The sequence below is a fragment of the Phoxinus phoxinus genome, assembly GCF_949152265.1.
Source record: "Phoxinus phoxinus genome assembly, chromosome: 17".
Taxonomy (NCBI): domain Eukaryota; kingdom Metazoa; phylum Chordata; class Actinopteri; order Cypriniformes; family Leuciscidae; genus Phoxinus; species Phoxinus phoxinus.
Window position 1 is genome coordinate 5915821 of NC_136892.1, and position 134809 is coordinate 6050629.

At 39.8% G+C, this 134809-nt stretch overlaps 2 protein-coding genes across 2 annotated transcripts; one reads left to right on the plus strand and one right to left on the minus strand.

Moving 5' to 3' along the window:
• Positions 1 to 6454: 6454 nt before the first annotated feature.
• On the minus strand, positions 6455 to 109812 carry kctd16b (potassium channel tetramerization domain containing 16b). Its single transcript, XM_079585528.1, has 2 exons — positions 108863 to 109812; positions 6455 to 9249 (listed from the first exon to the last, which is right to left on the minus strand). Exons 1-2 carry the CDS (start codon positions 109677 to 109679, stop codon positions 8789 to 8791), a joined length of 1278 nt encoding a protein of 425 aa, XP_079441654.1. The 5' UTR covers positions 109680 to 109812; the 3' UTR covers positions 6455 to 8788.
• On the plus strand, positions 58225 to 59999 carry LOC306984304 (uncharacterized protein). The gene is made up of 2 exons (XM_079585529.1): positions 58225 to 58575; positions 59751 to 59999. The coding sequence occupies exons 1-2, from the start codon at positions 58317 to 58319 to the stop codon at positions 59792 to 59794; spliced, it is 303 nt and encodes a 100-aa protein (XP_079441655.1). The 5' UTR covers positions 58225 to 58316; the 3' UTR covers positions 59795 to 59999.
• Positions 109813 to 134809: the final 24997 nt, after the last annotated feature.

Here is a 134809-nt window from a genome sequence, read left to right on the forward strand (position 1 = left end):
GCGTTCGGGTTTCAGAGATATTCTTGATTTATGTATTTGTCATGCTGGACATTTAAGCTATACACATTTGTGTGTGGGAATATTTTGCTTATGTGTGTAACCTAAAAGTGACATTTATGTGAATCTTTCTTGGTTTATTTTGTACTTATTCTTATGCATATATGTAGCTCATATATTACCTTTAATTAAATATATTACCTTTGTGAAACTGGTGATGGATTACAGGTGTGTATTCATGTACTGAGAGTATGTATGAGTCATATTACATATCAGCTAATGTGCAGATGAAGTTATTTTTCTGTATGTAATTCAAGAAATGTTTACAGTTAATATTGTGCGATCTCAGAAGTAAAGCTGACGCGCCAAGGGAAAAGACGCTTACCCTGTCTGTCTCTTTATTATTTCACAGTGTTTCACAGGTGCACAGTGCTTCACTGCCTGTGTACCCTTGCTGCCAGCCCAGATTTCCCCTAGGTCTGAGGCCGGTAACACAAGCAATCTCATTGGCTGCAGAATCACCCGAAGACAATCAGTTTGTGACATCACATGTGGCAATGGTGTGATTGCTTGCAGATCAGCCTTCGTCATCTAGAGTTTCATGACTGAACTAGACATTTATTCAAATGAATGCTGTTCTTTTAAACATTCAATTCATCAAAGAATCCTGAAAACATGTAAACAAGATTATTTAAAAATGTTTGCGTGCTAAAATGAACTTGCTAATAATCGCAAAGCAGAATTGGCTAATGAGTTATTCCAGTCTGTTAAATGGAAGATTTGATATAGCACGTCTCTGGCTGCATATCCGTTTTGGTTTATGAGCTGTGTTCTACCAATCATCTGATCCCATCTCCAGCTGAAGCACGCTCATCCATTACGCTGAAAAATAGATGAATGCTGCTTCCTTATCTGTGTAATCCTGACAGTAGCACAGCCCTCCCTATGAGATAAAGAGAAAGACAGCCCACTCTAAAGGGAGATCTGTGGCAGATTTCTTTGCTGTTTCCAACTAAATGCTGTCCTCAGAAATCCTGCTTGGGAAAACAGGCAACGGCAACATCACAAGATGTGTGGGGTCTCTGGCCTTTCTTATGACAATGTGTTAGTCTGTCTCACAATGAGAAACAAAGATTAGTGCGAAAATAAATGCATACTGAAATAGCTAAATTATTTATACTTTTGCTGGCAGCGATAACTCTACTAAAATATGTGTGTGTGTGTGTGTGTGTGTATACACATATATACATTTGGTTTGCCCAGTAATTGTTTTGTCCACCGCTTAATCTGATCAGTTGTTGGTCTGCCTTTGCTCACCCAGACGGGGTTCCTCGGCATCTAAGAATAAGCGAGTGGATTGTAGAGGCTGTCTCTGTGACTACGAGGAGTACGGCTGCTGCCTCTAAGGCATTGTTGTCAGGGGTTTCCCATCAGGAGGTTTGTGATGTGGCCGGCTGGGCCATACGCACGCCTTCATAAGATTGTATTGTATTGATATAATGTCCACACCAGGATCTCAAATGCATGTTATGATGCTCTCTATGATTCACACTTGGTCAGGCATTTGTTCAGTGTGGTGTAGTGGGTACTTCCAAGTGTCAACGTTCTGACTCAGCGTTGAGTTCCCTCGAAAAGGAACATCTCGGGTGTTTATAGCCTGATAAACGATCAAGATGCTGCGCCACTTTGCCGTATTTCCGGCATTCAGCCAATCAGAAGCTGATGCTGTTTGCTCCAGGTATCCTACATAGCTTTAATATATATAATTATTTCCTTTAATAGGTTACAGAGTATTATATGTTATTTTTCATATTGTTTGTGTTTTTATAACAATAAAAAAATATATATTTTATAACACTATCATTCTATAATCTTCATATGTACAAAGATATTTCAGGTAAAATCAATTATCGCATGAATTTCAAACGCTATCTCATGACCAATTCGTACGAATTCATACGATTTGTCTAAACCTCAGTGACGGGTAGGTTGGTTTAGGCGGGGGGTCAGGGGTAGGTTATTTGTACGAATTGATAGGAATTGGGCAACTCGTAAAATACGATTTAGCAAAAAATTTACAAATTCGTACGAGTGAGGTTGTATGAATTTTTTACGAATTAGCCACCTCGTAAAATCCGTACGAATTGCAGTGAGATCGGGTTGGAATTTCCCATCAATATGTTCTATGAGTTGTCCAGAATCCCATAAGCTGGCAGGATAACAACAATTTCTATCATACGCCAAGAAAATGAACAACAAATGTGTCCAGCATTAGCTTGGCTCCGCCCTCCTACGTACTTCCGCTCAATTTTCATTTTCCTTCAGAACTACGTCTGGGATTGTGGTATATTCTTGGGTTTTCTCCAGTCAATTTTTTACCGTTCCAATCAGCGAACAGTGGCTGAGAACGATGACGTTGAGGTCGTGCGCTAGTGAGTCGTCATACGTCACGACGAAGCGTTAGCGATTGGTTATGGCAGATCCAGAGGGACTCTGGGCAGATCCAATAGTTTTAAACTTCAACAGAGGACCCGCCTACAAGGAAGTTAACGCTTGTAAATGGAGAGAGGCCAGACTCTCTGTACAAATGAAATGAGAGTCTGGTAGAACCAGGCTAGTCCAGCATACTGGAAAAATGTGTCTAAATATGTAACAAAAATAAGTTTGCTCTATACTTTTGTATGTCCTTCAAATGTTCTGATTCCAATCCTTTGCTATGACTTCAGCAAGTACTCATAAATCATTCATTCAATATCTCAGCACCACAGGCAAAACAGTGTTTCTATAGAATTTTATTTGTATGTACTCGTACATTTTTAAATCCTCTATGCTTGTATCTAAAGACATCTCAGACGATGCTCTCTTTTATACATAACAATATACAGTACATTTGTGGCAAACATTAGCAGACACAACCCACACTTTGTGCTTTACCTTTTTTCCCTGTGTTTTTGGTATGTTTTAACATCATCACAAACAGACAAACATTTGCAATATTTCGTACACTGGCATGCGCACAATCATCTGGACCTTTTTGAAGTCAAAACGACACCAAACATCCTTTTTGTGGAGTGCTCCGCAAGTTTTCAAATTAGCATTTTAATGCATTCGTTTATTGGTATTATTCTCAGACATACGGTTTCATCATTCTTATGCGATTGATTTTTATGTGGGTTAAAAGAAAATATAAAAAGGGCCAAACAATAGGGGGTGTAGCTGTTGATACGCCAGGCAACATTTTAAACAGGCCTGCCTGGCGGGAGAGCGGACCATGAGTGTGTGAACATCTGAGAGGAGTGGAAACAGACCCAATGTCTCACAAGATACGTGCCAAATGCTTTTTCCTGCTAGCCTATTTCAAAACGTTGCTCGGTATCATCATATTTTCTTTGTACCTGCTTTCAGGCTTCACTTTGACTTGAAATAACAATGAGCTATCACATGTATTATCGTTGAATTTTCATGAACAAATAAAACCAATGAGCCAAAAGTCAAAAGAGCCTGCACCATTTTTTGATGCACAATTTTCATTGTTCATAGTGACACATCTATAACATTACAAATTCTAAACATCTCTTTCATTCCTCTGTGTGCTTGTGAAAATACAGAGTACATTTAGTAACAGTTTACAAGGTTCCATACGTTAACATTAGTTAACTACATTAGTTAACATGAATGAACAATACAAATACTTAAGTATTTATTAATACATTATTAAGTTGCATCTTTTAACATTGATGCACTGTGAACTAGCATGAACAAACAATTAACAACTGTATTTTATTTACTAACGTTAACAAAGATGAATAAATACTATAACAAATGTATTAGTCAATGTTAGTAAATGTTACTTCATACATTAACTAATGTTAATTAATGGGACAATATTGTAAAGTGTTACCGTAAACTATAAAACACACCATTACGATGCATTAAAAAAGACCTTTTACATTCACCATACATTCTTTAATGGGTATAACAACCTGATCTCACAGATTTTTTAAAATGATATTACTAGGTGGCAATTTCTTATGAATTTGTAGATTTTTCGAACAAAAAAAGTGAGCATGAAGCTCCACCCCTAAACATAACCGTCAAAAGGCGTAAGCAGATTGTACGGAAATGCACAAATGAGATCATACAAATTAGCCACCAATCTGCCAAAACGTAAAATATTCACGAAGACTGTGTTGGTTACAGTGCTAAAGGATTTTCTATCGTGTTTGAATTTGAAGAATATTTACAGTGTAGTTTAAACATATGTTCTTTATAATATAGTTAACTTTTACAATATAAAAACTAAAATCTCAATTCTCAATAGCAACTACACACTTCTGGGATTTTGTGTATGATATTTTTGAATGTAGCATCTTTGTTTAAAGTGCTTCATAAATTTGAAAAAAACTAAATAGACCATGTGACATAAACAAGTGTTTTACGTTTCTGCTTGCTACGGTGTCTTTTTATTTTGCATTATCACCCCTGGAATGGATTTTAAAGGAATGTTTTTTTTTTTTTTTTTTATCTTTTTCTATTTTACATCACACATTGCGGTCTTCATTTATGTCTAAGGCCTATATTAGAACATTCTGAAATAAATATTAAACATATATTAAGTAACAGAAAACAAAAGGATTCACCACATTTTGAATATCTGTGGCATTCTTGTCACTTCCGCTGGCATTTGTACCCGGACCTTGCTCAATTCTAGCCAGTTTATATGGAAATGTTTACTTAGTTGATGTGCACTGAAATGCTATGAGTTAATGAATAATCAACAAACATGTCAAACACTAGAATAACACTGATCTCAAGCTACAGCTGGCTGCGGATTATCATAATAGTAATATGTGAGATTTTCATTTGAAATAGAGAGGGAATCAGACTATCCCATCCAATCTGACAAAGACAAGATAATATAATTTATATATATATATATATATATATATATATATATATATATATATATATATATATATATATATATATATATATATATATATATATATATAAATTATATATATATATACTGGCCGTTCTCATTATTTTTGACAGTAACAAAGAACAGACTATTGAAAAAGGTGGCGATGTGAAACTGAGAGCTATGTCTTTGAGAGATGTGAGGTGAATCTTTGAATCAAGAAACCTGTGTCATGGGCACGGAAGTTCAACAGCACTCTGAGGCCTGTGTCACACTGCACACACACACACAGCGTGTGAGCTAAACAACAGCAGGATCACGCTGCTTCACACCAACTGCATTTCTGCTGCGGCTCTACAAAAAACACAAGTAATATCTTAGTTACTGCATTGAACGTCTCCTCTAATAATAAATTATAAAATGGTTATCGGGACTATGCTATCTTGAAATCTGTTTTACATGAGGAGGGGGACCATATTTATTCACGTAGTTATCCGGAATAGAGGTCGATCCGCAGGAGTGTGGCGCGAAACAAGTTTTGAATTGCTGAGTGTGGATGCGGGAGGAAAGATACTGATATGTGCGTGGGAACTCGTGGGCTATACTTATCTAATAATAACAGGACGCAAAAGTCTGTCACTGGAAATCTGAAGCGTTGTGTGTGAAAAAAAAAAAAAAAAGCTTATAGAAATCAGCGTAGACCTCTTCCTATGGGCTTTTGCTGGCAACAAAAGTAAACATATTTTTGCTGGGAGCGGTACATAATCTTGCAAGATTCATAATCCTCTAATACGGTAAAACAAACACCAAACTTAATAACAGTGGATTCAGTCAGATTTACTGAATAGATACTACTGTTTGTGTCAAAAAAGTGAGAAGTTTATTCCATATTATACGTTGATAAAAAAAAAAAAATCTATATTACATAAGATTGTGTTAATAAAAATGTTTAAATGGCATTTTTACTGTATTTTTGGGCAGGTGTGAATACTGTAACCTCTGCTTGGATGCTGCTTTTGCTGTATGAAAGAGGCCTTGTTTCTAGTAATCAGTCCAAAATTAATGTGTAAATGCTACAATACGCAGCACAATAACAGTCCATATTTGATGTTTACTGTAAACCACTGCCGGTGTAAATGCCCCTGTAAATGGAAGAGACCACTTTTAACGCATACTATTTTATCGTGTTTTATCTAAGATATGGTGTAACTCTTAACCTTAAGCACAAAATTTCACTGGATTTCCACTAAGTAACCAGCATTATAACCAGAATGCCATTAATATCATTGCTGATTTCACAATTGAATCAAATTAAACTATATTGATTTCCCTTGTGAAGAAGTACACTTTTGCATACTAAAAAAAAAAAAGCATACTTATTACGGAAGTATATACTTTTAAAGAACCGAAGGTAATGTTTGCAGTATAATTAGTTTAATTTAATGAAGGTAATTTACACACACACACATATACTTTTAAGATTTAAAGTACAAGTGCACATTGCCCTTTGGCAGATTTTTCCTGGTAAAAACGGCAGTGAGTTTGTGCTTTAGATGAGTTGTGCTCATGTGATAACATCTCAACTTTAACTTCCACAATGAGCTCTTTTCCCATTGTCTTACTCTAGCTTCACATGGTGCTTATTTATTCTATAAATATTAACATAATTGCCATTAATCCAATGGATTCCAAACACTTTTATTATAATTTTAGCTGTCTTGACTGGTCAAAGAATAATCTCGTACAGTTTACAAGTGCAATTCATATAAAAGACATTTCATTATCATGTTATTTACAAGTGATTTGCAACGCTATTATTTGACAGTACGGTTAGTGCTTGAAATAGAGCAGAAAACATGTGCAATGCAATAAAATAATGACTTGACTGTTTCCTTTAAGTACCCAGATAATAAATAATATATATTCTATTTAACATGCTATTCTCTCCGCCCTTTAATTTCATATAAATAGACTTCTTGATATGGGAATGAGAGGCTGGAGGCTACATTTTGATTAGCACCCAATGTATCTTAATCTATATTTTAATTCAAAAGGCTACTTTGAGAAAAGAAAGTTTACAAGCCATGCCTGTCATTTACCCCCCGAACATTATAAATCAATTTCATCACAAGCGTGCATCTGGAGTCCATCACACTTCACACAGTGAGGTTACAACAATATTACTACATATGGTAATACATTTAGGGTATTGTCTAAAACCAGAGAAAATAAATGTGATGTTATAATTAATTTGGATGTTTTAAACTTTCTAGTTAACAATAAATGTTCAGCATTGAAAATGGAATGCTAATCAAAAGGTCTGCATCTTATACATGATATCTGTGAGGATTTACCTCTCTTTTAACATCCAGTCACATTTTTGACTATATAACATTAAAAACATTTTTTTTAAGGTAAACTTAGGTTAAGGCTGTTCATCACAGGCAGTGGAGGTATAATATATAGGAAATTAGCAGGGGGAAAGAATGGAAAATAAATTATGCAAGAGGCAGATCATTTATTCCCTTTTCCATAATTATCAGTCGTAATTAACATTGGTATCAGTTATTTGATTATAAATGTATGGCATTAATATACATGTGCAGCTATTACTCTATACCCCTTACACTGAAGTCTGTCTAGTATCGTTTGGAAATAAATATAGCTCAATAGCAGCAAGTTACGATGCTTATATTGGTTTCCAAATTCCTTTCAAATCCTTGCAAAATAATTAAGTTAAACTAAACTAAACTTTAAATAGAATTAAATATCAATTAAAAAATATAAAGGCTATCTAAGCTGCATGGTATTGATGTCTAAAAACATGATGTTTATTAAGGACTGTTTTTATTATTAACCATTACATACACCAATACGCTTCCACTGAATTATCATCAGCTATATATATATATAGGTCTCATATCTAACAGTCCTTCCGGAACATATTATCAAAGCCATCCATTTCTCAAGTTCGCTCAGTATCGTTATTGATGGAATGAATACAGCAGCAAAAATGTCTTCTGCAAAAAAGATTGCACAACCCTAAACTATGTCCGTGTTGTTCGGTGTGTGTGATTGCTTTCAGAATATATCCCTAATATCGTATTTCTTTTCCTGTCAAATGGTTTTTCCAAACATTCAGTGTTTAACCTTTGACCTCAAGAGTGAGCCATCATCCACTCCCATTTGGAATATCATGTTTAAATCAATATGTTTCAGGCAGCAGTTTCAAAGCCTTTATGTCATGCTATTAAGTTTCCACCCACATCCCTTTTATGTCGTGACCGTATGTGGAAAGGTCTTTGCAGCCACTGATTGTGGCTTAGCTGAGGTACGAAAATGGAACGTGGAGAATCCGGGAAAAGGGAAAACACGTTTGGCTCCATGGTCTCCTGTGCTTCTCAGAGTGTTGAAATGGAAACCCACTCACACGTCCGCCAAGGCAGTGGCTATTCTTAGAAAGGGCACAGTTGGGACCACATGCATTATTTATGAGGTGGATACACATTCATCTTTCAACCTCTGGGCCACCTCAACTCAATCGCTGTGCCACTAACATACCGAGGTCAAAAATTCAGTTGTAACAAACACACAATTACACACGCATTTGTGTAGCTCAGCAGGGGAGAAGGAAACCAAAGAGACAAGTAGCTGTGTGTCTTTCGTGTCTCTCTGGAACTCTACAAAAATGCAGGTGTTTACAAGTAAACAATTAGCATTCAAGCAGATGAAGTGGTCGCTCGGGTTATCGACCGACATTGACAAGAAAGTCAGAGGCAGTAGTAGTGTGGTGTGTACTAGCAATAGTAGTTGTAGTAGTGAACACGTACATTATTGTAGCTTGCGCTTAAGGTTTGAAAACGCCGTCCCTCAAAGACGGTATTTGCGCAGGAGGTCGGCCTGCCAGATGTACTTGCGCTCGGGAAAATGCTCAGGAATCTTGATCTTGCGGAAGTCCTTGATGCATTTGTCCAGTTCCTCTTCCACAGTCAACTTTTCTTTCGCGGGCCGTTTCTTGCAGGTGCTGGTGTCCCGGGAACTTGCGGTGAGCGTCCGGAGAAGGTCGCTCTTGCGGCGCTGCTCGGACTGCTGCTGCTGCAGGACATGCTGAACAGGGCCTTTCTTCGGAGGCCTGTCCAATGTTTGCACGTGCGTCTGCCGGCTGACCGGGCCACGGATGACGGTACCTTGCGGGGAGCTGGCCTCGGAGTGGCTCTCCGAGCTGGAGGTGGAGAGCTCGTTGAATGAGGTTCCACTCTCACCTTCGCCTTCACCTTTGTGACCCTTGCAGCAACAGTCGCAAGCTGGAGATGACCAGCGAGATGGGCCACCTGGAAAAGAGAAGAGAAGAGATCAAACAAGGCCTGAAGGTATTTGTTTTCAGGGTGACATAGACTATGGGTGTGTTTACATGCACATTCTAAAGCCAATTACGCTTAATGGCCCGGTTTCATAGACAGGGCTTAGATTAGGCCATAGTTCATTTAAGATATTTAAGTAGCTTTTTAAAATATGCCTTAGAAAAAGAAACAAAAATAACATTACTGTCGTGCATCTTCACACGAAACAATGGCACTGGCATATTTTAAGATATATCAGTGCAAGTTGCTTTCAGTTAAAACAGCTCAAACATGCAATTTAGTCTAAGACTAGGCTTATACCTTGTCTGTGAAACTAAGGGAATATGCTGATAATACATAGTCAATGCATTAACCTGTTTTCCTTTATCAGAGTAAGGTCACAAACGTCTTGAGCATAGACTGATCGTCACGACTAGATTTTTGCCCATTACTCAGCATTTAAACATTTGCTCAGCATGTAAACACCTTAACATGCATGCATTGTAATCTACTTACTGAACTGTGTATGTCTGGCTATGTCAAGTCAAATCAAGTTGTCACCTTTATTTACTGTATATAGTGCTTTGTATAACATTGTTTCAAAGCAGATCCACAGTACAGACAGGGATGTGCATTATTTCAGATACATTAATTTAAAAGACAAAATGCTATTTTATATTTTGTACTTTAAAAAATCAAATGAATTTTGTATTTGAATACATACAGGTGTAGTATTTTAATTTTCAAAATACATTGTGCCAGTCACCCTCTTTATTAGGTTGCTGATTTCCTGTATCAACCAGTTCAGGGGCCTCATTTATAAAACTGTGCGTAGGATCCTTACTAAAGGTGTACGTGTGCCCAAAAGCCAAAAATGGCGTGCACAAAAAAATATTCAGACTTATAAAACCGTGTGCCAGAACCTGCGCCGAATTCACTTTATAAATCCCACTCAGCGTAAGATTGTGCGCACATGCGTCTCCTCCCCGAAATAACCATATATAAGCTTACAACGCCTAGTTTTACTATGCATATCCTCATCTGCATATCATTTGCATATAATTATTCATCCACGTGATAACATGTTTAACGGTACAAGACATGATGAAAATATGAAATACGGATGTGCCGTCACATTACATTACATTCCACTGGCCAAATTGTATTTTTAATTGATTTATATTTGTAATGGAAACAGATAGACCTTGTTGTGCATTATATTTACACAATCTGCTACTATCATGATAAGCAATTATCTCTGTAGTTAAAACATTAAAACACAGCATGCCAAAGGAAAAGTGTTCAAAAAGCATTGCATCCACAACAAATATTTATAGGCTATTTATTGAATATATATATATTTTAACTTTTCAGTTAATGTCATGTAGTTTAAGTGTTTAACTCCATTAATGAGAATGGCATAATTATTTAATCTAAATGTTTATATCAGAAGTAAAACATAGTTTAAACCATTATTTTATTTAAACTGTTATTGTGAACATGTACTGTAGCCTATTTATGATTAGGACTCATAATGAAGATTTACGGTTTTACTTCATCTGCCGTTAGATATGCGTCAGTTTCACTAAACGGCCCAACGCGCTCGCTGGCGCGGACATTTAAGGTGTGGATATTTGCTTCAAGTGATAGGCTTGGTGAGTGAAATTTTATTTGTATTATCTTTCTGTATATGTATAAATTTATTTAGATTTTCTGTCTAAAAGTGACCAAAAAGACATTTGACTCCAGCTCACCATCGGTGTCGCCAAACTGCTCCGTCTCCAAAACGTTCGTACGCATGGGTCAGAGTTTGCGTGCAGGTGCGCACATTTTCCCGTCAAGTTTGTTTTTATAAATAACAACTTATGCGTGGGAAGTGGCGTACGCCTCTCTCAGGGCCTGTTTTGTGCGTACGCAACGGTTATAAATGAGGCCCCTGGCCTTCCAATGCCAACTTTCATGCACATGATTTGCAGCTGCTGTACAACTCCATATAGCGTTGGGTGAGCAAATTTTCTGCTTTAATAAGGAATAAGACAAGGTGAAGATGTATACTTGTTGATTAAGGCTTAAATGGAACATAATTCAGATTTGCCTTCAGTTAACATGAAGGAATGAAAGAGCAATGGCAAGGGGAAAAGTAGAGTTAGCCAGTCTGTCTTGATAGTTAATCGGTTGTTGGTTTTACCCTCTAGCTAGAGAAGCATTATTGCTTGCAAGGACTAGAATATAAAATGTGAATTGATTTAACTTTTTCTATATCATTTATATATCGCCGTATGGAAATATGTCCTTGCAGCTTTTAGTGGGCAGGAGTTATTGACATGTTAGAGCGTTAAAAGGAACATGGATGAATGAGTAATAAAGAGCTGGATGTGCCTGATGTAAAAATAAAAGAGTCATTAAAAGAGTTATTAATTTACTTGTCGTCAGCAGGGGGGTTGAGCCAAAAATGAAAATAAATGCTGGATTTAATCGCAAGCAGTTTCTTTAATGAAATCAAACTCAACTAAACGCTTCTCGGGACACAACAATTCAACGAACAGAACAACTGCTTATTAAAGACGAGATCCGACAACGAACAGAAAATACACAGGGCTATATATACAAAAGCAGACTCATGAACGGAAATGAGAAACAGGTGTAGCAACTTAATCAACCAATGAATCACCATAGAAACAAATGCAAGCATAGGAAACAGCAGAAAACAGTCCACAACCAACTCAAAGTCCAACTGAAGCTAAACAAACACAGACCAGACATGACACTTGCCTTTAATAATTGCTTTACAACTTTTTTACTTATATTAGTTATCTTTCTGGTATTGAGAATAGTAAAGTTTCACTGGTATCTAAATGTTTGGTATTGAAGGTTCAACACTGCAAATATTGAATTTGACCAATAAAAGCCTTTAAAACTTGAAATGCTTATTGGATTCCAGTATACCATAGAAACATGTAAAAAAAATATTGAAGCAGCAAACTTTGCAAAACAACATTTATGTCACTGCCAATACTTTTGGCCACAGCTGTATTAAACAGGAAAGGGATGCAAACTTAATCAAATATGAGCCACATTTCAATTCTGCTGTTCTAAAAAGTGACATTATTCAGCTCATCCGTTGAGACTTTATTCAGTCCAGATCAATACATTTTCCCACACAGTGCTCCTAAGGATTCAGCTACGAAATTGTATCACCACCAGTGCAGAGCTGCTCAATATTGGCAGCAGGTGTGTGTGATGAATCTGCACACGCAGTGAGGCCAAGACCTATGGACAACGACCTGGTGCCAAGAAAGAAGCCCCTTCTCTGCAGGACAAACAACAAGGACAGACTGAAATTCTGCAGGAACTACAAGGAGTGTACCGCTGATGAAGCCCCCTTCTGTCTTTTTGGGACATCTGGAAAATCGATTGTCTGGAGAAGAAAAGGTGAACGCTACCATGAGTCCTGTGTCGGGCCAACAGTAAAGCATCCTGAGACCATCCATGTGTGGGGTTGCTTTTCATCCAAGGGGATGGGCTCTCTAACAATTCTGCTCAAAACACTGCCATGAATAAAGAAGGGTATTAAAACGTCCTGCAATGATCCAGGATCAATTTGGTGATGATCCGTGTATTTTCCATCATGATCACAAGGCCAGAGTGATAATCAAGAGGCTCGGAAATCATTACATTTCAATTTTGGATCCGTGGCCAGACAACTCCCCGGATCTTAATCCCATAGAGAACCTGTGGTCAATCCTCGAAAAGCAAGTGGACAAGCAGGAGTCCACATACTGATCAACTCCGAGCACTAACAAGGTAAGAATGGATCACCATCAGTCCGGATTTGGCCAAGAAGCTGATATCCAGCATGCCAGAGCGAATTGCAGAGGTTAAGAAGATGAAGGTTCAACACTGCAAATATTGACTTGTTTTGACCAATAAAAGCCTTTAAAACTTATGAAATGCTTATTGGATTCCAGAATACCATAGAAACATGTAAAAAATATTGAAGCAGCAAACTTTGCAAAACAACATTTATGTCACTGCCAATACTTTTGGCCACAGCTGTATTAAACAGGAAAAGGATGCAAACTTAATCAAATATGAGCCACATTTCAATTCTGCTGTAAAGCAGCTCTAAAATGACATTATTCAGCTCATCAGTTGAGACTTTGTTCAGTTCAGATCAATAACTGTATAAAGTTCATCAATGAATGAGTTCAATTGGCTAGTTGCACGTGTCCGCCCTGTTGGATTTCCGAACAGCGAGTGTGGGGATAAACACTTCCGGTTTCGCATTACGCCCGGTGCAGGGAGCCGGAGAAAGCCGAAAATTATCTATTATAGTTGTTGATAGAATCAATTATATCACTTAAAATAGGCCTACTATCATATTACTATCACACGAGCCAATGGCAATTAAATGCATGAATGCATAGTCAGATTAATGAATGAAATACAACTATTCACGAACAGAAGATTGTATTGGACTCATGCTGCATACGCAATGACAATTATGGCTACTGTAAATATAGAGTTACAACTACGATTAGAGTTGTTAAATAAAATACCCCGTGAATATTCACACGTTTGCCTTGTGATAGGCTACAATTTGTCTACATACAGTAAATACTATTTTCTCAATTCTGCGCATATCTTTTCACTTACTTACATCAATTGCTCGGTCAATATTATCATCACATATTTTACATTTACATTTTTAACTGTAGGCACCACAAACAATTTACTATAAGTTTGTGTATATTTTACACGTAGTAAAATACTGTATGTGCTGCTTATAAACACCAGACAGATAATGATTTATGAAACAGACGCTCTTTACTCATCTCACTTGGACAAAATAAATGCAGTAATAGAAAGCATAGAAACGCACAGGTGAAATACACAGAAAATGATATGCATTTAAAAATGTGGTCGGGTTGAAGTCATCCCTCCGGATCTTCTGCATCCACTCAGCCCGTACCGCAGCGTCAACGGGGAATGCATGAAAGCGGACTTCTTTGTTGTAACGTGACGAAACGGTACATAACGGCACACAACAATGAAGTGCTGAGGCTGTCACCCTCTTGAATCCTAAAAACACTCATTGTGAAAAATGATAGGAAATGGAACTCGGTCGCTGTTGTCACTTGCTCTCGCTGTCAGATCACCGGAAGTTTTCACCGGAAGTACTGGCCCGCACACTCAGGGTTCGAACGTCAACAAGCGAATTCAGCTATAAGCAGCTCTACATAAGACAATAGTGTCGTTATTCAGCTCTAGTCAGTGCAATGTTGATTCAGTTCAGTTCAATAACAGTGTCGATGTTGAAACAAATTCTATTCAGCTATGTGACAGAAAAGTGTTCTTACTGCAGATTTAAGTGCATTCAGCCAGAATGTTTCATGATAGCGGAAGAGCACATACACACACTATGACTCTTTCCTGATTCGAGAAATAATAAAAACGTGTTTTCATCTTGTGCAGCCTAAGTAAAAATGATACAGTCAAAATACCGCATCCGTAACTGAATGAGAGGAGAGTTTCCTGTTGACATTTCGGAATACTATGGCATTTATAATGCTTTAATTAATATAACAACCCACATGACAAACCAAATACAGTACTTACGGTTTGATGTCACCACGGGGAATAACCTGATTTTCATTAGTCTTGTAAACTTGTTTTACTTGTGTTGCCAGGTTATTGGTTTGCATGTTAGCTGGGACAACATGTTAATTGAAATAAGTTATCAATGCTCAATGTTTAGTACTGCTTACTGCATGCTGTGCCGTATATATGTTGTACTACAACCCTGACTACTGCCTATTAAAAATATTTTCTTCAGTTTTATTGAAAATAAATGTCTCTTCGAGCTGATATGAGATGTGAATAGGGCGAAGAATGGGTTTGGAAAAAGGCCATTTCGAACTTGGCTAAATCCACCATTCTTTCTCTCCAAGTCACTGCTCCTGTTTCTAACAGTAGAATGCTGTTGTCACATTAACTCATAGTATTGGGTGCGAGAACAATTCAGTTATTCTGGAAATAGTTACAGTATGTCTGAAAACACATGTGGTGAAAGCATTGATCATCTTAGCATTAGTACAATAAGGCTTAATCCACAAAAGCATACTATGTCAACTACAAAGCAATACAACCAGGAGTGCGAGACAGACAACATTCAGTATTCACCTAACAGAGTGAAGCCAATTATACAGGCTGTGTTTCCTGAGGCCTGTCACTGATGAACTATGTCTGTTATTCTCCACCACACTGATCTGTGCTATTTCACAACACTGATCCATGTCAGATTTTTAATTATGCAACCTCAATCCATTTGCATTTAATTATGCAAATGAAAGTTGGGGTGTCAAAAATGATTCACAGCGAGAGTGGCGGCACTTGATCAAACCCATTAGCTGCCTATATGAGTGTTTATGCTCAAAGTCAGGGCCACATAGTTATAATTAACTATAATATAAAAGGTAATTGTGCAGTTGTGCCCACATTTAGCAATCTAGATTTGGCAAGTATAAATCCTCAGTGTAAAAATTATAATTTTCCAATGTGAAACACAATAGTATGGCACACAAATATCCTACACTAGGTATACACTTCAAAGTTTTGAATAATTTATAAATGTTTTGTTTTTGAAATAAGTAACTCTTGCTCAGTAAGGCTGCATCTATTTGATAAACAGCAGAAACAGTAATATTGTGAAATATTACTATTTAAAATAACCGCTTTCCATTTGAATATATTTTAAAATGTAATGTTTTCCTGTGATATCAATTTGTTTGTTACAAAAGTATTAACAAAGGGAATGTTACAAAATACAAAAAAAAAAAAAAAATCAACATTTATAAGCACCATTATTAATAATTGAGCAACAATAATAATTGATCACCAAATCATCATATTAGAATGATTTCTGAAGGATCATGGGACACTGAAGACTGGAGTAATGATGCTAAACATTCAGCTTTTGCCATTACATGTTAAAATATATTAAAATAGAAAACAGTTGTAATAATAGTTCACAATATTACTGTTTTCACTGTACTTTTGATCAAAGAAATACAGCCTTGGTGAGACTTCTTTTAAAAACATTTTTTTTTAAACGTAATAATTCCAAACGTTTGACCAGTAGTGGATATAAACCTACAAAGTTCACTGAGGCGGTTTGTTAAATACATAAAATGTATTTAGACTAAGATTAAACCTGTTTATGTAATCATTAGATGTTGTTAACAGTCCAACACAACAGTTTTGCCAACACGATCTCATGAAAGTGCGTATCTATACCACGAATGTTATTTCTCGTAGCATTTATACGCCAAAAATGTTTTTTTTTGCGTGCATATGCTACGCACTGAAAACACTTGGGTAGGATTAGGGGTGGGGAGTGCGTGTGTATTACACGCCATAAAGTGTGTATCATATGCACGCAAAAACGATTTTTGGCGTATAAATGGCACGAGAAATAACATTCGTTGTATAGATACGCACGTTCATGAGATCGGCTGGTTTTGCACCTTCAACTGTATTTTTGTCAAAGCATCACAAAATGTCAGCTCTAAATATATTCAGACTTTTTATTTATAGTCTATTAAGGATTAACAGTTCACAGGGTGCATAATCATCAAAGCCGCAAATCCCAGAAAGATGTTGCTGCTGTGAAACTCTTTGGTATCGCTATTGATCCCACACCAGCAATAGAGACCTTGTATTGCCAAACACTGCAATAAAACTATTGTGCTGAGTTGCAAAAACAGATGACAAGCCTCTAGGGATCCACCTCAAGCAAATGTAATTAGGTATAAATATGATTTTAAGATTAAAACACTGACTCCCTTTTGCAATAACATCAGAGGGAGACAATATGCCAATAAATATCCATAGTCCTCAAAACACGGCCTATCTTTATTGGGACAGTCAGAGGCCCAACAAGAAATGACAGGAAGTTGTGTTCCTCATTATATGGCAGAGTCTGCTCTGGAATTCATTTGTGTCACTCAGTATAAAAAGGGACCTTTGATCGATGAGTCGAGGCCTTGATAATTGGTGTTTTGAAAAATGGCCCAGCAAAACAGCTAAATCAGCCGGTGGCCAATTTTCTTGTCTAAACGGAATTAACAGGATGCGGCAAAGCAGTGTTGACAAATGCCAAACATTTAAAAGCCTCAGTGAATAATATAGTCGGCCATGGGTAAATGTTGGATAAGTGCATTAATGTACTGAATTCGTTTTTGTCCCTTCTTTAAAGTCGTTGTACGTGTTGTGTGTGTGTGTGTGTGTGTGTGTGTGTGTGTGTGTGTGTTGGGGGGGGGGGGGGGGGCTTAAGAATTCTTGCAATATATATGGACAATTTGTATAGTGCTTTCACGGTGTGTGTGTGTTTTTACCCTAACAGATAATCACTTTGAACTTTTGTTCTAAGAAAGTGTTTGAAGATTCTTCAAAATTCTCCTTTTGAGTTCCACGTAAGAAAGAAAGTCACACAGCTTTGGAATGATATGGCCATGAGTAAATTATTATTTAAAATTCTGGTTGATGTATTACTTCGAGACAACATACACTGCATCATCTATGTGGGTTTACTGTAGGCTTTCCCATTAGTGATTTTGTCCTGTTTCCATCCCAGAACCAGAAGTGCATACTAAGGAATGTTAGTAACGAGAATCCTTGATAGCTGGACTTGTTTAAAAAAGCTCTTACGTGATAATTACATTCTTCTGGAGAGCTCTTCCTCCCTAAAAGCTGTGCACTTATGCTCCAGTGCTCATGAAGGGGGAGGTGGGGTGTGGGGGGCTTGTCCCTGTCAGAGTCTTTAATATGAAATATGAGCCTCTTATGCAGCCACTGTGAGGAACACAAATCCTGTACACCTCTGTACACTGGAGAAAGACATATGGATTATCATGTTTACTTCAAATGTCTTTAGAGAGAAGAATTATATTTCCTATTTTTACCCAAAATACGATGGCGTAAGCATTACTGAGCACTATAAACACGTTATATAATTGTATAGTGATTATAATCACTGTATAGAATACTATAAAATAATATATTGTCTGCCTTGTTCTATGACAAGAATCCACATGAGCTCACACTAGGAACTTATCCCATTATGTAATGATTTTACTTTCTCTCACACGAGACAAATTAATATTGTGAGTATTGTCATTCCACTTAATGTGAGTGTGAAAGTGTCAGATGACCTCTTACACCCTTTACCTAGGGGCATCAGCTAAGGAGTTTCACATTAACAGTAAAATAACAATCAAAGATGACTGTTGAATAAATAAAAGGATGCAAATGGGAGGGAGTTTGTCATCTGACCGATCAGAAGGATTTGGAGATACTGTTAACGTGTAAAACCTCTTCTGCATTTTCAAGACAAGGAAGATGAAGTGTAATAAAATACATTTTAACAAAAAGATTAACAAGAGTAATCAACACAACTACTAAACGAACACTGCAAATGTTAAAGGAATAAATTATATTATATTTAATCTCTAATTTAAATTAGAAAATTATATGCTGATAATATACAACAATTCCGAGGTCTCTGGAAAGAGGTTTGGTAAAGTGATATTTACGCTCCACGTGGTCGAGTGAGCAGTACGATGGCGGTGACATCTTCCAATGGTTGTGCTGGGTAACAATGCAGTGGGGAATGGAGCCAGAGTCTGTTTCAACAGCCTTGAACAGGAAGCTCTGTGGGATGGTATATTTTCCTAAAGCACCAAATAGGGTTCCTAAAATCTGCAACCCGCAGATGAGGCCCTGACGTAGGTGCAGAAAGTCCTTAACATCTGGAACATGCAGATGAAGGTACCTTGAAGTGAAGGTTTGCTCTTAACCTTGTTGCAAACGTGTCTGCATGTCTTCTGCCTCTCTAGGTTAAAGACTCAGAACTTGGTCAATCCCCTTTTGTCCCTGCATCTGTTATTGTCTCGCTAGATGAAGACTCTGAACGTTGTGTGTCTGTTAATGTCTCTTTCCTTACAGACTGGAGACTCAGAACATGGTCGAAATATGTTTCTGCCTCACAAGCTGTAGACTCAGAGCATGGAATCTGGTGATGGCCAGAGACTCATAACGTTGTATATGCTACTGTCTCTCCTTTGCAGGCTGGAGACTCTGGAACTTGGTTTATCTGTTTCTGTCTCTCCCCTTACAGGACTGAGACTCAGAACGGTGTTGTATTTATTATCGTCTAACCTTAACAGGCCAGTGACTCAGACCCAGGAGTTTCTGTTGAAACGATACATTTATCCCTTACCGATGAGTAGGAGATTGCAATCTGGGGCTTCTCCATTCCAGTGCTGTGATTGGCTGCTGGCATCAGAGCGGACAGTGTGGCCCACCCTTCTTCCCCATGTGGAACTCATTTGCATAATCTAAAGCACACAGTTTGATCAGTGTCTTTTAAAGTTTTACCAATGCATTTTGTTTTACTTTCCAAACCATTACCATAATACCATAGCAATATTCTGAACACATAAAGTCCAAACAAGATGGAAAAAGATTGAACTGTCATGCATGCATTCATTTGTACATTAACGGCCGATTGTAAAATGTTGCACTACAAATAGCTGTCACTGAGAATACTTAAATCCTTAAATAAGTATGAAATTAATGTGTTGTAGTTTACATAAATTTTAAGGTTACCAAACATGGTTATTAGTGGATTTGGATGGATTTTTTATTTCAGCCACTGCTCTTGCATCCAAAGGGTCCTAAATAATCTTTATGGTGGTTGTTAATTAATCTATAGGGATTAGTCTCAAGATGGATGAAGGGAATAAACTGCCTGTGGATCAATGTGAAGTTCTGTCCTTCGCGTGTTTAAGGTGTCTGTCAGTTGTCCTAGCATCCTTAACTGATGGTGTTGGACATTTTTTTGTGCTAGTCCAGCAAGAACCAATACACATGTACCAAACCTTTCTCCAGTGTTGCAGTCAGAGGAGGGCCCTGATACAAATATTGGCCCCGGAATGTGCTGTTCACCACAAATATTACAGTTAAGGGTTAACTTTCTTTTTTTTCTCATATCGCACGGAGAAGGACAACGATATATTACCCTATCGATATTTTGTCCCACCCCTACTGAAGACATCTGTTTTGTGACTACTTAGAAAGGTTTGGAAGCTTTTCCTTCTACAAATTAAACAGTATAGTTAGTTTATTAACCTTGGCACCCCTAAAATATGTAAAAGTAAAATATAAACTAATTGACCTGAAACTAGAAAACGTCTCTGGTTCCCTGAGAAGGGGATTCTCCTCTTAAAGCAGAATTATTGTACCTCCTCAGAGGGAGAGGGAGAAGGAGAATATTATTTCCCTTTAAAACAAGGCTTTGTTGTACCCTCCACTGAAAATAACATACTGTACCCCACATCCTTCTCAGATGGGGAGGGAGGAGATTATTTAAACGGGACATAGTTTTTTCACTCTCCTCTAAAACCAACATACTGTACCCCACACCCTCCTCAGAGGGGGAGGGAGGAGATATTAGTCTCCTCTGAAATATAATTCCTGTTTTTATTTTAGGGAAATAAGGGGAATAAAAAGGGATGGCAGAAAGGAATGAGAAGAAGAAAAGAATGCAGAACAGGGCAGAGCCTGAACAGCAACCCCACTTAATCCTTATTCTCTTTTTCTGACGTATTAAAGGTGCGGCTTACTCCTATGACGGCGCAGGCAGCCATACTTGCCTTACGCTCTTCTCTCCAGGAACTTGTCCCTTGGGAGGGCTCAGACGGTCTAGGAGGAGCCTGCACTCGGCGAGGAATGAACTTCCCAAAGGCGGACGATTGCGCCCACGCCTCACTAAACCTCTTCACTACCATCTCAACTTCAGCGACGAACAGTCCAGAGGGTGAAACAGTAGCTGCGTTTACATGGCTCAATCCGAATGAAATCAATCCGATTAAAGAATCCGAACAAGGTGTTTACATGGACGACAAATAAAGTAATCGGGTTGATGTGCGCGTTTACATGTCACAAGCTTTACATCTGATTTGATCGTTTTAGACATGCGCAGTTACGCACAATCAGTCCACTAGACGATTCCCGCCGCCGTTCCACGATGCGCATAACAGCCACCCTCTTACCATTGCTTTTTTTTTTTTTTTTTATCAGATTTAACATTTACGTACTCCAGCTGCTAATTAGGAGACGACGAGCGTGATATAGATATATTTGCTTTACTTATTATTTATTAAATCCAGGCAATTGGTTGATGAAACATTGATCAAAATGAAGATACAATTAATACAAAACGAAATTCACTTTAAAGAAAGGCTTTGTGCTTTCTGATTGAGGTCTGTGAATGTTTTAAAGGATCTTTTAGTGCCGATTTCAGAGCAGTCACGTCCGTAACCGAGAACTGTCACGTCCGTAACATCGTTTTTTCCTCATAAATGCGAACACGAAAAATAAAATAAAATGAATATTTTATGTTCTGTGGAGCTCGTTTTATTTTTTCTCACGTTTATATTAATTTCTGCTTAAATACTGAGTGCATGGAGGAATATAGCCTATTCCGCGCTCAAGCACAAATCTTGCCGCAACGGCAAAAGCAGACTAATGATAATATGTCTGAAAAAATAGAGGCATTTTTATTGTTTATTAATAAAATATATATTTCTAAATCAGTGTCGGCTCCAAACATATCTATATACATCTCCGCTGTAAAGTGGATGCGCCTTTAGAGAGAAATGCACCTTTCATATGGATTGCAGCCTAATCAGCCGGTATTTGCTTTCGATTCAAATTTTTTAGTTTAAAAGTGGACATTTCGAGCTTTATATAGAAATATTCATCATATTTTTGAGGCTATACACTGTATTTCAGTTCATTATTGAGACGCGCTCCAGTTCACGCATGGAGATAATTATAGCGCGCCCTGTTTGTTTTATTTTATTTTACAAAAGCAAAACGTTTTCTTGTTTTCTAGTTTACCCAAATAAAAGTACTTGCGACTGATGCATTATTCCTTTCTGTATGACCAGAAAATATTGAGTATTTAAAGTTGTTTCCACTGTTGATAGGAAAATGCAAGTGTTTAAAGAAAAAAATTATGCATCTCTGTCCCCAGCACATTTCAAACCAAACTGACGCCCATGGGTGAGAGCACCAATACCATTGACAATGCGAGTCGCAATCGTACTGTATAAACTCGGTAGCTGTCATTGCACATGCGCATTCCTTTCAGATTTGGTTTTCAGTCCGATTAAGTGTTTACATTTTCTCTTGATCGGATTACAAAAGGAATAAACCACCCCTTTCAATCCGATCGAAATTTCAATCGGATCGAGCTCAATCGGATCAATTAAGGTGTTTACATGAAGGTTTTTCAATCCGATTGAGCCTTCAATCCGATTATAAGGGTCCATGTAAACGCAGCTAGTGGCATCCAGGAGGATTGCTTTGTCAAAATCCATGATGCCCGACAAGTCAAGCCACAGATACCTCTTCGCTGTCACCAGAGAGGCAATAGATTGTCCAAGAGAATTGGGCGCCTACCTGGTAGTGTGGAGAGCTAAATCCGTGGCCATGCGCAGTTCGGAGACTGCCTCAGGGGATAATCCCTCCCTCTGATCCAGGTCCTTGAGTAGATCTGCCTGGTAGGCATAGTATGCAAAGCTCCACCTGTCTGACCCACCGCCGCATACGCTTTGCATACCAACCTTGATGTCATCTGACATGGCTTGGAGGGCAAAACTGCAGCCTTAATCGATGAGGATGTCCCCCGGGGAAAGGTAACTTGCTAAATTCCTCTTCACCCTTGGCATCCTCCCACAACCCCACTCACTCAGCCCCTCTACATTAGAATTATTTAAAGCAGAATGGGTCATGCAAGTAGAGTATGGATGTTCCCAAGAACCGGACACCTCAGTGTGAAGAAATGGAAGGCTCACCAGAGCAGTGCAATGACTGCAAAGACATTGCTCATCTAAGAGGCTGCTTGCGATCTTGTGCTTCGAGCCGGACCATTCCAATGGAGGATGGAGGGATACAGCATTTAACCCTCTGGAGTCTAAGGTGTTTTTGGGGTCCTTGAGATGTTTTGACATGACCTGATATTTGTATTTTTTTCAGTTGCTTATAAACATATTAATGGCAAAGGTGTAATTACACTCTATTTAGCACGAACATGTCTATCATAATATGTGAGCAACATGCATGTACATGTTTGCATTTTTGAGAGAATATTATTTATGCGTGGTTATTCAAAAAACTAAAACTTAAATTGTCTGATATAAGACCACAAACGACAAACTTCACATATTCCCACAATACTTTTGACTAATGGGTGCTGTCGGCTAAAGTGTTTACTTTAAAATTATCTGAAAATCATCCGGGCTAATCGTTCACATTAAACAATAGATTGATTTAAATTTTGTAAGACACTTTTTGTTTGGAAAGGCAATATGCAGGTGGGCGTGAATGATCCAACAAGGTCATGAATAATGTCCTCATTCACACCTGAGAGAAGACAAAGACCCACTAATGCTGCATACTAATGAGCAATTCATAGGTGTCACTGAGCCACAAGATGCAAAGACAACACACACACACACACACACATATATATATATATATATATATATATATATATATATATATATACACATACATACACACACACACACACATATATATATATATATATATACACACACACACACACATACATATATATATAACCACAGAATTGGTTCAGAGTTGGAAACATCTTGAAAAAAGTGTATTTTTCCACAAACTGTGTATGCTTGCAAATTGTATAATATCCAAGGTAAACATTTCTAGTAATTGTGCAGTTAATTCTCATTCGTATTTTCAGAAAGTTTTGGATGTAGGCTATCCTCTCCCCAAATTTGTCACTAATAAAACACAAAAATAATTTAAAGACAAGACTTATATTGATATTTTAAGATTTTGTTTGCACCTTGTAAATTAGGTTTTGATGTGGCAGTAAAAACTTTATAATATATCCAAAACGAAATGTTGTCTTTCATATTTAGTCTGTAACATTGTCTTTTATAGGCTAATATATATTAGGGCATAAATGTTAATTTGCAGTTTAATATGTTGCTTATCCAAAGACATTTTATTTCAACGTATTCAGTCGATTTTTACTCATCTCAGTAGGCAATATAGTTTCATTCACACACAGACACGCGCGATCTGTAGCAGCTAAACAACAACATGCGTCTGTGCCGTTCATTCATTCAAACACAGAAACGCGATTCAAATTTAAACAGTCTTTTGCGGTTTACAGACAACATTTCATATCGCGATTAGAACAAAGCACTTACTGATGATCTGCAGCTGGACCCGTTGTTCGGCTACTCCAGCACGTTTGAGGTAAAATTTCCAGGATTATCACGATATTATTATTCCTCACAGCGAGTGTGTTTTCCAGCTGTTGTGGGCGTTGACTGGTTTGCATGTGTTGCTTCAGATCATCTGCGTTTGAATAGCGCGCGCTCTCGATGGGCGTGTCACATTAGCAGAGTAATGAGCTGCCAGAACGATAATGAGACCGGCTGATCTCTCGCTCTTTATATATAGATTACATAAACAGAGAATATTTCTTTTAGTTTTGAATTAGATAATTTAAAACTACACACTTAAATGATTACAGAGATATATAGCTCATGTCTGAGTGAATAGTATTCGCTGAGTTTTGTTTGAGTTTAGAGAAGTGCTTCAGAAAAAAAGTTCACAGAGACGGAGAGGCAGAAAGCACTCCCTGTTTACTTTCTTTATTTTACAAAAGCACAATGTTTTATTTCAATTGTAAGTGGACACATAAAAAAGTAGACATTTAACAGCTTATTTTTTCATATTTCTTAAGGCTGTATGACCAAAACTGACGGAGTATTTTAGGTCTATTTTGCTGCTATGTAAAAAAAAACGAGCAAAACGCGCCCACGCGTTTGCCGACCCCAGGGGGTTAAACTGTTCGCTCGCCATATTCCTCTCCTTTCATACTCTGCAATCTTCAAACAGCACACAGACAAGCGGCTTCTTGAAGACATTGAAACTGATGACGTGTTTTCAGGTGCCCTTTTTATACGCTGGGGAGCACCCTGTGACATCATGATTTGCTAGTTGTTACACTTGCCTCAGACACCGGGTCCTGCGGGACACATCCCAATTGACGTGGCGTTGAGTTCCCTTGAAAACCGAAAACTAAACTAAAACTAATGTGTGAAAACTAACAACTAACAAACTAAACAAATTGAAAAAGAAATAGAAATAAAAACTAAAGTAAACTTTTCAATGGAATGAAGTTTTCTATGGATTGTTTTATTTATTTCTGCTACAAGAAAACTGTCCGAACAAGCTGAAGTTTTGTTGACAGCCTTAAAACTAGTTACAGCTGAAATAATAATAAGCTTAATTGTACAAAAACATTATTTGGCTTAACACATCATCACAATTCTATACTATAGTCCTTTTAATATACTATAGTCTTTTTTCGCTTTTGGTTATTCTATTACAAATAAAACACATGCTATTAGCACAAGTTCATTTGAGCCTGCAATCATGAGTGACACAAGAAAAGCTCCAAATAAATCAGATAATTCATGCTTCAATCTAAAACCGAGTGTCCACACACCATTGATAGCTGAGCCTCAACATTTTTACAACAGCTGACAGGGGCACCACCCCGTCACTGCTTCACACCCTCCGTGTGTCGACCATCAAGCCCCGATCAATCTGCTGTTCCAACACACACCGGCCCGATCTGCCCACCCGGCCGCCCAGCCATCCATCTTCACTCGCACTCTGGCCGTATCAATACATCAGACAGCTGGTGGAGGTGTCTGAGCCATTGGACCCCGATTGATTATTGTCATATACTTTGGCAACATGCTGAAAATGGCAAGGTAAGATAAACGTCGACACTGCCATGCGAGCAAATAATCCCTCTCTTTATCATTTATTTTGTTTTCTACTGTCACATCACTGATGCACAATTTTTTAATGATTTAGGACATTACATTTAAGAAGATATTAGGAATACATCTGTTAGGTGCCACTAGTCTCATAAAACCAGACTTATGACTTGTGGCATAACGACTTCTGGACTTCTGGACCACACTGCAGCTTATTATCTCATTTTCACAAAGGCTGTAATTATTTGATCTAAAATACAGTAAAGACAGTAATATTGTTAAATGTTATTACAATTTAAAATAAGTATTTTCTATTTTAATATATTAGAAAAGGGAATGTATTACCGTGATGGAAAAACTGAATTTTCAGCAGCCATTACTCCAGTCTTCAGTCACATGATCCTTCAGAAATCATTCAAATATTTAATTATGCCACTCAATTATTATTATATATTATTAGTGCTAATTTATTATGGTTCTTCAATGTAACAGTTTTTACTGCTAAATATATTTATGGAAACTGATAAAAAAAATTCTGGATTCTTTGATGAATAGAAAGCTCAAAAGAACAGCATTTATATGAAAATAAATGTCTTTACTGTCACTTTTGATCAATTTAATTTGTCCTTGCTGGATATTATTATTATAAATCTAACTTACCCCAGATTTTTGAATGGTAATGCATTACGGTTTTAAGAAAAAATATTAAGCAGCACAACTGTTTTCAATATTGACAAGAAATGTTTCTTGAGGAACAAGTCAGCATAATAAAATTATTTCTGAAGGATCACGTGACAAAAAAGACTGGTGTAATAATGCTGAAAATTCACAGAATTGCTTTGCCATCACAGGAATACATTAAATTTAAAATATTAAAAGTCTAACACAAGATGTGGGTTATGTGCATGGGTGAAGAGCATGCTAGGTCAGTCCTTGAGGGGGCTGACTATGTGTATTGTGAATGTTTCAGTATGTGCCGATCCTGCTTGGCTCTCTTCCTTGGCTCTCTTCCATCTCGTGGCTTGGGTCTCCTTGCTGCCCTGGCAGCACGACATCTCAGGTCATGGGGATTGCAGGTCGAGTTGGTGGAGGCAGAGTCAGAGATGCTCAAAAACACCTTATCTTTCGCTTTCTCTGCAGACTCAGTGGACCCCGTTTTGGATCTTGAAGCTTGCTCTGCAAATTTTTCAGACCACAAAGAGGAACTCATGCTGTCTGCATCTGACTCTGAGGGGCTGGATATAGAAAAGCAGGCAGGTGCTTCAGCACAGCAACTTCCTCAATCTGCTGCATTTGAGGAGCTGCTCGAGGTTGTAACTCGGGCAGTGGCCAAATTAAAGACCAATTGAACCTTTGAGAAGAAAGCTGTCAGTCGTTCTAAGTTTGATGACTGCTTCCTCACCTCAGCTAAAGTGCAACCTCCCCAGTGCCATCTCCTGTTCTTACCTGACCTCCACACTGAGAACCTATACTCAGCCTGTATACATAACCAGGCCACCTTGACATTATTCTATGGTGGTTGGGATGCGTGAGCAGCATGAGTATGCATCAATGCCAAAGGTGGAAGAGGCACTTGCGGGCTAAGTACGGGTCTCTTTCACAGTGATGTATTACGCATTCATCAGGTTTTACAATTTGGATGCAACCTCAGGGTCGCGAGTCCTTCAGGATTGATCCAGGAATCAGTCTGCGCTCAACAATTGTCTGTGCAGATCACACACTCTGTTCTCATCACATGGTGGTGGTAAGTTCCCATAGCACCAATGCCATGACACAGCATCAAAGTTCAAATTCAGAGGGTAATGTCTGGGGTTACATATTGTGTTGTCAAAAGTATCGACTTCGTAACCAAGTCGGTACTGAAATTTAAAAAAATGTGATGATACCAGCATTTCCCTCTAGCATTTTGAGCGCTGTTGAAGGGATTCTTAAAGACCTGGTTGGCCATTGCGTTCACGCGCTCAACATCTGATTGGCCATTGTGTTCGCGCGCTCAACATATATGTGTCTGTGATTGGCTACAATGATCAACGCTTCAAAAACATGTTGTCTTTGCCGAGTGCTTACACAGATACACACGGGAGCGTTGGGAAGCAGGTTGCTATTAGCAGATCCGTCTATCAGTGGATATATTAGGCATAATTTACTGTAGTGAATTAGTATGCATAATGTGGCACATTACAATAATTATTTTGTTACCATCAGATTTCATTTTCTTAATATCAAGACTGAATCACCACATTATATTATTAACTTGCATTTTACGCATATTAGTTCTAATTAAATGCTTTATTTAATGAGTATTTCAGATGTTCTGTCTGAATCAGAGCATGAAAAAGACTCTATTGTGTTTTGCTACCTGAAAGAAGAACGCTTTGAGATGATTCTTTCATCAGCCAACTCTTTTAAGTCCAACATAACAACAACAACTGTGTGTGTGTGTGTGTGTGTGTGTGTGTGTGTGTGTGTGTCAGCATGCTCCTCCATGTGTCTTTTATTCCTAGCAAGCACCAAGACAATCTCCATGCACAGTTTAAGCAAGACTGCCCCAACTTCTGAGCAATATGCCAGCTGTCAGCCAGGCATGCTGTGTTCTCTGTAGTGAGTGAGTTGTCTTAATTAGGCCCATCTATTTCTGGCCTTGAAACAGATGACATATTTTCTTTTAAACTTTACTGAATAGTTTCATATTTTTGAATAATTTATTGTCTCACAAAACAATATAGTTAAACACTGTGTGTTCTGGAGATGAAAGAAAGTCATGCAGGTTTGTAACATAATGACGGTGAGTAAAGGATGACGGCACTTTCATCTTTTTTGGGGGGTGAACTACACCCGTTAATACATTTTCCTTGTCTTGTGCACAATACATCAGAAAAACATTAAAATGTAATAACATGCATTTTCATCTTTTATTTCACACTTCTCATCCAAACACCTGGCTTCATTCTGTTATGGGACAGCAGTTTTTTAAGATTCAATCAGTTCTGATGGATGAAATCAAGTCTAACCTCAATTGCATCCAGTTTCAAATCTCTGTTATAAGGGCATACTGTATGAGCCTGTGAATTATTTTGTTTAAATGTTATATGTGTATGAAACCTGAAGATGTCAGGTGGGGGTGTGGCCAGTTGTGGAAAGAAGTTTTGAGACTGTGCATAAGATTAGATCTGTTTTTTGTAATAAATAAATTAAGTTTATGGATCACACATCAACTATTTCCTCAATGGAAAGATGGTCACTCCACACATACTGTGCTAAAGCTAAGAAAGAGAGAGACATTTCAAGTTTGTATCATGAATATTAATACACTTTTTATTTGATTAGAATGACGAACGAAATCATATTACCGCAACTACATCAGGTCCTCTTATGTTTCAGAGGGATTTATGGAAATCAAACCATCACAACCGGTGTTTGGATAAGAGTTTAATCTTCAAGGATCAACTCTTATCTTTACAAATACCAAATGCCAAAACGAAATACTGACATTTCCATAGAATTTACTACAGATCACAAATCATGAGGTCTTGTGGACTTAACAGACACGCACAGTAGGCCATTGCACGTCCACAGACAGCAAGTGCACATGAGAAGTACTATATAGCATTCTTTTAAAAAGAGTACTTATTATGGAAATAATATGCTTTAAAAAATATACTTAAATGCAAACTGAATTTAATGTTTTTGGACACTTAACAGCATTTTATTTACAATTAAATGAAAAGGTATTATAGTTTAAATTTATATTAAATGCACTTAGCTGAACTTCAAAGGGACTTCAATGCATCTTTACATGTAATTTCATAACATAATTACTTCTGTTGTCTCTGAAATATGGTTAAAGTGTACTGCCAAAAGTACTGCCAAGCATTTATGGTAAATTAAAATATACTTTAGTGTAATTTCTTTTGAAACTTGTATTTCATGTATTTAAATATATATTTAATTACACATTTTTGCAGTTTATTAAATTTAATACATATTAACAGTAAATGTAATCAAATAACACACTACAGTTAAAATGATAACTTTACATGTGCTTTAGTATGTTAGTCAACACATCAAAATAAGTGTACTTCTTTAAAGTAGGATTTAAAATGTACTTGAAAGTAAAACTTTGTATTTTATATTATTATAAAGTGTCTTTTAGAAAAGTGTACTTCCGTGTGTTATAAATACTTCACCTCTGGAAAGATGAATGTGTATTTAAAATGGGTTATTTATGTAGTAGAAATGTGAAATTATTTTTGAATTTGGAGCCTTCTAGACTGAGAAAAGCCAGAAAATGTGGATGAAAGACAACAACTGGCAGAATGCACTTGCTTCTGCCCTACGAGGCCACGCCTACCGGTAAGAGAGCGCAGTTAAACAACAAGGCTAGGCTACTAGTGAGTCTCTGTGACGAGTCTGCCCGGTATTTTGCGATTGCCCAAAATGTCCGGGATTTGGCTTTTGCGTTCTACAGTTGCCATTCATTATGTTTACTGTGGCGCGAGGCTGGTGGCGTGATTACTGATGAGCGACACCTGTGAGACGCACCGGTCTCGTATCTCTCACGGAGGAGCGGGAATTTTCTTTGCAATGTTAAAACGCACATTAACTCATCACTTGTTTGCGTTCATGTAAACACTACATTCAGATTCACCAATCGGAATGAATTCAGTTAGATTGAAACAAAAGGTGTGCATGTAAACAATGAATGGCGACTACAGAAAGCAAAAGCCGAATCCCGGACATTTTGGACAATTTCGACGGCCGGACATGTCCGGGAGAGGATGGTAACCCCTACTACTCAGCTTTCTCCACAGAATCGGAAATATAATACATATCTCCACAAATAGAAGAGCCTGTTAGCTTAGCTTCCAAATAAAAGATGGCAGACACTATTTGTACATTCTGTGAGTGAGGATCTTACCCTCTATGGGCGGGCTGAAAACATGCGGAACAGCACCTTCTTCTGGCTGTAGTTTTTATCCTCTGGTCAAAAAAGCCTACGATGACGCAAAATGATGATTTTTGCATCAGAGGATTTTTTACAGACAAAAAATACATAAATCTCTCAGGGGGATATGAGGGAGGGAAGCACTGTAATTTGAAAATACTACAGGTTTTCTACTGATACAAAGCTTAGTGCTAAATCCTGAAGTATCCCTTTAAGTGTATTCTCTTTAACTACACTTAAGTAGCCTTTATTTAACTGATATTGTATTATCGTCAAGTACAGTTTTTTTGGTAACACTTCACAATAAGGTCTCATTTGTTAACATTAGTTACTGTATTATCTAACATGAACTGACAATGAGCAATACATTTGTTACAGTATATGTATTAATCATTGTTAATGTTACTTAATATAAATACTGTGGTTCATTGTTTGTTAATTTTTCGAAGCAACTTCTTCTGCCAAGGTCTCCATGCCACCTGGCGTGGCGCTTACAATGAACAAACATATCGACAGGGCTTATTTATCAAACTGAGCAGTGGAAGAAAGTGTTGATGCTGCATTTACTGCCGCACCTGCAGATCGAGACCGCCGATAACTGTGTGACAGCACGGGAAACCAGAGCAGCACGGAGATCTCCCTCCCCCTCTGCTGAACGACTGCTCGTGGAGTCACAAAATCAGGAAAAAGACACGCTTGCTTGCTTAATAACTGAAGCAAAGTGAAAGTCTGGAAAGGTGATGGAGGCTGATAAAGGGGTGATAGGTACTGGATCAATACTGCATCAAGAATAAATCTTCTTGACATGGTTCCAGCCTCACCCCACAGCCAAACCCAGATGCTTATCTTTCAGGTCTATGTGCTTGAGTGTTCAGGTGCAGTGAGCGGTTAAAAGAAGAAAAACATGGCTCTGGCTCTTGATGAAGACTGGGAAATGGAGCCATTGGACAACACTCTGTAGTAAATCCACCTCTTTTGTTTAATAACATAAAATATAACAGATAAAGTAGTAAGGACATCTCTTTGGAAATATCTTTCCATTTATGGAAAAATTACTTTGGAAGCAAGATGAGCCAGAATGTACTCATTGATATACTCTTACAGTTTCATAAAATCACATTTTAGTTCCATAGAACAAAAGAAATTTACATAAGTTTGGAACAACATTTGAGTAAATTGATGACTCATGAGGTTGAGTAAATTATGGCAATTTTTCTTTTTGGGTGAACCATCCATTTTAAAGGAGACGCTAGTTTGCCTTATTTGTATGTAAGCTAGAAAGCATGGATAGTGAACAAGGTCCAGAAAGGAGAAAGCGGCAGCTGGAAAGAGACAATCAATGAAATATATATATGTATACTGTATATTTATTATGTCTAACAGGGTCTGCCAATGACTGTAAGGAAGCACAATGCTTAATGTAATTGTTACTTGCTCAGAGGATATGGTGTTTTGAAAAATGTAAAAATGTTCTTTGAATAAGTACGTTTGATAAATGGAGACAGAGTGGGTAAAACAAAAACCGGAGGATACAGGCAATAGAATGAAGTGGAAAACAAACTGACATATAGTTTTATTTTCGAACTCAAAAGGTGCTTAAACACCTTTGTTCTTGTTCTTAGGTTCTTTGTTGTGTGGAAGTAGAGTTTCTAAACCACTTTCTGAATACTTAGAGAGAGAACTGTAATAATGGACAAGGACAGATTTGTATGTGGCGCTGTCAGTCACGTAGCTTCAGTGAAAATGACACCAGCAGTTTCTCACTTGCTTTCTTGCCATACTTACAAAAAAACTGGGCTTGTATTTCAAAAAGAAGTAGGAGCCGTGGGGAAATCAATGGCGTGATTCTCCTGGGACTCATTAGTTGTGGCATGTACAACAAAAAATTCAGGCAAGGGTTTAAAGAGGCTGATGCAAGTACTAGTGAAGGTCTTAAAATATGCAAGTTGGATATTAATTTCATCTTTAACTGAGCAATATGCTTGTCTGCAGCTCTGCAAATAAACTTTCCTATTGAAGCAAAAGTGTATCCCAAGCTTGAACATATTTCATGGAATGTGTCCATACGTTTTCATCATGTTCAGTCTTGTAAACCTTTAAAAGGAAGAGAATTTACGCTAATACCGGTTTGGGTAAGATAACTGGCACTATTTACAAAAATTCAATTACGTTTTTGTCCACTAAAGCACATGAGGTGCGCCTTTTTGAAGATATTTTCTCATGGCTGCAAGGCTTTATGACTTTGTTTTTGTAGACTTAAGACATTTCTCAGTCCCCTTTCCAACCAAATGGCCTTATGGGCCATTATGGGAGGTTAATTCCAACAGAATATCACTTTTTGTGCTGTTTCGTGTCTAAAAAGAGTTTTATAATTGGCTCCATTTCATGAGTATTCAATTAAAGTTCCAAGAGGTCCAGTCTCTTAATTTTCTTCCTTGCTGAGGTAGCATTCAGTAGCCAATGTTATTTTTTAGAGGTAATTAAAATTTTTTTGACTGTCCCTCCTAAAATGGGCTCTAGAAGAGTTTTGTCCAGTATAGGATCTGTACAGAATAGAAAATAAGTAATAACTCTGTTGTCATGACAATCTATTAATTATATTAATAGATCACAAGAGCAGGGCAACAGAGCAAAAAAAAAAAAAGTCCCATTAATTTGGTCCATAGAGAAAACGATTTTTAAGTACTAAGTTACTTTGTCATTATATATGATTTTCAAATACTTTGATTTGAAATATTTTGTACACTTCTTATTACAAAAGTTTAGGGTCACTATGTTTTGTTTTTTTCTCAAAAGAAATTAATACTTTTATTAGCAAGGATGCTTTAGATTGATTTTAAAAAGGCAGTGAACCATATATTACAACATTTCTACTTTGATGAACAGAATGTTTGAAGAACAGTTTTTATTCAAAGAACCATGAAAATAAAACACCCTGTTGAGCTTTCCACACTTCATTAAACAGCACAACAATTTTCAACTGTGATAATAAGAAATGTTTCCTGAGCACCAAATCAGCATATTCAAATGATTTCTGAAGGATCATGTGACACTGAAGACTGGAGTAAAGAAAGTCATACAGGTTTGGAATGACATGATGGTGAGTAAATTATGACAGAAGTTTATTTTTTGAGGACAAAAAAAAAATGATATATTGGAATAGGTCCTTAACTCAACCTGCTTGCAATCACATCCTTCTCTTTAGGGCACCACTGATTGGTTCCTGCTGTATCAGTAGCCAATGAGCTCGCGAGCTCAACCTTCAAATATTTTTGTTAGCATTTGCAGCGCACATTCAGAAACGCTCCACCTTCCCCAGCTCCACCTGTTTAGATCTGCTACGGGTAATTAATGTACGCTATATTGTGCAGCAGCAGCATCTCTTACTCGCTCACAGCAGCGTGTCTGTGTATGTATTGGCAGTAGCAAGTCCATACCATACCAACACTCAAAGAGTTGTCAGGACATAACTGTAGTTTGTTATCTCAAAAGCACCTCTCGTGATCAGTAAGTTAGTGGGTTGCACAATCAAACCCAATCACTGTCAAATAAAAAATAAATAAACATGAACAGAATCTGGAGACTCTGCGTCAGCAGCTGAGAGAAAAAAACAGCTATTTCCACTTTGATAAACATCATCTGCTCTTCCATGTCTTCAGCACCAGTCCCAGTATGTGGTAGGTCATTAGGTACGACATATTTTGGCTCTCCTTGACTTCTCCACTTGGAGATGAGCAGGCTCTTGCAGACGTTCTCACAACGTGACAGCTTTTCACACATCTGCTCTTTTGTCAGGCTTCAGGGCGGCTGAGTTCTGCCACACTAGATTGCTCTGACCATGGCTTGGCAGCTGAAATCTTCATGTAGTCACAACATGCTCTGTTCTGCTTGGATAAACTTTGTATTTGGAGAAGAAGAATAGTTTTTTTCTTTGTATATGGAGGTGACGAATCAGGTTTAAGTAAAACATACAGTACATAATGAAATAGCTCCTATTTAATCAAAATAGCCTAACCGGTCATGTCTTGCTATCCTTTGAAGATGCAGCTCGGCATTTCTGTGACTATAGCTCACGGTTAGGTATTTGAACAACCCCTTAACCCCAGCGCTCAACGGTCCAGAGTAAAGACAATTATGTGCGATTCTGTACTGGTAATTATTCATGCATACAAGCAGCTCTCACAGGACTCTCTCTTTCTCTGCTCAAAATGGCAGTCTGCCCTGTCGCTCTCGCTAGACAAAGACTGTTAGTTCTCGCAAGCCACTATCGACATTACATTTGGTGCATATTGTCACTTATTCTGACTGGGAACCATCCATTCAAATATGAGGGAGCTGTCTGACCTACATACAACACCACCTTCACACTTAACTAAAGAGTGCAAGAGATAGTTAAGCATAAGTGAATATACATCTTGTTAGATAACTGCCAACAGAATATTTTGAAAATCGCAGAATTTTTTTACAAATATTAGGGTTTTTTGAGTTTATATTGATTTATTGTTGCTGTTTTATTATTATTATTTTTCTATATTTGGTTGGAGTCAAATAAATAATCAAGCCATAATAGTTATGTTTGCGTATGGGGTTGGGGGGAGAGTTCAAATTCTTCCCAAGTTTTGTCTTTAAAAAAGAAAAAAAAGAAAAGATACAAACATTCTTAAGAAATGTTTTGGGGAATATAAAATATACTTAACTTTATTCTTATTCACAGTAAGAAAACAAGAAGAAATTAAATATATATATATATTCTTAAGAATATTTTGTGAATCCAGACCCAGAGCATGCACAGTCAAAAAGCGAGCGTTGGTGTTTGGCATATTGTAAATCTGCAATTCCAGGTTTCTTCTCATTATACAGCTTTCACTGTCTATTATCTGACAAGGGCATAACCCGATGTGCTCCGCTCACAGGAAGTGCTTAAATGCGTTTAAATCTTTCAATAGCTGCTGTATCCTTGGCAGCAAATAGATGCCAATATATGTTGCCCACTCATCCATCATGCAGTGCATTTAAAAGTCTGCAGTAGCACAGTAGTATTAGCTAAATGATGTGTAACCCAGTTAAGTCAAAGCTCTCGGGATGAAAGCACTTGGTTCAAACTTTAGCACGTCAAAAAATGATTATTGTGCAAAGCAAGCAAACTTTGACTGTGTAAGAGAGCACAGATGAGAAAAAGGTGTTAGATTTATGGTTATATAACTGCCTCTCCTTGTTTTATGTCTTTTCATTGTGCAAACGCAAATGGCTGACAGATGTTTTCACAAAATAAAGGTGCAGTACATCGATATTTCTGAGAAATAAATTGCTCAACGAAGATGCTACCTGTTTAATTGAGGTTTCAGTCTGAAAGGATTTATCAGAAAGCCTCAGCCCACTTGCCTCACCACCAGATTGTCATCCTGGCATCAATACATGACATCAATTAATGCCATGTGAAGTACTCTATTTGTCCATTTGAACTGAAATTACACATCGTACAGAGTGCACATGTTGCCGTAGGGCACCGCAAAAGACACGCAGTCATGGTCCACACGAATACATTTTATGAAGTTAATGAATTTGAGAGTCTAATGTTGTCATTTAGCTTAATTCTAGTTTGGTTTCTATGTCGTTGTTCTTAGGCCACATAACAGTGAAGAAGAACAATATTATGGTAATACTTTACAATAAAGTTTCATTTGTTAACATTAGTTAACTATATTAGTTAACATTAACTAAGAATAATAAATGCTGTAGAAGTATTTTTCATTATTATTTCATGTTAATTTCAACATTTACAAATAGGAAAATGTTGGCGTTATTTTGTTACTTATTGGGAGCAGTATGCTAGTTGGAGCCATTTTCCTCCGGTCTTTGTGCAAAGCTAGTCTAGCGGTGGGTGCGTCAAACAGTTACGGCAGCACGGAGATGAAAAAGCTATGTATGGACTTATCTAACTCTGGGGATACGGTGAATAAGCTAAAGTCCCAAAAAGTCGGCGTGTTCTTTTAAGATACTCATTCGTTTTTTGTCATTCAGAAACGAGTAATACATCATTCGAAATTGTAAAGGGTCTTTTATTTGTGTACACACAATAACAGCAAAAAGTTGTGCTTTTGTAAAATAAAGAAAACAAACAGGGTCCGCTTTCTGCCGTCTCAGTCTCTGTGAACTTCTTTCTAAAACAAGTCACAAAATGAACAGAAACTTAGCAAATACTTCCCACACAGACATGAGAGATTTGTCTTTAGAAAACTTAAAGAGTAACATTTTACAATAAGGTATAAGTATTAAATAACATGAACTAACAATACGATTTAATATTAACACATAAAACAAACGAATAATGAGTATGTGTGATATGTCCGGGCGGGTAAAGGTGGGAATAACAGAAGGGAAGTATGGAATGTGGATGAATGACTAAGTGCTATCGGGATCGCGTGTGGACCCGCTTCTCCAATAGCGGCATCAACAGGTGAGACAATTGTGTGTGGTGGTTGCGCTTATGTGTGTGTGTGTGTGTGTTTGTGATTATGTGCACTAGTGCTTCTGCTTGCAGCGGTGAAGAAGGTCACTTCTTCACAGTCTCCAATTCACCTATACTGCATGTTTTAGGATTGTGGGGGCAACCAGAGCAAACCCACGCAGCCACAGGGAGAACAAGCTAACTCCAAACAGAAAGGACTCCTGGCTCAGCTGGGACATGATCTGGTCACCTTCCTGCTGTGAGGCGACAGTGCTACCCACTGAGCCACTGTGCTGCCAAAAATCCTTTACTGCGCTTAACAAAATAATACGTATGTTAATTACACTGACAATGAATGGAGAGCTCATTATTTGTATATAGCCTATTAATATATTAACAATGTAGAGACTACAAAATATTAACTGTGAATAAAGTATAAACTAATTGTTTGTTAATCAATTTTAAGTACTTTATTACAGTTTTTTTTGTTAGTTTGTAAGAAGTGGTGTACAATGAATTGTTGTAAACGTTCTTGGACACATTTTCTTTTTTAATAATAATAATAATAATGATAATTGCATACTGGTTTGGAACAAGATGATGGAGAGTAAATGATATAACTCTTAAGTGAATTACTCATTTAAATGGACCTTCACTGTAGACTTTAATGAATGGAGAATCAAATTGAGTAAAGGGCCAGATAGAATCCATTTGGTAAGAAATCTTAAAATAGAAAAAAAGTATGTCAGAGCTGTTAAATAATTTAATGACTGCAGACATTGTTATATTGGTTATCTTCTCTACAGTGGAATGAGTTTGCCAGTAGAAAGACAAGAAGAGGAATGGCATGGTTCTAGTTTCTTATTTTGGGAGAGTTGGTTGACAGAGTGCCTGTGTCACTGAAACTTCTGTTTGGTTGATGTGCTCAGGCCGAAACCACGAGTTATTGAGACAATGTCAGTGTTACATAACTGATTGATCTTGGGATGCTGGGTATAGAGTTATAGATACAAGTGTGTGTTCAAGTCAAATACAATATAGAATATAAATAGTAGAACATGAGACACATAATCTTAAATCTGTGCGTTCACTGAAATATATGCCCATGCTAATTACGGCTGTGGTTCTGACCAAGGAAGTCTATAATACCCAGAGAAAGATATCCGTTCGCCACATTCACATTTATGGCAATGATGAAATTGGACTCTGGTAAAAATCTACTATAATATAAAATCATGACCCCTTGGTTTTAACATATAATACTACCTGGCATCGCTGTTTAAAGGCCTATTAACACCAAATGCAAATATTTTATAAAACTGTGAATCACAACATTGCATTCCTTATGGACCTATTAGAGACCGATTAAATTTATCAGAAAAAATGAATGAGCTTTTGAAACCAATATTCCAGAAAGAACTCCTGGAACACAAGGAACATATATATAAATACAATGCTATATGCTAACTTTTTTTTAGAAGCACTTGTGCCCATTACATTGTTATGGACATAGTCAAAGTTCAGTATTACAAAAAAAAATTAAAAAAATAGCCAGTTTCTTGTGGACTTCACTGATGCACATTTTTCTCTGGATTTGCAATGTTAATTAAGATGTTGAACTGTGAGTCTTTTCATCTTGAAATATTTATGAAGCCACAGCTAAACTGACGTGTGTAATGGTGTATGACACTTTGATGTGACATTAACATTCAACATATGCAATGAAGTAATTTGTCTGTGATCCAAAATCAAAGTGATTGATTTCAAATGGATTTAATCCACTTCATTCAGTGCTTTCATTCGGTGCTTCAGTCAAGCATTTACTTGTTTGTGTGTGTGATTAATGGCCACCAATATGAACAAATGAACCAAATGAACAAAACTATTGTATACTGGTAACATTTTAGAATAACTTTAATTTAACTTAAATAATTTCTTAAACATTTTATATTATGTTTAACAGGGCTGTAGTTCAAAATATGAATATTAAATATTAATCAAACATTCATGACATTCATATATACTTAAACTTATTAAATGGGACCTACTATGTAAAATTCACTTTTATTTTGTTTTTTAACATACTTGTGTACACAGTGTATTCACAACCACCCTATTATGGTAAAAATCCATCCACTCTGTTTGTTATTTTCCCCATAAATCAGAAACAGTTACTGCATACCAATGCGCATATTACCCGTCCTAATTAGCATTCTTGATTGCCCAAGAATAGTGGCCCAAATAGTAGTATGTTGTAATGCGAATTCCAAAAATACCTGGATGGTCTACTTTTTCTGGTTAGAATCCAAAGAGCAGATTCATGCTCTCTCTAACGCCCAATATTGCCCACAATCCATTGCACATTGGACGAGGATTCAATTAAACTACAAACACGAATAAAAAGTGCTGAGAAACTACATGGAGGAAGAGATAAAGAGGTTTGAGTGATTAATAATCAGCATCTAACCTTCGAAACCGAGATCTGTTTGGTTAACTTTTAAATCCATCATTATGCAAACACATGAGGAGAGTTCTCCGCATGAAATACCCACGATTGGCAGATAAATGAGCTACTACATTTCTCTCCAATAATTTAGGAAATTAAATTAAATTGAATGTTGAGGATTTTAACTGTGACAAGATAATTGACAGGGGAGTTTATACAGTGAGAGGATGCACGTAACTAAGCGACCGATCGGTCAGTTAAAGACACAATTACGACGAAATAGTATGTCCCAAAGAATGCCTACTGTTCTGCTACACACTCAAAAGTATGTACTTTCTCTTCACAAAAACAGTGCATTCTTTTAGGGAATAGTATAAGTAGGCGAATTGGGATGTAACTAGTGTGACGAGCTATCAATCACTGCATCCGAGGGCAAGCTTATGGTTCTCAGTTGGATGATTGGTTCCTGGGGTCGGAGTGTGACTAGGGTCGGATCGCCTTAACAGCACGTCTTTCTCAAGACAGACCACAGTCAGTGCTGATCTGCTTGAGACTGTTCCAGCTCAAAAAAGCGGATCCTGGGGAGGAGTACAATCATCTCCACAGTTTTGAGCGTGTTCAGCTCCAGGTTGTTGTGACTGCACCAGACAGTCAGCCGCTCAACCTCTTGTCTGTAAGCAACTCCTGGATGAGGCCAATGACTGTGGTGTCATCTGCAAAATTCAGCAGCTTGACAGAGGGGTCTTTATAGGTGTAGTCATTTGTGTAGAGGGAGAAGAACAGTGGGGAGAGCACACACCCCTGGGGGGCACCAGTGCTGATGATGAGTGTCCAAGATGTGAGTTTTCCCGGCCTCATTGGCTGCTGCCTGTCTGTCATGAAGCTGGTGATCTACTGACAGATGGAGGTGGGTACACACAGCTGTGTCAGTTTATTCAGGAGGATATCCGGGATGATGGTGTTGAAAGCAGAGCTGAAGTCAACAAACAGGTTCCTTGTAAAAGTTCCTGGTTTGTCCAGATGTTGCAGGATGTAGTGCAGTCCCATGTTGACCGCATCATCCACAGACCTCTTTGGTCAATATGTAGGGGGTCCAGCGAGGGTCCAGTCATGTCCTTCAGGTAGGCCAACACCAGTCTCTCAAATGGCGTCAAAGCAACAGATCGGTTGTCATTTAGTAATGTGATTTTTGGATTCTTGGGTACAGGGATGATGGTGGAGTGTTTGGAGAAGGAGGGGACTTCACACAGCTCCAGTGATCTGGTGAAGATCAGATTGAAGATGGATGACAGGTGGACAGCACAGGCTTTGAGACAGGCTGGTGAGACACCGTCTGGGCCTTTGGCTTATCTGATCTTCTGTTTCCTGAAGACCCGGCGTACATCCTCCTCACAGATCTTAAGTGCAAGCTGAGAAGGGTGGTGTTGATGGTTATGTGGAGAAACGGTCAGAGCAGGTGTGGGGTGTGAGACCAGGCTTTTTAAATCTGCAGTAAAACACATTCAGATCGTTGGCCAATCGTTGATTCTCCAAATTGCTGGGGGATGTTGTCTTGTACACTGGTGATGGCTTTCAGGCTCTTCCACACTGATGTAGTTAGCTTTTCAGAGTAGCTTCTATTAGCTACTCTTATCTCCTTAGCCAATGTGTTTTTGGCCTGTTTTATACACGGCTTTGTCCCCACTTAGTGTTGTCAAAAGACCCGGTACTTCGGTACCAAAAAAATTAAATGGTTACAGTACCAGCTTTTCTTAAGTACCGGTGGTACCGAAGTATCGGATTAATCCGGTTCTTGACGCACTGTCCGAACGGTGCACAGTTGCGTCCTCTTCATAAACACACTGAGATATGCGACCGGCGGCACTGCTAATGCGGTGGCTCTGAATCCACTTCTTTACAAGAAAGGAGGAAAGAGCCGTTCACAGCGCGTTTTTTGCGCGTGCAAATTCGTTTTCCAGGCGCGCCTCTGTTCATAGTTGCATAGCAACGGCAGACGCAACAGGAAAGCACGCGCTTGTGGAAAGGAGAAAGCGGTGCAAACTGCGCTCTCCATGATGACGAGGAAGTATCATCAAAAAATTAATTGATTTCTAGCCCTTGCATTAGCTTTACTACTAGATATATTCATTGAGATGAGAAATAAAAAGCCGCCCTGTACAGCTGTTCGGCTGAGCATTCCATGTTGTTACGGAAAGACCGCTGGTTTTTGTCACATGACCTGTTGAGATGCATTGAAGTGCATCTCACTGAATTTGCACGCGCATAAAAGGCGATATGTGAACGGCCCCTAAAGTGGTATCGTGTGCGGTTGTATCTAGTTTAAAAGGCCTTTTAAATATGAACGCAGTTTTGGATTAAATAAAAGGACAGTCAAGTCAAATAAAACACGTTTTATCTCCTGTTTAGTTGGTAACACTACATTGAGATACCATTCATTAACATTACTTAATGCCTTATCTAACATCAACACATTGAGTGAACAATATATTTTTACAACATTAATGTATGTTTGTGAATGTTATTTAATACAAACACTTTTACAACTTTTGATTTTAAAAATGTATTAGTAGGCTACATTTTTAAATGATCCCAAGGAGAATAATTGCTTCAGTGTATAACTGTTGTTAGGTCATTTTATCTAATGTTATCTAACAAATGGATATACACTTTAATATATGCAAATTTAATCAAAATTAGCTTTGGTACCGAAATTGGTACCGAGAACCGTGGATTTTCACAGGTATCGGTACCGAATACTGAAATTTTGGTACCGTGACAACACTATCCCCACTCCTGTAGGACAAAGAAAATAATAATAATACAAATAATAAAAATTACTCCTGTATCCTCTTTGGCCTGGCGAAGCTGTTTGAGTTTTGAAGTGAACCAAGGGTTGTCGTTGTTATATGTTGGGATAACACACATGTCCTCACAGAAACTGATGTAGGATGTCACAGTGTCAGTGAGCTCATCCAGATCAGTTGCACAAACTAACCTCCCCCTTCGGGTAGGATGTGGTCTCCGTAGTGATCCTTTCTCAGTGAGAAGGAGAACGCTTGCCAACGTTAACGTGGCGTTCAGAATATGGACCCCCACGGTCGGTATTTCGACACATCAAAAGTGACCAATTTAAAGGAAACGTCTCGCTTACTAGTGTAAACCTCGTTCCCAAATGGAGGGAACGGAGACGTTGTGTCCCTCCTGCCACAACTTGAACTGTCACTGAGGGGTTGAGACGCCCGTTTCAGCTACTTCGAACAAAGCTGAAGTGTGTGCACGCCTTATATACCTGTATGTACAGGGGCATGGCCTGGCATGCAAATCCAACATGCCATTTACATTAGCCTTTTCCGAATACCTCAGAGGTGTTTGGGGCTCTCATGTGCGACTCCTAATGTCAGCATTTCGACACAACGTCTCCGTTCCCTCCATCAGGGAACAAGGGTTACACTAGTAACCAAGGCGGTTTATAAAAATAAATAAATAAAAAAACTTAAAGAATATACACCCCAGAAGCATTTAGAGAAGCATTTTAGCATTTGTTTTCTCTTCCTCTGGCTTTAAAGTAATGAACATAAAGAACACAATTATTTGTGCTAAAATGCTTGCAAAATGAATGATCTGTAGGACCTTATCAATGGCTTGGCTTTTCTAAATAAACTGTTACGAGAGGTGTAAAGTCCAAGGGTCAGAAAGTAAAAGCTAATAAAAGATAAGAGCTAATAAAATATTAAAACTCAGTTGAATCAATTTTTTGTGCACAGTTATTTAATTATGCCAGCATCGTGGAATCCGCTTCACGTTGGGTTCCTCATCATCCTGTTGGGGAATATTTTGAGAGAACCATCGGCTGGATGTACATTATCCCTTACTTAGAAACTATCCGTGTTCAATGTAGCGTCATCTGATCAATAAAATGAATTATTCTAGGAACCTGATATGGGGTCATTTAAGAGATCATTAAGCAGATTACAACATAGCCAAGTAGAGGTATGGTCCACCTTGACTGTTCTCTCAGGCAGACAGATGAGGACACAATGCTGTGGTTATTGATGGACAGGTAGATAATGCCTGCTTATTGTACCCGAAACACTATCAGCAACTTTAATCTGATCTGAAGGGCAAACAGAAATATCTGAGAACAGAATTAACAACATATAAGCCTGACTGAGACTTCACGCGAGGCCTGCGGTGACATTAGCATGATAGAAACCAATTTGTTTTATAATAAACATGCTGACTGGAAAGTAATTTAAGAAAGCTAGTAATGTGATCTTGATACTGATTAAAACAATGTATGATCATTTTTACCATGTAGCCTAACATAATAGATACTGCATGGAAAGTATGGATTTGACAAATATTGTATAAACAAATAAAATATACCCTACTGTTCAAAAGCTTGTGGCCTATTTGCTTTTTAATGTTTTTAAGTCTATTCTACTCACCAAGGATGCATTTATTTATTCAATAAAAACAGTAGTATTGTAAATAACTTATTTATATTTTAATATATCACAAAAATAAATTGCATTTAATATAAATTTATTCTTGTGATGCCAATGATACATTTTCAGCAGCCATGCCTCCAGTCTTCAGTGTCACATGATCCTTCAGAAATCATTCTAAGAGACTTAAGAAACATGTCTTGTTATTTTTAATGTGGAAAATAGTTGTGCTGCTTAATAGTTTTGTGGAAACTGTGATACAGTGAAAGAAAGTTCAAAACAGTATATATTTGAAATGTACTATATATATAGCTAGCTCCACCAGCTCTGCGAAGCAAGAGAGTGTTGCCGACTGAGAATAGTCTACATGTTTGCCTATCCTGTGATCGGCCAATCATTCATTCGAGTGAGTACGAATACCTTCTAAAACAGTGATATTGTTGTACATCAATGATATCAAATGCCAACAGTCTTCACATGTCTCCTGACCAAACATCATGACGTGAAATGTGAAGGTGTCATTTTTGACTGAAGTTGCAAGTCAAATGGTAGACATTAGGCTATTCCTAGCCCTAGCTAATCCAAAGCGGGCATGTCTCAACCCACTACAAGCAAATCTGCCCCAATCTTGAAAGAGTATGCAGTGGTCTGTCTCCTTTTTCAAAAACATGAGACTACCAGTGAATGCATTTTCATATTTTATGACGGCACCGTCAAAGTTGCTTTGTTGCTTTGTTTAGTCACTCCAGTGGCCATTCTACGGCACTATTCTGACCTGGAGAAACCAGCAGATTCCTGGAGAAGGTAATGAGGCGTAGACCCCACCATAAGTCTTTCCCTTCTCTAGCTAACATATTCATGGACCTCAGAGGAAGATTACTTATTCACATGGAGTACCATAAATCATGGATCTGAATGTCAGAATGGGTAAAAAAGAACAGCAGCAGCAGAAACATTCTAAGTATAAACTAATGTGAAATTGAAGAAGCTCTACTAGATTAATTGGTGCACATTATTCCAAATCCATTCCAAATAATGTTAACTTGATTCACCTCTAAAAAATAAATAAAAACTTAATTTTTAACCATCCCTTACAGCAAGTGTTAATTTATTTTTATATGAATTTTTAATGGTGTTATTTTTTAAACAAACAGAAGAAAAGAGTAAATTAATGAAACATATTTTAAGAATTAAACAAAGGCAAATTATTGAAAATAAAACCTTAAGTTTGACACATTTCTTATTAATTTATTATATGAAAAAAAATGTGTCTACAAAATCAAAGTCATGTGGTGCAACCAACGAAATTATGTGGTCTGACCACATTAGCTATGTTTCCATCACCCTGTTTTTATGTGCATTTTGAAGTATTGCATCACAAGCTATTGATGGAAACGGCAAATTAAAATAAAAATCCTTTCATTCGTTTTTGACGCTCACTTGAGGTGGTATTTGACTTGTGAGAAAAAGAGTTAATGTGAATAATGCAAGTTTTTGAAAACGGTCTCTGTGTAAACAACAAAAACACGAATCTCTGAAGACGATGATTTCATGCACATGCGTATTACGTGTTCAATCTATAGTGTTTCATCGCCATCTAATGGCCTGGCAGCAAAATACAGCGTTTTTAGTTGTTTAAATGCATCTGTGTGAATGGGATTGAATATGCTTAAAACACAGTTTTTTAAAAGCTAAAACCAAAACCGAAACGCAAAAAATAAAACCGAAAAGTAAATTGTAGAGAAGACCCCTGAATACATGACTGTCAATAAATAATCTTGTTGTTATGATAAGGTTAGTTCTGACTGTAAAATGTTATATCGTCATATTCCAAAATGTATGTTATTTATTAATTAATAAACAATTCATGAAATTTGAAAAAATATAGGCTACCTGGAAAAATATATGTCAAAACCTTATGGAAAATAATGAATAAGATGTGCGCACTTTGAATTTTTTCAAAACCTTATGAAGCCAACATGAATGCAAAAAGAACATTTCTAAGAACTTGTGTATTTCAAACCTAGTGAAAAAGAGGAGGCGTGTTCTGGCGCTATTTTGCGGTTTCAGAAAACAATTCCGCCACAGACCACAAAAACCTAGTCTAAAGTCAGTGTGTTATTCAGATGCTATTTTAAGGGCACATGCTTGGCCATAATGTAGCGTGCACAACGCGCATACACTTTGCTTCTCTCATATACACAGACGCAGCAATTCCCATTTTTGCAAACCATAGATAATTAAAAGGAAAAATATTACCACACGAATCATTGTGGTCTCCACGAAGATGTAAAAAAGGCATAAATCTAGCTTACACATTAACCCAAATTATTCAGGCTAATTGTAGTAATGATGGATCAAACCTGTTTGACCAATAGTGGCAAGACACAGGTATATAAGGACATCTGACAAAGTGGGTTGTCTGTCAAGAACCAGCAAAACAAAATCCTGAAGAGTGCAAAATCACCTTTACGGTTCCATCATGTAAGTTGCGTGCACCTGGCAAATCCGCCGTTATAATAGCAATCCGCCATGGAACAAGGGCACCTGCTTTTATAGGGAATGTGAGATGACGCTCTGATTGGTTTATTGCACGTTACGCCCAAACCACACCTATGAATAATGAAGCTTCAGACCAACCCATTTTAGATTTGCGCCAAGATCCACCCACAAAGTTATGCGAAACGCATTAGATGCTTGCGTTTCAGATCGTTAAAATAGGGCCCAATATATCTTGTTATCATGATCCCAGCCTGTGTCCCCCTGTCATGGGTGGACCCTCGTGTTTTCCCATGAAAATTTCCCTCGACCCCTTGTTACCGTATATACCCGAATATAAGACAAGGTTTTTGTCCTAAAAATAGGCTGAAAAATGGGGGGTCGTCTTATATTCGCGATATAGACAAAATCACGGGGGGAAAGGGAGAAAGAACGAATTAATATGAAATAGTGAATGAAACGCGACCCATTAAGACAAAACCAGCTTTTCCTTCCAAGATGTTAATCTGGACAAAAAATCTGATAATCGAGCCGTCGTCTGATGAAATCAAATACACATAAGATAAAAACAATATCTGTGCTGTGATTTCGGCAATACTTGCATGTAAAATTAGAGAAGCAACATAATATCTGTGCTTGACTGAATTACTGCTCCTGACGCAGAGTGAGCGAGAGAGAGAGAGAGAGAGAGAGAGAGAGAGAGAGAGAGAGAGAGAGAGAGAGAGAGAGAGAGAGAGAGAGAGAGAGAGAAGTGCGCGCGAGAGACGTAGAGCGAGCGAGCGAGAGAGAGAGAAAGAGAAAGGTGCGCGCGCGTGCTGGAAGAGAGAGAATGAATTATCAGTGCAATTTTCAAATAAAATTATTTTCTGTTGAAAACCAGATTTTTTCCACAAAAATAAGTCTGGAAATGGGGGGTCGTCTTATATTCAGGGTCGTCTTATATTCGGGTATATACGGTACTTTGTTTTCTTGTGTATTTATAACTTTGAGTTTTCCTTGTTCAGTGTCAGTCGATGTTTTACTGGAGATGCTCATTGTTTTGGTTTCCTGGTGTGCTCCAGCTCTGCATATCCTAGTTTACCCGTGTTTGTTCATCATTTTGTTAATAAACCTATTTTGCATGTGTATCCACCTCATACTGCTTTGTTTCAACCCAGCATTACACTTGCATTTACAGACTGATCTTATACAGTGATCATACTACCCTTACTACCGGTAATAATGATAAAATAAAACACAGTAATATGAATAAATGTGCATTGTGCAATAAAGTACTCCAAACACATGTTTATTATTATATTTATAAATATATATATATATTTTCAGAAAGTCTCAAGCGATATGTCAGTAAACATGTTCATGGATTTGCAGTATGCTTCGTATGAAATTAACACATTTTAAATACATTTTGGTAATATTTTAAAACGGTTTATTTCACTAGGGAAACTAGCTGTTCTTTTTTACACATTTTCTTTATCATGTTCAGTCTCTCTGTATGTCTTTTTACTCTGTCATTGATCAATGTAATACCCACTTTATACAATCCAAAAAATGAAGTCCCACTGTACCTCCTATGCATGCAAGTCTATGGGACACATGTTATGACCCCAAGTCATATGCTTATAAAAGGAAGCTGGATTGTGCATTACTGGCAAAATATGTTGTTGCCATTTGCAATTACACCCTAAGATAACAAGGAAGCAGGTAGAACAATTAAGCAGATAAAAGGCCTTTCTGGCTGAGATGACAGGTTGTATCTAACATGCTTGCAGCAGTTGCAGATGACTCACGGTCTCCACTCCCAGAGATGCTGATGTTAAGAACTAAACAACAACTTACACACTAAACTTGAGGGCTTAATTAAGTATCTGAGGCAATCATGCCTAATGAATGCAAAACACATGTACTAACAAGACTGTAGAGTCTAAAGGCCTCCTAGCATAAGATGCACGTTCAACATTTGCATAAGACATTGCAGCTTTAAAACCCAACCATCAAAACTCTCCACATCGATGCTCTCTCAATGGATTTTAGGCTGGAACCAAGGCAAAACTCAGCAATAAACTAGCCAGCAATCCCAGTCTTTTTTTAACCCAGCATTTTTTCATTTTGTGTGTATTGAAAAATGCAGCAGCAAGGTTTAGTGCTTTATAAGCATGTGACACTAAGGCCATGTCCACACGGAGTTTTTCCTCTTGCGTTTTTGAAAAAATCTCTGTCTACATGAAAACGCAAAAACACGCTATCAAGCGCCGTCAAGAGCATTCCACACCAGCAGTCGGCGATATAACCCTAACCGTAAAGCCACGTTGGCCAATCAGAAGCCGTCAGCGGCGCACAATCTGACGTCAAACACAGCGGAAAACGTACTCGGTTACTAACGTAACCTCGGTTCTCTCTAGGAGAGGTAACGAGTACTGCGTCGAAAGAACGCTACGGGAAAGATATTTCTTTGTCGAGATTGAAGCCTAAAATTAATCCTTAATTTTGTAATATTGTAAAACGCTTTTCTGAAGCATACAACCTAGGCGGAGCAATACAGCTCACCCATTGGCTGCTCTGCCAGAAAAGCACAGCCTATGCGAGGCCAGAGACGCTGACCAATGAGGACGCTTCGCGCCCTTCTGCGTCACCTCCCGCCCAAACAGGCGTGGCCTAGGCCTATAAATACGAGCATAGCTGTCTAACACGCCGATTTTCGTCAATGAAGCGACGCAGCGTGGACACGCACGGCCATGAGACGCAGTACTCGTTCCCTCTCCTAGAGAGAACCGAGGTTACGTTAGTAACCGAGTACGTTCTCTTACGTAGAGTTCTCTCGTACTGCGTCGAAAGAACGCTACGGGAACCCTATGCAAACCGCCGTGCGTGCTCTTGGATCGACACAGACACCTAAGGGCGCGCGCGCCCTGGTATACAAGCGCCTACCCCAAGAAGTATAGGGAGAGCGGCTAAAATAGCATCATCCCTTATAGTTGTGCCTCTTAAGGCATAATAGCATATATATGTAAATATAGATATATATGAGGGGTAATAGCATGCTCATGGGACACATTGTCAGTGAGTGATGCTTAAACATTGAAGTGACCTGGGCCGCAGCGCGGGGCAGGAACACTTATACATATTAACATTGAAGTGACCTGGGCCGCAGCGCGGGGCAGGAACACTTATACATATTAAACATTGAAGTGACCTGGGCCGCAGCGCGGGGCAGGAACACTTATACATATTAACATTGAAGTGACCTGGGCCGCAGCGCGGGGCAGAAACACTTATACATAGTCCTCTAGACCGAGAGCAGTTTAGCCTGCAACGCAGGAACCTCTAGGTTATAGAACCTAATAAATGTAGACGGGGAGGCCCAGCCTGCCGCCATACAGATATCTTGTAACGAGATTCCGCTATACCAAGCCCATGAAGAGGCCATGCCTCTCGTGGAATGTGCTCTGACGCCCAACGGGCATTCCAAGCCTCTAGATGCGTAGGCTAGCGCAATGGCGTCCACTACCCATCGAGACAGACTCTGTTTCGTTGCGGCTCGTCCCTTGGAGCGCCCGCTGAACGAAACAAAGAGCTGCTCCGTCTGTCGAAAAACAGCGGAGCGGGACACGTAAGCTCTTAATGCCCTGACCGGGCAAAGGGAGCTATTTCCGTCCTCTGAGGCCGGCAGGGCCGACAGGGAGATGACCTGAGCCCTGAACGGTGTGTTGAGGGACTTAGGCACGTACCCATGCTTCGGTTTCAATACGACTACAGAGTCGTTTGGCCCGAACTCCATACAAGAAGCTCTCACTGAGAGCGCTTGCAAGTCTCCCACACGCTTCACTGAAGCGAGAGCCAAAAGAAACACGGTCTTGAGAGACAGGTGTTTCATGTCAACTGAGTGAATAGGCTCGAAAGGGGCCCCTTTCATAGCGTTCAACACTGTAGAAAGGTCCCAAACGGGGACTGAAGGAGGCCTTGGAGGGTTTAACCTCCTGGCGCCTCTCAGGAAGCGGACCACCAGGTCGTTCCTGCCTAGTGAACGGCCAAGCGTTGGATTAACGAACGCTGATATGGCAGCCACATAGACTTTGAGCGTGGATGGGGTTCTTCCCTTATCCAATAGCTCTTGCAAGAAGGAGAGAATCTCCGGTTCTCCACACTGAAGTGGTGACAGACCTTGATCTGAACACCATCCAGAGAACACCGACCATTTGGAAGCGTAGAGCCGTCTAGTAGACGGAGCCCTAGCTTGTTCGATCGTGTCTAACACTCCTCTTGGGAGGTTAGCGGGTACCCGTTTATGGCCCATACGTGTAGGGACCAAAGCTCGGGGTGAGGATGCAGAATCGAGCCCTTGGCCTGTGAGAGGAGGTCTCTCCTCACTGGAATCGGCCACGGGGCAGTACTTTTCAGTCGCATCAAAGCTGGGAACCAGGTCTGATTCGTCCAGAATGGAGCAACTAGCAGTACTGAGCATCCGCTCTCCTTGATACGCTCCAGCACTTGAGGCAGGAGTGAGACAGGAGGAAAAGCATAGAGCGGGCGGCGGGGCCAGACTCTGGCCAGCGCGTTCGCGCTCTTCGAAAATAATTCTGGGCAGTGAGCGTTTTCCTGGTTTGCAAACAGGTCTATTTCCGCTCTGCCGAACGTTTTCCACAGCAGACGCACTGTCTGTGTGTGTAGGGACCACTCTCCCGTAGGAACGTTGTTCCGTGAGAGTCTGTCCGGGCCTACGTTCAAGTGGCCTGGCACGTGCATTGCTCTTAACGAGCGCAGGTTGTGCTGGGCCCACACCAGTATGCGTTCCGCTAACCTGAATAGGTTCCGGGATCTCACGCCACCCTGGCGGTTTATGTAGGCTACTACCGACATGTTGTCCGAGCGGACCAGGACGTGGTGTCCTTTTATCCGGGGACAGAAGCGCCTCAGCGCAAAGTCCACTGCCATCATTTCCAGGCAGTTTATGTGCGGTAGTTTGGCTCGCTCTGCCCACTGGCCAAAGAGCGGTCTGCCGTCGAGCAGTGCTCCCCAGCCTGAGGTGGACGCGTCCGTGGACACCACCTTCAGGCTCGAGGAAGTCCCCAGGCTTACACCTGACCGGTACCAGTCTGACGCTCTCCATGGTGTCAGGGCTGAAATGCATTCCTGAGTGACCTTGAGGCGATAACGACCGTGTAACCATGCTCGGCGCGGTACGCGCGCTCTCAACCAGAACTGTAGTGGGCGCATGCGCAGCAGGCCCAACTGCAGCACTGTTGAGGCTGAGGCCATGAGGCCCAGCATTTTCTGAAATCTCCTGGGTGGCACTATGTGGCCGCTGCGGAAGGATTTCGCCATTTGCAGGGTATTTCGCCTGCGCTGTGATGACAGCTGTGCTGTCATAGACAGTGAGTTCAGATCCAGTCCTAAAAAGGAGATCCTTTGACTGGGAAACAGTGAACTTTTCTCCCAATTGACTCTCAGACCTAAGCACTCGAGGTGATCGAGTATTAGTGTCTTGTGGTGAGCGAGTTCTGACGGCGATTGAGCCAGAATTAGCCAATCGTCCAAATAGTTCAGAATTCGAACGCCCCAGAGTCTCAGGGGTGCCAGCGCCGCGTCCATGCACACTGTAAATGTACGAGGTGCTAGAGACAGGCCGAATGGCAGGACTGTGTACTGATATGCCCGGCCCTCGAAGGCGAATCTCAAAAATCGCCTGTGACGTGACGCAATTTGTATGTGAAAATACGCGTCTTTCAGATCTATTGCCATAAACCAGTCTCCTCGGCGAATTTGCGCGAGGATACTTCTGGTCGTGAGCATTCTGAACTTCCGCTTTGTTAGCGTTTTGTTCAGACGCCTTAGATCTAAAATGGGTCTGAGACCCCCGTCTTTCTTCGGTACCAGGAAATATCTGCTGTACAGGCCCCCTTCGCTCTGAGCTTGAGATAAAGGCTCTATGGCCCCTTTGCTCAATAGCTTCGCTATTTCGGCTCGAAGTAGATGTGCTACTTCTGTTTTTACCGTGGTTTCGACTTTTCCCGTGAAACGGGGAGGGCGTCGATGAAACTGTAGCGAATAGCCTCTTTTTATAGTCTCTAGCACCCATTCTGAGACCCCGGGTAGTCCTTCCCATGCATCTGCACGTGTGACTAGGGGTTGAATGTAATCTGGGCTCTGGTCGCGAAATGGCGGCGACACGAGAGCAACCATGTGCTGTAACATGGACGCCGTGGCGTCTGAGGCGGGGGACATGTTTAACACAGTATGCGTCCCGCGCGCGCTCGACTCTCTGAGTTGAGAGAGAGCACGCGGGGCGAGCCCTACGGGGCTCGTTATGTTTGTGAATAAACGTGGGCGCTTGGTAGCGGGCACATTTATTACACCGGGGACACTGTGTTTGTGTACTGACTGACCGTTCGTTAGTTTCGTTTTTACAGAAACCGCGGAACGTGCAGTGTGTAGTGGTTGTGGGCACTGGACAGTGGGCACGCTCACTACACGTAAAGCACAATCGGTGTGAGCCGATTTTATGTGTGCAAACCCTGTGTTGAACGGGGCTGTGCTTGTGTGAATGAATGGGCACTGGGTGGGCATTGCAGTTACACACATTACACCATCGGCCTTGGCCGGAACACCAGAAATTAAACTCTTTTTTAGATTTATCTGGGTCGCCGTGAAAACGGCGTTTGTGTGCAGGCAAACGGGCTTTACGGCCGGTTTGTTGGCTGCTGAGTACACTGGTACAAACGCGGAACTTAGGGCTGTACAAACGGGAATCTTTGGTGGAAGTCCGGCCGCAGCGGGACCCGAACACCGTCTTTTTCCTAGCAGGGCTAGGATGGCGCCGAGGCCTCGGGCTTGAGTGAAATCTTGGGCCGAGGGCCACGCGGTGGCGGGCGGCGTCCGGCGGAGCGAGACCGTGGTCTCTCTCGGGCCTGTTGCTGCTGGGCCGGTGCGGCGGGCGCGGGGCGCTGCTGAGTTCGGGCAGGCGGCTGTTTAGGGCGGCCTGTTGCGGAACTGGAGCGCTTTGGCAGGAAATGTCTCATGGCCTGCGAAGTTTTCTGTACCTCGGCGAATCGGTCCGCGAAGTCCTTCACGGAGGATCCGAAGAGGCCAGCCGGTGAAATGGGGGCGTCGAGGAACGCAGAGCGCTCGGACTCCGCCATTTCAGAGAGAGTCAGCCATAAATGTCTCTCGGAAACAGTAGCTGTGGCCATAATCCTGCCGATGGCGTGTGCGGCGGACTTTGTAGCGCGAAGAGCTAGGTCTGTGGCGCTACGTAAGTCCGGAACACTGATCGCGCCCGGGCCTTCCTCGTCTAGCTTGCAGAGGAGGTTGGCCTGGTGGATTTGAAGCACCGCCATGGTGTGCAGCGCCGATGCAGCTTGTCCGGCGGCGGAATACACGCGACCGTTCAGAGCTGACGATGTGCGGCAAGCTTTGGATGGTAGGACTCCCTTAGCCCGCCGTCCAGCAGAGGGTGGGCAAAGGTGAGTCGCTACAGCCTCCTCGACCGGAGGGAGAGCGTGGTAGCCTCTGTCTCGAGCACCGTCCACTACGGAGAATGCTGGCGAGGCAGAAGTACGTACTCTGGCTGAAAATGGCGCCTTCCACGATTTCGCTACCTCTTCATGAAGCTCAGGAAGAAACGGTGCGTGTCTGGAGGGGGGCGCAGCGCGGTCTCCAGAGAGGAAGCGGCCATCCAGCCGGTTGAGTGCAGGTTGCTCGGGCGTCGACCAATCGAGGCCGAGGCTCGACACGGCCTGTGTGAGCAGACGCATCAGTTCTGTCTCGATGCTGATCTTCCCTCCTCTGCGCTCCCGAACAGCGGGGGAGGGGAGGTCCACGGAGCTCGCCCAACCCTCGCTCTCCGAAGCGAGAAGCGAACAGCAGTCATCATCTCCCTCTGATACAGCTTGCTGGTCGTCTTCCATAACGGACAAAGCGGCGGGCTGCGGCTGTTGTCCGTCGGTGAGCGACTCAAGCGAAACGTTGAGAGGAGCTAGCGGCGGCGGCGGCGAGCTCCTCGTGGAGGGAGGTTCCGGGACCCGCTGAGCACGGCGCTTCTTACGGCGCGGCGCTACAGGGGGCGGTTGAGCAGCTTCGGCGAAAGATGCAAGGCGAGTCCGCAGAGTCGCGATTGGCATCATGTCGCAGTGATGGCAGCCGCCATCACCGAGAGCGATAGCTGCATGTTCCTCGCCCAAGCAGGAAACACATAGTTCGTGGTGGTCCCCGTCGATGAGCGCGGCTCGGCAGGAGCCGCAGGAAAAGCGAGACATCTTTAAAAAGACACTCGTTGCTCTTTTGTGAGGAAAAAGTGTGTGACGCGGTAGGCGAACACACACACAAAACACACACAAAACTGAAAAGGATATTCCACGCCGGAGAAGCGCAGCAGGGAACGGCGGCTGAAGGCGGCGATGACCAGCGGCTTCAGGTAAGGGCTCGTCCTGCTGAGGTGCTTGTTTCCAAACGGCTGTGGCGGCTCGAATCAATCCAGCGATGCGTGCAGCTTCGTTGAATTTAAGAAAATCGGCGTGTTAGACAGCTATGCTCGTATTTATAGGCCTAGGCCACGCCTGTTTGGGCGGGAGGTGACGCAGAAGGGCGCGAAGCGTCCTCATTGGTCAGCGTCTCTGGCCTCGCATAGGCTGTGCTTTTCTGGCAGAGCAGCCAATGGGTGAGCTGTATTGCTCCGCCTAGGTTGTATGCTTCAGAAAAGCGTTTTACAATATTACAAAATTAAGGATTAATTTTAGGCTTCAATCTCGACAAAGAAATATCTTTCCCGTAGCGTTCTTTCGACGCAGTACGAGAGAACTCTACGTAAGAGAACGGCGCGCACTTTGACGTCGCAAGGCAAAAACTCCGGTTTTACTGTCTACACGACAACACTGCAACCGGCGTTTCTGAAAATCCTCACCCTGGCCGGGGTTTTCAAAAATGTTCGGTTTCAGTGACCTGATACTGCGTTTCCGTGTGGACGAACGGGCGAACCGCGTAAAAAAAGTCACGGTTATAAAAATACCCGTGTTCGTGTGGACAAGGCCTAACTATGACACTAACAACTTCCACTTTTGGGATATCGTATAAAAAAAAAAAAACCCCGGATAAATTCTAAACCTGTGCATGAAAAATTTGTTGGAAAATGAAACTACATTTACTAAATTGCAAATGAACTACGATGGAAACAAATTTACAGAATAAATTAATTTATGCACATCAAAAAAGATATGACATTGCGATGGGATGCATAACTGGACCAACCAGCGGACCGATCTCGTTGCACAGCATCTGAAATACAAGACTGTGTTCCCAAACAGCAAGCATCCGCCTCAAAAAGCAAGTTAACATGACAGCGTTTATTGCGTTTAGTCTACCCACTCTGAAGAGTAATATATTATATAGAAACATTTTATGATAGGTCTATACAGTGGCTTCTCCTACGGCATCAACTTCCATTTTTCTTAGTGTTATTTAGTGGCAATTAGCAATTTGTTTTATGTAAAATTCCAATTTTGCTAAATTAACAAAGTTAACAACTTTGGATGGATTAAAAAAAAAAAAAGATATTATGAAATGTTGGACACTTTATGAACTCAGTGATCACAGCTGTAGCACACAAGTGCACATTCAATACATATGATCACACTTCTTTTTTTAAAAGGCATAGTACATAATTTAAGATGGAACTACTGTTTTTAATGTGCCATTTAGAGGCAGGGAAATCTGAAATAGATTTTACTACAACCAATCAGGGGTGCGTTTCCCAAAAGCATCGTTAGCCAACAATGGTTGCAATTTCCGGCGTTATCAGCATTAGGGCTGGGCATCGTTCAAAATCTTTCGATCCGGTGCCAATTTCGATACCTCAGTTTCGATACCTGTTCCTAACGATACTTTTTTCGATACCAATTTTATGAAATCTATTTTAACAAGATTACATAACATATTACCTCAGAAAAACTTTTATTTTTTATTTATTTATTTTTATTTTTTCAGTTTGACTCATGCTCCTTAGCCAGTGCACAAAGGAATAAAAAATGTTTTATAAAGCGCTCATGCTCACCAAAGCTGAATTTTTGAATAAAAAAATACAGTAAAACTTTAGTAATATTGTGAAATAGTATTACAATTTAAAATCGTATCTAATATATTTCAAAATGTAATTTATTCCTGTGATGTCAAAGCTGAATGTTCAAAATCATTACTTCAGTGTCACATGACCCTTCAGAATATGAAAACAGTTTGCTGCTTAATATTTTGGAAACTATGATAATTTTTTTCATGATTCTTTTATGAATAAAAAAATCTAAAGAAAAGCATTTATTTAAAAACGAAATATTTTGTAACATTACACATGTTTTAATGTCACCTTTGATAACTTTAATGCATCCTTACTGAAAAAAAATTCTGACTAACCATTAACCAACACATTTTTGAACGGCAGTGTACATTCAGTAGGTTATTATTTATTGCAATATAAACACTGTCCGAGTGATCAACAAGATATCTCTTCATTTACCAGTCGAAGACGGAGCAACTTTCTGCTCTTAAGTTTACTCCGTGCACTGTCAAGGTCTTCATCGTGTTTGTCGTGGTACCGGTCTTTGCAGCAATTATTTTACCGCAAATACAGCATCACGCGCGGTTGGCATCGAGCCTGGAGAAATGTACCCACACTTTTGATCGATTTTTCCACATCTTTAAGGTATTATGTGTGTGTGCTCGCGTCTCATATGAATATGTGCGCGGAGAGTTTGTGTGTGTGTGTGTGTGCTCGCGGCTCAGTATGCGTGTCGAGAGTTTGTGCGTGCGCGCGCGTCTCATATGAGTGTGCGCGGAGAGTTCCTGTCACGGGTCAGGGTGTGTCACCGGCACCTCTCTGTTGTTTTGTTTAGTCCTGTCATTTCTGCAGCTCGTGATGTGGGCAATTAGCACAATCACGAGTTGATCTTCCTCACCTGTTGCTCGTTTCCCCTACCCTTTATATTCCCAGCTGTGTCTACCAGTGTTGTCAGTGGATTGTTTCATGTCGGGTGTGCAGTCCTTGTCCGTTGGTGTTCTCTGTGTTGCTTACCTGTGATCTGTGTTCAGGAATCCTAGACGTGGGGGTCGGTGCAGGACTGTTGCCTGCTGGATCCTACTCTCGTCCATTGCTGGACATTCCTGGGATCTCTCTGTCTGTCGGTGGTCTCCTCTTCTCTCTACATCCGTATGCGAGCTGTGCTCACAGGAACCACCAATAGACAAACTTCAGTGACACAGTGAACAAGTGTTAATGTTGTTCACTAAGTTTAGTAATAAACTTTTCACTTCTCATCACTGCATTTGAGTCCTCCTCATCTCTTCACATCAGGCCTACTCGACAGAATCCACTGACCAAATGGACTCAGCAGAGGAGACGGAACTGCGTCGGGCCATTGCTCAGCAGGGCGTTCTGCTAGGACGACAGCAGGAGGAATTAGTGGCTTCTCGTCAGGCCATGACAGAGATGTCACAGCAGTTAGCTGCGATTACTCATCGGCTCGAACAGCTACAGACCAGTCCTCCCATGGTTCCTACAGCACCTGATCCACCTAACGCCGAGGTGGTAGTGCCTCGCCGATCCGAACCTCGACTCAACCCACCTGCTTCCTACTCTGGTGAGCCTAATTCGTGTCGCTCATTTCTATCTCAATGCTCATTGACTTTTTCACTCCAGCCTTCCTGCTTTCTGACGGAGAGGTCCAGGGTTGCGTTTGTGATCATGCACCTGGCTGGGCTTGCGAGAGAGTGGGGAACAGCCATGTGGGACAATGAGAACGAGTGCTGCAGATCTTATGAGGGATTCTCTCAGGAGCTTCGCAAGGTCTTTGATCGGTCAGCGTTGGCGACCGAGGCGGCACGAGCCTTGACGATGTTACAGCAGGGGACTCGCTCCGTATCGGAGTACTCAATTGAGTTCCGTACACTCGGGGCATCCTGTGGGTGGAATCCCAAGGCACAGTGGGACCACTTTCTTCATGGCTTAGCGGAACACATCAAGGATGAGATTTATTCCTTGGAACTACCCACATCACTCGACGGGTTGATTGATCTCGCCATTCGGGTCGATAACCGGATCTCCCTCCGTACCCAGACTCGGAGGGTGGGTTTTCCTCATAACGTCGTCAACAACACACCAGTCATGAGAGGGGCTACTTCCCAACAAGTGTTATTTTCGGATGAGGAGCCCATGCAGATCGGGAGAGCCCATCTAACCATCACGGAACGCCGTCATCGCATGGCAAATAACTTGTGTCTCTACTGCGGAGAGGCGGGTCACATGGCGGCTGAATGTCCATTGAAGAAACGACGTGCTCCGTTTAAGGGACAGAGGATGGTGAGCGTCACCAACACACAACTGCCATCTGGTGGTCGTTCCATTCTTCCGGCTTTTCTACAGTTGGAGGGGGTTAACCATCAAGTATCTGCTCTTATTGATTCTGGAGCGGAGGGTGATTTTATGGACATTAAACTGGCTGAGCGCTTGGGCATTACACGTTCTCTCCTGACTGAACCGATTTCAGCCAGAACCCTATGTGGTACCTCTCTCACTGAGATTACCCATTCCACTAAGCTAGTCAACCTTACTATTTCGGGCAATCATACCGAGGAGATTCGTTTCTTCCTCATACACTCTCCTTCCGCTCCAGTGGTGTTGGGGCACACCTGGCTGGTTAAACATAACCCGCACATTGACTGGATTCTTAACTCAGTACTGGCATGGAGCCCTTTCTGTCTGTCTCATTGTTTAATGTCTGCATCATCTTCTTTAATGTCTGTTTCTACCCTACAGGAGGAACCGGTGAACCTGGCGGATGTACCGGAGGTTTACCATGACTTAAGAGCGGTGTTCAGTAAGTCCCGAGCTTCATCTCTCCCTCCGCACCGCCCGTACGACTGTGCGATTGAATTATTTCCTGGCACTTCTCCACCTAAGGGGCGCCTCTACTCGCTCTCCGGTCCTGAGAGGGAGGCCATGGAAAGATACATCAACGATTCTCTGCTAGCCGGTATAATTCGTCCCTCTTCCTCTCCAGCTGGGGCGGGGTTCTTCTTCGTGGGGAGGAAGGATGGGTCGCTACGTCCTTGTATAGACTTTCGAGGGCTGAATGACATCACGATAAAGAATAGCCACCCTTTGCCATTGATGTCTTCAGCGTTTGAACTCTTGCAGGGGGCGTCCATCTTTACGAAGTTGGACCTACGCAATGCTTATCACCTGGTTCGGATTAGAGAGGGGGATGAATGGAAGACCGCTTTTAATACCCCTACAGGTCACTTCGAGTATTTGGTCATGCCTTTTGGACTCTCAAACTCCCCGGCGGTCTTCCAGGCACTCGTGAATGACGTGCTCCGAGACATGGTCGACCGGTTTGTATTCGTGTATCTCGACGACATCCTGATCTTCTCCCAGAACGAGCGCGACCATGTCCAGCACGTCAGGCGAGTGCTACAGCGGCTGCTCGAGAATCGTTTATTTGCCAAGGTGGAGAAGTGTGAGTTTCACGCACGGTCGGTTCCGTTCCTGGGTTTCGTTCTGTCGCCTGAAGGCATCCGAATGGATCCGGCTAAGGTAAAGGCGGTTGCTGATTGGCCCACCCCAGAGAATCGCAAGGCGGTCCAGCGTTTTCTGGGGTTCGCCAATTTTTACAGGCGTTTCATTCGGGGTTTTAGTCAGGTTGCCCTACCGCTGACGAATCTCACCTCCACACGAATTCGATTCTGTTGGTCAACGCAGGCTCAGGAGGCGTTCGAAACCTTAAAGAGCCGCTTTGTTTCGGCTCCCATTCTCACCAACCCTGACCCGTCTCGTCAATTCGTTGTGGAGGTCGATGCGTCGGAGGTAGGAGTGGGGGCAATTTTGTCTCAGAGGTCCCTTTCGGACGACAGAATACACCCATGCGCTTTTTTTTCTCATCGTCTAACTCCTTCGGAACGGAATTACGACATCGGGAATAGGGAGTTACTGGCTGTTAAGTTGGCGCTGGAGGAGTGGCGTCACTGGTTGGAAGGCGCGGGGGTTCCATTCATAGTTTGGACCGACCATAAGAACTTAGAGTACATCCGTTCCGCTAAGAGACTAAATTCTCGACAGGCTCGCTGGGCATTGTTTTTCGGCCGATTTGATTTTAACATCTCATATCGCCCCGGTAGTAAGAACGGTAAGCCCGATGCGCTCTCACGGATTTTTGAAGTAGAGGCTAGATCCACTTCTCCAGTGACCATTGTGCCTCCCAACCGGGTGGTCGCGGCGGTTACTTGGGGAGTGGAGTCAAGGGTCCGTGAGGCGTTACGCGACGTCACTATTCCTGCGGGGTGTCCAGCGAGTCTGTTGTTTGTGCCGGAGCCGGTCCGAACTAGCGTACTTCAGTGGGGTCACTCATCCAGTCTAGCTTGCCACCCGGGAGCAACTCGAACATGTTCGTTAATCAAGCAACGGTTCTGGTGGCCTTCGATGGCGCGGGACACTCGAGAGTTCGTTTCAGCTTGTCCGTTGTGTGCGGTGGGTAAGGGCTCAAATCGACCCTCAGCAGGGCTACTCCGGTCACTGTCTATCCCTTCGAGACCCTGGTCACACATAGCCATGGACTTTGTCACAGGTCTACCCCCATCTAGTGGCAATACTGTGGTCCTTACTGTGGTGGACAGGTTCTCGAAGGCGGTTCATTTCATTCCCCTCCCCAAATTGCCTTCAGCGAGGGAGACAGCGACTATTGTCTTAGACCACGTTTTTCGCATCCATGGCCTCCCGGTGGACGTGGTTTCTGACAGGGGTCCCCAATTTGTGTCTAGATTTTGGACAGAATTCTGTCGACAGTTGGGGGCGACTGCGAGTTTATCTTCCGGTTACCATCCGCAGACTAACGGTCAGGCTGAGCGAGCAAATCAGGACTTGGAGAGAGTCCTGCGTTGTGTGGCATCGGCAGAGCCGTCGACTTGGAGTTCTAGATTAACCATGGTCGAGTACGCACATAACTCACTCCTGGTCTCGTCTACGGGATTATCGCCCTTCCAGTGCTGTTTAGGCTACCAGCCCCCATTATTTCCCTCCCAAGAGACCGATGCCATTGTTCCATCCGCGCAGACGTTCATTCAGAGATGCCTTCGTACGTGGAGGCTTGCCAGAGAAGCCCTTTCCCGGACTGGCGAAAGGAACAAGGCGTCGGCGGACCGTCACCGTTCTAGGCCCCCACTTTACGTGTGTGGTCAAAAGGTTTGGTTGTCAACCAAGGACATTCCCCTCAAACTTCCCGCACGTAAACTGGGACCCAAATTTATTGGACCGTACATTATAACCAAGGTGCTTAACCCGGTGACTGTTCGGCTCAAATTACCTCCCCAGTTTAAGAGAATTCACCCGGTGTTTCACGTTTCCAAGATCAAGCCTGTTATTCGCTCCCCACTTCAGCCCCAGACCTCTGCTCCGCCGCCTCCCAGACTCATCGAGGGGTTACCCGCCTACACGGTGCGACGACTTCTTGATGTGAGACGGAGGGGTAGAGGTCATCAATATCTGGTAGACTGGGAGGGTTATGGTCCGGAGGAGAGATGCTGGATTCCGGCTCGTGACGTGCTGGACCACGCTCTGATTGACCAATTCCATCGGTGTCATGGTGAGTCCTCCGGGGACGCCAGGAGGCGTCCCTGAGGGGGGGGGTTCTGTCACGGGTCAGGGTGTGTCACCGGCACCTCTCTGTTGTTTTGTTTTGTCCTGTCATTTCTGCAGCTCGTGATGTGGGCAATTAGCACAATCACGAGTTGATCTTCCTCACCTGTTGCTCGTTTCCCCTACCCTTTATATTCCCAGCTGTGTCTACCAGTGTTGTCAGTGGATTGTTTCATGTCGGGTGTGCAGTCCTTGTCCGTTGGTGTTCTCTGTGTTGCTTACCTGTGATCTGTGTTCAGGAATCCTAGACGTGGGGGTCGGTGCAGGACTGTTGCCTGCTGGATCCTACTCTCGTCCATTGCTGGACATTCCTGGGATCTCTCTGTCTGTCGGTGGTCTCCTCTTCTCTCTACATCCGTATGCGAGCTGTGCTCACAGGAACCACCAATAGACTAACACTTGTTCACTGTGTCACTGAAGTTTATGTTGTTCACTAAGTTTAGTAATAAACTTTTCACTTCTCATCACTGCATTTGAGTCCTCCTCATCTCTTCACATCAGGCCTACTCGACAGTTCCGCGTGTTTCGTGTGAATAGAGTTTGTGTGTATGTGTGCGTGAGCGACTTTATGTGTGTCGTTGTGCATTTCATATGTATTTGTTTGAGCACTGAGGTTGACGAGTTAACTCCTTAGGTATCGAAATCTGGAACCGAACAACATGTCATTTTTCGATACTCGATAGTATCGAGGCAATTCGGTCGGTACCTAAAAAGTATCGAGACTCGGTGCCCAGCCCTAATCAGCATAGTTCAATGAATTTTTATTTCCCGAAACGTATCGGTTACGTATGTAACCCTCGATCCTCGGAAGGAATGGAGACGCTACGTCAGTGACTGACAAATGGGGGTTTGGCTAGAGAGCCCTATCAACTTTGAGTATTAGAAAAACGAGCCAATAGTGTGAAACTACCATGGGTCTGGGGAATTTGTATTGCGAACTCCACCCCACCGCGTGGGTATAAAAAGAGCCACGAGTGCAATCTCGCATTGTTACCTGCTGAGGAGCCGAGACTTTGCACCCCAGCCATTTTAACGGTACAACGGTAGTGGCATGTGGACGTAACATCTCAGTTCCCTCCTTCAGGGAACGAGGGTTACATACGTAACCGAGATGTTCCCTTTCAGTCAGTCACTACGAGTTAGGTCAGTGACTGACGAAATGGGTAGGTCCCCTACTCTCTTGATGAGGGCCAAAGCAACCAGGAGAGCCCAAACTGTTGAGCCCAAATCAGCTGAACCACCTGGGGATGGAGTCTCCATTCCCCGGGATATGGCCATAGTCATGAGAGCTCGGCGGCTGCATGATTCAGCTCTCCCGGGATGTGGCCCAAAGCAACCACATATGCTTCTGACTCTATATATATAAAAGGAGATGGAGTGAGAATTGCGACATACAGCGGGAGTGCAAACCACCCTGATGGTTGATGTACGCTACTCTCGCAGTATTGTCTGAACAGATCAGTACATGCTTGCCCTTCAGCAACGTCCGAAAATGGTGCAGAGCTAAGCGTACGGCCAGCAATTGACATGCCATAGGCGCTGGGGTCCTGTCCAGGAGCCCACGGCAGCATGCCCATTGCACATGATACCCCATCTGTTGACACAACAGCATGCCTGGAAACTCGGTCTAAAGGCACTCTGGCCCGTAGAAAAGAGAGGTTCAACCACGGGGTGAAAGTATGATGGCAGGCCCGAGTGACTAGCACCTGGAGCCCGGACGGGAGAGGTGGCTGAGCACCAGGTCCCTGTGTTCGCACAACTGAACTCGAGAGTGAGCTAGAATCAGCCAGTCGTCGAGATAATTTAGAATGTGATCCCCATGTTGCCTGAGTGGACTCGACAGCCTTTGTGAAGACGCGAGGAGACAGGGATAACCCGAATGAGAGTACCATGTACTGCTATGCCTGCCCCTCGAAAGCAAACCGTAGAAACGGTCTGTGTCGAGGAAGATTGAAGACATGAAAGTACGCGTCCTTCAGGTCGAACCAATCCGACGGACGAACGCATTCGAAAATGTGTTTGGCTGTCAACATCTTGAATGGAAGCCTGTGCAGGTTTCGGTTCAAGACGCACAGGTCCAGGATTGGTCGTAACCCACCTCTTTTCTTGGGTACAATGAAGTAAGGGCTGTAGAAGCTGGACTTCATTTCGGCTGGAGGGACGGGCTCGATCGCACCCTTAGCCAGTAGGGCGGCGACCTCCGCACGCATGACAGGGGCATTGCCACCCACAGTAGTAAAGCGGACTCCCCTAAATCGGGGAGGAGACCGTGCGAACTGAATCGCATAGCCGAGCCTGATCATTTGTGAGAGCCAGCGGGACAGGTTGAGAAGCTCTAGCCAGGCTCCCAAAGACTGAACCAGCAGGGTCATTGGAACTACAGGCGTACCCACGATGGGGCAGCGATGCGGAAAGACCGGCCCAGACATGGGAGGCATAGCGTCCCATAGAGGCTAGGGATGTTAACCAATGACGTTTGACTGATCGGTTAACGTTGATACGGTCAACCATCGAAGTTGTCGGTAGTCAAAAAAAAAATTAGGCTATCTTAGACAGTGGACTAAACGCTACTACAGTTAGTCATCTCATTCCAAGATCTTTTTGTGTGAAGTGAGCAAATCCCTCACACTCAATTTTTCTTAACTCACATGTTTTTACTTCATAAACCAATAAAAACATTCGTCACAACGTTTGGGTTCGCGCGCTCACAAGGTTTGCGAACAGTAAAGGCTACAGGCTAACACACACTCGAGGTTAGAGCCAGCGCAGACAACAGGAGGAAGCGTGCGAGGAAAAGTAGTGTGTGGGACCATTTCACCAAAAAGAATGATACAGATGTAAGTTGCAACTTGTGTGATACAGTGCTTAAATATGGAAATACATTACATCTACATTTCAGTGGTAACAGATAATGTGATGATGATCATCATCTTTCTTTATTATTGTTAGCACTACCTCAAACTAAAGCGGCATCTCTTCTGAGCTGTCAATTTCTTAAATGAGTCGCGGCAATGTTTCAAATGAACTTCTTACGCTAGACAAATGCCTTTATTTTCAACGCGATCACCTTGTACCCAAACCATTTCGAAACTAAGGAGCCATTTGTCCTCCGATTACATACAAGCTCCTCGGCGCCGCGTTTGCGGGATGTTTCGCGCTGTAGGGGATTTAAAAAAAGTGACGTGAGTGGAAGGGCGGCGCCGGCGCCGTGTGTGTGTGTGTGTGTGAGCGGGAGGCAGAGCGGCAGAGAGATGCGACTGAGTTGAGAAATTGCAGGCGCGGCTCGAAATGGCTGTTATTTCAAATAGCGTAGCATATTTTAAACTAATCGGTTAACCGGTTTCAACCGGCTAATGAGGCTCGGTGGTCGGTCAATATTTTTTTTAGTTTTCGCCATCCCTTATAGAGGCATAGCTCTCCACCTGTGTTAGAAGCAGTTCTATAAGCTAAAAGACGTAAATTACACATTTGTATGTATTCTAAATAAAAGATATAGATTGTACTAAATGTCAGCTTGCTTATTTGGCTCAAAATACTGAGCCAAATAAGCAAGCTGACATTCAGTACAATCTATATCTTTTATTTAGAATACATACAAATGTGTAATTTACGTCTTTTAGTTTGTCAAGAGACTTAAAGCATCGGTTTTGAATCATGAGCGTGTGTGTACGTGCTCTAGTCTAGTACATAAGAACGAGCTTATGATTGAATCTGGAAATAGAGCAAAATAACTGAAAAAATGAGAAATAGTCCTCAGATGCCATGTCTGTAATTCATAGCAAAACATCTAGCATTAATTCGATCTCAAACAGATTAATTAAAAGAAGTTATTACTCCACCACCTGCATGACATCATTAACCAAAGTGGTTGAAAGTATGGTTTCAGGAAACAGTTGTGACTAGCTTGATTTCTTCAACGATGCATCATACTATAGTAGTTAAGCAGAGTTACGTTGTTGTACGGGAAACACACCCCTGATTAGAGCTTACTAGTTCAACAAAGTACCAGTTTTGCATGTAAAATACATCAGACGATCAGCGAACAGACTGTGGGCTGTCCATGGGTGTGTCGACCGAGGCTGATACTAGAGTGTTGTGGTAATGACAGACAGGGTGTAATGGAAATGAAATTGACATACCTGGAGGAAGTAATTTTGTGCATATCATTGGCAAAAGACTTTGAGTTAAAGAGAAATGAACCAGATGAAAATGAAGTCATTGTGAACAACTCTAATTGCCTCTATTAGCATCATTACTCTTGTATTCATAGGCACTTACTTGCCGTGGTGTTTTATGAGCAGTCTTGAAATAGCTTTGAATTTGAAATGACATGTTTGATGAAGAAAATGGAAATGGGGTGCAAGAATAGGGACAAGCTCATTGTTTTTGGTCTTATATTTCATCCTGACTGAGAACGTTTGTCCATCTTCTCACAATATGATGAGGATAGAGGACGTCTTGACAGAACATGAATGAATGAGAACTTGCCGCTTCTGTTTTTGTTTACTGATCTCTGTCTCCCGCCTTTCCAATTACAGCCAAGTGCCTCTCCAAGCACTCTTTCATTACCGATGCAAACTATCTTTTGTTTTGTTTCGCATGTTGGAGACCGGGAGGCCCTTGCCGTAAGTGAGAGCTTTGCTTTTTTTCCTCGAATACTTTTATGTGTAAGGTCGAAAGACCCTAATCCCGAGGCCTTCACAAACAGACCATAAAGGTGTATGGGAAATTGCTCATTTACGCAAAGAGAAATCTCATTACCGCAGAGGATAGGAAAGGTGATGAAAACATCTGGGCCTCTGAGATCAGAAATCTGCTTATGTTGTCATCTCCCTCTGGTTAAGGAAACAGGTGCGTGTTAAGTATCATGTACGGCAAACCTCTTATCAAATAACTAAAGAGAAAATTAATTCTGATTAGTAATGTTATTTGGAATAACAAACGTATGCTGTCTGTGTTTTTATAGTAGTATTATGTAGCATAATTCAATAAGATTCAGCAGTAAAATGCACACAAATTAACAATGCTTTGGGATCTTTGTCATTTGATTGAATTCAATATTAACATTAGTGTCAGTAAGATTTTTCAGTAATATTTTATTAACAAAACATTTACTAAGCCAATTATTGGATGTCACCTCTAAAAAGACTATGGAAAGTGATAAAGAAGTGTGTAAACATTTGACAGAATTGTTTTGAATTTCGTGATTTTTTTAATTATCTAAACAATTGGCATTAAAATTGCATTTATTCTTTTTAAATATTATTCCTTAAAAGTACTAAAATAATCATTACAGAAACCATTTTTAGTACACCTATCTCTTATATTTCTTTGTCTGCCTTTAATAAATTTGGAAATATCCTCAAATTCATACAGTGGACATGTGCGTATGCACTAATTACCATTAATCCCAATGAATCCAGTCAGTTTTCAGATTCTCTGAAGTTCTGTTTCTATGAACTTGAAACTTGGTGAGATGCAGGCATTTGCCTAATTCTAGCATATTTACTGTTTTGGTAAGATGTATCATCCCTGTCAAAAGGCACTGAAAGAGTGTTAGATCACTAACAGCAAACGTACGCCCACCACAGACTTCCTCATCAGAACCAAACTTTGAACCTCAGAGGCACTGGATGCTCGTTGCCAGTATTCACAAACACCAGTGGTAATCAACTGCTAATCTGCACAAAGCTCTTTAGTATGTCAAAGGAAAATGGCAAGAGGGCAAACAATAAGCCGGTCTTCATTTTCTCTGCACTTTGAGGACTTTCGTTTAGCCTTTATTCTGCTGAATAAAGCTTATCTAAAGTTCACAAGACAAAGATCAGTTGACTGATCTATGATGTTATTAATGTGTTTCTAATGAAAGCATCACTAATGTTCATACTGTACTTAAAGGGATAGTTCACCCCAAAATGAAAATTCTGAGAACACCCTCATGCAGCAAACAGTGAGAGTTGCGATCAATGCAGGCAGCATTTAGGACTGTAATGAAAAAGACTTGGTCTTCCACATATTAAAACTGCATTGAGTGAAATTACTTGTCTGGCCTCAGAGGAAGTGTGAAAGGACAGGAGTGGAGGTTGTCTGAATGAAGTTATCGACTAAGTTTAAGTCTGAGTGAACCTGACACCATAATCCTGTCAACAACGTACCATTTTCTCAGTGCCCTCGAGCCTGCCAAAGACGCCACTCAAAGAATGTGATCTACAAACACTGAAATTGTGCAAGTACCCTGAAGGAATCTTTCTGACTGACACCTGCAAACTGAGAATCTTCGAGGAATGAGGGGAAAAGTGAAAGGAGGTGGGAGAGAGAGCATGCGCATGTACGCGAGTGAGTAACCTAATAGGGAATCTTGTTGGTTTAATTAATTACAGCAAAGTTATCACCTCATATGCTGAGAAATATAATGTAGCTTTCAGTAGTGAAGCGGTTTTGTTTATAAAAGTAACGGGCAGAGGTTGGAAACAGCTCCTGAATGTTTGTGCGCAATTTCTCTTTTTTACAAAGATAAATCTAAAGTTCCCACCTCAATAAAAACTGTGAGCGAGCGCATACAGGCACGTCTGCCTCATAATACAACATTAAAAAGCTATTTTTGTGAATAAACGTGTCGTCCTCGCCTTATGGTGGCTTAAAATTCAAAGGGGAATCGGATATGCGTGTTTAGACGGAGGTCGGATGTCTAGATATCGGATATGTATCTGATTTAAAACCACATTTGGAAGTAGCTCAGATCAGGTGCGAAAAATCGGATCTCATGTGGATTTTTGTGTTTACACGTGGGCAACAAATTCAGATTTTTGTCAGATGTGCCAGTGTAAATGCAGCCTGAGTGGCAACGACAGGTTGTGTGTCACATAACAAATTACAAATACTCACATTACTGTAGTTAAGAAGTGTTTTTATCAGAAAAGTTACTTTAAATAGTTCTAAAATGGTGTACTTTTATTTGAGTTCATTTCCTCTGCTATTTTCTCTCCGTTTGTGGTCATTTCATGCTTGCTTTATTTTTATCCTTCAACATGATAGGATGGAGAGAGAATAATCGGTTTCGTGACTCCCATCAATTCTATCGCGCATAGAAAACTTTAAGAAAAGCACATCCTTCAAGGATCAATTCAATCGAGATTTCAGCATCTTCCTCTGATTTGAAGAAACAAGCTAAGGTAAATTGTGGATTTCTACTTACTAAATGATCTGTATATAAGCTAGCCTATCTACAGGCCTGGTTTCTGGGACTGCGTCCAATGTTAATAACTCCCGCAAGTGCCTTCATAATGGGGGGAATTTCCACTCCCATTAATTTACTTCAGTATATAGAGAGACGCACGATCTGCACTGCCGTGTCTCTCACACGTGTCCTGCAGCTCGTTGACTCTTGTTGGGGACATTTTAAAACAGTTAATGTGGAAAAACAGCTTACCGTGGCTTAACACACTGAAAGTGGAGCACCAAATTCAGTATGCACATGATCATGTGATCAAACTAGAGCTTGTTAATAAACAGCATATTTTGTTTGATACATTAACACATCAGATGTTACTCATCTGAAATCTTAAATTGCTATTTGTTTTGCATGTAAACAGAATGTGATGTGCATGTAAACAACGATAACATTAACAGGAAAAAAGGGTTAGAGTTTGGTTTAGGGTTAGTTGGATGTAATTATGCATAATTTACTGTATTATTACAGTAAGTACATGCAACATTTGTACCAAGGACACGGTAAAATAGTGTTACCAGAACTACTACAACATGAAAAACATGTTTTTCATTAAAATTTAGAAACATGGTACATGTTTTACAAGTGTCCCGTTTTTATTTAAAGGACCCTTAAAAATTACCATGTCCTTAAATAACTTTGTCTTCTCACATTATAATATCTACACTACAGTATATACTCTAGATACTAACATGTTATATCTGTTCTGGGTTAGAGTTTTGTTCGTGTTTTTGTTTGATTTGAACTGTTTCATGTTCAGTTTTCTGTGTTAGTTCATGCTTCATCTGGTTTTTGGTTTGCCCTCATGTGTCACACATGTGTCATGTTAATTTCCTTGTTAAGTCCCTAGTGTTTCTTTGTCTATCTATATATAGCCATCATTTTCTTTTTGAACCTATGGCTGGTTGATATGGCCAAAAAATGATCACGATAAAATGTTTCATTATTCAATATTGATAATTATCGCGTTATTGATAATACATGTCAAATATTTCATTTGCTCCTGAGTTAAATCTGTAGAAACAGAAAATTGACAGTTATTCTTAAGAACATGACAAACACTTGCCAAACAGGTGAACATTTCACAAAATAATATAAGATGTTTTGTCTCTTAGAAATGCAAATGTGACCGTAGCTTGAGTTGAGTGACAGAAGCATAGCTTGAGTTGGGATGCAGATGTACACTTTTGTTCATTAAAGGATTAGTTTACTTCAGAATTAAAATGTCCTAATAGTTTACTAACCCCCACGTCATCCAAGATGTTAATGTCTTTATTTCTTCATCCGAAAATAAATTAAGGTTTTTGAGAAAACATTACATTAGAAAAATATACAAATATATATACTTTTTAGAGCTCTTTGAAGCTCTTCAAACCCCATTGAAGACACTATATGGAGAAAAATCCTAGAATAATTTATTTTCGACAGAAGAAAGAAAGACATGAACATCTTGGATAATGTGGGAGTGAGTAAAATCCTTTAACAACAACAGCAAAGTCTGTAAAAATTAACATCCTCATTTTTGTAGGGTAAAATTTGACTATGATATTTGGATCATGTTAACCACCGGCAAAACCAAGCATTGCACCTCAATACCCTGGTAAAAAGTAACTATTGTTTTTGTTGTATTTATTATGAAAAACAATAGCTTAAAACATTTAGTATTATAACGCAAATGCACAAAAACTGCTGTAGCTTAAAGGTTGTATCAGCTATTTCAGGCCCAAAAATAAATGATCACATTCATCTAAACTTTCCTAACGATCCGCTAGCTGAACAAATAGCTTGAACACTATTTATTTTGGTTTTGAGTGGTTGGTGAAACCAATTGTTTTTGTGTGCAGATCTCAGAGCCTAGTCTGCCTACAGAGACGCGTTTTTTTGACGGCTTGCTTATGGGGCGGGCAGCTAGCGGATCGTTAGGAAAGATTAGATGAATGTGATCATTTATTTTTGGGCCTAAAATCGCTGATACAACCTTTAATAACAACAAATACTCTAATTGAATTCCATTACTCCTTATTTGCATGTAATGTCTACATTAATAATATAATAAAATTCGGTATGAATATCCCGCATTTCTGCCAGAATAACATGGTTTCAGTTAGTGTTACTACAGTAAATCATGGTAAATGTTGACGACTTGTGGATTAAAAAACGCCATCTAACTTTATTCTTCTGTTTATCCTGTTTTCCGCGTCAGTGTTGTTGAGAATGTCAGCGCGGTTTAGTGTTCATGTGATTGAGATGGTCAGAGAGTAAATGCATTCGCTCTTGCACTGCAGTGGCGTGTGGTTCAAACAAGCAGCCCTGTTTCATTCTGCTTTTGGTGCGTTTGGCGTTTATTGTTTCTCATACGCAACAGAAATGTAAAACAGAACTAAAACGGACCACGCCTAGGTAAAACGGTACCATGCGACGGTCTGCAACACACATGAGCAGCATTATTTGCATAGTGCATTAACATTTTATCGAACACCTATCAAACTTTTGTTATAATTTTATGGAGGAAAATTATCGTTATCGTTTTATCGCCCAGTCCTATAAGAACCCGAGTAATACAAAGTTCTGTAATGAAAGTTCTGACTCAGGCTAATAGGTCCTGAACTCAACCTGCTTGCAATCACATGTTATCTTTAGGGCACCGCTGATTGGTTCCTGCTGTTTCAGTAGCCAATGAGCTCGTATGCTCAAACTTTAAATACTTGGTTAGCATTTGCCTTAGCAGTGCAGCGCACTTTCAGAAACCCCTCACCTTCCCCAGCTCCACCTGTATAGATCTGCTAAGGGTAATTTATGTACGGTGTATTGTAAAGCAGCCGCATCCCTTATGGGGCTTTTACACTGGGCTCGTTTGCTGCGGTCCGAGAGCGTTGGTCTGGTTTCACACTCAACTTAATTCTATTGAACCCTGGTGTGTTTGCGTGTATATTACGTCATCGCAAACGTGCACGGCACATGATAGAAACAGAACGCGAGTCAATATATTGTGTTTTTTTATTAATTCTGTGCTATTATGTGCAGCAGAGTGAACACCACATGTTTACTGTGCATGTGTCGCATAAGGTGGCCTTCTGCTGCTTGCAAACTGAATCTTTTGAGGAGACAGTGGATTTCCAAATGTGTTGCCCTGATTCCACATGCTATGCTCACTCTCGCTCGCCTTATCCAAGGTAAATCATCAACACTATCATCCCTTACATGCGTTTTATTTAACTAAATACACCAATCAGCTAAAACGCATGCGCAGTTCACTTTACTTCCTGAACAAGTGCGCACCCGAGTCCGTGTTGCTTTCACATTCACGCAAACTGCGGCACGGTTCGGGAGCAACCGAACTCAGACCACCTCCTCCAGGTAGTCTCGGGTTCAGTAACCCAGTCCCGGTCCGCATGACAGCGTTCACATTAGCGATTTTTCATGCGAACCGTGCCCCGTTCCGAACTAAACTGCCAGTGTGAAAGCCCCCTTACTCGCTCACAGCAGCGTGTCTGTGTATTTATTGGCAGTAGCAAGTCCCGTACTTGCTCTGCAGCAGTAGCAGATCTATCCCGCCAAGACCAAACATATCAACATTGTCATATCCGTTACCATGCCAAACACTCAAAGAGTTGTCATGAAAGGAGTGTAATTTTGAGTTTTGTTTTCATTAAAAAACACTTGCAAATAGATCCAGCACTTCTATTTTCATCTTTTTAGTCAACCCCTGCTTGACACGTTTCCTAGAATCCTCATCTCTAAACATTTGTCTGGAGACCAGGCATGTGTATCTGTGCTTGAATCCACTATTGTTTAGCTGGCAGCTTTTTGAAGGTTTACCAGACTGACTGCTCGATGTGAAAAGCAGCATGGTTTCCAGTCACAGCTCAAAGATATTGGGTATTTGGGTAAATTCAACGGACTCTTACTGAGTCAACACTAATCTTCTTTAGCAAAAAAAATGTAATTGTTGTTACTGCAGTGTGGAAATGAAAGTGGAGCTTTAATTCGCACGCAGCAGTACAGGGTTAGTTTGTGTGAGGGGTGTGTTCATAAAACACAAGCTGATCGACTTTTTGTGAAATGTTCATTAACTGTTATGTAATTGCGCAGACTGAAAACCATTTAAGCAATAAACAATTTGTTCTATTCACATTTCATGAATACATGATGTATTCAATACAATTCAATGACGTATATAATATTTCTATTCTATTTGGCAACAGTGGCTATTTGGTCAAAATGATGGTTCATCAGCATTTTAGTGCAAATTCTTTAATAGGCTACTGTAAATGTTTGAAAACTTTGACACTGTAAATGACTAAGAATGTTGACACTGCAATCTTCAAAATGGTAAATTTGCTAAAACCTGGTCGGTTTCTTCTTATACACCGACAGCTGACAGTCACGTCTCATATTTCAATACAAACGTCTTAAAATATGAAAAATAAAGCCATATTCTAAATACAAACTATACTTGCTTGATCAATTTTGGGGAGACTAGTCAACTGTTCAATTTTTCACCTCAATTTTTGAAAGTGAAAGTTTGAAAGTAGAAATAAAAGAGAACATTTATTTTATTCTTGGTTCCAAACACTATATTTTTAAAATTATGTTTTTTTGTCTAAAATATATACACCACTAAAGCACGGTTCAGATGTCTGTTCATGGCAAATCTTGCTTTACATGTGCAGTCCTATTTCATGGCCTTTTTTAAACAAAATAATATTCATGACATTTATTTCTGTTAATGACTTATTTCTTGAACATGCATTCTGCCGCCAATGTGAACAGAACACTATACTAGAATACTAAAATGTATTTCCTGCTATTGAATCGTTTCACAACAAAATATATGAAGGTAAAGTTGTACACCTGCAGTCTGAGTTCAGTGCAATGATCACACAAGCAAAATCTTGAACGTATGAATTGAATCAGTCACTGAATTGGTTCTTGACCTGGAGGGAACTGGAATCATTAAGTGGAATCTGACCCAGGGTCATTAAATTCCGTATGATTTCCATCCATAGCAAACGAAAAACCTGTAGATTTAATGCAAGTCTAGAAGATTTTTAGTGTGGCTAATGCACAAACTCTGGAAAGAACAAAGTCCAGCAGTCACCTCTCTACCTCCATTCAGCCACCTTAACACACACATAATGAAGGGAACCTCTGACTGAGAGGCTATTCAACGCCCTCTAATCACATTGCCATTGAATGTGGCTGAAGCAGGGGACTAAATGCATGCTGAGAGACAATCAGAGCAGGCAGTTTATTTATTTATTTCAACTTTGTTGGTTAGCACGTTAGCAGCATCGATTCAACTGCAGCCAACTTGATTGTTTCATTATTCATGGCCTGAGTTTGGAGAAAGTGGGCTGTCAGAACCCATTGGACATATCATCATAGCACAAGACAGTGATCAGTGCTAATGGAGTAATCTGGGTACACATCTTTTTGCCATCAACACATTTTTAGCTCATTGTTCAAGCCGCACAGCCTAGGGCTTTCTGGTAAATGTCGCTGATTACTGTAATGCATTCTTTGCAGTTTCTCTCTGGATGTCTTGGGCATCCCGTTATGGTCCATACAGTCATATTCAGCTTTTTAATGGAGTCATCAGTTGACAATTATGCACAATTGTATGTGTGTGTGTGTGTGTGTGTGTGTGTGTGTGTGTGTGCTTGACAGTCCCTGGTGAACATCCATTAGAGGTTGTCTTTTTAGTACACTGGTTGACCCAATGTTATTGTTATATATTTGACCCATTGACAAAAATATCCTTCTCATGTCATATTCATACATTCAATTATATCTAATTTCAGTTGATAAAGACAAATTTTAGTTGAGAAAGAGTTAAATGTAACCAAATATTCAAATATTTTACATATTAATTATGGCTTGGAATCGATAAAAAATGCGATAAGCATTTCCCCCAAGCTTGTAATCATCAATATTTAAACGTAGAATCGCCTAATTAAATGAAACAACACAGAAAAAAAAGGAACAGAAAATAGCCCTATATTCAAATAATATTAAACATCAATATATATTACTCTTCATTCAGTTCTATGCAACATACTCTAGATTTAACAGATTTTTTTATGTTATTTTTTTTACTAATTATCAAAATTAAGTATAGTCCTACTATTATTTTGTATTAATATGTAGTCCTATTATTACCAGAGCATGTGATCAGAGTAGGTCAGTTTATTATTTTTGCCCAGCAATACCAGCTCAGTATAGGGCTATTGCAAACTGAAGTCTACTTCTGAGAAATTTCACGTTATTTGAGCGGACTTTGCTTTTCCAGTGCGTGATCGGTACATGATTGGATATTTTGATTTGAAACGCGCCATCAGGCAACACTATGCCCTTTTTATGGGGGCTAATTATTGTTATAATCAATCCTATAACAATCCTACAAGCTAATTATTGCTTTAATCCGCAGTGGCTGAAGCTGCTGAGCGCGAATTTTAGCAGAGCGACTCGACGCGCTTCAGTTTACGGTCAAGTGCGATAATATGCAAGTAGCTAAACTAAACATTTCATATTTGAATTTTTTTTAGGTCATAAATATTAAACGAATGACAAAAATAACCAGGCAAACTAAAAAACTTTTGTCTAATTTCGCCATTTTGAACTGAAAATAGGCCTATGTAACGTGACTCATGAAATGTAATTAGTTTACTGTCATTGTGAGGGGTCAAGAAACATTAACAAATGCCGTTTTCATCATGTTAGGCACAAGATTAATAATGAATGTGTACATGTTGAGAATTAATATAATAGGCTACAATTTGTAGCCTTCAGTAAATTAAAAAAGCTCAGGTTTAGGAGGGGAGCAGGGCAAGATGAGGAGACAGAGAAAAAGAAAGAGTGATGGAGATGAGGACAGAGCCCTGTCTAAGGCAAAAGATCAATAATGTGTAGCCTACATGTTGTGAATGAATTTAATAAAGTTAGTTACCTAGCTTTAGTCAGGCTTAGTCGAAGAAAATGATTCATAATCAACCTATCAGTTGACCCTATGATTACTTTCACTGACAGACAAAAATGAAAAGCCTATATCAGTCTAAAGCTCAGCTTTAGGAGGGGAAGAGCCAGGGCGAGAGAAAAACAAAGAGAAAGGGAGTGTGATGCTGATGAGGAGAGAAAAATAATCAGCTGCGTGACATGGTTTTAAAGCTGTTGTTATCCAATTTTATTGGCCTTCAAAACATCTTAAAATGCACATATGTAGATCAGAGAAATCTAAATTTTGATTTCCCCCGAACCCCCCTAACTAGCCTACCTCACATTCGGGACCTCAGTGATGATAAAACCCTGCCATATGCATGTTAATGAAACTAGCTAATAGTAAGCATTAGACCCTAAACTAAAGTGTTACTTTAAAAAAATAAATATACCCTCATAGTCCCCCTAAAATGAAAATCTTAGAATCGGGCTGTGGCTAGTTGTAATATTATATGAATGTTGTGTACCTCATAAATCTCACATTGGAAGCGCTTGGTTGAGACAATGAACCCGCTAGCAAAGTGCCTCAGTTTACCTGTGTTTGTTCACAATTTGCATGGGTCATTCTTGAACATTATTGTTAATAATATAGTATTATTTAAAATAATCATATTCTTTGTCATTTTTATTCAAAACACAATTATTAATATCTTACGGTGTGGTTTTTCCTGGTAAATATTGTTTTAATTAAAATTGTTTAATTAGTCATAATCAAAATCATAATCATTCACAAGATTAGCGCTGGTTTGGTCAAATCTGCATTAAATTGTGTATTTTTTGGGTAATCCGTTATCAGCAAACTCACAGTGTTTTTTTTAAAACTTTAGACATTTCTCCCAATTGAGGTTGTTTCATTTTGAAGTCCCGAGACCAAAAACACCAGACCGTAGACGTATACACTCTCTACTGGAGCAGTGACACACAAAGCTAATTTGGTCAGCGGTACCAATCCTGTTCATGGCAGATCATCATTGTTACTGCCATGTGTTCCTCTCTACCTCTGAAGCACTGAAACCTTGCTGAGCTTTGATGTAGCGAAGTACCGTGGAAAACTTCAGTTGAAAACTCTCTCAAGACTTCAAACAAGATTAGGCAAAGAAAGCTGTTTGATGCTGGGATGCAAAACCTCCCTAATGGCATGTGGGTGAAGTCGCAGAAGAAGAAAAATTATGGCATTGGGATGGGATCTCATAATTTCCCACCAGGAACACTAGCAAGCAGATCAACCAGATCTTGTTTTACGAGGTGCAAATTTCATAGGAATTTGTACGTGATTCGTATAAAAAAAATTTTTTAAAGTGGATTGTACGAAAATGGACAAGTGAGATGGTACAGAATCATGTAAATTCGCTACCAATTCGCCAATACCATAAAATAGTTATGATTCACCATGGGAGTGTGTTGAGCAGACCGTTTTGAGATGTATAACCTGGCTTAAAATGCAAGGCTTAGTGCTTATGTTTAAGCAGACAGCTTGAAATGTTGTTTAACAACATCAGATAAAGTTTAAATTATGAATTGATCTTGCAGCAGATAAAACTCCCCAGCTCTGTTCCAAAATCTAATGTGCTTTTTTTGCTGAAATGAAAATCTCATAAGTTTTGATATTTGAACACTCTACGTGGGCAGCAACTCCATGCACCGCACAAACTGAGTTAACAATGGAATACAGTATAAGCCCAGAAATACAGAGCACACAAAAATATTAGATAAAATGCTCTATTCTTAATTTGATTTGATATTTTGATTGATTAGATTGAACAATTTGAATCAATACTTTTTAATATATATATATTTATTATTTCTTTATTCTTAATCTAATTATTTACAGTCTCCACATCCGCCATCTTGGTTTTATTTTTACAAAGCTCAGCGCAATGCATCCTTAAATTACAAAAAAATATTACAAAACCATTGTTGTTGTAGCTCAAACAGTACAACATGCTACTAAGAAATTCAAGATCGTTGGCTTGATTCAACACATGAACTTATAAAATATAAATTGTGAACGCTGTAAAAAAAAAATATTTGAATAAAAGCGTCTGTGTCATGAACGGGTGGTTGCATAAATTACACAAAGCAGAAGAATACTAAATAAACAGTATTTTATAGTAAATCCAGCAAGGAATACGCAGGAGAAACAAGGACTACAGAAATGTAAAACCACATAAAATATCATCAACATCGAACAAAGAACTGTGAGAACTGAGGACTATAAATACCGAGGGTAGCTAATCAACAGAAACTGAAACAGGTGTGTAACATAATCAGTAACCATGGAAACTAACAAACCGGTGGGTGGGCAGACAATGGAAACCAAGACTCAAACACAACACATACCAACTGAACATACATTGGGGGAAAGTACCATGATGGTACAAACTCAGAGTTACAGGATTAGTTTTGAGTTGACAAAACCAAACCAATCCAATCAGGCTTGGTACCATGACACTGGTCATCAGCTTTGTCAACTCAGGCTTTGATCCGGAGTGACATCACATCAGTAGTGAACAGCCAATCACATGCTGTGGAACAGTGCGATTCACTTCTAACTTCTGCAGAATATTACGTGATTGAAAAATATTAAGAATTTAAACAACAGTCAATGAAAGAGGACAACTAGTGTGGCGAGCAGGACGAGGTCGAGGGCCGTGGGAGGACGGCGCGAGGCCGGTGGCGTGATTGATAATGAGCGCGATGCACCGGTCTCGTATCTCTCACAGAGGAGCGGAAGCATAAAAGGAGGAGCAACGATCGTGAAGATCGAGAGAGGACCAGGCCTGGACTATTTTATTTGATGTTGTATAATGTGTGGCGGCGATCGACCGTGAGGGACTGCTGTGTTTACTTTCGTTTTTGTATTTGTTTATTTATTTTATTCAAATCTTTGGAATGCTCAGAAGCAGTTCTGGTAATATTCTCCGAGGGTCAACTGTGACACCCTGTGCTCCTCAGCTCAGTTTAATCCTATAGAGTGAGCAAATTGTGTGAAAAAAATTAAATGAAGATGATAATTTAGAGGATTACTCCAGTCAGGGAGTTGCAATTATATTCAATCTGCCTTAAAGAGCTATGATTAGTCTTAACAGCTTAAGATGTACATTTAAGAAAAAATGGAGACTTGTTAGGCAGAGAAAATTACTGGTAAATCTGAAACAAACTCCCGAAATAAGGGGATCTTTAATATCAACATAAGTGACTCTTGAAGCCTCATGTTTCATAATGATGATGATGATTGAGGAATGAATTCGGTCATCGCATCTGCATAATGTCTCGAAGGGCTTATTTTGCTAAATGTTAAAGAGGAATCAACATGCATACAAAATATTTTACTATTACAATAAAATGCTTGAGGTCTGTTATCCAAAGTAGATGTTAAGTAGATGTCCTCGAGTGTTTCAAGACTTCCTTAAAATACCTTAAAAACAAGTTTTGGGTAAAGTAAGACACTTTCGTCATTTTATTTATATTCTTTATCATTTTACTAGAACCAGGTTTGTTCCTAGAGAGGCAATTTCTGAATCTGATATGGCATTTTTATTTATTTTTTTCATCATGACATGAATTTGCTTGTGAAAGCAAAGGTCCCCACCTCCTTAGACCCAGTGGTGTCATGCACAACAGTGGGCCGATGTCTGATGGACCCGCTGAGGTTTATATAGCCCTTAGCAGTCCGATCAAACATGTCCCTTTAGTGGAATGAAGAGATGAACTAGAAATGCTTCACAAGCTGAAGAAAATCTTGTGACAACAACTTAAGGGAAGGCTTTTATCTGTCCCTTGCGGTGCTCTGTGTTTACTGAATATCCCTCATATTGGTTTTTGTGTATCGGAGATCCCGCTGGACTCGCTGAGGCAATTGGCTAGACAGCCTCCTGCACAGGCAAGGCACCAGCTTCAAGAAGATCAATTTAACTGAAAAGACTGCAAGCAAGTCAGTCAACCAAGAAGAAACATGTGCATGATACAGGCTGATTGTTTGTTTAGGAAGCATGCCACTATTCAAGTTCAAGTATAATGATGTTTCTTAAGCTCTTGGCTCTTACAGCAGAATGTCTGAATTTGTTGAAAAAAAGATTATGAAAAAAAAATATATATATTTTAAAGATAAAGTTTCCAAAAGAGTTTTTTGCAGCGATGCCAGTGTTTAAGGGTGTTCACACTTGGGTTTGGTCTGGACCAAATAAAAATGTTTAAAAAACATTTAAACATGTAGTTGCATAGAGTTAACATTGTCATTTTAACACCGAACCTAAAGGCTACATTCACAACCTGATTGGTCAGCTTTTATTATGTTTAGTTGTTGACGGAACTTCCAACGGAACTTTGGATGTTCCAACGAACATCCAAAACAATGCTGTGTGCTGGGCTTAATGCACTCGTTGTATGTGCTTAGCCTACATATGATGGTATTTTGACCAGCTGAGAGCTTATTAAATGTGTAAAGGAGTCAAAACAGCGGCAAGAATCGCTACGTCACTAACACAAATGAAGATCTGCTGCAAGGAGACACCGTTTTGAAGCCTGTACACCAAACTGTGATGAGCAACATCACGACTATGACGAGAAAAAAAATTATATATATAGGTATACTTGTGCATTCTGTACCGTTTAGGGTCACATCTTGTGACATGTCCCGCTTTTGATTCGTTTACATGTCTTTGATTTGTGTTTCATATTTCATTTGAACCACACCTAAGTTTGATTGGAAGGAGACCGAGACCAATCTTTTCAGGGGTCTCTGTGCGCTTGTTTGGTAGCGTTCTCACTTATTTAAATGAACCGCAACAGAGCAATCACACCAGAGTTCGTTTTAATCCAACCACACATGCCAAGTGTGAACACACCCTAAAACACTGGTTCTCAATTGCATTTCTCGGGACCCGCTGCTCTCAAGTCAAATTGTATTTCTATAGCACATTATAAAGCAACAGTGTTGCGTCAAAGTGCTGTACAGTAAGACAATGTGCAAATAAAAGAAGCATAAAAGGAGACAAGGCAAATACAGATATAAACACATTACACCCAATACAATCCTATTAGTAGATAATGTAAAATCTATCGATAGCGACCTACAGTAGGTAGTCAACCAGAATGCCTATTACCGCCGCGGCAAAATCACCGCGGTAAAAATAAATCAGTCCCATTTCAAAGTGGTTTGCAAAATGACCGCCAGGTGGCGCAAAGGGACATTTAGCAAAACAGTTGCAATTGCCGCATTTTTAAACGTAACTTACGTAAGTGTGGCTAATGTCAATTAACAGTAAGGATGAAATACTACAATGCTAATTTCCAAATAAGCACACAACAAACAAAAAAATGATTGACATTGCTGTAGCTACAATAATGTAAAAACCTAATATTTGGTGTAGTTGAAACTGCATCTTATAGTAATAGGCTAATTTTATTATTAAATAAAGAACATTTTGTTAATGTTGTTTAAACAAACGATACATATAGACTATTATTTGAACGAACAGTGAACTATTATAAATATCTCTTTGTGGGCTATATGTTTATTTAAAAAAAAAAAAAAAAACACACAGCACAACGTATTATATAAAAAAAACCTTGTTTCATTATTTCTTAGCGGTAAAAGGTAGCAATTCCACATCCCAATTTTCCCGCGGCGGTAAAAGTATTATTCTGGTTGAGTACCAACTGTAATTCATTTTACTCTGCACATTTTGTATGTCTCCCTTATTTAACACACCTGAATCAGATCATCAGCTCGCTAGGAGAGACTCCATGACCTGACCTGAGTGTGTCAGATATGAGAGACATACACAATGTGCAGAGCAGCGGGACCCGAGAATTGGAGTTGAGAACCACTGCCTTAAAAGAACCATGTTTTATTGGTGTAAAGAACATTTTACTACTCTAAGGAACCTTTTCCACTATAAAGAAACAAAGATTCCACTACCAAAAAAGTGGTTCTGGTCTTTCTTGCACAGAGTGGCCCATAGCACTCCACAACATAAACCCATCAGCTCATTATGCACAGAGCAATTTTTAACACCACTTACTAACCTAAAAATATAACACAATACAGAAATATAAACGCTATTTATTCATTTTTAATTAAAATGCTTATTAACATTAATGAATGATTGGCATACTTCTTTAAATTACAACCAGTCTTTCCTGGTGTAGGCCTACATGGCATAGTAAATAATTTAAAAAATTTACACAGCTCTTTAATTTAGAGGGACAGTTTAATATCACTAAAGTTTGCGGTGGCAGTGGCTCAGTGGTTCATGCAGGTTGTCTACAAACTGGTGGTTCAATCCCCTGTTCCACCTGACCAAGTGTCGAGGGCTCCATGAGCAAGACACCTAACCCCAGCTGCTCCCGACGAGCTGGATGTGTGAATGGGTGAATGTGAGGCAATATGTAAAGTGCTTTGGTGGCCCTGGGTCTAGAACTGGGGTTCCCAAACTTTTCCATTCCAGGACCCACCTAGACAAGAATGATCTATCTCAAGACCCACCAAAATAATTTTAAAGCATGAATGTGGGGTGGGAGGCGTTATTTCTCTTTAGAGCAGGTTTTTTTCCTTGTCATAGCATGACATATAAGGGTGCTTTCACACCTGCCTTGTTTAGTTCGGTTGAATCGCACTAGAGTTCGTTTTCCGAATTGGTGCGGTTCGTTTGGGCAGGTGAGAATGCAGCAATTGCACTCGGGTGCGCACCAAAAGCGGACCAAACAAGCGGTACGCTTTCAAACGAACTCTGGAGCGGTTTGTTTGTGGTGAGAACGTGATCCGAACTCGAACAGACCCAACTGTCAGAGAACTGCACATTTTTGGACTAAACCAGCTGCCGTAGTCAGCCGCGCTGTGCATTATGGGATGAGGAATAATGTTTGTTGACATTTTGCACTAGCATGGCAGCTCGCGGACAACCTTGGAGTTCTGAGGAGGTGCGGAGCCTCATAGAAATATGGTCTGATGACCATATTAGCTCCCAACTCTCCAAAACCCATAAAAACAGCGAAATATTTGCTTTATTTAGTAAACAGCTCAGGGAAAGGGGGTTTCAGAGATACTATCAAGCCCACGCAGTCGTCTCTCCATAGTCAAACGCTGTCTGCCGGATTTTCCTCTTCTTTGTTTACTTCCGGGAGCTCTGAAATTTTCCCGCACGTTAATTCTGACCAATCAAAGTGCAGTTACCTCTGGCCAACGAGTGATGTGGATGTTGTCACGTGACTGCATTTTGGTTCGTTTCATCAACTCATCATCTGATTCGGACCAGAGCAATTAGTGTGGTGTGAAAAGGAACCACACCGCATGAAAATGATACAAAGTATAATTTTTCGCCCTTAGTCCGGACCAAATGAACCGAACTACAGGTGTGAAAGCACCCTAAATTTTATTGCAATACAAACTTATGGTAAGTTATAAACATTTTTGAGAATTAAAATAGCAGCCTAATGGCTGTTGAAATAATGTGAAGAATACCGAGTAGTTTTTGTCTGCTGCCTCAACTGATTTACCAAGACATGGCAGAACATATTTAAAGAAATATAAAAAAAGATTAAGTAAGCTTAATCTTAACCAAAGGTTTGATATGACAAAAAATCTGAATATAAAAAAAATGGACTAATAATTTTTGGCAGTAGGCCCAGGACCTAGAGTTTCAAGACTAATATTTATGCTGCGAGTGTTGTGAAACTCATCACGTTGTTCAGCGCAGAAAACGCTTTTGTGCTCGTGTGTAAATGTGAAATACTTTTTTTACATATACATTTTTCTTATGCGTTGGTAGGAATCAAAATGCATGCGAGGGAACGCAAAACAACGCACTCTTACGACGACCATATCTCTGAAAGACAACAGCGCTGTGTTGAACAGACAACAGAGATTAATGCGCTTCCCAAAAGCATCGTATGCCTAAGTAGATCGAAGAACCATTGACACGCAATGAAACCCAGCCCAGACCTGAATCAGCCTTTCGTGACATTTCAATTCTCTGGTGTAATGCAATCTCATGTAGAATGCAAAGCAGTGATTGAAGTAAACGAGTTTCTTCTTGTTAATAATGCGGACCGAACCGCTTAAATGAACTGAGCCGCTCGGAGATGCTGAAAATTTTTATCACAACAATTGCGCGCGCTTCATGAAACACAATACTGACATATTTATCTAATTAAAATCGCACTAAGCATAGCGATTTCTATTTAACGTTGGTACATCATGAAACCTGTTTCCGGTTTATATGTGTGTGTATTTCAGGAAACGTACATTTAGCTGCAGCCAATAGTGACTGCATGACCCACCTCTTCCCAATCTGCGACCCATAGTTTGAAAACCCCTGGTCTAGAACAGCGTTGCCCAACCGGGGTGCCTTCTGGCGAAAGCAGGGGTGCCGTGTAAGAACTCCATCAAACATTTTAAAATTGCTAAAATGTGTAAAAAAAACAAAAACATTTTAAAGTAGGCCTACCATCAATCTCGGATCGTCGGCAGTCTCTAATGACAACAAATAATGTACACAAATTTATAGTAAAAATGCAAATCATACGTTTTCGGCGTTGAATTGCAGGGGTTGCGCATGATGTTATCCCCGTCCTTCATTCCCAGTGCGTAGTCTGCGTACACAGAAAGGACAGGGTGTGTGTGTGTGTGTGTGTGTGTTTGTGTCTCTGTGTCTGTGTCTGTGTGTGTGTGTGTGTGTGTTCATCTGAGCCTCATTGGTCTGTGTCAATTCGTCAATGTCAGATATTTTAGATGACCAATCACATCAAAGTAGGCGGGATTTATGTTCACAGAAACTGCTAAGCGCGAATTTGAGCAGAGCGACTCGATGCTTCAGTTTATCGTCAAGTGCGAGATAAGATGCAAGTAGCTAAACTAAACATTTCCTATTTGACAGTTTTTTTAGGTCATAAATGTTAAACGAATGACAAAAATAATCAGGCAAAACAAATATACTTTTGTCTAATTTCGCCATTTGTAACTAAATATATGCCTGTAACGTGACTCATGTAATGTAATTAGTTTACTGTCATTGTGAGGGGACAAGAAACATTAACAAAGCCGTTTTCATCATGTCAGGCACAAGATTAATAATGAATGTGTACATGTTGAGAATTAATATAGTAGCCTAAAATGTGTAGCCTTCAGTAAATTAAAAAAGTTCAGCTTTAGGAAGGAAAGAGACAGGGCAAGATGAGGAGACTGAGAGAAAAAGAAAGAGTGATGGATAAGAACAGAAGTGAGAGCAGGTATTGACAAATAATCTACTGCCCGCTGAGATGGTTTTAAAGCTATTTCTTATCCTTTTTTTGGCCTTCAAACGTCTTGAAGAGAAATAAAATATTTGAACCCCCTAACAACCTCAAATTTAGGATCTCTTTGATTATAAAGCCCCGTCTACGGCCCTGTATTAGGAATAAGATCAATAATGAATGTGTACATTGTGAATGAATTTAATAAACTTAGTTAGGCCCTACCTAGCTTTCCTGGTAGCTTTCAGTAAATGAACGTGTCTGAGAAAATGATTCATAAATCAACCTATTAGTTGACCTTTAGTTTACTTTCTTCACTGACAGACAAAAATGAAAAGCCTATATCAGTCTAAAGCTCAGCTTTAGGAGGGGAAGAGCCACGGCAAGAGAAAAACAAAGAGAAAAGGAGTGTGATGCTGATGAGGAGAGAAAAATAATCAGCTGCGTGACATGGTTTTAAAGCTGTTGTTATCCAATTTTCTTGGTCTTCAAAACATCTTAAAATGCACATATGTAACTGTAAATAAAAGGGTATTATTTTTTGACAAAGTTTGTGCGGTTTCGTTTTCTTAAGTACCGGTTCAAGAACCGTTTAAGCACCGGAACCGTTTAAAAAAATACCGAGTAGGTACTGGTATCGGATAAAACCCAACCCTAGTTGACCCGAGCAGTAGACCCTAAACCAAAGTGTTATCTTTTTTTTTTTTTTTCATACCCTCATTGGGGGCTGAGCCACAGACACGGACATTCATGTTCCACACTGGTCACACAAATTTCAGTTCAGTTAGAACCAGAAGCATATTTGTATTGATGATTCTAATTTGATTATTTTATATCCAATTTTTGATATTTGTGTTTTGAAAAAGTTTTTGATTCATGTTTTGACTCCTAACCAATTTTCTACATTAAAAATTGTCTTTTTATTTGGGCTAGTAAAATTCATTTCAGGCTACCAAAATCTGAAGAGTGCCTGCCCGAAGGGCTACCAGCGATTTTGAAATGTTGCGAGCCCTGAAATCATTCTTATATGCTGATTTTCTGCTCACAAAACATTTCTTATTATTATCAATGTTGAAAGCATTGTTCTGGTTTCAGCATTCATAATAATAAGAACTATCATTAATAATCGAGCACAAATAATAACTGATAATAATTAAGCACCAAATCGTCATATTAGAATGATTTCTGAAGGATCATGTTACACAGAAGACTGATGATGCTGAAAATTCACGGGACTTGAAAGTGAAAGAAGTTAGATTCACCATGTTCTAGTGTAAGTTTGATAATGTTTTAATAATGTGCTAACATTTTGAGAATATTAATAAAGACCACATCATTTTGAACAAATGTTCTAATAACATTACTGCAAAAGATGTCTGTAACTAACTTGGAGAGAACCAAGAATGTTCCCTGTTCGATGGGTAGGAACATGTTAGCATCTAGCCACTCTACATCACCACAACAGCGAATTATCTGCGATAAATAGCAAATAGATGAAGATACTAGCACAGATGTCCAATAATAAATAATATACATTCTAATGTACACACTTTGAACTGAATTCATATATTTTTATATGAATCTTTTGTCAGTACCATTTAGGATACCGGATTACCTTTACCACGTAGGTTTAATGCCAGGTTCAATTACTTTAGGTGAGCCGTTATTGTCACAGTCACGTTCAGTTGCTATGGTTTTTATTCAGTCACATGTTTCCTTTATCTAGTTTCCTGCCACTTATGAGTTGTCATGGTTACTGATATGATTAGTCCTCTTAGTTCAGCTGTGTCTCCTTATTAACCTTGTTTGTACCACTACTTAAGTTCCTTTGGTCCCTCGGTTCATTGTCGGTTGTTGTCTGTGCACTAATACACTGGTTCTTATCTTGGCTTGTTATTCTGAGTTCATAATATATCGTATGTTCTTTTGTAATCATCTTCTGTGGATCAAAATGGTACAATTATGCTCTAAACTGAAACACAACTGAAATCTTAGTGAACATTACAGTTGCTTGAACATTACAGTTGGTTGAGCATATCTCAAACATGCATTCTGCAGTCATATCACCAGGAGGGACAAGTATGTTTCCTGAATAAAAGGCAATGTATTTGAAAAAAAGCAATGTTTTATGTATTTGCCCTCTTTCGAACATTGAAACATTTCAATGTCGTTTCCCTAACTTTAAATGAGTGCACAAGAAAAAAATATTAAAGCTTAATGTTCAGAGAGAAAAAAACAATATACAAATGTTACAATAAACATTTTGTAAGACATTCATAAAACTGTAAGAGCACAGATGGAATATGCATACAGAATCCACAGATTGCAGAACTGGTAAAATGAAATGGTAAAATGTCTTAAACAAAGCTCACTGTATGTCTACTGAAGCGGTCATTTTCAATGCAATCACTATGTGAGCTGAGCAGCAGAATTGACAGATAGCATAGGAAGGACTGAGAGCGTTCAGCTTTTTTACAGAGATGTAAGAAAGGATGGGCAGCATCTAACTACTGTGAAGTGAGCTTTGTTTAAGACATTTTACCATTTAATCAATTATTGCCCGCCATAGAACGTCAACCAAACAGAATCAAGCATTTAACAGCACGATATTATAAATAGACATATTTTAGTATGCATGATCCACCAGAAACTCTTGTAGCATATACGCTTGAATGCTTGATTCTGTTTGGTTGACGTTCTATGGCAGGCAATAATTTTCCCGAAAACGCACAGCTAAAGGAGTTCCAGGCATGTCTTGACTGCAAATGCAGATGCAAATGAAAAGCTACATGAAATCTCTCAGTAGCAAGGTTGTGAAGTTGCTATTCTTAAAGCAGTTAAAGCTTAAAGCTAACCATTAATCATTTTAGCAACATTTGTAATCATGCTGAATTTTATTTTTAATTCTGTAAATTAATAAACAAATTAATGAAAATTTAAATTAATTATATTGTCAGTACAGTTATTTTTGGTTGCAAAAATATACATAAAACATTTTAATCATAAAGATTGCTTATACATCCTAAAATACATGATTAAATAAACAGGTATGCATGGAAAATTTGAACTAAAAATAACTAAAATACTCAAGTCATTTTCTCACTTCAAAGCACTTTAATCTGTGAAAAACAAAGATAAAGGATGAGAGGATGGTGATTGTTACCATCAAACTCTAAAAGGCACATAAAAGTTCCACAAAGGTTTACCAACATTATTATTATCATAATTATCATCGCGGGATTTGAATGTGTGAAAGTGAGCGAGATTTGAGAGCTAGGAAATTCTGCAATACTGCGGAGTCCCTACTTTAACCAAGTCTGCAATAACAGTAGTTGACATAAAAGAGAAAACTGACCACAAGAGAAGAACAGCACCTGCAATAACATTGAGAATGCTTTTTGAAAATGACGGATGTTGCAATTCTTTGGGAATCTGCTGAGCTCTCTGTGTACTGTATGGCTCCGGCCATAAGAGACAGTAATTTGGATTAGCCCCTAACCACAGACAAAAGCTCATTAATTTGGGTGTTAACTGCTCTAAAACAGCAGTACTGTCAAACGACACATGCTGGAAGGAAGGAATAGAGTTGTAGGAGGTCAATCTCCATCTGTCATTGACTGTCCCTGTCTTCTCCTCTTTCTTCACATCAGCAGCACCAACTGGAAATGCTTTGGCAGGTGCAGAAATTGACTGTCACAAAGAGGAGAGTCCTTTAGCTTGTATTATGTGATGAATAGCTTTTGCCACCCACCACTTCTCCTTTTTTCCGCATTGCCAGTGTGAAGATAAAGAGAGATAAGGCAGGGGGCAACCAAGAAAGCTTCCCTCGAGAGTTTCTTGTATCTTCCAGCCACTCAGCAATTCAGCTGCAGGGTGAGATTGAGGCCATTCACCACAATGGTGTGTCTGCAACCTTTTCCGACCCGTCAATCAGGGTGGACCGTATCCTGCAGGCCGGAACTCTACAAAGGGCTCTTGAGAAGTGACGCTCAAGCCGAGAGTTATGGTGTATGGGACAAGGAAATGAAAGAGAAGCAATCAACACCACCATCAGCGTGAATATTTGGCGGTCAAGTCATGGCCTTGATTGAAACCGACCCTTCTGGGCATATTGTACAACCCTGAAGTGCTCTAATACGTTTTTTGTTTTAATGACTTAGTCTTTTTACTGCAATAAAGAAAACCAGTTTGGATCGTCCAAAGGGTGGATGATGGAAAGGAGTGAATGATGACATTTATTTTTATTTTTTTGGTGACCTATTCAATTTACTTTTTGCCAGGAAATACTGTGAGTAAATAGCACAGTGGAAGAAGCAAACCACAGAAGGTGACCTTAAACACACGGGGAGCTTTCTTTTTGGCACAGTGATGTTCAGCAGCACACCTGATCCTTCAGTAACCTTCATTTATTGATTTAGGAGTTGCAGAGTACTCTCTGACTCCAAATACAAAACTTTTGGTCCATCTTCTGACTGACTCATCCTAACTGGTGAAACCCCAATGGATTCAATGGGTTCTTCACCACATACCGCACACTTTGAACAAAGACTCAAAACTTGTCTACAATATGTTTTATAAAAGACAGAAGAAGAAAAAAACTATATAAAACTGCAGCTGCTATAGCAAACGCCCGTAAATATGATTATTGGTAATCATCCTGCTATTTGGTGTGGTAATGTTTAACAGGACTATGTAGAGTAGACAATTCAAAAGTTTGGTGTAGGTAATTGTTTTATGTTTTTGAAAGAATTCTATGCTCAAACAGGCAGCATTTATTTAACAAAAATTAAAAGAACAGTTTTCTATTTTAAATTCAAAGCTGGATTCTCTGCATCATTTTCTAGAGTTACGTGATCCTTCAGAAATCATTCTAATATGCTGATTTTGAAAGGATGCATTTGGAGGCCTCATTTAAAGGAGCTTTCGAATAAATACAGCCTTCGTTGCGCCACGGTGACGCAATTGGCCTTTGAAGGATGCAGCCGCTGAATTGGGACACAGCTACAGTCTTGCTGCCTGAGGAAATACCTCTTAGCAAACTTGGTCAAAATTATGTATAATTTTATTTTCTTCAGAAAATGTAAAATGCCATTTATTTAAATTGTTATTGTGACTTCTGACTGTTCAAGTTGGCCTACACCAGATCCCCACTCTGAATAGTTCAGAGTGGTACACTGAGTGCCAACAGGGAAAAATATATAAAAACACTAACTCTTCACAGCTAATTTAAACTTCAGAAATCAATAGAAATGCTTGGGAATGTAAGGAATTTATTTCATGTCCACACCCTTTGCTATAAGATGCTGTATTTATTTATTTTTTTTAAACGAACAAAAATATTGAACTCAGCTTTTGATGACGTCTATTTTTGGTCACTATTTTTATTTACACCATGCAACTGAATTACGCAGAAAAAGCCTTGTCTGAGCAGCAAACTGTTTCTGCAGTGCCAGGAGCACTTCCTTTGAATTCACACGCTTAAGAAAACAGTTGGCTCTCTGAAGCAGTTCAATAAGAAACAGACACACGCCTGGATGGAAATGGGGGTTAAAATCAAGAGACAACAGAGCTTGGAGAAAACTAAGTTTAGGAAAACAAGAGCAGCATAAAACAGCCCCACACTTACAATGCTAGACTTAAAAAGTAGTAACATGCAATTGATACCAATTTCTGCTTGATTTAACCTATAAAGATTATAGGCATAACATGATCTAACCTATGAAGATTACTTTCGTCGCTATAGTCAGGTTGATTTAGTCACTTGGAACTAGGTGGTGTTATGGTGTCATTTCCCATTGCACAATAGCTTACCCTACACACAATGGCACAGGGAAGTTTGATTTCAAACTTTTCATTTGAATTCATTTTGATGACAAATAATGTGAGGTTTGTTAGGTTAAATTTTAAGTGTCAACCAACAGGCCAAATATATTTTCACTCTTTTTAAGTAATTAAGAGCTTATTCATTTTGATATTAATCTATATATCAGGATTTATAGCTTTACTGTATTAATACCAGGTGGTTATAAATAAAAGATAACATCTTCTATAGAACTCTTTCAGGCAACTGTAACTGTTCATCCCTTGTACCAACCCTAACTGATAAATGATGAATGTTGTTTTAAATTTCCATCCTCATAGCAAGTAGATTAAACTGCTGCTGTCTTTCCTGTAAACAGCATCGATTCTAAAAGTGAGTCAAAATCTCAAATCACAGCGTGCAGCTCGCTTGCAGTGATCTGAAGCCTTTTTTCGTGTGACAATGGGAGAGAGAGAGAGAGAGAGAGAGAGAGAGAGAGAGAGAGAGAGAGAGAGAGAGAGAGAGAGAGAGAGAGAGAGAGAGAGAACAGCGCTGATTCACTCGCGCTTTTTGTAGAATTTCAGTCCGAGAGAAAGATTTCAAAATGATTGCCTTGATCAGTTGATCTGTTTTGATTAGTTTACTCATTCAACCCACATTACTATATTGAAAAAAATGTGCGTGAATTTCCCATATTATAAGAGCGGATCTTGCGGGAAAGAGTAAAATTATGTGTAATACCCCCAATCCCACGCCAAAATTTTGCCCTGTTTTAAGCCCTGAGAGTTCTCTGTAATCACCTCAACTTTTTGAAACTGAAGGCTCTTCAACTCCTGTGGTCTCATGGGATAGCAAATTCAACACTTCAGCAGATATAATTTGCCGTATGGGTATAATTCGTCTACTCTATCATATATGCTGAATATTCAGACATCCTATTAATTTGACAGACTGCTTTTTGCCTGCTATGTAGCAGGTATAAATGTGTATATGTCGGACGTATTGAGTTGTGTTCTCTCAACTTAAACACTCTGCTCCCCCAGGCTATGTTTACACCTGCAAACCCTGTGCATCGGGCCGTGGTGTTTTTTTTTGCAATATTATATAATAAGAAAAGGAAAGTATCAGAAATATCTATGCCAGGACATACCTCATTTGAAGCTATTGCCTTGCATATTACTGGGTCTATTTCTACGATTCTCGCTACGATTTTCTACACTAATTTTCTGCGTTTTTAACTTTTCTTGTTCATTGTCTCCTAATATGATTCTGCTCGTGGATTTTAATATTTATATTGATAATGCTGGTAGTGTATCTGCAAAGGATTTTTTTTATCATATCTGGATGGCTTTGGCTTACAACAATTTATTAATTATCCTTCCCACTTAAAAGGTCATACGCTTGAGGTCTTGTGTGTTGTTCAGGTGTAACTCCTAATAATTGTACTACTTCCGAGCTGTCATTATCAGATCATATGCTGGTGTCTCAGTTATCTGTTCTTAAGCATTATCTATGTCGTTCTATCTCATTCTGGAACATAAAGAACATTGATGTTGCGATTTTTGCAGAAGGATTTTCCACCCTTTTTAGCAATGGCCATTTTTCAACCACAGATGACCTGGTTCTTTATTATAATGTTGGACTGCAAACAATTTTAGATGTCTGTGCTCCATTAAAAACCAGGTCGGTTTCATTTGTCAACTCTGCTCCTTGGTTTACTCCAGAACTACGAGGGTTAAAAGTCAAAGACCAACGTCTGGAGCGATTATATGTCAGGACTGGACTTGTGGTACATAAAGAACTGTATTCTGAGCATATGAAAAATTACCACAGCGAAAACCGATTACTATGCCAGTTTGATTAGTTCTGATGAAGGGAACACAAGAATCCTTTTTTCCGTGGTAAATCATATTTCAAAGCCACCTGATTATTTTCCTTTCCATCTGTACTCTTTTGATCTCTGTAAAACGTTTTTTTTTTTTTATAAGGAAAATTGAAAACATTCATCAATAAATGTCTGTAACAAAATTAGATAGTTGTCAGTTCAACCCTTGTTTTGATCAACCACTAAATTCTACGCTTTCCTCTTTTGTACTTCCAAGCACAGAGGAAGTAATCTATACTATTAAAAAATCTAAATCTACCACATGTCAGTTAGATCCTATTCCAACGTACTTGGTTAAAGCCTGCTTTGCTTCTCTAATTACTGATATCATACATTCTTCACTTATTTATGGTATTGTTCCGTCTCAACTGAAAACTACTGTGATAACTACTGTGCTCGATTTAAGTGCAGCATTTGATACTATCTCGCACAGCATTATGTTAGACAGATTCAGGGCTCCAAACAAAAAAATCAAGTAAGGAGCCATTGGCTCCTATAGGGGGAAAAAACAGGCGCCAAATAATTTTTTTAAGAGCCACATAATAATGCATTTACTTTTAGTCACCCTGTTGTGTGCATGTCTCTCCTCTTCTTACAGTTTCAGCATTTTCATCTTGTGAATGTTCTGGGAACTGAAGCTTATTTGGGAACTGAATGTCACTTCCGACTTATGAACTATATACAGTCCAAAATTTTTTTTTATATAATAAATAATAAATTCCCGCAGCTCGCATGCACGAGAAACTGCACGTGCTAACGGTGCAGTCTGTGGAGCATTCTTCGCGATTAGCCTATGTGATCGCGTGCATTTTTATGCTTGTTACTGTCCCTGTGTTTTCTCACAGTCTCTTTTTTGAAATGGTTAGTTCCTGTAATGAACTCCGTTTTCCCCGCTATTTCTTTGCCCGCTCTTGAACAAAAGTCACAAAAAAAAATTTGTGTCTCGTGATCATACCTCAGTAGGGCTGCACGATTTTGGCCAAAATTATTTGTTGATTTGTCACATAGGCTAATTATAACTGCTTTTTACATTCATATTGTGCTACATCTCCTGCTAATGTGTATCAAAATAAAATGGGTCCTCTTATTCACCAAAATTCAGTGCTTCTCCAGAATAAATAAAAATAAATAATTTATTAATATTTTAAATTGTATTTATATTTTATATACATTGTATTTATAATAATTATTAGGATAGACTAGAGATATTATCTTCTGTTATTATTATTATTACCTATTATTACATGGCTTGGTTAAATTCTAATGTAGAATGCAGTATGTTATTTCTTGATAAGACACAGTTGCCATGAAAAACAGAGCGTTGTCATGGACACGGAAGCAATACAATCGTTTTTAAATCAATATTTTGTGTCAAATTATTGATTTATTTGGAAGGTAGCCATGTAAGCGGGATCCCGATGTCAGTTAATAAAATTCTGTAGTTGTTATTTGAAAGGTCTCTTGTTATTTGAAGTCTCTCGCGCGCAGACACCCTTATCGGTCTCTCTCGCGCACTATTGCTCGCGCACAGACACACTCTGTCTCATCTCGTCCAGTTCGCTTCGCTTTTGTCCAGTCCGGCAAAACATTTTAGTTTCTACATCTAGAAACTAAGCTGTGCGGTGCAGGGAACAACTCTGATTATTGGCTCGTCATGGAGTCAGCGCTAGATTGGCATTGCAAAAAAAAAAAAAAAAAACTTTCATATGGAGCGTTCTATGAACAGAATGACGCATTTAAAATATCCCATATTTTTTGTTAGCAGAGGTGTGTCATGCGTGCTGGTGATTGACAGAGATGAGGATTGCTTGAAGAAGTCCAATATTTTTCGCTTTGACATTTTTTTGTCTGACGCGAAAGGTGACATTCGTTTTACCCGCTCATATTTTGGCGCTTTCACTCAGTTCACACAAAGCGTCTCATTTCATGACGTTAACAAAACAAATGAAGCGATAGGCTACTGGTTATAAAACATGCATGTATGATGCAGATTTTACAATCAAAGGGAGTAAATTTGTATTGTCGCCAATGGCGACCTTGGCAGAAATTTCACTCGCAAATAAATATATTTGGTCGCAAATGCGACCATTTTAGTCGCAGTTTGGAGCCCTGAGATTGGAGTCTATTGGAATTATTGGTACCCTTTTGACTTGGTTTTGATCGTACTTTACGGGTTGTACTCAATTTGTACAGTCGAAGCAGTTTCGTTCAAAGCCTTCTTATGTCAATACAGGCATCCCCCAGGGCTCAGTATTGGGTCCTCTTTTATTTATTATTTATCTTTTACCCCTTGGTAATATTTTTAGGAAATATGGTATTCAATTCCACTGCTATGCCGACGACACCCAAACCTACCTCTACTTTTCCTCCATATGTCCTCTCAGATTGTTTAGCAGAGATTAAAGAATGGTTTACTTCAAATCTTCTTAACCTTAACAGAGGTAAAACGGAAATTCTTCTAGTTGGCTCAAAAACCAATCTGACGAAATCCACGTTCATCTGTGAATATTGACATTTACACTGGCTCCTGGTTAAAGGTGCTGTATGGAGTTTTTCTACTAAAATGAATCCATTTTTTATTACCTGTGTGTGAAGGGGTTGTAATCTCACAATAAAATTATCCACTTGGCGGGTTTTGCTATTACCTCTGAAAGCAAGCATTCCTATTTCTATGTGAAGTCTCCGGGTCGGATTTGCCGCGAAATCCAGTGAAGTGACTGAGACCTGCATGCGCTACCGAGCGTCTCGCCTCTCGCCTCGTCTACTGACTTTGCACTCAACAGCGACGACACTGCAACTTTATGACATGGAGTCTGCTAATACTAGGAAACGACTAGCACAACACAGACTCCAACACAAACTCCACATAATAATAAAAAACAAAAGAAAGCACGCGCACGACCACTCGCTTGTAAATGTATTGGTTGCAATCTGAAACATCACCGCTAGATGCCGCTGAAAACTCCATACAGCACCTTTAAATATCTTACTAATTTTTTAATTATTCTTACTAGCTACAAGGCACTTAACAATCTTGCCCCTTCATACTTATCTGACCTTCTTCATATTTACACTCCAACTCGGACTTTAAGATCATCTTTTTGACTCACACTTGTTCTCACTCGAACTACCATGGGGTCTTGAGCCTTTAGTCATGCAGCTCCTTATTTATGGAACCTGCTGCCACAAGATGTGTGAAACAGTAAAAGTCTTCGTGTTTTTAAATCTTGCCTTAAGACCCATCTTTTTCGGCAGGCTTTTATTACTTTTACATTTTAATACTGATATCCAGGCTGTAATAATGAGTATTTGTTTATTGTTTTTATTGTGTTTGTAAGGTGTCCTTGAGAGTCATGTAAGGCGCCTATAAATAAAATGTATAATAAAAAAACAAAAAATGTATTTGAAGATTAGCTGTGAAATGATTACATTATGAAATATATTTAAAAATATGTTTTTAATTGCGATTAATCACAGAAAAAATCTGTGATTAATCGAGTTAATTTTTTTCATCGATTAACAGCATACAAAAATAAATGTGTTATAGGCTATATGGCATGTTATAGACAGATATGACAGCAGCAACACATCACCGCAGATGAGTAGTCAGCAAGCCGAGGAGCAAACTGCCACAAATGAAACAATAAGTCGCAGACACTCAACACATAATCATCTTCATTAAAAGTAGTGAGACTGATCGGAGACACATTTATGTGACCAAGCGTACATTAAACCATTTGAACAAATCAGATAGCCTAGCTATCCAATCAGTAAAAACGCATGAAGTGACCATGTCCACAAAAAAAGAAGAGCCAAATGATTAAGCAGCAGCTTGGCCCAGACATATCAGGCCAGAACTTCACCTAATGGGATGAAATGAGATTCAGGGGTGATGGATTTTGATACTTGTTGGCGCTTGTTAGCCACATCACACGGGCCCTAGCATGCTGTCATGCATATTAAGCCACAGGCCTCTCTACTTAATGGGTGACGGAGACAGACTTCACAATTACCTCCAAGGCAGGTTAATCAATGCTGTTTATCAAATTAAGAACCCTTTCCAGAGGCCTAATAAGAGACACGACAGACCGGACTTTGATGGGTAGGGATTTGAAGACTCAAAGGCCTTACACCAGCTGAAGGACCTGCAGTAACTCCTGTCAAGAACTTTTGGAGTTTGACCTTCATGTTAGCAAGAATGGGGCAGTATTATAAAAAAACAGAAGGCAGCGTGGGAGGTTGAGATTACTGCACCCTCAATGCGGCACAAATGTCACCAAAATTTAGTTTTCTAATAAAAATCAAAGGGTTTAAAATATTTTGGCAAAGCATTGTGTAAAGTTCAGTTGTACTGTATGAGAATATTCCCAAATGGGATTAAGGCATATTGTATTTTCTGTCTTAAACTGTTTATGTACATACTTTAGCATTTGATGCATGATTGAATCTAAGATACATTATAATGAACACACACAAAGGGACAAATGTAGATGTTATGCCTGGATAGTTGCAGTGTAGTCTGTATTGTACCAGCAGCCATGTCACCCTGTAGCCCAAGACTGGTTGCCCATTGAAGCTAAGCAGGGCTGAGCCTGGGCTGCGTTTCCCAAAAGTATCGTAAGCCTAAGTTGATCGTAAAAACGATCGTACGACTGATCTTAATATTATGGTCTGTTTCCCAAAAGCATCGTAGCTTAAGTAGCACTTAAAAATCTACGTAGAACTACGAGTGCTCTGGAGTAATCGTACATCCCCAAGTGCATCGTAAGAAGACCGATTTCTGAGGTCACCTGCAGGACAACCGGCAGATTACACTTTTATCTAGATTTAACACACTGCAACGTAAGTAATATAATAATGTTTTGATTGTACTTTATTGGACACTTTATTTTAATCGTTTTTTGTTTACATGAATTTATAAATGAAATAATTAAAAAGGGAAGAAAAAGATAGAAATACACACCTAAATTAAATGAATTAACAAAAAAATATATAAAAGAAGTAATGTGGAAAATATGCTTCAAGGGCAATATAGGGATGAATTAAAAAAAAATCTGTCAATAACGTGCACGAAAACCAGCCATGTATTGGCGATTTCTTGGTTGGCCATCATGTGGTCCTATGCCATCTTAGTCGTCGTCCTCCTCTTCCACCTCCTCCACCTCTTCATCTTCCTCCCTGTTAAGTAAGGGCACTCTTTAATGTAATCTTTTTGAAAGGTATCTTTTTTTTCAGCCATTTTGTCAGTGCCTCCGCCTGTAGGTGCTTTATATAGACTTGTCTTGATTGCTAATCCACAACAGATGGCGATTATTAGGTTAAATGTTCAGAATATGAATCCATATAAGGTAATATTTCAGCACTTCGCAAATGGACAGCGACTCTTAAGTAGCGCGTTCATGGTAAGTGCATTTTTGGGAAACGCGCGTGGAATTGCCGCGAGCGTTCGTAACCTTGCACGTAGAGAGCGCTCTTAAGAGCTAAAATACATCGTTATCGGGAAACCCGGCCCTGGTTAGTACCTGGATGGGAGACCTCCTGGGAAAACTAGGTTGCTGCTGGAAAAGAGGTGTTAGTGAGGCCAGCAGGGGGCGCTCACCTTGTGGTCTGTGTCGGTCCTAACGCCCCAGTGTAGTGATGGGGACACTATACTGTCAAAGAGTACCGTCCTTCGGATAAACTGAGGTCCTGACTCTCTGTGGTCACAAAAAAATCCCAGGATGTCTTTCGAAAAATTAGGGGTGTAACCCCGGCATCCTGGCCAAATTTGCCCAGTGGCCTCTGTCCATCATGGCCTAATCATCCTATCATATATATATATATATATATATATATATATATATATATATACTAATTGACTTCATCACTCTCCACTCCACCAGTAAGCTGGTGTGTGGTGGGTGTTCTGGTGCAATATGGCTGCCGTTTCATCATCCAGGTGGATGCTGCACATTGGTGGTGGTTGAGGAAATTCCCACTTCTATGTGCTTTGAGTGCCGAAAAAAAGTGCTATATAAATGTAATGAATTATTTTAATTTTGAACGTATTCCCTTTTGGAATTGATCTTGTTTTGGATGCAGTGCCAACTACCTCATCAAACAAACAAAAATTATAAACAACAGCAGTGAGTCCAACGTTCAGCTCCTCGTCAAATAGATACTTGTAGATCAGAGGTTTTACACTTTTTTTTTTTTTTACATCTTTGTGTGTGTGTGTGTGTGTGTGTGTGTGTGTGTGTGTGTGTGTGTGTGTGTGTGTGTGTGTGTAAACATTTTTCAACTTTGAAGTGTTAGATTCTTTCGTTCATAATTTTTCAGATTTTTTTCCAAATAAAAATCAGTAAATTTATACCATTTATTTTTGTATATTTAAATTATATTTACAAAGTCTGTTGTTTGTACTTCAAATTTCTGTTTTCATTTTGCATTATTTACAACATTTTAACAACAAAAAATAACTTTTCCTGCTTTTTTGAAAGAAAAGATAATAAAAGATTATGCAAAATTATTTTGCTTTTCTTTTTTTAAAGAATTGCAATCTTTTAATAAGACATTTTTCTCCATTTTGACTTTATGCCCCTAAAAATATTTAAAAATAATGCAAAAATGTAATGCCACATAGTCAGAATTCAGAAATATCAAGTTGGATCTTACGAGAAAAAGTAAGGTGGCAATTTCATATGAATTTGTACAATGGGATTCGTACGGAAACAATGATTAGAAAAGATGTAAGCATGAAGGTCCATCCATAAACCTAACCGCCAGTGGGGTGTAAGCAGATTGTTAGAAAACGTACAAATGAGATTGTACAAATTCATACAATTAACCACCAATTCGCCAAAATGTAAAATAGTTACAAATTGCCATGCGTGTGTTGTCAACATTTTATTTTAAAGAAAGGTGGTAGTAGATCAGTAAGAAAACACTTTCCATTTAGAGACAGATATTTGACTGTGGACGACACTAAATGTTAGTAACAAAACTGTTTTGGTGACCACTGACTTTGAATGAATGGCCAAAAGAAAACACAAATTTCTCAACATTTTGCAGCAAACTATCCCTTTAACTAAAAAAATCAATTTAAAATCTAATCTCTGTCTCTGGTAGTGAATAACAGAGATGCTACATTCAGAGTTCAGTCCCCCTGGACTGAGCAGGGAAGCAGCTGCGCCTAACAAGTGGAGCATCAAAACTGTCATGGCTCATTCTCTAGCAAGACAAATCAGTTTAAGCAGGACACCACCACTCCACCAACCCTTTCCTCGTTTTTTCAACCAATCCCATTTATTGCTTTATTCACTACCTAACATGCATGTTCACACCAACTGGTATTTTAGGAGTAAATGCATGTATCTTTACTAGTATTGTACCCATGCACCATTTACTGACCCACATGTTTTTCCAAACCTTAATGAATTAATTTTATTGCAGTAAACTAAAGATGATATTTTGAAAAAAAACTTCTTTGCATACAATGAAAGTGATATGGGTCCAAAAGCTTCCGGCAGACGGCCGGTTTGTGTGCTGCCATGTACCCTGTGTGTGTAATAAGCAGAGTGTACGTGCGTTGTGCACCCGCCTATAGGCACACATTACTAACGCACGCTTTAAATAACAAAAAAAATATTGCTCCATTGACTTTAGACTTAGGTTTCAGCAGGTCAATGCGGCTTCTATTTCAGTTGCCTCAAAATAGCAACGCGTCAACAATGCGCTTGAACACACCTCGTTTTCAGACCAGCAGCCCATGGGCACACCAATGCGCGCAAATGCATTTGCTATTTAACATCGTTTTTTTTTTCACTGGTCAATTTTGAGATTTTGGGCTATTTGTCTTCAATGTCTTCTTTCAGACTTGTGGTGAAAAAAAGTCCAAAATACACATTTAGGTCTTTATTTTACTACACATTGTCTATTTGCGTCAGTAGATTTCTCCTAAATTCAACAAAAGTTGCCATTTAACACGCTGCTCCGCGATCTCTGTCTGCACCCTGTCATCACACATATCGTTGGACAGCTCTCTCTCTCTCCTGTACAATGTTGTTGGATCCAAATATGGTAATTTCCATTTTATCAGCAAACAATCGTGAAAGTATAATGGGCATTTAACTCTAAAAACGAAATCTCATTGGCTGATGTAAATTTCTGACAACGTGATTCGTTCAGATGCATCACGTGACGTGCTCTGACATTTCCAGAGTATTTTTGACTGTTTTTCTGTTAAGTTGAAGGCCATACATGCTGTGTTTACAAGTTGTTATGTGTTTTAGGTGGTTTGTATTGTTGTTGCTAATGATTTGATAAGATATTGTGTTTCTAAATAGTTTTTTACACTAAAAACTTGGAACTTTTACATTCCAAATCTTTAAGCGCCGTTTTCTCGAAATGAGTTTGTCATTCTCCAGTATAAACATCTCAGCCTATGTAGCACCTATGTACACCAGACTTTACAGTTATACACTTAGCAGTATTCTGAAGATATTTGCTGAGGGATTTGTTAATAAATCATTCCTGGCCTGATTTATGTGACATTTTAATCAAAAATATATGGCGAAAATCGTCATTTTGTCATACAGTAAATTTTAATTTCCTAGGTAATGAAAGCATATGTCCTGAAATCCCTCTCAATATTTTTTTCTCATCTTGTGTGTAAACAAAATGAAAAAATATTTTTGCACCTGGCTTTATCATATGTTCAGATCTATCTACCGAAAATATATGCAAAATTGCACATATTTAATGAGATAATGCCCAATTTGCCTAAATAAACACACAATGTAATACATTTTTTCTATATACTTGTGTAAGTAATCAACTGAGGAAGTTTCATGGTCATATCTATTATTTTATAATTTTACCCTATTCACCTGTAGTGTCTCGCCTTAAACAACGTGGCGCAGGACATGTAAATAATAACTGTGTCGGACAGAAACTAGAAAAACACTTGCCTCACGCTTGTCTTCATTGCCTTTGGTAGGGCCCAATGGCTCTCAATTAGAGCGCACTCCAGTTCCATATTTCACCACACATTTGTGGGGCGCTTTAGAGTTAGGGAGGGCTTCGAGACCGGCTGCCCCGCTTTGTATTCGGTTCGTTTTAATATACCCTGCTCATTTAACGACTTAAAATAGTCTAGGAAATCTGACACATTTTTGCTGCAGAATGCTTAACACATTAACAACATATTAATTCAGTGAATATAGAGGTCTATGTTTGGATGCATATTTTGACGAGCATTACAGACGAGCTGCGGCTGGTCACTGTGAATGCCAATGACGTGGTTTTCAGCACAGTGGGCAGACTGCAGAAAGTCCTCGACCTGTCACATCCAATGATTGATCATCAATCACTCTAACCATGCAACAAATTGGTAAATAAATTTGCCTTCGAGGGATTGCACTCTGGGTAGACTTTGCGTCAGAGCAGCGAAGCCTATAAAAAGCAACTGGTGCGCTCTGCCAGAGGCAAAGCCAATTCAACAGGCTTGCTGGGTTGTGTAGGAGGCTGGATATCACTCTGAAAACACTCGCTGAAACTTTCTCAACTTCTTTCTGTTGCATGCCATTTTCACAAACTTTAGTTGGTGATTGATTAATGTAAGGGAATGATATTAATAATGTGACTCTAGAACCATAATTGGAAATATTGCATTAGTTTGAGGATTGTTTCTTTTATAATATTTTAGGGTATACAATTGATGCTTGATTTTAAAAGATAACATGTTTGCAAACAAAATTGCAACAAAAAAAAGGATTATTTCTAAAAACTCCGGCCAAAGTGGAGATTTCTGAAAACACCGGTTATGTGTTGTCGTGTAAACTGGGAGAATGGGGGTTGTAGGTTCTCTCTTGTCGATTCTGAGGATTCTGATTGGCTTGCATGGCTTTATCCTTCTCCCTACACTGCCGCCCATAGGTTTGGCATAGTTATGATGGCGCTCGACGGCGTATTTATGCGGGTTGTGTGCACGATGTTATTATTGAAAACGGAGGGGGGGAAATATTCGTTTCTCTAAATACCCGGCTATGTGTAAATGTGGCCTTAAATAATAGTACTCTGGAACAAGCTGACAGACAGGGGAAACACAGATACACACAACGGAGATCGGACAAAGGCTGAAAGAAAGGGTGCATCTTAAGTAGCAAATAGAAATAAGATAATTGATCATCGATCACAGCTGGCACAAATGACCCCCTAATGATAGAAACCATAGAAACGAAGGAGTGGCGGAAAAATAACAAAGGAAAACAGGACAGATCAAAACACAAACTTATGTCCAAACATGCGCTGACATGTGACACTACTAGTGCCATGATTCTAAAGTTAACATCCAATGGACACTTTACTTTCCATAACAGTGGTCGCCAACCGTAGATCGTGATCGACTGGTTTATCTTTATCACTGTCCAGGTAACTCCCAAAAATAACAGCTCGATATGGTCGCTTATGCTCCCAAAATTTAATCTGTGCGACCTCAAAATGTATTTGGGAGCATTTGTGAGAGTTCTAATAATTGTTGTGGTGCGACCTTTTTTCTAGTGATGCACCGGTCGACCGGCCATAAATAGCCGGTTTGTGCTTTAAACACACGATCGGCAACTGGACGGTTTTTAGTTTCATTTTGGCTGATCTCTATTCCAGACTTGCACACAAACGACATTGCAATAGTTTCCCGAAATGCCATTTGTGTGTCATTTCTTTTCCATAAGTGTCACCTACTGTCAGAGAGTGAATTTGCATTTTCATTCAGTCCGTCTGTTTTTGTTTTATTGGGGTTTGTCTTATATAGCAATTTCACAAAGCTAAAGTCAGACTATTCTGTAAGTCTTGAAAGTATGTAATCTAATTTAAATAAAAAACAACTGGCCATGCTACATGTGTAGTATCTTTGTGATTGAAATGCCTGTTTGTACTGTTATAGAGCAAATTAACAACAAATACATTTGCTTAAACAAAGAAGAAGAAAGTTCTTAATCAAATGTAGAACCTACTCAGGCAGTATATGCGATTTCAGATGCAAAAGATGAGTAGAGAAAGGCTACAAACGACAGCTGAAGGCTAGACAAAGGAAGAGGTGCAATCTCTGCCCAAAAGTTATGCTTAAAAAGGTGCAAATCTTTTCTGAAATGTTCTGTCTCTGACTGAAAAGATCTGTTTTACATGTTCTGTGAGAAAATTGGGGAAGGAAGGTTCAGACTTGAATATACTCCACAGTTAGCCTGGTAAGCCATGTTTAGTCTGGCAACTCTCCATAGACGTGGCTTAATCCGAGGGGCGGGATAAACGGTTGTCTCTCAAAATCAATAGGATAGCGCTACAACCAACCAGAGCAACGAAGAAGGTGACGTAGTCAGAGCGACAAAGATCCGGTCCAGCAAAACTCCTAACACTTCTTCCTTTTTTAAAAATGATTTAAGTGCCGTTCTTTGCTCTTTTCTTAAAGAAAAACTTAACTCCAAGTCCTCCAGAGTCGCGGCCAAAGCCGATTCGAAAGACCGCTGTTCTCCATCCGCAGCCGCCATTCTTTGTTTTCAAGTGGCAGCCGTCGCAACTCTGTCGTCATATGTTAAGCCCGCCCTGCTTACTCTATACACGACGTGATTGGCCTGACCCAATTTAGGTTTTTGCAGCTAGAAGGTCTATGGAGAGTTGCTAGACTGCCCTGGCTGCAAAATACATTTTGCTGCCGCAAGGGTGCGTCTAGATTTCTAGGCTACTCCACAGTAGATTAGTTAAGAGTTTAAAAAAGAGGAAAAACTGCATTATAAAAAGGTTAGCTGTCTATTATGGGTTCGAGATGATAAACTGTCAACAGAAATGTTTTATGAAACTCTTATCAGTTGGGTAACGTGGTGGTGGCATGAAAAGAGGTCAAAAAATGCAACCATTTGGTCGCTGTCTTGAAATCCCTGTAAATGTGGATTAATTTTAACCAGCAGTAGTCATTTTTAAACAATAGTTGAGTTAAAACAGCCCAGCATGTAAACATTAAACATTTAGCCCAACACAGCTGGGTCAAAACCACTCTGTGCTAATTTCATCACTTTTTGATGGGCGCTGGGTTGCCAAAATAATCCAACATTTTTAGAGTGTGTTCTTTTCAAACTAGAGTGTTTTGTTGGAGTGTTTTCTCACACACCAAAATCTCTGAAAAACTCAAAAAGTTGTAATGCTGCTTAAGAGGAGGAATTAAAATCCTGTTGATTTGCTATAATACAGAGTTAATTATGTCAGTGTCACTGTCAGTGTTTATTACGGCTTTCAGTCTTGCCAACACTCAAAGCCTGAGGCTTTGGCCGTAGTGGGACTATTTTTGTTGGGAGGAAGAAAAACAAACCATAAATAACTGGTCAAAGTTGGTTTTAAACAAGTTACTCAATTTATTAAATAATCATAAAGCAACTTCGTTTAACTGTAGAAGCTGTATAACTGCTTTCATTATTTTCTGGACATGTACACGTCTTTCTTTCTTATCAGTAAATTCAACTTTTGATTATTACGATTGCCTGTTATGTTACTGTAGTCATTCTGTGTGTGTTAAAGTCCCCCTGTAGTGAAAATCAAGTTTTTAATGTGGTTTATATGTCTATGTGGTGTTTTTAATATGCTTTAAGACAGGCCATGTGCAAATTCATAAGTCAAAACCATTGCTGAGTATTTTCTCCTTAAAACTGCAGTGAACCAAAGACAGTCTCAAAAACGCGGTTTGAAATCGCTGGTGTTTCTTACGTCACAAGCTACCTTGTAACCAATCAGATCAACGTGTGATTGTCAACGAGTGGATCTCTGAGCTGGTGTGAGTGAGTGGAGGCGGGGCTCATTTGCATATTCATAGAACCACGTAAACTAAATGAGGCAAGGGTGTAGTTACATTCAAGCTATTTTAAGGCATAAATAAAAAAAATCAAGGAAAAAACATGTAAAACATTTAAATATGTCATTTTGGTGATCAAAGATGAGTTTTAATAGATACAATTATTGACTACAGGGAGACTTTAAAGTGAGTTTAATTTAAAACCCATTTTAAGTAAGTGTTAACCCAGCAATATAGTAATTTTTAAACAATAGTTGATTTAAAAAGCAGCCCAGCATGTTGGGTCAAACATTTAACTCAACTCAGGATTGGGTTCGTCCTTTTTTGACCCAGTGCTGGGTTGCCAACTGACCCAAAATGGGTTGATTTTAACCTTTTTAGAGTGTAAGCAATCCTATTCAGTAGCTTGCATAACATGGGATATACAGCCCAATCTCATTTAAGTGCGTATCTATACCACGAATGTTATTTCTCGTGCCATTTATACGCCAAAAATAGTTTTTGCGTGCATATGATACGCAGTTTTTGCGTGCATATTATACACACTTTATCGCGTGTAATACGCACGCACTCCCCACCCTAAGCCTACCAAAGGGATTTCAGTGCACAGCATATGCACACAAAAACATTTTTGGCGTATAAATGGCACGAGAAATAACATTCGTGGTATAGATAAGCACTTTCATGAGATCGTGTTGGGATATATCATGCATTTGTTCAAATAAAAAAAATATAGTAGTAATTCTGGTTGTATTAATGACTATGTCCACCAAGGCAAAATCTTGTGTTACATTTTTGTGTAAGATAATAAGACTGTAAAATGTTTTTAAAAAATGTCCATTTAAAAGACTTTATTGTGAGAATCAGTATAGCTTTATAATTAAGGCAGCTACAATCTCTTTAATGGGCTCGGTATAAAGTCCATTATGTGCTTCCTCCATTTTGGGCCACTGCTGGCTCGACAGCACATTAGCCACTACCAGCCTGAAGTGGGTGGTGTTTTGTTACATCATAAAATGTTATGAGAGCTATTACAGAAAGCCATCATCCTCTGCCACTCCATTGAGATGCTTGCAGAGATAGACATTCGGGGTGGGGGAAGGGCTCTCTTTAGAGACATTACTTTGCAGGTAAGGGCCTTACATAAAGGCTTTCAGTGTCTGGATACATCCGAACAGGTACAAAGTCGGGAAATATAAACACAATTGTTTGTTGTGTCTTGATAAAAACGGTTGTATCAAGTGAGCAACAATTAGACTATAGCAATCTAACTGCCAAGCTTTTTTTTGTTTATCTATACATTAGATACTTATTCCTAAATCAATCAATTCAACTAGTCACTATGCTATCAATTGTATGGGAATCTGATTCCATGATTCGGGTAACTATTCACTTACGACTAGTATATACTCCAGTTGATGCTAATTCCAGTTCACTTATTCTATACCTGTAACTATTCAAACAGCTACTAGTATCTATTGCAGTTTTCCTAGTACTAACTGACTGTTAATTAGACAGTATATACTAATTATTACTATTAAAAGTGTAAACTTAATAGTAAGAATCTAAAAGAAAAACTCTAAAACTTATTGGAATAAAAAAGTACTATTATCGGTAACACTTTACAATAAGGTTTCATTAATATTAGTTAACTACTTTAGTTAACATGAATTAAGAATTAACAATATGTCTACAGCACTTATTAATTTTAGTTAATGTTCATTTCGACATACTACATTATTAAAATCAAATGTTGTATTTGTTAACATTAGATAATGCACTGTGAACTAACATAAACAAACAATGAACAGCTGTATTTTTATTAAATACCATTAATAAAGATAAATAAATACTGCAACAAATGTAGGCTATTGCACAATGTTACATTAACCAATATTAACAAATGAGACCTAATTGTAAAGTGTTACCCTATTATAATGAATAGTTACTAGTAAAACTGAAGTAGGAACATGTGAATAGCAAAAATGTGATGCTGACTAAAGGAGATAGATGTCAAGTGTTGAAATAAGTACTAGTATCTCATGAACAAGTACTAGTGAACTAGTATTAATCTGTACACGATACTGTCTTGCAGTTTTTGTCCCTATGAGACCTCGAGTGAGGAAGGCAGAAAAATAATATAAAATAATATAAACCGAGTGCGCCGTCTAGTGGTAATTCAAGGAAAACCTCAGCAAGTAACCTCACAAGATAATGTTCAGCAGAAGTGGCAGAGCATGCGAAATGCAAATGTTGACAAAACTTTATAAAGGAAACTTACGGTAAAAGACGTACTCAGTGTAACTTGACCATATCTTGTCGTCAGTGTGTTGGTTGACGACCGAGGCCGTCACTGACGAGTTGCACGCGACCATCTGGAAACCACACTCCGAGAGCATGTCGAAAGAGCGCTCCAGGTGCTTGAACTTGAGGTAAAAGCGGGACGTGTACCTGTCAGGGGTCCTATCCGGGTCCCTGCTCTCGTTCAAGGTCTCGCCAAAAACTTCTTTGGCCAGCGCAATCCTCCCACATATCATAATCCGTGGCACCCTCCGGAATTTGGCATCGGTTTGACTCTCCCTACCCATCGTACAAGACCCGCGATATCCGACGGTTATGAACCCGCTTTTTCTGTCGGCGGGGACGAGCGAGGGCGGAGGGCACATTCTCTGGTCGCTGCCTTGAGACCCATCCTCGTAATCACTGTGGATGTATTCGTCGGGACTGGGCTTCAAGTCGTCCGGGGTTAAGAGTTTCACCAAATCAGGCAATTGAAAGTACTCCGCTTCTTTCCTCAGCCTCCCCTTCTCAGGGAAGTGGTCAGGGAGGACAACTTGCTTGTCTCTGAGGTAGTCTAACACATATCTGAACAAAAACCCATCCCGGTCGATGAAATAACGACCTTTGGGGTCCCTGGCGAGATCATTCGATGCGTTATTTTTAGGAGAGAATATTTTCCCCAAAAGGGAGCCAGGATTGCTGATTAACGTCACGTGTCGGGTATAATACACTTGCCCCCCGACGTTTAGTTCGATAACATCTGGAAAACTGTTGTCTTTAGCTTTAGAGTTTCCACTTAACGCCATTGTTTCAGTCATGGGTGCAAAAATATCCGAGGATGGAAAAGGCGGAAAAGTTCCCTCGGCAGCTTAGGAAACGGTTTAGTAAATACAGACGATGGACCATGCACATTAAATGGCAAAACAATAGCATTTCAAGTAATTGGAGCAGATACCTTACATTTTAAAAATCCACGAATTTTTTTTTTTTAAAAGAGCGAAAGGACGGTGAAATATCCAAGAAGAACTATAGCACGCGCGCACCAGAGAGTATGGGTTGCTCAGCAGCGTATGGACTGAGGCGCTTGTTTCTTCGCCTGAAAAAGCTTGTATGCAAACGGAAGCTGCTGTTTAAATTCTGCAAAAACATTATAGAATAAAAGTATTTTTTTCTGTTTGGCCGTTCCAAAGTTCAATGCAAGTTCTGCGGCGGTTTGAATCCAACTTTTGACGACCAAATCGAACCAGAATCTTTAGTTTTTAAAAGAAAACAATCGAAAACAGTTCAAAGCAAATGTTTCTACAATGGGGTTGATCGGTAATCCCAGCTGTTAAGAAGAAAATCCAGTGTGTGATCCTCTGCAATAATCCAGGGTTTTGCATGTTGGAAGGGTTTAGGAGTGAAGATGATGCAGCATCACTCCCTGCGCACGCGATCAGGGCTGTGGCGCGCCAGAAAATAACGCTTCAGCTGTTGTTGCCTCAGCGGGCGGGAAAAAAAAAAACATAATGGGTTATCAAAAATTACATCATCTTAAAGGAGTATGCACGCGATGCTGTGGCGTTGCTGGTTTTCGCGTCAGTGTAGGCTATATATCATTGTCAGCCAGTGTTCTATACTTGATTTGGTTACACGAAGGAAACCGATTTCCTGGAACATTTTGTGCTCTTGTGCTTTAATTAAAAAATTGTCCAATGACTTACTGTATTATTTTTTTTAGAAGTATTCTCAGGTTATGTGACGCTGTGAAGCCACAGTCAGTTTCAGAACCATGGACAGCGAACACCAAATCTCCTCTTCCCAGCTTGGTTCCCATCAGGGGTTCTTTACAGCAGGACTGACAAAGACCCTCACATGTCATGACACCCTTCCTAAAATACAAAAGCCATTTATACAGTAATGTATACAAATAATTAAGCATTATATTATAAAGATGGAAAGTCTTTTGAATTGCCATTGTTCTAAAAATAAATAAATGATTAAAATACTGAAATCTGAAATGTATTCATTTTGTATTAAGATGAGAGAGTATCTTTTTCTGCATATACTATTAGAGTAGAGGCAGCGATGAGGAGAAAATCCCCAGAAATATACAACCTTTACAAATAAACAATAAATACTTACTCACTTTCAAAAGACTGTTAATCTAGTAGTTCATCGTTTTGCCGATCCATGTAGTTTTGCTAAATTTCAGTTGTTTAAATGGTGCTTAAATCAATCATTTTCCCCAACTATAGCATTTTTTATCCCCTGAAAAACCTTTTATTGGTTTAATTTGATTATATTTTTACAAAAACCGAGTAGCTCCATCAATATTGAATAAAAAAACTATTTTTCTTCAATCTTCAATTTACTGTGGAAAGTAAGTTCATAGATAGAGCGACAGTGCATTCATTTGTAAGTAGGCCATGAGCTGTATTCATAAATGCATGCATGCCTTCACCTCTTGTATGCTGCTTCTTTTTCAAAGATATTTGAGTGTAGCAGTTGACATGGCTTACTTTAAATAGCTCAAACCCGACTCGCGTCTGGCAGATTTCCTGTTGTTTTTTCATGACTCTACATCTCTGAAAGCTTTGGCATTCTTAATTTTTGAAAAGCTTTTCTTTCCTTTTTCATTTGAAGGGTCTCTAAGGGCTCTCAGCAGGTAGCTGTATTTATCAGAGAGGAAATTTCTCTAATATGTTTCCTCAGCAGAATTGTCTTTGAAAACACAAAGCTTTATGTTTTCGGTAAACCAGTTAAACCAGGCAATAAATAAGTCTGACTTATAAAGCAGGTAGCTAGATTTAAGGATGGAGACTTTGACCTGTGATCATCTTTCTCCACAGTGTCTCCCTAATGTAAGGCTTTTTATTCATTTTTTATCAGCGCTTTTTATGATCATTCCACCGGAACGTTACCCAGTCCAAACTCAAGCTGTTCTAGTTTTAAAAGGTACAGATAACAGTTACAAAAGACTTTCCCGCTATCGCAAAGCAACCTTTTCATTTAACTAATTAAATGCTTCCGTAGAAAAGAACAAACCACCAAGCTTTCCTATTTTAGGATAGAGAACTTCTTTCGTGCTAGAGTTTAGATACCAGGAGTCTTCCCTGGAGAGGCAATTATTTCAATGATTTCAATGTTCCCTGCATGTTCTTTTTTGACTAATGTATTTGCGAAGGTCAGTTAAAGGTCTTCAAGGGCACTGTTTCCGAATAAACCAGGTCTAATTGATGTTTTATGTAATTTTACACAGCATTGGGGAGCAGATAGCAACAATTAACATAATGTAACTACATTTTTCAGTAGCTCGATGCTACTTCAACCAAGTAGCAGTGTAGCAACACAAAATGCCACCGTATAACATATGCCTGTTTAGAATATGAACTAGAAATGGATGCGTCCAACAGTAAGTAATCCAAATTGGTTCAAGACTCAGCTGAACTAAGTAAAACAATTACACACACACACACAGAAAAAGAGGTTACACAAAGGCACTTACTATAAATTACCATGACAAATCCTTGGGCATTACCATGGTTTCAGACATGGACAGTTTTATTTTTTTACAGGTTATATTTGTGTGAAGACTTTTTGTTGTTGACAAAAATGGAACAGCATTTAAAAAATTCAATTTTTAGAAATACAGTTATAATATAACTGAAAATATTTAAGTGTTTTATTGCCTGTGGATGGATTTTGCTTTTCTGTTCTTTATCTCCATGTAAAGGGGATCATATATAAATATCCTGGGCAATGCACATTGTATGATAAATAATGCATCTTTTCATTTTAAATTCATAACAAATGAATAAGTGAAGACGTCATCCCTTAATACATTCAAAGTACTAGCTACTATTTTCCTTGGAAACGTCTTGGGAGTTATGTATGTATTCCCTGAGAAGGGAACGAGACGCTGCGTCAGATTGATGCTGCAGTTTGAGAACGCTTCTGCGTAAACCGGTGTCTGAAGCATGTGTGCCAACGCACCACTGACATTGGTCTTTGAAGTAGTCAGATGATGACCCGTAAGCTACTCGGCGAGACTATAAATAGACTCACAAACATAGTCGTCAGATTGGAATTGCCTGAAGGAAGACGCACAGGCGTGTGTGTAGTATGGCAAAGCAACACAGCATCTTGTTTACCTTCTCAGGAAACCGGGATTAAATACGTAACCCCAAAGACGTTCCCTTTTGCCCAGTCAAAGGATGTTAACAAGTCTAAAGGGGATGAAACACGGAGCAACTTTTTTGAGCAATGTTGCTTGGGCACTATTTTAACAACAAATGTCCATCTGTATACTTTAGGGACCCTATTTTAACGATCTAAGCACATGGTCTAAAGCGCACGGCGCAAGTGCACTTAGGTCGTGCCCGAATCCACTTTTGCTAGTTCAACTACGGGAAAAATGGTCGGCGCAACCGACATATGGTCTAAAAGGGTTGTCCCTATTCTCTTAATGAGTAATGGGTGTGTTTTGGGGCGTAACGTACAATAAAAATACTCCTCTCCCATTCCCTTTAAAAGCCCTTTGGTGGGGGTGGGGGGTGCAATAGAAGAGGGAAAGTTGTTATCGACAACTTAACAACAATTAATTATTTTATTATTTTTTTGCCATAAGTACATAGTAATTAAATGCACTAAATGCCAAAATCCGTTATTCATTCATTGTTCTCAGAACATAGCTGAAAATACGTTCCTCTTTGTTAGTTGCCCTTTTAAAGGGTAACTCAAGCCCTGGTCAGAGCCTGACTCCACCACTGGCAATATTTGAAAAATGCTGGAAAAGTGGGCGGAGTCCAGCGGAGGGGGGGGGGCATGAACCTGAGACGTGGTGAGCTGGTCCCTGCTTACGTCACGCAGTATCACGGCATCCAATAGGAAAATTCAACTGCAGTAGCCACCGTTTAACCTGAAGTGGGCAGCACTCAGACATTTTTACACCATATATTGTAGAATTAAAACACTTTATACCCAAATGTCAAAACATGTACTTGAATCAATGAAAAGCATTAATAAAGCCCCAGTCTTACAGATCATTAACTAAAAAAAGTTATTTTAGGGTTTAGTTGCCCTAAAATATGCACAGTGTGATATATTTCCTGCAGTTGTGTACTTACAATATCCCAAAAGTACCCAAAGATTTTTTATTCCAGAGAAATTCCAATTTTAAATAATGTCTCGTCCCTGTTCACTTGTCGCCTGTCAATGACGTAATATCCGCGTTATTCCTGGTTTCCACTCGTACTGCCATAGTAACACACCATGGCTGTCCTTTGTGAGTATTAATTCAGCACTTGCGGGTAGTTTGGTAGAATGAAATGTCTTCATTCCTTTATATCCGCGGGACTCGCGCTGATATCTGTCTCTCATTAGCACTCGCGCCCTGCTTCATACCACAGTCATGTTAAAAACATCAATGTATTCACTCATCCATAAACATTATTAGATCCATCATCATGACGACAAGTTCCATAATTCCGCTTATGCGTCATCAACTTCTCTATTATTGGAAGAGGCTAGCGACCCCTAGCGGCGAAAAAAATTACATATTTTAGCTTTAATTCACTATAAAAGGAGCAGTTTGTTTTAATGCTCTGAAACACTCACTGTGAGAATTGTTCAAAACAGAACATTATTTTGTTTTTGCTGCACTCTGAATATGAGAAAAACTACATCATTACAGGATGCTATTTCATTTATGCCTATTTGAACTACCAACTACCAAAAAAAAGAGAGACAAATCTAGAGCTAGCAAGAATAAGGAGAGGTTGCATTTTGTATGTCTTGGGGCAATTGTTATTTGTTTTTCCTTTTTTTATTATGACCTCTTAATCACTCATTCACTGACCCGTTCTCAGTGGGGTCAGGGATACACAAACAACTTATTTTAAGAAACATGAGTAGTGCTGTGTTCCATTGCCATGGCGAACAAGTACAGAGAATATGATTCACAAAATTACATCTTTTGTCCTAGAAGTATATAAAAAAAGAGCCTCATCTCTAACTGAGATTGCACTGTCGTGAGATAATCAGTTTCTTCTATTTATTTTTTATAAGTAAGGGTTATTTGATTTCATACATTCATCACAAATAAAGCTATAAGGTAATATGCTTAATTCGAATTATATACACAGTTTCTAAACTCATTTTGGCCATTATTTATTGGATGCACGTTTGCTGCATCTTTGTGCACATGTGCATAATTCAGTAGTTTTAGTTTTTAGTTATTTCATGTCTGGTGGTTTGTGTACTTGATTTATTTTCTCTTCAGTCCTGAAGGTTTATGATAAATGTTTTATATTTAAATATTTCACTTTAAATGTTTTTGATAATATGTAAAGGATTAATTATACAAAAACTGATTGATTGATTGATTGATTGATTGATTGATTGATTGATTGATTGATTGATTTATGGCCATACCATATTTTTTTTGCATTGTGACATAATTTTCCTGACAATTAGGCACATCTCCCCATTATATTTGAAACAGGTGTACATAAAAATTAACAGGCAGATTAAATGAATGAGAATTGTAGGTACACGCTCTCCCCAGTCATAAAGCAAATGGGGATTCTTCTATTCTGCATTTTAGGAAACATTTGAAAGTGAAAATAATGCCTTCTGTCATCATATATGCATCAAGTATCAAGAGGTTTGTGCCAGAGGTGTGAGTGTGCGACTTAAAATGTAGTTACGTTATGCAATACTCTGAATGTTTTATGATAGGCTACTTATTATTATGATACACTAAAAGAAGACAATATTAGCATAGGAGATCTTCATATATGTGCTGATACAAAGCAGTTTGAGTCTTATTTAACCCAAGCGATTTGCCTTGTATTGCTTTCAGGTTTTCATGGCCCCACCCAGCAACTGTTGCGAGCACACACAGACACACACAGACACACACACACACACAGACACACACACACACACAGACACACACACACACACCGCTAAACTAGGTCTGCCAGATTCTCAAGGGACAGACTGCCTCACTGAACATTAAGGGCACTAGCTAGTTTGCCCGAGCTCATAAACCACTAGGTGAGGGTAAAACATTTGTCTTGGGTCTTGATCCTCCTCCTCCTCCTCCTCTTCCTCTTCCATTTTTTTTTTATTTAAATAAAAACGGGTCGTGTCATGGATTTTTTTTTTTTTTTTTTTTAAATAGGTTCCATGAGGTACACTTATACTGATAATACAGTGAAAAACGATGACTTTCAACCCTCATTGTCTGAAATGGTCCGTTTTTAAGGGGTGGCTCCTCAGGAAATGGCCACTGGTATGATTGGAAACGTCATTGCTTAGGAAACAGTATCAACACAAACTCGTAATTGCATGTGGGTAAGTGCTTTGAAAACATTATTCATATAAAACCGTCATTTACAGACAAAGCATTATGAAATTATACGGTTTGTGATGCAGTTGCTGTCAGATTACTGCTGCATGCAAACAATCCTTTTTTTGTTTAAAGGAATGGTTCACCCAAAAAATAGAAAATTACCCCATTATTTACTCACCCTCAAGCCTTAGTCGTATATTACTTTCTTCTTTCAGATGAATAGAATCTGAGTTAAATTAAAAAATGTACTGGCTCTTCCAAGCTTTATAAAGGAAGTGAATGGAGGATGAGATTTCGAAGCCCATAAGTGCATCCATCCATGATAAAAGTAAATCCACATGGCTCCGGGGGGTTAATAAAAGCCTTCTGAAGTGAAACAATGCGTTTGTCTAAGAAAAATATCCATATTTAAAACTTTATCAAGTAAACACTCTAAAAAATATTGGGTTATTTTTTCTATCCAAATCCTGGGTTGAGCCTTTTGGGTAATTCATTTGGGGTTATTTTTTTCAGTATTGGGGTAGTTTTTGTGTTACCCAGCTCCTGGGTCAGACGAAACAACCCAGTGTTTGGGTAGTTCACTTGTGTTACCCAGATCTTGGGTCAAACGTAAAAAACCCAGTGTTTGGGTAGTTCACTTGTGTTACCCAGATCTTGGGTCAGACGTAAAAAACTTTATTTATAACGAGTTATTTATCGCTGGCTTTTTGCGACCTCTTCAGGAGAGAGCAGTGCAGCTCCGTCAAAATGGTGCATGTCTTCGGTTAAATACAGGTTTGTGTATATTTTATTTGATCTATAAATTTGTTATTGTTCTGTATACCGTTTAATTTTATGCAAAGCAACATACAGGGGTGCGATGTGAGTCACCTACACTAGTGTCGCGTGACTCGCGTCGGTCTTTTTGTGTGATGGAAAAGCCCGAAGCCTTGCATACAGTTTTATGATTTTATAAAAAGATATACAGAATATAAATACTGTACGTACGATGTTAAAATATGTTCTCAGAACTGGCCAGGTATATACGGCCTGTCGCCGTATATTTCGGCTACGAGTGAAACGCAGGGCGGCGGTCTGAAGTTAGAAGTTACTCCAAATTGTGTAGCTTCCGACAGACGGCCGTACACATAGTTTTGCGGCGAAAGAGTAACGGTGCGGATCCACTTGTGCGACACGACCGTTGCGTGGTGTCGCGACGCCTCCCCACATTTGTACTTTGATGGGCATTCCTCAAGTTTACCGCTATGGGCGTGGTTTTGAGCCAGCGGCGAATGTTGAACAAAGGACCCGCGAGAGACTTCACCCCGTCTCCATGTGCTCTACTTCTATTGGATAGGCGCGTCGCGTTCAACGGATTAATTTGCATAGAGATGGGCATCGGCCAGCGCCGCCTTCCCGGAATGCTTTGCGAAGGTGCGTCAAAGTTGCATGATGTCACCCATAGGAAAAAAGTGGAGTGCGGCATAACAGAAGTGTCGCACGGACAAGTAGATCTGCACCGTAACCCCTGACCCAACGCATGACGTATTGACGAATGCTGAAGCGTAGGTTAGAGCAAAACAAAACACCAGTCACGAATTAGAAGTCTAAAAGGAGAATTTTTAAAGAGAAATGTCGGAGGAGCTTGAGTTTGTTGCCCTGTTTGTTTGAACCGCGAGAGGCGTCAAAGCTTACGCTACTCCTGCATCCTACGCCATACATTGCTCCAAGTGTTGTATATGAAAAAGAGCTATAAAGTTTCCTAAAAAAAGCTTGTTTTATGTTCTACAGAAAATAACAGCATGCACATTTTGGATTAATAGGAGGGTTAGTAAATAATGACAGACACTTCATTTTTGGATGAACTATCCCTTTATGCTGCAGGTCCATTATCAGCTGTTGTGAGCCAGCAGGACAGTGCAGGTGTGGGAAGGAGTTAAGCACACTGTCTGGAAGCACAATGCTATTTTAGCATCACTGACCTGCAGAAATCAGCTAAAAACACCCATAGGTTATCACCATCACCAGAACTAAAGCGCCAAGAGTTCTGCAGATAACCAGATTCTTGTGTGTTTATTATTTTTGACAAATGCTTTCTGCTCCATTTAACGCAGATTCCACTTCAAATTAGCACAAAAAACCTGAAGAAATTAAAGTACGAATGCAGCATGAGACTAAAGTTTCCTGTAGCATAGAAGCACAATGGCAGGTGCTTAAAAGAACACACAATGCCTTTATTTGTTTGATCTTTTATTTATTATCTTTTATTAATTTTTAAAGGGCTGCTCAAACTGAATGCTTGCTTATTGCAATCTCAGTAGCCTAACAATATGAGGGACAGCACAAAGTGTATTGAGTGCAACAGCCACTACATTATGCATTACACACGGATGACTTTCAGCGTTGATCTTGTTTGATTGACCTTTGGATGTATTAGTTTTTGGTACACTTACTTTATGGGTGGTTCCCTCGGCCCGGGAGAGGGGTTTCTTTGAAGCACTTTCAGTAATCAACATGAGTTCAGCATCTTCTTATTTCCCTCCATGTTGCTTTTTCTCTACCAGTCAAGGTTAAAGTAATCTTCTGAAGTTTGTTTTTTCTGTTTTCTTCAACTTACAGGAAAGTTTTTTTTGCTCAAAGGTTCTGTCACCAGTTACCTACCCTGATGTTGTTCCAAACCTGTATGACTGACTTTCTTCTGTGGAACACAAAAGAAGATCTTTTGAAGTTTCTCAGTGTTTGTTTGTTTTTGTCCATACAATGAAAGTCAATTGATTCCAATGTTTTTCAAAACTTTATATTTTGTGTGAAATGTTGCAGGCATAAAAGGTCCATTGTCTGTCGTCAATGCAGCGATGTATTAAGCACAGTTCGCACAGAAATTACTTTCAAACCAAGCAGGTTTATGTTCATCAATGCAGCACATTCATGAGGCCAACATGAACCTGACGTCAAATCTGCATGACAACTCTCGGGAGATTGGTATGGTAATCGAGATTGTCATGGAAATGGATATGACAATGTTAATGTATTTGATCTTGGTGGAATAGATCTGCAGAGCAAACCGAGACTTGCACGTCAAAAGGACTTTATCCAATGAAATCGCTAGGTATAATAATAATACTCTAATATACAGCATTTCTATGGATGTCAATGAAATATCAGGGCGCTAAATGCGATTAATTAGAATCAAGAGAGCCGTGTCATAAATGTGAGCAGCGTAGATCTGATCATTTGCTTGAGAATTTCATCAGATATTAAAACCGTTTGAGAGTGTTGAGATCTCTTCTGAAACTCAAGATACATTTGAGATTAGAGGGGTCTTCTTCTCAAAAAGATCTTCTTTGCTCTCTGTTTAATCCAACACAATCTAATACATCCATACATTTTCATACGAATCTCATCTTCAAAATCACCACCTCATAAATTGTTATGTTTCGTCACGAGATGCCATTGCTTAATCTCATTACCATCTAGGAGAAAGAACTAAGATATCAAAGAGATACACACAAATAAATGATGAATGAGCTTTCATATAAAATATGTAAATATCTCTGTAGGTTGGAAAGGCAATAAAGACTCTGATAAATTAATTCCTACACATAAAATGATTTTCTTTTACTATGTGTAGCGTTATTGAAACGCAGAGCTATTCCGATCATTAAAACTGAGACATTGCACGTTTTGCTGATTGCAGTTTCATATCCTCAGTATATCTCATTAAAGCCCAGGCATAGTTTGCCATTCCAGACTTCTGCTATTTTTGGAGCCGTGGAGGGTATTGCATGATTCACTCTCTGGATGCTAAACTAACTTTTGTCAGGCTGCAGGTCTCCAGCAAGGAGCAGCTGATGATGAATTATTTGTTCGAGGAGGGTTTTAAGGAGGCCTGCTTGCCGCATGGGGTTGGACTATAATTGAGACAGAGCCGCAGCCACGGAGGGACTCTGCCACTGCCAGCTGTGATTCCATTAGACGCCGCCATGCCCCTGTGGTACCCTGTTTTTCCCGTCACACTTCTCAACCCTGAAAAGCACAGCAGACTCGCAATTTTCAGCATAACAGCAGATCGTGCTGCACGGATTTGACGAACTTGAAGGGGTGTTGATATATCATGCCCTCGGCTACTAGATTTTGGCATCTGGCTTTATGTGGGAGATAATTGTTTGGGGTAGCGAGGGAGCATGCTCGGATGTATGCGCTAGCAAACACACATACGCACGCGGTCGAATCGCTCCTGCATAGTCTAATGACTTATTTATTGCCTTTAACCCACACATCAAAAAGGCTTGAAATATAAATGAATGAAGAGGAAGCTAAATCTTCCAGTCTGCGAGTGTTCATGCTCTGTTCAGTGCTTAAGCATTTCCAAAATTCTGCTCCCACTAACAGACCTTAAAGGAAACGGTGTGTTTGCAAACAAACATGCCCTATTTCCACAGGTCTCTGATGCATTCAGTCAGAGCATGGAATCAGAGTGAAGGGAGGATGTGTGTGTGTGTGTATGTTTTATGCGCTGAAAAAACAGGTTGTTGTAATCTGCATGTACAGCCAGGCAATCTCGCAGGATTAAAGCACAAAACATTAGCAGAAGGTAATTATTCCGGAATGGCGATTCACTGACCTAGATTTGTGTGCGCACCCTCTGACGCTTTTCAATTTTCTTTCATTAAAGGAATAGTTCACCCGAAAATAAATATTTTGCATCGTTTCCTCCCTCCTGTGTCATTACGAACACAGCCCTGACGTCTAGGCTTAAAGAAGGCAAAATTTGGGCTGTCAGTGAAAATGTAATAGACGTCTAATCATAGCCCAGGAATAGACGCACAGGCAACGCATAGAACATGTCAAAGAAATGAAACCAAACATCTTGTAATCACTGTTGACTTTGCTTGCATTATGGAATATCATACGGAACATCTCAAGTTATTTAGGCAAAAAACACATCAATGTAACCAAATTCAAGGTTATCATGGCACGAAGTGGGTTACTCATAGCCGGACTAAATCGGGTCTATAGTTAACCTAGACAGTGAAATGACAGCTAGCTTGCTGGGAATGATTAAGGCCGAAACATGTTTTGCAAGCTATTGTAGTTCAGTGTCCTAATTTAGAATATTATAACTTTTTAATTTCACAATCCGTAGGTTGGTTATGTTTTGGTTATGTTCTGTGCATAATATAATTTGGTACTATACGGTTATCCGGACCACACGATGGCCTACCCCTAACCCCGCCCCTAAACCTACCCGTCACTGGGGTTAAGACCAATCATATGTTGGCCTACCCCTAACCCCGCCCCTAAACCTACCCGTCACTGGGGTTAAGACCAATCATACGCTGGCCTACCCCTAACCCCGCCCCTAAACCTACCCGTCACTGGGGTTAAGACCAATCATACGGTGGCCTAACCCCGCCCCTAAACCTACCCGTCACTGGGGTTGAGACCAATCATACGATGGACTACCCCTAACCCCGCCCCTAAACCTACCCGTCACTGGGGTTAAGACCAATCATACGATGGCCTACCCCTAACCCCGCCCCTAAACCTACCCGTCACTGGGGTTAAGACCAATCATACGATGGCCTACCCCTAACCCCGCCCCTAAACCTACCCGTCACTGGGGTTAAGACCAATCATACGATGGCCTACCCCTAACCCCGCCCCTAAACCTACCCGTCACTGGGGTTAAGACCAATCATACGATGGCCTACCCCTAACCCCGCCCCTAAACCTACCCGTCACTGGGGTTAAGACCAATCATACGATGGCCTACCCCTAACCCCGCCCCTAAACCTACCCGTCACTGGGGTTAAGACCAATCATACGATGGCCTACCCCTAACCCCGCCCCTAAACCTACCCGTCACTGGGGTTAAGACCAATCATACGATGGCCTACCCCTAACCCCGCCCCTAAACCTACCCGTCACTGGGGTTAAGACCAATCAAACGATGGCCTACCCCTAACCCCGCCCCTAAACCTATCCGTCACTGCGGTTAAGATCAATCAGGGATGACTATACGGGACTAAAAGACACACGTGTGGTCCGGATAACTGTATAGTTCCTATAATTTAAATAACATTGGCTCTCATTCAATAACCATGCATATGCACACATTTGTGTGTGACATCATACAAATGTTTTTATGAACAAATCATGATTCATCACAATCTTTCAAACTAAAATTTATTCTAAATTCACATAAAATAGGAACCACTGAAATCACACTTACACACCAAAAAATCACATGGCCTTATAATGTTAAGATGAAATTTTATACATAGATATTTTATCTTATATTTCGTAATTTAAAATTTTATACATATGTAACCTATCCCACTTAGAGAGCTCACAGGTAAATCATGTATTAATCAATAGAATAAACCAGCAGTCAGGATTTGGGTATAAACGTGTTTACACAGCAGTTTTATTTAACAAAGTCGGCATATAAAAGATACCTAATAATAAAAAAGAACAAAATAACACAACCCAGGCAGTACACTGAGGTACAAGTGGAGTGAAGAAATTAATACTCAAAACAAACAATTAATTCACCACAGCATTTACCTATATGTGACACCCTCACACCAAACCACTGCATCCACTAAAAGTAAACGCCACACATGCTCCCACTGCCCCTCGAGTGCAACCGCCTGGGAAAACCTAAAACAACAAACAAACACATTTAAACAAACAACTCCGCAATCCTTCATTCTTATGAACACCATGCTATGTCATTACTTGTCAACAAATGTCGTCAAAAAGGGACTCACTCGATTGCTTGTCACACTTAAAACACTGTTTCCAGCGAGTTAAAAAACTCATTAAAACGCGTACCAGTAAAAACACAAAACTCTAAATTAACAGATAACAATCGGTGCCAGTCCTACAATAAAAATGCAAACGTTAGTACATTTCTAAAACAAAAAACAAATTAATAACAACTATCGATTCGGCTAATACCTGATTTTAGTAGGTGTGCTATCCACTGATCTATTAGTCATCAGCCCCGCTCATGAAGAATCAAAATGCTGCAAACAAACAAGGAACATAACATTACGCTTAGAAAACAATAACCCTAACCATAAAAGCAGTTACTACCTTGTTTTAGCAGTTTGCGTTATGCACTGCAATAATCAGCTCGCCCCTGAACAATCAAAGAGCCCAGCTTCCCGTTCACCTTCTTCTCTTCTGATCGTTTGTCTCCCTTAAATTAGTTCTTTCACCTGGTCTAATTTGTGTGCCACTTATTAATTCTAGCACCCTTACTGGTCATGCCTCACACCATTCTTCCCCAGGTCTTAGTGTCCCCCTTCCTACCACACATAGATATTTTATCTTTATATTTATATTATTATATTTTATATTTATTTTATATTATAGATATATTTATAAGTAAACGTACATCATTCTTGTCAGGATATACCAGACTCAAAGACAGATATAACAATCCAAACAGTTGTTTATTGAACAGAAGGATGGATGCCACTATTCAGATGAGTAAATTACACAAACAGTTTATGAATGAAGGCTGGTGGATAACTTGGGTTTCTTCACGTTGACTGGTGATGTTGACAGAGGAACTGGATGAAGCGCACACCTCAACAAATCTCTGACAATCGCAGTTCAGTGGTCTCCGGCAGGCTGGTCCTCTCCGTACACATTTGTGAGATTCTACAGCTTGAATATGGATTTAACCCCAGGATCTCAGTTTCTGATGGGCTTATTCTTTCAAACTTCCCAAAATAGGCATGAAATAAAAATGTTAGGTGCTGTTGTGCGCCAGGCTATTCTTTCCTGCATCAATTCTTACGGTGTTTCAGGTGGAATGGTCTCGAGACCTTTGGAAAACATGGTTCTCTTACTTAAGTATGGTATTATGCAACCATATTGAAAAGTTATATCTTTGCTCGCTTACGAGGCGCGTGGATTGCTTCGCCTCTAGGCACCAGTAGTGTGATTTTTGCCAGTGTTTGTAAATGCACCAGTGTTAATGGGTTGTGCTATGTTGGGTTGTTCTTTTCCATGAGCATTCATGGATTTTATTATACTCAATAAAATTGAGTTATTCAGGCCTATTAGGTGCACAGTATGCTTCATGTTCAGGCACTAATGTTCAGGAAACTACCCCTTTGATTAGTTATTTTATAGCATTCACCTTTTTGTGCTGTGGAAAGAGAGCCCTGTCCAGATACATTTATATACAGTATATGTTTTAACCAAAGAAAAATTGTGTTACCCTAAGCTTGTCCATTTTGGGTAGGCTACTGTAGACCAAGGGTTTTGTGTTGTGCATACTTCACAACCTGGAGTGCATTTCCCTAAATGCACCGTTAACCAACTATGGTCGCAAGTTCCGTCGTTATCAGAATAGTTCAACAAGTCAGTGTTTCCCGAAACCGTAGTTCTAACGAACATTCCCAAACTGCATCGCAAAGTTTTCGACAGCTTTTGACCTTTGGTTAGAAGCATAGTTGCTTGTTTGCATGACATGTGGACTCAATAAGTCCTTATCTTGAGTAAATTAAGCATGCTGACATTCATTACAATCTATATCTTTTATTTAGAATACATACAAGGCCTTGTCCCAAATGGCACACTTTGCACTTTCGGTCTTGTGGACTTACAATGGCTGCCATATGCGCGTAGATATGAGACCGTGTCCAATTTGTCATTTTAGGTTTCAGAAGGGTGCTCGCGAGCGCCCCCTTTGCGGAGCCATCACTGGTGCAAGCTCCACAGCAGACTTATTCGTGACATTCAAAGTGGCATTATATCATAAAAGTGCGGACTCGTAGGAAGACCGCGAGTGCTTTGGGTGCCATTTGGGACAGGGCCCAAATGTCATTAAAGTCTTTTAGTTTGTCAAGAGATTTAAAGCGCCATTTTTGAAAAGTGCGCATGTGCGTACGTGCTCTAGTACATAAGAACGAGTCTATGATTGAATCTGGAAATAAAGCAAAATAACTGAGAAATAGTCCTCAGATGCCATGTCCGTAATTTATTGCAAAACATCTAGCATTAATTAGATCTCAAAGATTCATTAAAAGTAGTTATTACTCCACCACGTCCGTGACATAATAAAACCAAAGTGGTTGAACGACCAATTTGCGACAGTACGGTTTCGGTAAACAGTCGTGACTAGCAAGTTGATTTCTTCAAAGATGCATCGTACTATGGTAGTTAAGCAGCAAGTTACGTCGTTGTAAGGGAACCTGTTTCCCTGATTGGTCAGGCATTTATTTCAGTACGGCGAGGTGGGTATTAATGTTCCCATATTGTCAACACCAGCTTACTGGGTTACTGGGTAACATATGTAACCTAAGAAGTTCCCTTTCGAGTGGTATTTGCTTTGTCATACTTCACACAATGCCTGAAAAGGTGTTCAGACGATTAGAATCTGGTGACATGCATTTCAGGCGTCTAATTATGGTCTCAGTGAAACACTTACTGTTATGATTTCAACCTGTGTTCCCGTGTCTTGTCCCATGTTTTGCAGTTCCCTGTCATGTTGATTAATTTCCCCGGGTGTTTCAGATTAGCCACGCCCCCTTGCTATCTTGTTTAGCTTGTTAGTCTCTGTATTTAAACCCTGTGTCTTGTTTCAGTGTTTGTGGGTTCTTGTCTTTGTAATGTTGTTCTGTCCGTTAGTCTGGGTCCTGAGTCTATGTCTGCATCTGTGAGTTCATCTAATAAAGCTGCTGCACTTGGATCCTGCTTTCTCCCTTGATTCTACCTCAGCATTACACTTACGCTATGTCACATGAACACATTTTGCATTACAGAAGAACCCACCAACAAATGGATCTAGCAGCAGCTTTGGGGAGTCTCCAGCCAAAAAGGCGGCCACGCCTGATTCTGCTTCCCAGAATGGCCGCTGCCACGTCGTCTGAGAGTTTGCCTCTGGCCAAGATGGCCGCCACCACGCCTGAGAGATCGTCTACGGCAAATATGGCCGTCTCCAAGCTTCCTGAGCCTCTTTCTGTTCCTGAGACCGCGTCTGTTCCTGAGTCTGAGGCTGTTCCTGAACCTGAGCTTCTTCGTGTCACGCCTGCCGAGCCTGAGCTCCACGTCAGCCCTGCCGAGCCTACGCTCCACGTCAGCCCTGCCTAGCCTACTCTCCACGTCACGTCTGCCGGTCCAGAGACGCTCCTCGTCACGTCTGTCGGTCAAGAGACGGTTCACGTCACGTCTGCCGGTCCAGAGACGCTCCTCGTCATGCCTGCCGGTCCAGAGACGCTCCACGTCACGTCTGCCGATCCAGAGACTGTTCAAGTCACTTCTGCCGATCCAGAGACTGTTCAAGTCACTTCTGCCGATCCAGAGACTGTTCACGTCACTTCTGCCGATCCAGAGTCTCCGGAAAAGATGGCCACCGCCACGCTGTCTGTTCCTGTTCCCGAGCCAGAGTCTCCGGACAAGATGGCCGCCGCCACGCTGTCTGTTCCTGAGCTGGTGCCTGTTCCTGCCCATAACTCCATAGCCGCTCCCAAGGAAATTTTGGGTGGGGGCAGGAGGTCCCTTGACAGGACCATGGAGGCTGCGCTGCCATGACCTCCCGAACTGTCTGGTCCACACTGTAGTCCTGAAGCGTCTACTCCGCCCTGGCCGCCTGAAGGGTCGTCTCCACCCTGGCCGCCTGAAGGGTTGTCTCCGCCCTGGCCACCTGAAGGGTTGCCTGCACTACCTGCTCCGCCCTGGTCGCCTGCACTGCCTGCTCCGCCCTGGTCGCTTGCACTGCCTGCTCCGCCCTGGTCGCCTGCACTGCCTGCTCCGCCCTGGCCTCCCGTCCTACCGCAGTCTCCAGGCCCTCTTCCGCTCCACGGGTCTGGCCCTTCATCCCACCCCCCTGGTCCCTCTCTGCTCCACCTCCCTCCTGGACAATTTTAGGAGCGTCTGGAAGCCGCTCTATGAGGGGGGCAGTTCTTTGCAGTTCCTGTCATGTTGATTAGTTTTCCCAGGTGTTTCAGATTAGCCACGCCCCCTTGTTATCTTGTTTAGCTTGTTAGTCTCTGTATTTAGACCCTGTGTCTTTTTTTGTAATATTGTTCTATCAGTGAGTCTGGGTCCTGAGTCTATGTCTGCGTCTGTGAGTTCATCTAATAAAGCTGCTGCACTTGGATCCTGCTTCCTCCCTTGATTCTACCTCAGCATTACACTTACGCTATGTCACATGAAGACATTTTGGCCAATAAATTGCCTCGTTTCCACACATGCTTCAGACACTGGCTCATGTACGGAAGCGTTTCCATAGCATCAGCACCATGACACAGCGTCTCGTTCCCTCTCTAGGAACCGGGTTACATATGGTAACCTGAGACGTTTCTAACACAATTTAAAACATTGTGAAAGTCACCTTACATAGCTAGAAGCTTTTGCATCACATACATACATGTATCTTAAAAGCCCACAGAAGTGCCTTGCAACACACAGCTTTGCCACTGAAATTTACACTGAAACAGGAAGCTAAAAAAGAAGACATATTGAATGGCTCCTCCCCCTTTTCAAATAGCCAATATCGCTTAGTTCACCTCACAGACTGCAAGTGGTTCTTGACTGATGATACGTTGGATTCAATAGTAGAGATGTGAATAAATTCTATCCATTTCATTCTTAACCAACGTGCAGTTGGAAAACGGAATAAAACTGGAGCGTTTGAGCAACCGAACAAACATCTCCAACCCATATTGCTCTGTGATGTGTCAACAGTTGCTTTGGTCAAGTGATATTTATACCATAGGGGGTGGAGCTTTAGATTCTGGAGAGCATTTGATTGGACAGAAGATGTGATGAGAAGATAAAGTCTGCGGTGATGTCATAAAAATCTGTGATCCATTTTAGCGGAAGTGAGAGACTGTAAGTTTTGAATGTTTATATCTCTTAAATTCAAATTTTGTCATTGTTTTGGAACACACCAGTCTATTCATAACCAAGGCTAACATATTCCTACTAAGAGCTAAAAAACTTAAATTTAGATTTTTAGGAAACCAAGACCCTAGAGAAATCAGGCCCCTTTCAATTCAGATGAAAACCCATGTGACAAATATATTTTTTTAATCTTATATCATAACAGATAATGTTGTCTACTTTGACTTGGTGACTCCTTGTAACCAAGACAGACACTGCAAGAACAATGTCAGAAACTTTTACAGCACTTTAAGATGTGTCAGTGCCACATTGTTTATCACAGTTCTTGTGGAATTTTTTTAATCTCAGAATGGAAATTTCTGCAGTGCCGTCAGTGCCTTTGACTTCTCTGCCTCCGCTTTCTGAATATTTACTCTACATCCTACACTCAGATCTTCTGGCATCCACGTGCAGAGTGTGATGAAAGAGTCATGGAAATGACAGGGTTTTTACCCCATGTTCCCAGAAGGGGCTCACTGGCTTTTGTATATCGGTTTCTGTAAATGTGGTGTTAAATTCAGATTTCCTGGAAATCAAATAACTAAAAATAAAAAAAACGGCACTGATAAAAATCTGCTGTAATAAAATTTGAATATATTGTTATATATAGGTTATAAAGTCTGTTTAGAGAAAAACGGTGTCGTCTTAGCGGCCCCTAATTTAATAACAAATGATCACTTCGACTGAGGTGAGTCGGTCGGGGCTGGCTTTGGCTGGAAAATAACATTATTCGGGAACCACTATAAAGCCAAAACAATCTGTTACCTTAAATTATACGTTTATCTCTGTAAAGCTGCTTTGAAACAATCTACATTGTTAAAAGCGCTATATAAATGAAGATGACTTGACTTGAGAATATATGTGATTGTGCATGTGATAGGAGGGTGACGGCGGTGCGTTAATCGAGTTTCCCCTCCCACTTCTGACAGTTTTACTGAGATGTCTTATCCCATGCAAATTGGCAATTAATATTACAGATAAACTGTGGTAAAATTACATTACTCCATCTACCCTTGTAAAACTAATAATAATAATAAATTTTATTTATAATGCGCTTTTCTTATACTTAAAGCACAACAACAAGTACAGTACAAAAGTACATCCGTAAAAGAAAATTAAGAAAACCCAAAATCCAACAACACACCCAGTGTCCAGTGTCTCCAATTAAGACATAAACACTATCTTAAAAAGATTTGTATTTTAACTGTTTCTTAAAACTACCTAATGTTGGGGCATTCCTGACAGTTAAAGGAAGTCCATTCCACAACCTAGGGGCCGCCACAGAGAAGGCTCTTTCACCCATAGCTTTTAGTCTGCAAGAAGACTGTTTAAGGAGAAAAGTGTCGGCGGAGCGGAGAGAGATCGAGAGGGCATATATGGCGTAATTAAATCACATATGATATGATAATCCCGTCCGAATAGGGCTTTAGAGAGAATAACAGTCCTCAGGTTGAAGAAACATTGGCAGCTTATCTCTCCCCTGACGCTGCATCATCCCTAAAGGGCCCGACACCGCTCACCAAACCCTGCCGTACTTCTTCTTTGGTGGGCAAGAAGTATGTGGCGGCAGGTCAGGCTGGAGTTTGCTTGTATACCATGGCTATTTTGACTTGCTAGAGGACCTGGACAAAGGCGATGGGCTGGCCCGACGAAGCTCTTTAATAGCCCAGCACCCTGATGCTGCGGGGAGAGATAAGCTGCCAATGTCTCTTCAACACTGGGCATCATCCTTTAGCCATTCTCCTTAAGCCTCACAATAGATGAATAATTATGGACTGTGGGGCTAGATAGGCAGGAGGACAATAGCTTTTTTCAGGATCTCGATACCTCAGTGTGAAGATCTGGAAAGAAAGGCAGGCCCGGACGTGGAGGCTGTGATTTTGACTGCGGAAAGCTTCCTGCTTCTCGGCTGGCCATTTGAAATTAAGTTTGGCCACGGCTCGAGTCACAACCTCAACAAGCTCCTCATACTGCGGGGACAGGGTTGGCGAGTCACCCATATCACCTACTTCGATGTTGAGGATACCCACCTCCTCAAAGCTCGAACGTCTCAGCATCAAGCTGCAGAGCGGGCTTCCGGATGCAGAGTTTGAGCACTGGAGCTAGTGGATGAGAGCTGAGAAAGGGCCGCTCCATCTGTGAACCCCACGATCGAATCCGCCAGAAGCCGCTCTGTATATCGTCAAATATGGCCAAGCGGGAGCGTCCTCGTGGAAGGCTGACACTGCTGTGTTGCCAGCTTTTTTTTGTAGCTTCCGTGCTATGCCGTCACTCGTCACGAGGTGACACAGCACCAATCAGGATTGGACTAGTTGCACATGTGCTTCAGACGCAGTCATGCAGAGAGGTTCCCCACAGAGTTGTCAAAAAGTACAGAATTCTGTACCAAGTCGCCGGTACCCCTCTTTCTGTACTGATAGATGCGTGTTTTGAAATGCTCCCGTCTGTGTAAGCGCTCTGTGAAGAGTGTCGTTGATGTATATTTTACAACATGTTTTTGAAGTGTTGATCATTGTAGCCAATCACAGTCATATCTGATGAGTGTGTGAGTACAATGGGCAATCAGTGTTTACAATTCTGCTCAACAGCGTCACATTTTTTAAATTTCAGTACCGACTTTTTGACAACTCAAGTTCCTCATAGGACACAGCACGAGTTCCCTCGAAAGGGAACTGATAGTATGTCCATATCAAGTACTAATAGTATCACGTCTCAGTAGTCTATGCAAAAACCCCTCAGATAGCAAAATGTACTGAATGAATTCCTCCAAAAGGTTCTAGACCAGTAACTCTAAAGGTTCAATTAGTCTGTCTGTTCGGCTGCTGGAGAGGGCATCATTTCGCACGGTCTCCTCTCTCTCCTCTGTTCTGTTTCCTTTATGTTTGTCTGACACAATCGACACAGTGAGTCGCTGGCTGAGCTTCTGTGCTCTCCTGACAGCACAGCTAATGGACTGCTGTCTCTTACCCACTGGCCATGATGCATTTAAGGTGTGCCTGGTGCTCTCAGCTCCATCTGAATGACCTGCTATGAGCGTGGAAAAAACTACCTTGATCCATGAACCTCTTTGTGCTCATCCCCTAACTGTTAAGCCATTTTTAGACACTGGTCACATTTTCACTATCTACGCTCTAAAAAACTGGGTTAAAACCAACACAATTTGGGTTGTTTTCAACCCAAGGGCTGGGTAAATGTAGGACAGAACACATGTTGTGTCAATTTTACCCAGAAAATTGGGTTGTTTATTTAACCCAGCATAATGGGTTGTTTTAACCCAGCATAGTTGATTTTTTTTCTTTTTTACTATCATAGCTGGTTCTTCTTCTTTTTTTTTAACTTCATACATGAATCAATGTCTACGGATTAACTTAAATCCTCTAAACTTTTTAAAATACTTGATACTTGCATGATTATTCTTTTATTTTTACTCATATTTTAGTATATTTTTTTTTATAATTTTGAATGCATATTGCCAACATTTAAGCTCGTTTAACAAAGATTAGAAGTAAAAATTAAACATTTAGAAGTAGTTCAAGTGTAATCGACCAGTCTCTGTTGTCCCGTTTCCCCCATAACGGTGCTGGATCTTGTATCATGTTCAGCAGGGGAACCGCCGCCCTGCGTTTTGCTCGTAGCCCAAATATGCTGTGACTGACTCCATAACCTGTCCATAAACAATCAGTGTACAGTTCTGAGAACATATTTTAACATCATAAGTATTTATATTCTGTATCTTTTTTTAATGAAATCATAACATTTTATGAAAGGCATCAGGCGTTTCGAACAATCGAAAAGATCGACGTGACACTAGTATAGGTTCCCAGCAAGCAATAGCCATCATTTCACCGTCTCTGTTAACTATAGACCTGATAGTTCGGCTATGAGTAACACACTTCTAGACAAAATAACCTTGAATTGTACATGCCATGGTGTTTTTGCCAAAATAACTTAAAGTCAACAGTGATTACAATGTGATTGGTTTCATTTATTTGTTCTATGCTAGCCCACATATAGTCAAAACTACACTCTAAAAAATGCTGGGTTGTTTCAACCCAATTTTGGGTCAAATATGGACAAACCCAAACGTTGGGTTAAAATGTAATTAAAAAATTTAACCCAACGGCTGGGTTTGTCCATATTTTACCCAAAATTGGGTTGAAACAACCCAGCATTTTTTAGAGTGTAATTAATTGTAGTTTTTGGCCAGGCAGCGCATGAGATGGTTGATATCCCATCATGTTACCAATGTCAATAATATCTACAAGATGTAAGTAATTTCATGTCATGGTCAATCTGTAGTCAGATTTAGCTATAGACGACTATTAGACGGCTATTAGACGTCTTACACTCTACAAAATGCTGGGTTGTTTCAACCCAATTTTGGGTAAAATATGGACAAACCCAAATGTTGGGTAAAAATGTAATGTAAAAATTTAACCCAACGGCTGGGTTTGTCCATATTTTACCCAAAATTGGGTTGAAACAACCCAGCATTTTTTAGAGTGTATACAAACGCAAAATTGCTTGCTGGGTTACTCACAATGCGCCCCTGTGTGTTGCTTTGCATAAAATTAAACTATACCCCAATAACGAATTTATAGATAAAATAAAATTTACACAAACCTGTATTTTTTTTGTGTACATTTTTGTATCTTAAATAACTATAAGATCTGGGTAACACAAGAAAACTACCCAAAGACTGGGTTGTTACGTCTGACCTAGGAGCCGGCCCCCAATACTGAAAAAATAACCCCCAAAAAATTACCCAAAAGGCTCAACCCAGGATTTGGGAAGACAAAATAACCCAAGATTTATTGAGAGTGTATCGTTCAATCTGTAAAACCTTCAAACTTTAAAATTTTTAAACTTTCAAAGCTTTACCAAGCCTATCAAAGTTTTTGTGACAAACTTCCATTAGCTGTATATTATTTTGCTCAGAAAGCATGTGTTTATAAATGCAGGTCTAAATGTGGAAGTGCTGATTTTGCTGCTGGTTATCTGTTTTATGCTTACTTTTCTTTTCAGTACATGCTTTGTCTCCCTGGAGTAACTTGAGGAGTGCTCAGGGGCGCAAAATGCGACTGTGGATTTCAGTAATGACTCAAACATAACTATGATGGGACTTTTGTGTTCCCAGCCGCCCTGAGCCTCAACCACCACATTATCACTCCATTCCACCTGCACCATTATGCTGCTTTATGTCTGTTGCATGGACATTTCAGTGGATCGAGCCTTTCCTAATCTCTCCCTGAATAATACAACAATAACCCTTCACATATGACCTCTATTTTTCCAGCAAAATAATAATAATGATGATTTCCCAGCAGATATTTATTTTTAGTTCCTCTTGACACCAACACATTCGTGTCTGCTTTGTCTAACTGCCATCACATTGTATCCTGGAGAAGATGATTAATGATTCATACATGCAACACTTTAGACCAGGCACATGTTTATATTTTGCCAGACTAATAAGGAATTCAGGGCAGAATAGAGAGTTAATTGCTTTTTTTAAGTATGTGATGTAACAGTTAAGTTTTATTAGTATTTAATCCACAAATATTTCTTGTTTTAAATTTCTTGATGGTACAAAGAAATACTGATCTTTCATTAATGAAACAATGAAAATATCCAACAACAATGATCATAATGAAAATTACCATAATCAATGTACTAAATTAAATTATTGATTGTATTATTCCTTGTTGACTTTATTACCGTAATATATATATATATATATATATATAAATTATATATATATATATATATATATATATATATATATATATATAATTTATATATATATATATATATATATATATAATTTATATATATTACGGTAATAAAGTATACATATATGAACCTACATGAATTGATCTGTTTGGTATTAGTATTAGGTAATGTTCTTAATTAATTATTATTATTTTATGTAATTGTTTTACTAGTAGTAATAATATATATTTTTTAATACTGTGAATTGAAAACATACAAAACTGTTCAGCCATGTCAGTTTGGACAGCAACCTTGAGGGATATTTTGCTACTGTATGGATTGGGAGATGACAGTGTTATTTATGTTTTAGAAATAAACATTAAACATAATTTTAACCGCAGACCCTATTTTACGCAAATCCAAAACTATCATTCTAAAAAAACATTAGAATTTCCAGAGGATAATCAAGAATTGGGCTTCCCATAGGCAAAAACGGTATGTCACAAGATAGAAGTATGTCCGAATTCACAGTAAAAAGGCAAAACGTATACCGGATGACCTACTTCTTCCGGTGAGATTCTGAAGTGTGAATATGATGGACACTTTACTATCCCATGAGGCCACGCGAGAGGATTTGAGAAGTGCCTCAACTAACGCTGGTGGTAGTTCATGTGAAAAGGGCAACATGGTGAATATGTCCGGATTACAAATACTACAATCACACTATATTTTAGCAGTTGCAAATTAATTGCTTCAAATTATTATTCAATATAAGTACCTAATCAAGTGTGATTTCGGACGCAGCCTTAGCGTTATGTTTGGCCCACATTAGGCTACTGAAAGCATGTTGGTGTCATTGTGCTAAATACTTTTTGTAAAAAAAAAAAAAAAAAATCTCATTTATTAAAAATAAACATTTCCCTTTCTTAGTGTTTTCAGTTAGATCTCTATCATTGGAGAGAAGACAGACAGACAGACAGTGTAACTTGCATCATGTGCGCTTTATAG

Excerpts from the sequence above, each read along its gene's own strand:
- LOC306984304 (XM_079585529.1), top strand. The coding sequence starts at position 58,317 with ATGGACTCAGCAGAGGAGACGGAACTGCGTCGGGCCATTGCTCAGCAG. Across the intron at positions 58,576-59,750 it reads CCCACCTGCTTCCTACTCTG|GAGGAACCGGTGAACCTGGC; the intron begins GTGAGCCTAATT and ends TCTACCCTACAG.
- kctd16b (XM_079585528.1), bottom strand. The coding sequence starts at position 109,679 with ATGACTGAAACAATGGCGTTAAGTGGAAACTCTAAAGCTAAAGACAAC. Across the intron at positions 9,250-108,862 it reads CACTGAGTACGTCTTTTACC|GTGGCCCATCTCGCTGGTCA; the intron begins GTAAGTTTCCTT and ends TCTCTTTTCCAG.